General features: G+C 36.2%; 1 protein-coding gene across 3 annotated transcripts; it reads left to right on the forward strand.

Moving 5' to 3' along the window:
* The first annotated feature begins 41459 nt into the window (after positions 1–41459).
* CEP120 (centrosomal protein 120) lies at positions 41460–118307 on the forward strand. Of its 3 annotated transcripts, none has more exons than XM_008014258.3 (21): positions 41460–41571; positions 41828–41908; positions 46308–46464; positions 48680–48794; positions 52248–52389; positions 63589–63737; positions 69069–69266; positions 71238–71465; positions 72463–72679; positions 74018–74192; positions 75886–76035; positions 77424–77606; positions 79483–79579; positions 79677–79829; positions 80362–80451; positions 84628–84720; positions 85524–85685; positions 90237–90359; positions 98444–98542; positions 111609–111754; positions 116466–118307. In XM_008014258.3, the coding sequence occupies exons 2-21, from the start codon at positions 41860–41862 to the stop codon at positions 116698–116700; spliced, it is 2961 nt and encodes a 986-aa protein (XP_008012449.1). In that variant the 5' UTR covers positions 41460–41571; positions 41828–41859; the 3' UTR covers positions 116701–118307. The 3 variants fall into 3 exon arrangements, with proteins under 3 accessions (XP_008012449.1, XP_008012448.1, XP_037864518.1); XM_008014257.3 differs by having other exon boundaries at positions 41472–41730; XM_038008590.2 differs by lacking the exons at positions 41460–41571; positions 41828–41908; positions 46308–46464; positions 48680–48794 and adding an exon at positions 60819–60889 and having other exon boundaries at positions 52295–52389.
* The last annotated feature ends 6948 nt before the right edge of the window (positions 118308–125255 follow it).

Raw genomic sequence — 125255 nt, forward strand, 5'->3', positions numbered from 1 at the left:
CAACACAAACTCTTGATGCTTGGTATTGAGGCTATAGGGAAAGATGTATTTTGTAGGGGCCATAGCTCAGAGGGTGCACTGTGAGGCTGGACCTGTTTCCACTGTGATGGGCTTCCATTTATTTAAGGCCGTCTTGTTTTTTTATATAGTGACATAGCATTGTGCTGCTTGGAATAAGGGGGGTCAGGTGGCATGAGAAGTGTTAGATTTTTTTTTTTTTAGTTAAATGCAGTTGTTTTAAAATTGTTTTTAAACAAACTGTAGAACTCTTCACTGTCAGCAAAGCAAAGAGCCACTGTGTCAATGAAAGTTCAATAACCTTCTGTACTTAAACAAGATTTGAAATGTTCTGGGTTTTTTTTTTTTTATGTTTCAAATTCTGAAATGTTTTCAAAGTTAAATAAACTGTATTACAATTTTTTAAAAGCTGACAAGTTCAAGAAACTGCATTTTGTAGTTACTCTCTTCTCAGTAAGGTAGGAGATGAGAAAGTCCTCTGGAAGTGATTAAGATTCTGGGAGGTGGAAGAAAGGGTAGCAGATATTGAGGATAATGTGAAATATTTTGGAATAATCATGGTGAACAATTGGAGAGTTGGGCAAGTAATATAATATCTCTTTAAGCCATGTGAGGTTAAAGTTAATAGTCATTAATAAATGGCAATATTAACCTACCTGGCATAGGATTTTCTTCAGCAGAATATCAGAGCCTGAGTGGGTTTGGTAAAGGCAGACTTAGACTCATTTAGGGATAGTAACATTCCAGAAGGTAAGACAGAATGACAGTTTTGAAAATAATTTTAGGATACTGGCAAAAGAACATTTAAGTGTTGGATTATTGTATCTATGGTATATAAGAAAGGAAGTGAATCAAAGGGTTGTCAGGAGAACAAAGGATCAATGGGCTAGAAATCGAATGAGGTTTAAAAATGGTGAGAGTATATTTCAAGGAGAAAATGGGAAAAAAAACAGGAAGCTTTGTTCACAGCACAGAATCTTAAATTAATTCCTTTGAAGTTGCTTGTAAGTTCCAAAGAATGACTATGGGAGTGGGTGGCTGAGGTGGGATGATGGAGGTCATTGCAGGAGATGTGTGACACAGGTGTCACATAGACCACCCAGGATATTGTGTCACCTAGGATGAAAGCCTAGCTTAAGATACAGAGGAAGAGTGCCAAAAACTTCAGAGAATGGAAGAGGACATGACCAGGATATTAGAAATATGGTTCTACCAACCCAAATGTCCATCAATGATAGACTGGATTAAGAAAATGTGGCACATATACATGGAATACTATGCAGCCATAAAAAAGGATGAGTTCATGTCCTTTGCGAGGACTTGGATGAAACTAGAAGCCATCATTCTGAGCAAACTATCACAAGGACAGAAAACCAAACACCGCATGTTCTCACTCATAGGTGGGAATTGAACAATGAGAACTCTTGGACACAGGGTGGGGAACATCACACACTGGGGCTTGTAGTGGGGTGGAGGGAGGGTAGAGGGATAGCATTAGGAGATATACCTAATGTAAATGACGAGTTAATGGGTGCAGCACACCAACATGGCACATGTATACATATGTAACAAACCTGCACGTTGTGCACATGTACCCTAGAACTTAAACTATAAAAAAAAAACTTCTAGAAAAACTAGACTATTATATATAGCAAAAAAAAAAAAAAAAGAAATATAGTTCTAGACATTGCTATAGTTTAAATCATGTACATGAGACTGCTTAAGGGGAGCTCACAGCAGGAGAAAATGGAAGAAGATCACCAATATTTACAGAAGAAGAAAAGGAAACTAAGCCCATTAAAAAGACAGGAAAATATGGCCAGAGAGGTAAGAGGAAAACCAATACAAAGTGTTGAAAGTAAAGACGGTGATACCAATTGTAATGTGCTTAGAATAGTGCCTTGCATATTTTATAATTGAAAGAAAATACGTCAATGGAGAGTTTAAAAGAGATGATGATTATATTTAGTGATGAATGAGTTCTTGGTAACCACACGGGAAGTTGTAGAGTGGATATGATGCATCAAATTTAATATTTTAATTTTCCCCTTCTTTCAGATTTTCTGAGAAATATATAGTAATCAGTCATGGGATAAGAGGTCTTATCATTCTTTTCCACTTTAAAATACCGGTTCTCATTATAATCATACCTTGGTTTTAAAATTTCTTAAGGAGACTCCATCGCCTTCGGATAGGTCAGTGATTTGTATCCTAATTCCCCACCTCCTTATAAAAACATCAGGTTAGTCTCATGGGAGCATTGCAATTCAACTGCTTTCCTCATGAGAAATTGTCAAAAATTAAAAAGATATGGTATTCTTCCACAACTTTAGACACTACTATAGCATTCTCAATATTTAAATAAATGTTTTCTGCTGAATATCCATGCTTGGCTCTATTGATTTTTTACTGTGTAAGTGTGATCTGGCTTGGAATATGTAATATGTTATGAAATACCTACTTAAAGATTTATTAGGCATATATTTTCAAAGTAGAAGGAAAATAAGGTGTCAATGATTGTTTGACCAGAGATAATATTTTAAATTGTGCATAAAAGGATTTTTATTTGAAAATGCATTCTACATGTGCTGTATAAACTATTTGGAAGCAAAAAGCATGTGTATACAATATATATAAATGCATAGAAAACAGCTATCTGTTTATGGCCAATATTTGTTGAATGTCTGCTGCTATGTACCAGACACTACTTTAGGCACTCCGGATATGGTACTGCATGAGGCAGGGAAAGGCCTGCTTCACAAAGACTGTGATATCTTGGGAAAAGAAAACATTAAACTAACATTACAAGCATGATGAGTATTCCAATGCGGGAAATATCTAGTGCTATGGGGATGTATAATAAGAGACTAGAAAGACACAATAAAACATATTAACAGGTTATTTCTGGAAATCAAGAAAAATTACAAGTGATTCTGTATTTTTTATTTCATTTTATTTTTCAAACTTTCTGTTTTGAGCAAAAGTTTTTGCATTAGTCAAGATTTTCCAGAGAAAGAGAATGAATAGGATATATGTATAGAAGATATGTATAAAAGGGGATTTATCATGGGATTTGGCTCACGTGATTTTGGAGGTCAAAAAGTCACATGATCTGCCATCTGCAAACTGGAGAACTAGGAAAGCTGGTAGTGTCATATTCCAAGTCTGAAGGCCTGAGAACCTGGAGTTCTGATGTTCAAGGGCAGAAGATGGATGTCCCAGTTTTAGAAGAAAGAGTGACTCCATCCTTCTTCTATCTTTTTTGTTCTATATGGGCTAATCTCTTCCAGAAATCCCTCACAGACACATACAGAAATAATGTTTTACTTGCTATCTGGGTATCCTTAAACCAGTCAAGTTGACACACAAAATTAACCATCACACTATGGTTACCAGAAAAGACATACTGTTCACTGAGTGAAAAAGAAAGTCAAACAAAGCACTTTAGTGCTGCTTCATCTCTTGCAATTCTGATCAACAACTTTAGCATTCTAAAGTTTATTTTAAAACATTAAACCCTAAACTAAAGACAACGTTTTATTGGATTAGTCAGTGAGAATTGCTGACTTTTGTTCAATCCTGGACATCCTGGTAGTATTCAGATTAAAGAATACATTTATATAGCATAAAAACAGACATGTAGACCAATGGAAAGGAATAGAGCCCAGAAATAAACCCACACATGTAAGGTCAACCAGTGTTTTACAAGGACACCCAGAATGCACAATGGGGAAAGGACGGTCTCTTCAACAAATGGTGTTAGGGAAAATGTGTATCTACATACAAAAAAAAGAAATTGGACCCTTATTTTACAACATATACAAAAATTAACTTGAAATGGATTAAAGACTTAAATATAAGGTCTGAAACCATAAAACTCTTAGAAGAAAAAGGTAGGAGAAAAGCTACTTGACATTGGTCTTGGATATGACACCAAAAGCACAGGCAACAAAAGCAAAAACAAACAATTGAGACTACAACAAACAAAAAAACTTCTGCGTGGCAAATGAAACAATCAACATAATGAAAAGGCAACCTGTGGAATGGGAGAAAATATTTGCAAACCATGTAACTAATAAGGGATTAATATCCAAAATATCAAAGTTCCTGAACTCACACAACTCAATAGAAAAAACTCAAGTAACCCAATTTCAGAAGGGGCAAAGGACTTGGATAGACGTCTTTCAAAAGAAGATAGACGAATGCCCAGCAGATCTGTGAAAAAATGCTCAAAATCACTGATCATCAGAGAAATGCATATCAAAATCACAATGAGGTATGACCTCACACCTGTTAGGATGACTACTATGAAAAATAAAAGATATAACAAGTGTCAGTGAGGGTATGGAGAAAAGGGAACCCTTATACATTGTTGGTGGAATAAAAATTGGTACAGTCATTATGGAAAACAATATGAAGTTTCCTCAAATAATTAAAAATAGAACTAAGATATAATCTATCAATTCTGTTTCTAGATATATATCCGAAGAAAATGAAATCAGTATCTTAAAGAAATATCTGCACCCCTATGTTCATTGAAGCATTATTCGTAACAGCCAAGACATGGAAACAACCTAAAACAACAATCAACAATCAACAGATGAATGAATAAAGAAATTGTGGGACATATCTACATTAGAATATTATTCAGCAAAAAAAGAAGGAAATCCTGGCATTTGCGACAACATAGATAAACCTGCAGAGCATTATGCTAAGTGAAATAAGCCAGACACAGAAAGACAAATTCTGTAAGATCTCACTTATATGTGGAATCTAAAACAGTTGAACTCAGCTGGGCACAGTGGCTAATGCCTGTAATCCCAGCACTTTGGAAGGTTGAGGTGGGTAGATGATCACCTGAGGTCAGGAGTTCGAGACCTGCCTAACCAACATGGTGAACCATCTCTACAAAAAAACAAAACAAAACAAAACAAACAAACAAAACACCACGAAAATTAGCTGAGCATGGTGGCAGATGCCTGTAATCCCAGCTACTCAGGAGGCTGAGGCAGAAGAATCACTTACAACCTGGGAGGCAGAGGTTGCAGTGAGCTAAGATGGGGCCATTGCACTCCAGCCCGGGCAACAGAGCGAGACTGTGTCTCAAAAAAAAAAAAAAAAAAAAAAAAAATTGAACTGATATATAACCAGAAAATAGAATAGTAGTTGCCAGGGGCTGGAGAGTGGAGAAAATGAGAAGATGTTGGTCAAAGGGTATAAACTTTCAGCTATAAGATGAACAACTTTTGGAGATCTAAAGTACAGCATGAGTGGTGATAGATGTGTTAATAATAATAAAAATATCTTTATGGGGGGTTTACAAAATAAGCACAGATTAAGAAACTCAAAGATTCAAGGCCAAGTTCCATGCTATACTTCTACAGGATAATGAACAGTTTGAATTTCAGTTCCTCCACAGGAAGAAAGCAGAGACTGAGATTGACCACCAGAGCATATAAGTGGGCTAGGAATTCTGTTTAAAGCTACTGCAAGTAATGCTCACATTTGTTTCCATTAAATTACAGATCTAAAGGGTAGTTAGTGATTCAATATCAGACTCTCCCTGGTGATAATTAGAGAGAAATAACTTTTATAACTGTGTATTATATGTTTTTTCAGGATTCTGAAATGACTCACTTATTCACATACTAAAAAAAAAAACCATCTCCATGAGAAATAGGCAGATGCCTAGAGCATATAACAGTTTTGTGCACAGAGGACACAGTGTTAAAAGTGACTACTGACAATTAACAGTTAAAAATAGATACTCGCGTAGAACATCTATACAACCCACACATTACATTTCTAAAGGGCTTAACAATTAAATGCATTCAATACTAAAACTATCTGGACCACAATTTAATATTCAAAACCTGGTAGGCTCTTCATTATGAACATTGTTTACTGTAGATATTTGGAAGTGTCACAAGGTAGAACGCCTGGGCAGACATGCTTTTGTATTACATACACTATAAATGTATGGTACAAACTATAAATCAGGGTGACTTCTCATTTTTCAAGTGAGAGTGAATTATCACTTCAGCCTGGTAATTGGTATATTATGTGAGCTAGTTGATTTTTTAAACTTTAAAGGTAATATGTAATGATACAGGCACAACAATTTATAATATATTTGAGCTTCCCTGAAGTCAAACTTCAGACTTTATACGGAATCAATCCACTACTATAAATAGAGAATAGTAGATAGCATTGTATTTGGTCTTTAGAAGCTCAGTGATGAAGGAGGTTTGGGCAAAATAGCAAGTGTTTAAATGGAAAACAGTGTGACAGGGATTATGGCGGGGTTGCAGCATTGGCAATTAGCTAATGTCAATGATACACTTAAGAAACACTGTGCAAGACAGCCAATAAATCACCGCCAACCGTCATTAATAATCCATGACAGAAGGGAAAAGAGAAAGAAAGGAAAGAGAAGAAAAAGGTAGAGGAGAGTGTTCTGTAGTGGGATATACAGTAAAAATGAAGTATCCTATAATTAGCATTATTTCTATTACCAGAGTACTGAGGAAAGGCTATCTAGTAAACAATTCAACAAATAACCAGGGGGTTGATAAGCATATTGCTAAGTTATGAGTTTTTCACCTCTTCCCTTTCATTTTAATTGTGTGCATGTGAGTGTGTGTGCCTTTAAAAGTCATGGTACCAGGTGCCTTTATAATAAAAGGCACACAGAGATATAAGGGAGTTGAATTTTGACTTCCTACATGTTTCTAAAAATATTACAATTCCAAACCAAAGGTAGGTAATATATTGCCATATAGTCTCTGTTGGAACTTCTTAACTAGATAATTTGCCAGTGGCAATATTTAATAATAACCATTGGACTCAGAAAATAATACCCCAAAAGGAAGGCCACAGAAGCAAAGTTTTTCTCTGACCTGCCCTCCTGTCTCTCACTCTCATTTTTCCCCAAGACTAGCCAAACAAATTAGGATCCCTCCTCCCTGAGTTGAGTCATAGAAACCAGAATCCCTTTCCTCAGAGCCAGCCATAAAATCTAAAAATATTATTCTAACTTTCTCGCCCTACTTTTGTGTAAAACTGGCCATACCAGGAGTTCGAGACCAGCATGGCCAACATGGTGAAACCCTGTCTCTATTAAACATACAAAAATTAGCTGGGCATAGTGGTGCACATCTGTAACACCAGCTACTCAGGAGGCTGAGGCAAGAAAATCGCTTGAACCCAGGAGGTGGAGGTTGCAGTGAGCTGAGACCGCACCACTGCAGTCCAGCCTGGGTGACAGATGACAGAGTGAGACTCTGTCTCAAAAAAAAAAAAAAAAAAGAAAGAAAGAAAGAAAGAAAGAAATAGAGAAAGAGACTGGTCATAGGGAGATTATCTGACCTACTTTGTTTGAGTATAGGTCATAAGACTCCCATTCCTGAGAGGGTCTCACCCCTCACTCAGAAGGAAGGAATGCATGATCAGAGAGGCCAAAAAGAATCTAGACGGACAGGCCATGCTGGGTTTTCCCCCTCAGCCTATTAACATTAGATCTTACCCTTTTGTCCAATCATATTTTTATACAGCTTCCATACTTTCTTGAACCCAAGCATAAGAATGGGCAATTTCCCCTCTATCTTTGGGTTTTCATTCTGAAGGCTCCCATGTCAAGTAAAACTATGATCAAATAAATTTGTATGCCTTTCCTCTTAGTAAACTGCCTCTTGTCAGTGATTTTCAGCAAACCTTCAGAGGGTGAAGGGGAAGTTTTCTTTGGCTCTGACATAACAATTACTTGAAGTTTACCCATATACAAAGAACTTTACACTCTTCTAATATCCATTTAAAGTTTCCAGTCAATGTTGTTAACTGTATCTTAACAATTATGACAGAGTTCATAGTGAGAAGTGCAGCATGCTAATTTTTAAACACTGACTAGGCTATTAAACTGGCAATTACAATGTGGTGTGATAAGGGGAATGCCAGGGAAAGTGGGAGGTGCTATCGTCAAGGCAATGACTTCAAAGGTCAAGGAAAGCTTCCTGCAGTGACGTATCATATGAGACCTGAACAGCTTGTAAGAAATAAACAGACAAAGATAGAGGAGGAGTGGGGTGGAGAATATGATTCAAGCAGTGGGAGTGTCATGTGCAAACCCTAAAAGTAAGAGGGAGTATGGCAATATGGAAAATGGAAAACTATTTAATCTAAAGTGATGGTAGATTTTGAGGTATGAGTGATGATAGATAAATCTAGAGAGGTAAATTGAGACCTAATTAATCATAGAAGTTTGAGGCCAGTGACAAGGCAGTACAGAGTTTAAGCAGGGAAATGACATGATCAGGTCTAGAGCAATTACAGTGATCCAGATAGGCTATGATAAAGATTTTAAGCACTAGTTGTAGTAGTCTTACATGATGGTTACACAGAGTTATTGAAGGGGATAGAAAGAGGTTGGAGGCAGAATTCACAATAATTAGTATTCATTATTGAATTACAAATTCTTAGAGGAATTTCAGATTATTATTTTACCCCCATGTATGTAGCACAGAATAAATATTCAACAAATATGTGTCAAATTAATTAAGAAGTAAAACAAATTCAACCAAATTAATTTTTCTTTGCAACCTAACTTTGGAGAGGAGTTCTCATCTCCATTAATATTGGCAATGTCTGGAGTGGTGGGTTTTTTTTTTGGTTTTTGTTTTCATTGAGCTGTCCTAACTTAAGAAAGTGAAATTACTGTTCCAAAATGTTTATTATGTAAATTTTAAAACATATAGAAAAGTTGAAAAAATAGTAAAATAAATAACCCACCACCTTGTTAATAATTTGCAATATTTCCTTTGTGTGTGTGTATATGTATCATTTGAAAGTTACAGACATCACACTTCACTTCTAAATATTTTAGCTGTAATTTCTAAGAAGATGGGATTTTTTCATATAAAACTGTAATAGCATTATGGTCCCTAAGAAATATAACAGTAATTTGCACATATAACAGTAATTCTGAAATATAACACTAATTTACCTAATATAATCATTTTCAAATTTCTCCAATCATCCCAAAAATGTCTTTATAATTTTTAAAATAAGGATTTAATCAAGATTCACAGATGTGCTTGGTTGTTTAGTCTCTGGAAATGAGAGCTTTTTGGGTAAAGAATAAAAGTATAGAATTATTTGACCTGGTACAAAAGTGCTGAGAATCCCTTAATATTTGATAGACAGTATCGGGAAATCAGGTTTATTTCCTAATTGGAAATGCTTTCTTTCTCCTTAGCCAACTAGTTCAGTTGGCAAGTGCTTTGTATTTATGAGTCTTAGGTCAAAGATTCACTCTCCATATGATTTTCCTCTTACTTTATGGAGAATATCTGTCCACGTTTTCATACATTGTACTCCATGCCCTCGGTAATCACCTGATAAAACAATTGGCCTTTGGTCACAGGCAGGAACTGAATAAGTGTATGTAGATTGTCAGGTGAAAATCTAGTACACCTTTAGGGGAAAAAACCTTCAATAAATAATAAGTTATTCATTTGGTGGGACATCTTCAAATACAAAATAACCCATTGGCTTAAGCGCATTCTTGCGTCATGGGGTAATTTGCATGGTGCTTCCAGTTGAGTCTGTGATTGGGAACAAAAGATAAGCTGAGATAAATGACAAGCAAAGTTGGACATCATTCTCTCCCATCGCACTTGCCAAATAATCAAAATGTAGAAAATATTAAGTACAAATATCTGAGCCTACTTTCTAGGACTAATATTTGTCCTCCTTTCACTTCCCTTTCCCTCTCCCGATCCTTCCTCTTTAATTGAAATGCCAGTAGGAATTAGACAGTGATGGACATCCTGGTGGCCTCATAATGAAGTTTGCAGGTTGGTTGCAATGTCTCCATTTCTAGCCGCACAAGACTGAAAAATGATAATAATTATCTTTCTTTGCATATGTTCAAGCACAGTATGGTATTCCAGGGTGCTGTCTCTTAAAATTATGAAACTGCAAGTTAGGGTGTTTTCAGAAGACTCAGTGAATGTTGGTTTATACACTCTAGCTCCTAACTACTTGAAGCTTCCCTGTGAGCTGTATCAGAGAGGACGGATAACTTAAACGGAAACATTTGAACTCTCTGAATAACTGGGGTAATTCCTTTATGAGCTTTCTTTTTCCTTTTAAAATTTGAAAATGACATATACCATTCTATATCACACACTCTGGTTTTATGTTAAAACAAGCAACCCGATTTTTCAATGCATATTAAATATAAATATTTGCAAAGGAATATTAGTGATAATGATGATGGGGCAGTCGTGGTGGTTTTGGAAAGTTTGTGTGTGAACAGTAGTCCTTTCCATTTATACATATATATATCACTTTCTGGTTTTGGGTTGCTACTGCTATTTGTAGAGTCTACCCTTGATGGTAAGCAGATGTCTCTACTCTTAACCTCTTTCCTTAGCCTTTGTTTCAGGCAAGTTGGCTCATTTCTAATTGTTCCACACTGGGCTAAGCCATCCCTTTTTCTTACAATATACTTGAATGGCATATGGTTAGATGCTGCTACAATGCATATATTAGGGAATCCCTACATAATGCATTCTGTGAACATTCCCTGCTCATTGTCATTAAATAAAAATGCCCATTATTAAAATGTAGAGCTAAATAGGGTTCCAGAACCAAGTGACTACTAGGGCTTCAGGACATTACCATTTTCTATTAAAGTTGATTCAGAAATAAAGCTCACAAAACTGGAAACGCCACCAGATGGGACATCAACTGGAGGTTAGATGTACTTCAGGACATATTAGCAACTGTAATCACAAATTGTTCAGCTACATATTCATAGTAGAAAAGATTATTAGTGGACCAGGGATTCCTAACCATCAGTGTGTGGCAGATTAATGGGAGGTGAAGAGAAGGTTTACAGCTACCCTTCAGATTATTGTGTACAGTCTGCAGCCAACTGTATCTCTACTATGCCTGTAGTAACAGTGGGTATACATACTTGTGCATATAAACGTGACTCATCAGAAATGTCCTGCAGAAAAAAAAAATAGTTTGCCATTCCTCACTACTTGAAAACCTACATTTTTCCCTTAGAGTTTCATGTAGATTAATTTCCTTTTCTCTCTGCCATTCTAACTCTCAAAGAAAAAGCCTTCTAGGAAATATAAATCAGTGGATTGCCTCAACTGGCATAACATTGAATTGAGAACTTTATCAATAGTTGATATTATGGGGATATTTAGTGCTTTTGATGGAAAGTTGTTTAAGGAAATAGATACCCATGGGACCATCTTACTGGCATTGCATGCATTTCAGGCTTTTACTGTGCTCAATTAGTGATGTGTTAAAATCACAAAAGCATATGGAAAGCTTTACTTTGTTTAGGAAATATGTTTACTGAATATAGTACAGGAATGTATAGTTGCCCAAAGGGAAAACTAAGAGGAGATTCTCTCTGCCCATTGCTCAAAGGAGGTTTCAGGATTTTATTAACATCTTTATGTAACCAGGTAGGGGGAATCAGAGTCCTGGACTGAGCCTAAAGTAAGATTTAAGCCCATTCAAACATGTCTGAGGAAATTTTAGGCAAGACTTGCATGAGTCCATTTGCTGGAGAGTTTCTCTTTGAAAAACAGGGAGAGGTAGGGAGGTTTTGTGCCTCAGGTATCCCTGTTTCATAGCCAGGGCCCCAAGTGTGAAGTTTAAAGAGAAAGACGTAGTAGGCATGAAGCATCGAAGCAAATTCCTTAAAGCACTCAAGGGAGTAGAATATGATATCAAGAGGCAGGAGGCTAAGTATTCCCTTCCCTTCTGAGTGGAAAAAACCTTGGCTTTGGCACAGGAAGACTCCTGGAAATCCAATGTTGGGAGCACCTAGGGGAGGCACCCTGGTGTGGCTAGACATTAGCCTTGTCACAGGACCAGCAGCAGGGGAGGCAAAACGTACCCTCGGGTAGCTTAGGCAGAATCTGAGTTTTTGTGAGTCCATGAAAACCATAAGTGGGAAATCCAAAAATAAATTGGTAAGACTTTAAGTGGGACAGAATTCCTGAAATCACAGGCAGGGGAATGAACCAGTGTTCTTCCCTCAATATCAGCCTATGTGCAATAATGACCACAGACAACATTTCTTTTGAGCATCTTACAAGTCCGAAATCATCACCTTTATAAGTTGGATACTATTATCATCTCAAGGTTTTTTTTTTTACATGATAAAACTGAGACACAGAAAAGTTAAATGACTTACCTAAGGTGACACAGTAATAAATGTAGAGCCCTAAATCAGACCCACCCAGACAATCTGACCCCAGACTTCTCTCTTTACTCCTTTACTATACTGCCTTGCAGTATTAAACACACTGGTCTGAGATCAATCAGGTTACCTATGTGACTTTCTATTTTCTTTCAGGAATATCATCTAACCCTTATAAATCTAAGTAAAAACTAGAGACTGTTTATATTACAATAAATTAATTAGCATTGAAAGTTTTCTTTCTTTTTTTCTTTTCTTTTCTTTTTTTTCCAAGACAGAGTCTCGCTCTGTTTCCTAAGCTGGAGTGCAGTGGTGCCATCTCGGCTCACTGCAATCTCTGCCTTCCAGGTTCAAGCGATTCTCTTGCCTCAGCCTCCCAAGTAGCTGGTAATACAGGAGCCCGCCACCACGCCTGGCTAATTTTTTTGTGTTTTTAGTAGAGACGGGGTTTCTCCATTTTGGCCAGGCTGGTTTTGAACTCCTGACCTCAAGTGATCTGCACGCCTTGGCCTACCAAAGTGTTGGGATTACAGGCATGAGCCACAATGCCCAGCCAAAAGTTGTCTAAGTATCATTGGCTTTGCAAGAAAAATGGCACTTTAGAATTACTTATTTATTAATGTGATAACTGTATCCACATACTCATGAATAGCAGTCAAATTAGTGAAGGTAAAAAATACAAAGAGATTAGTTGAGGAAGCTTGGCATATGGAATGGACATGGAGTGAGCAAAACCTAGTTCAATTTTGACTCTTTTGGCCACACCTTTTACTATACTTACATTAATTTCCTTAATGAGAGGCTCTGAGTCTAGTATATGACAACAAAGGAAAGAGCTCCAAAAACATCACCAGAAATGTGCAGTGTTCATAGTAATAGGCTAGTTAGAAAAGCATAGAAAGTAAGTAGAATAGGGGAATAGGGCATGGAGGGGAGCCTTCCTCTCTTTTAATCATTCTATGTTGTGAAAGCAGAAGCATTATAGATTAAAGATGGTGTTGGCATCTAATAGGAGGAGGGTCTGGCTTGACCATTAGGAGAGGTAGAAAACACTTTTTAAATATAGCATTTTGATTTTTTTTTTTTTTTTTTTTTTTAGTTATGGTCTTTGAGAATTCAGCCTGTCAGGGTTTGAGACCCTTTCCTTCAACCTTTTCATCTGGGTTGCATTCTGTTTAAGTGTTTACTGCAGGCTGAAGGAACCTGGAGGCAAGAGCAAATTTGCATTTCTTTCTGGCTTCCTGTGATAAGCAAAGGAGGAAAGGATCAGGGCCCCAAAACACTGTCTGGGATTAAAAGCTGTATTAGGTTTGGGCCCCAGCTCACAGGTACCTAACGAAGGGCAGAGATCAGGAGGGACATACATCCTGGTTACCGTATATTAAGTGCCAAATTTCTGAGTTTCACTTATAAAATGATGATAGCACTGTATATCCTACTTACTTTCCAGAATTGTTTTCAAGATTAAATAAGATGATATATATGTAAGCTTTTTGAAAACTATATAGATTATTTTAAATTAGTAAGCAATTATTCTTTAAACTATATATTTGTGTGCTATGACTTTTCCATTAGTAGTTACGATTATCTTAATATAATAGGATATTCTTTATTAATTACAAAAGCAGTAATTTTATAATATACTTTTGAAAGTAAGTATATTATACTACAATTTGTACTCTGCAGTCTTATTCAAGTTGAATGACTTTTCATTTGTATATTTTTTATTCTTTCCTAGATTTTGAGTGCCTTGTATTCAGGGAATATTGGATTCATCTTTATTCCCAAGCTTCTGTCACTCAATAAAAGTCTGTGACCCAGATGAGTGAATATGCAACCAATCAGTGATTCATAAATAGTCACCAAGGCACATATGTGAAGAAAATGTGATAAAATTTTCATCAAGTGAAAAATGTAGATAGTTAAATAATTTTTGAGAGAATAGAAGTTTTGGATTATTTGTTAAATGACTATACTAAATGTCTTCAGTTCTGGTTTAATGTGTTTGGAGGTACATAAATTCTTTCAGGCTACTAGGATGCCCTTTTAGTTAAGATAAAACCTATTTTACCAATGGTACCCTAATGACCTCTGGACATTAGTGAAAACTGCCTAATTTATGCCTGTGGCTAACTCATTTATCAAATAAAGTCCCACCCAGAATACAGACATAAAGAGAAGCAGGGTTTAGATCACTCCAGGGGCAACTGAGCATCTGTTCAGTGCCCCAGGAGGCAAGATATTGAAAAACATGTCTGAGAATGAAGAGATGTAGGGCCCTAATCCTGACTCTGCCACTAAACAGCTGTGTGACCTCAGCTGATCAAGCCTGTTGTCTAATCTTGAAACTCGCAGTGGATCTCAACCACTGCTAATTTACCACAAATATATATATGTAGCATAGATGGCATGCCTGAGTCTTTTGAACAAATTTTAAGCCATTATTATAATGAAAGGAAGCACAAAACTCAGGAAATGTTGTGTTTGCATTTTGTTGTTGTTTACTGTTTTTTTCTGTTATGGTGAGACCCAGGAGCTTGCTGGATTTATACCATATAAGAGGTTGAAAACCAATGGAACTAAATGATTCCTACTACATCTTCCGCACTATGGTTCTGTGAGTCTAGTTAATCACGGAATGTTTGTATGGAAGGAAACAAAGCTGGCCATGAGCCAGAATTTGTTCTAGTTATCCAGCCAAAGCCTGCCCCTCTAAATAATGAGCTTTTAAAGTGGCTAAAACTGTTTTTATTCTTACAGTGAGCAGCTTGCTTATAATAAAAGGACAGCAGACTTCAAGGGTGTTCCATTCCCTACAAATCTAATATCCACATCAAATGAATCTGCCATAGATAATTACAGTTGCAAAAATTAGAAATGTTTATCATAATTTTTCCCTTAGAGTTTAACCACATGTGACAGGGAATTTTTTCAAAGTTATCTGCTGTATTTTAAAAAGACAATTTTCTTATTCTGTGTAAAATGCAAAATTTCTTTCTAAAAAAATGAAATAAGACAAAATTATTGTTTTCTTCATTTCACTGAAGAAGAGAGAACAAGACAGTATGTTCCAATTAGCATAAATACACAATAGATATTTTCTTTTCTGCTGCAGACTTAGATCTCTGATAGGAGACATTATGTCTGGTACAAGTTATCAGGAAAGGATCAAAAGTATTTTGTAGCATGACAAACAAAGGCGCAAAAAGCAGAAGGGAAAAGAAAACTGTAGCTACCACAGCAATAATGAAACAGCATAACATTTTACTAACCTTTCAAAATTTTCAAGACTCAGAAGTGACTCAAAAGCAGCAAGTTATTTTACAGAGATAAAATCACAATCAGAACACTTTTAACAGGTCTAAAGGAGAGAAAAATAGAAACCAAATAATCATTATGAAAACTTGCATTGATGGAAATAATTAGGAATATTAAGGGAAAAAAGGAGTATTTGAAAGGGCATGAATTGAAAACAAATGTATATATGCCATTATATATCACCACAAATCCGCCTTTACCTCAAAGTAGACAATAGATTTAGTAGGTAAGTAGGTAATAGATTTAGCTAGCTCTAATTTATATGAATTGGATCATGGAAGGATAAGATTTCTAGAAGAAAATCATTAATCCACTAGTCAGTGTTTTCAGGACTGAGAACTGTTGCAATATATACTGGTTGGGAGACAATTCTCCATGGGTCTTTCACATTTATGCACACATTGTGACTGCCCTTTTTTGCGGACAATCTCAAGGGTGTTTTTATGGACTTGGCAAATGAAAAAGTAATGTGCTTCTGAACAAAGATTTGCTTACAGCCTTGGAAGATACAGACAGTATCAGCCTCTGGAGCAATGGACAGGCATGCCTAATATTCAGTATAACAAAGAGAATATCTCATTCCAAAGCAAAGGGCAGGCATGCTCACTGCCCTTATAAAAGATTCTGGCGAAGTTCAGGTTCCTTTCCTGTAACACAACCAACAGTGCATTACAGCTGTCGTCGGCCCCCTTTGTGCTGTCCTGTAAGAGTTGGGGCTCAGAGAACCAGCACAAAAATTCTGACACTGGCTACTGCTATCTTTCATCTCTGATCCAGGAATCTTGTCTTTTTTTCAGCATCCATGAAACTGTGGCAGCATAACTTGTAAGCCAGCAAGCAAGGTAAAAATCTGAGAACCTTCACAGTTCTTGATAACACTGACATTTGTAATTAACATCATGGTCTCTTCTCTGGAGTTCTAGTAAATAGAAAAATTTCATGTGTTTAAAATAGATAATTTTTCAGGATATATAAACAGTAGTTTTACTGTCATATGGAGAGTAGATACAGAGATATGAATACTACCTGTCTGATCACCCCAATAAGTTTTTAGAAGTACCAGTACTTGCATATCTAGAAATTCTGTATTGTCTGGGTCCTTAGAGTTGTTACAGCCTAGGGACAACAAAACTCATATGAGATCGATATATAGTTCATAATGCCTCTGCGTTCATTCACATCAAAAAATATCATCTCCGGCCAGGTGCGGTGACTCATGCCTGTACTCCCAGCATTCTGGAAGGCCAAGGCAGGCAGTTTGCTTGAGCCCAAGAATTCGAGACAAACCTGGGCAACATGGCAAATCCCTGCCTCTACAAAAAAAAAATAATAATAAACATTAGCCAGGCATGGTGATGCATGCCTGTAGTGGTAGCTCCGTGGGAGGCTGAGGTGGGAGGATCACTTGAGCCTCCATGGTCGAGGCTGCAGTGAGCCATGATCATGCCACTGCACTTCAACCTGGACATCAGAGCAAGACCCTGGTCTCAAGAAAGAATTGTATAATTTCCAAGTGGATCAGAAGTTTGCCAGAAAAAGAACAGGTAAGTGCCAACTAGTACATGCAAATCCAGTGTAACTAAATTAAAGAGATAATGCTCTCAGTGATAAGTCTCACCAAGTCTGGTACATGTATGACCACTTCAGGTTACATTCCAGGTTGATTATTCATATTCACTTTGTCAGTGTGCTCTCTCTTCTGAATAATACTGAATAACCACAAATTTTACTTTGGAAGATGTTCTTTTCCAAAATCCATACAGATCATTTCCTCCCTATAAATACCTATTTTCTTCAGACAGAGAACAATTCCATTGATTAAGTTTTAGCTTTCATTGTCACAGTTTCTTTCTAGTAATTTAATTTCACTGAAGATACAACCTTTGTACTTTGGCCAGACTCAGTTGTTCCCAAACCTTTTCTGTTACTCATTTAGAGATAATAAAATGTCTAGTTTCAGTAGTTGTATTTTCACTTTCAAATTCGTTCTAACTTTCTTAAGTGTACATTCTAAAAACATGAAATTAGCCATAGGTTATGTGGTTTTCATTCTTTTGTTTTCAAGGTGTGGTTCCCAGTCCACTATCGTTAGCATTACCTGGGAACCTATTAGAACTGCAGCTTCTGGTTCTCTACCCTAAACCTACTGAATCTGAAATTCTAGAAGAGGAACCCAGTAACCTCTGGTTTGATGTGCCTGCAGCTGATTCTGAGGCATACTAAAGAGACACCATATTAGTTAAATCTCACTAGATGAATAAAGTGAATTCATCTAGAGGGCTGTTGAAATTATTGAAAAATATGTAATCTGCTTAATTAAAAACAATATGGTCATGGACTGGAAATATTTTGTTGTGTATAAAAAATCTGTTAATCATGTTAATCTTTGCTATCATTGGGAGAAGCTGGATGGATGGAAAATGCATAGTACCTCTTTGTACTATTTTTATTATTTATTTATTTAGAGACAGGGTCTTACTCTGTTGTCCAGGCTGGAGTGCAGTGGCACAATCTTGGTTCACTGCAGCCTCAACCTCCAGGACTCAAGCAATCCTCCCACCCCAGTCTCCCAAGTAAGTAGGACTACAGGCACATGCCACTATAAGAGGCTTTTTTTTTTTTTTTTTTTTTTTTTGGTAGATGTGGGGTCTCGCCATGTTGCACAGCCTGGTCTTGAACTTCTGGGCTAAAGTGATCTACCCACTCTGCCTCCCAAAATGCTGGTATTACAGGTGTGAACCACCGTGCCTTGCCTGTACTATTTTTATAATTTGTTGTGAGTCTATAATTATTTCAAAATAAAAAATCAAAAAACCTTTAAAATATATTTTTATTATTAAGGGAATTTACTTCCATATAGAAAGAATTAAGGTAGCCTCATGGCACATAAATGAGAAAACAAAGATGTTTACCTAAGCAATCTGTGCTATACTGAAATCTCTCTTATGCTTTTTTTCATCGTATCAATGAGAGGGAAAGTGAGAAACATATCAGTTCTAAAGATCCAATGTCTACTTGGGCACTGTATGACAAACCAAAAACAAATTGATATTCCCCCAAATAAAAAAAAATGCAGAATATATAATTATATTCATAAAAAGTTTTATAATTAATAAATATCAGAGTTTAATTCACAAAAGTATAGGTGTAAGTTTTACAGATTTTCAATAGGATTGTGCTTCAAAGGATAAAATTGACCAAATTAAAGGTTGGATGATTTTTGTGTTCTTGCCCTCAAAGGAGCAGGTGTCAAATGGAATTAGACATCCAAAAACTATGCCAATTTGGGACATTTTTAAAGGAACTCTGTGTGAAAATTTTCCATCATATATGGTTTGAGACCAAAACATTCTAATATGGTAAAAATTAATATAATAGCTTTCATACACACAGTAAAATACCTGATGTAATTTTTTCATGACTGTGCGACTCATGTGTACTGTATATTGCTGTATACGGAAGGACACAAAGCCCCAGCCCAGGTCTGGCAGTGCCTGTTAGAGCAAGGCTACAGACACCATCAGAGCTCTCTGATGATCAGGTGTTCACATAGTAGCCATTCATGGCCTTTTCATTTGTTTGTTTTTAATTAATAAACTTTGTCTTAGAGCAGTTTTAGGTTTACAGAAAATATGAGTGGAAAGTACAGAATTCCCATATACTCCCTGTCCTCACTCCCTCTCCCTACCCTCTACAGTTTCTTCTGTCATTAACATCTGGCATTAGTGTGGTACATTTAATGACCCAGTATTGATACATTATTATTAACTAAAGTCCACAGTTTAGGACTGAGTTCACCTTTTTGTGTTGTATAGTCTATGGGCTTGACAAATGTATAATGACATGTATCCACCATTACAGCATCATAGAGATCAGTATATTGCCCTAAAAATCCCCTGTACTCCACCTATTCCTTCCTTCCTCCCTTATTCACTCCTGCCTCAAACCCTTGGCAACAGCTGTTTGTTGTTTGTTTTTTTGGTTTTTTACTGTCTTCATAGTTTTGCCTTTTCATGTAGTTGGAAGCACATAGTACGTAGCTTTTTCAGATGTGTATTTAAAACATGCATTTAAGCAATCTGCAGTTAAATTTCCCCCATCTCTTTTCATGATTTTGTAGCTCATCTCCTTTTATCTTTGTATGAATGTACCACAGTTAGTTTATCCATTTACCTATTGAAGGACATCAGTATTGCTACTCTGTGCCCCCTCCCTTTTTTTCTTTTCCCTTCTTTTCACAGGTGTTCAACTGTGGCCCTTTTACAGATCAAAAATAGCACTTTTGTGAGGTCTTAGCAACTTCTTTATTAAGTACTCCAACATGATTCTCACTTTATGCAGAAGGAAATATAGCAGGTAGGATAGGCAGAGATTTTCTCCATTCCAGACTAAAGAGAGACCCAAATCTTTCTAGCACAAAACAAAGCTTTAATCATAGTAAGTAGGGATTTCTGAAAAGAACTTAATGTTTATGGCTGTTTCCACCTTAACCTCAGCTACTAATTAATACCCTTTTGGCGAGTAAACTTTGAGACTCAAGCCTGAATCAAACTTGTATTTCTAAAACTTTGGTAAATAGTTGGTAGTTTTCTAAAGAGATGTTCACTGAAAATAACAACCGAAGGTAACACTGGATTGTAGGAAAGGTATTCATTTTCTTTTAGCTTTCCAGTAAATGGAGATAGACTTTTAAAATCAATTTCCGCCCCTTTAAAAAGATCTCTACAAAGAGAAACAGATGGTTTTCTCCTCCTAGCACACCTGTTTTACTGGTTACCCTTAGTCAGACAAAGCTTTAGACACAAAAGACTCACACTGGTTTACTAAAAAAAAAAAACCTGTATGATTATAACACACATGTTCCTCTACAAAGTATAAGGGAACTGAGGTATTTTCCAGTTTTTTAAAAAAACTACAACTGTTATTAATAAAATATTTTACCTAAAAAATAAAGGGAGATCAACTGCCTTTTATTCTAACCACAAAAGTAAAACATGTTTGGTCAGGTGTGGTGGTTCACGCCTGTAATCCCAACACTTTAAGATCTCTTGAGCCCAGGAGGTTGAGGCTGCAGTGAGACGTGGCTGTGCCATTGCAATCTAGACTGGGCAACAGAACAAGCAAGACCCTGTCTTAAAAAAAAGTGTGTGTGTGTGTGTGTGTATATATATATATATATATATATATATATATATATATATATATTTGAAGATAATTTCTAATAGTCATTATCTAATAAATTTGGTTATTTAGTGGCAATGAAAATCAAGGCAAACTAGAGTGTGCAAAACTGATTTATTTATGCATGTACACTGCTTTCAGCTTATAGTCCTTGTAAATTCTTCTTCAGCAGTCTACTAGTATATTATGTTGACTTTCTGTATCATTTATGGAAAACAAAAGGAACTCAAGAAGTAAAATAGCATAACAGTGTGCTTCCTTTGTGAAAATTATGTAGCCACCTGTGTCCCCAGTTATACTTAAGGTATTCCACATAATAGTGGGGATAGCAAGCCACTGTAAATTAATGCTTTTCTATTGTTTCCTGAGGAACGTGGTAAATTCACTCACCTACTCAACTCAGTCTCCAGGTTTTGCACTATTCCAGGGGCTCTAAAGAATGTGATGAACAGGTAGAGAAAAAAAACTCTCCATATTCTCTCTGAGCAGAGAAAATAGGTAGGTGCCATCCTCCCTATTCTGCAGAGAAGACTAAAAAACTAGATCAGAAGTATAGCATATATAGGTTTGTTGCCATGGTATAGATTTTTTGGGGTTTTTATATTGATTTTCAAAATATGGAATTTTTTGTTAATTTTTCAAGTCATCGGAGACATAATACAATACATACAGATTTTATATAAAAAGAATAAGTGGAAACTTTAAATTCCTGATCATCAATAAACAGACCTAACATAGTATTTTTAAATCTTTATTACCTGTAAAAAAGAACACAATTCAAGAAGAGAAGAACCATCTTATTTAATCTAGCTCTCCTCTCATTCCCTTCTAGCAGAAAGAATAATCTTTTTACTTAATGTGTATGTCTGTGACACAATCTGCTCTTGTAAAACATACAGTGATTCACCCAGATCAAGCCATGAGTAATGCAAGATGAAAAATACACGTGTGAATTTCTTCTTCCTCTAACTTTAACTGTCTCTTAGAGAAAGGGTAGAGGATGCCAAACCTTTGTATAAGTCAGAATAAAATGTGATTTTTAAAATGTGTATAAAATTCTGTCTTGTCCATACAGTTACTGCTTAGTTCAGGTGGATGTTTTATTTCCTAATTAGACTGTAAACACCTTTTGGGCAGTGACTTTATCTCATCATCTTTTTTTATTCCCTTACAGCATATACAATTAATATTTGTTTACAGATTGCTTTGCAAGGCTTCAAGTAAATGAGCTAAAAGTAATGAAAACCGTGTAATAAAATGTACTCATAATAAAAGTTAGTGCCTTGAAACAATACTACTCTCTATTAGATAATTCTAAGGCCAGGCTGGGTAGCTGAGGCCTGTAATCCCAGTACATTGAGGCATTGAGGGACTGAGGTGGGAAGATACTTAAGGCCACGTGTTGGAGACCAGCCTGGGAAACATAGTAAGACCCATCTCTATAAATAATAATAACAATAATAATAATAATAATAAAATAAATAAATTTAAATATTAGCAGGGCATGGTGGTACACATCTGTAATTCTAGCTACTCAGGAGGCTGAGGTGGTAGAATCGCTTGAGCCCAGAAGTTCCAGCTGACTGAGAGCTATGATTGCCACTGCATCCAGCCTGGGTGACAGAGAGAGACCCTGCCTGTAAAACAAAAAATAAATTCTGAGGCGATGGCTCACGCCTCTAATCCCAGCACTGTGGGAGGCCCAGCGGGCAAATCCTTTGAGCTCTGCAGTTAGAAGCCAGCTTGGCCAGCATGGTGAAACCCAGTCTCTACTAAAAATACAAAAAAAAATTTACCCAGGCATGGTGGCGTGCGCCTGTGTCCCAGCTACTCTGGAGGCTGAGGTGGGAGAATGGCTTAAACCCGGGAGGTCGAGGTCAAGCTGAGACCACACCACTGCACTCCAGCCTGGGCAACAAAGTTAGACCCTGTCCCTGTCTCTCTCTCTTTCTCTCTCTCTCTCTCTCTCTCTCTACCTCTAGATAGATAGATAGATAGATAGATAGATAGATAGATAGATAGATAGATAGAAAATAAAAATAAATTTTAAAAATCTGACAAGAGTTTCTTTGAAAATAAAGACATTTCTAAGTTTTCATAGAGTGCAGTGAACCTCCACTAAACATAGGACATTATATTGAACCTCCACTAAACAGAGGCCATTATATATTCTGTATGTATATTGCATACGTATATGTGTGTACATGCATTCCCTATCATGGTTGAAAATAACTTTTTGTCCCAAACATGATAAATAATCAAGAATAGAAAAACAGCATTTTATAACTGTTTCACTCTTAGGTAAGACTAAATTATTAAAAACTTTTATTTTTCCTGCAAAAAATAACAATAAAAACAGAAATTTGACTATCAGCTATTTGTTCTCCCATAAAAGGCTGTCATTGCATATATCTCTAAAACTAAACTGGAATTTTAAATTTTGTTTGCCTCCCTCTTTAACTATAACCCTTTATATTCAGAGGAGCCAAGAGTGTAGCATCTATGTCTCTGAAACACACACACAGACACACACACACACACACACACACACACACAGCTTCCAGACAGCAGGTGATTAAAAGATATTTACTACATGCATTTTTCTTTAAGTGGTTTACTTGGATGCTTGTACAAATCAGTTAACAATCTGAAGTTTTCATAGTAACTTATGTTGAAGATGTGGAATGCTGTTAAATGCATAGTAGTCTTAATTTTTAAAAATATTTTTAATGCTATAATAACTATTTACAACAAATGCCTGGATTGGCCCACATAATAAACTGTGAGTTAATTATACATAAAATAGATTGACCAGATTTGAACACTGAAGTTCTAAAATTAAAAAAATAGGCTGTGAATTTTATAACTACTATAGTATAATACGAGTATTTCAAACACGTTTTGGTGGTCATATTTTTTTTAATGCGAATCTGCACAGCACACAGAAAAAAAAAGGTAGTAAGAAAACCAATGATTTGCATGATCTACTTTTGCCTGAATAGTCCATCCTCTGCCAACTAAACGTATTCAATTTTTCTGTATCTTGGAACCAATCATTAAAATGATGATAATATTTACTAGGCACTTACATGCCAGGCACTATGTTAGTTCACTGAATCCTTAAAACAACATTATGAAGTAGATATTACTGAAGCCATTTTACAAATGAGAAACCTGAGGCCTAGGAAAAGGTTAAATAATTTGCCCAGGGTCACGGAGGTAGTGATTCAAATCTAGCTGCTCTGGCTTTACAGCTGAGATTGAAATCTAGCTGCTCTAGCTTTATAGTCTATGCCCTTAGCTCCTGTACCATTGCTTCAGAAATATGTATGGAGCATGCACAATGTGTCAGGTTCCCTGCTGGATGCTGAGGAAAACATAGTTGCATATTTTCTGACCTCAGTGTAGCCTCGTAGGAGAGACAGACAGCAAAAAATAAGACAAATGATGAAAATAATTACAGATTTGTGTGTATGGCTACAGCACAGGCATACAGTTCCTAGGCTTGGGGTGGCACTGAGTCAGATGGTTCTTCCTGACATCACTGTGTCATCTAATTCCTGCAACAGCATCTCTTTGATGTTCTTCATCCTGCACTGTCTCAGTTCTCAAGGAGGTTAAAGTAACAGAATACAGGAAAGCATTTGATTTATGTTATTGACAAATCTATCAGCTGAATTGTTCCTCTAACCCATAAGAGAAGCTACAGGGAGTTATGTCAGAAGGGATGATTCCAGTCCCATTACAGAAATTTGCTGCCTCCCTCAGGAGTCAAACTACTCCCCTCAAAATGGGTCTCAGGCCACCTGGCATGTAAGGCCGTGCGTGTTTAGTTTGTACCTTGGTAGAGATGGCTTTCAGTTGATGTAGACTAACTGATTATTATCTTATTTATGACTAATTTTATGGTTTTATGGAGGCATCATTTTGGAATAAGGTCCAATTGCATCTTCTGGCAAGAGCTACACCTCTGAGGACGTTGTCAATCAGATTCATAGCTCCATTTAAGTGCAGGGCTGCTTCCACCATTGAAGTATGTACATGACTATTTAAATGATACACAGGATTGCCTTTAATTGCTTGACTTGAACAAGTTCCTTGCACAGTCATGTACCGCATAATGACATTTCAGTCAATGATGGACTGCATGTATGACAGTGACCCCATAAGATCGTAATGGAGCTGAAAAATTCCTACTGCCTAGTGATGTTGTAGCTATGGTAACATCATAGTGCAACACATTACTCAAGTGTTTGTGGTGATACTGATGCAAACAAACCTATTGTGCTGCCAGTCTTACAAAAGTATAATACATGCAATCATGTACAGTTCATAATTCTTGATAATAAATATGTTACTGGGTTGTATATTTACTATGCTATACTTTTTATTGTTATTTTAGTGTTTACTCCCTCTACTTATCACAAAAAAAAAAAAAGTTGACTGTAAAGCAGCCCCAGGCAGGTCATTTAGGAGGTATTTCAGAAGGAGGCATATTATCATAGGAGAGGACAGCTCCGTGTGTGTAATTGCCCCTGAAGACCTTCCAGTGAGACAAGATGTGGAGGTGGAAGATAGTGATATTGATGATCCTGACCCTGTGTAGGCCTAGACTAATGTGTGTGTTTATGTTTCAGGGTTTTTTTAAAGTTTTAAAATTAAAAAAAATTTAAATAGAAAAATGTTTATGGAATAAAAATATAAAGAAAGAAAACTTTTCGTACAGCCTGTACAATATATTTGCATTTTAAGCTAACTATTACAAAGAGTCAAAAGCTAAAAAATCTTTATAAAGTAAAAAAAAAACCACAGTAAGCTAAGGCTACTTTATTATTGAAGAAAGAAATTTTTAAATAAACAGTGTAGCCTAAGTATACAGTATTTACAAAACTGAGAGTAGTGTCCAGTAATGTCCTAGGCCTTCACATTCACTCACCACTCACTGACTCACCCAGAGCAACTTCAAGTCCTGCAAATTCCATTCATGGTAAGTGCCCTAAATAGGTATGCCAATTTTCTCTTTTATACCATATTTTTACTGCACCTTTTTCTATGTTTAGATATGTTTATATACACATATATTTACTATTATGTTACAATTGCCTACAGCATTCAGTACAGTACATGCTGCATAGGTGTACAGGCTAGGAGCAATAGACTATACCGTATAGCCTGGGTGTGGAGTAGTCTGTACCATTTAGGTTTGTGTAAGTGCACTCTCTGATGTTTGCACAATGATGAACTTGCCTAACGATGCACTTCTCAGAATGTATCCTGTCATTAAACAATGCACATGTACTCACTGGCTGTCTCCCCACACATGATTTCCATCAGGTATCTTAAAAATCCCCATACCAGCAAAGAAACAAATCCAAATGGTCTCCACATGTGCTCTAGGCCTTAGTGCCTCTGTAGTACTTCAGGAAGCAAGTCAAAGCACTTATACAAAATCTGTGCCTTCTGAATGTTGTTCCACTTGAGAAATGTATTGGTTTTCCAGGGCTGCCATAAGAAAGGACCATAGAATGGGTGACTTAAACAACAGAAATGCATTTTCTCACAATTCTGGAGACGAGGGATAAGATCAAGGTGTCAGCAAGGCTGGTTTCTCCTGAGGCCTCTTGGCTTGCAGATGGTTGTCATCTCCTGCGTCTTCACAAGTCTCTCCTCTGTGTCCTAATCTTTATTTACAAGGACGCCAGTCATAGGGCCCACCCTATAAAATAGGCCCACCTATTTTAACTTAATTACTTCATCAAAGGCCCTATCTTCAAACACAGTCACATTCTGAGTTTCTGGGGGTTACGACTTCAACAGATGAATTCTGGAGGGACACAAGCCAGCCTGTATCAGGAGAGTTCATCAGATGGGATAGCATTCCCTGATCAACATGTCATTCAGTTGTAGAGTGTAGGGGTTCACGGTAACTCCTCAATTCCTGAACAGTTTCCAAGGCTGGCCTAGGGCAACATCCAAGTCTGCTCCCTAACGCTTTACACAGGGCAGCTTCCTCCAGCAAGTGTTTGCTAGAGAGGTGTGCACACTGGAAAGGAAGTGAGGTTGTAAAAATAATATCGAATCATATAGAGAAAGTGACTCAATGTGCTTGCAGTTCTTTTGAGGAAGTCCTTGAACAGTACCAGTTTGTTAATTCTTTTAACAGTTGCTAATTCCTCCTACCTACTTCCTAACCTTTTTTTTTTTTATTTTCCTAAACAAACAGAAATCAAGCCTCAGGCTCAAGAGCCTTTGGCAAGCAACAGCAACTAGCCTTAACTAAATACTTTTTTAAATTGTTTTCTGATTGTTTTCATTGAATTAATGAGTTTGCCTTGCATATCTTTGTGGTAAGTGATACTGTTTCTTAAAATTAAAATAATATGATTTTATTTAACACATATTTATATTTTAAGAAGTGAATCATTTCCAAGAAAAATATTAATGATAGCACAGGTGGTAGGCAGATACGGAAAAATCATGGAGGTAGTCTACAAGGGATCTAAAGTCTTGGAAATGCTGCTGTACCATAAAAGCAGAAATACTGGTTTTAGTGACTCTTGAGTTGTCCACTAAGGGACACTCCTTAGAGCAATGGAACTTCCAGCTCCACCCTGAGCCACCATTCTCGGTATGGCAGTTAACACTTGTTTCCTGGGCCTGGTTGGTTTAAAGGCAATCTCAACTTCTTGCAACAATGACTGGGTTAAAAATTGGGCCTGAGCAAGTCAGCTGTGGCATTCCCCTAGCCACAGGACTAGTTCAGAAATGAGCATGAGGGCCAATGTGAGCCAGTGAGACTCCAGCTGCTTGGAAAGAAATGTTCTTGCTTTTAGGAGAAAACTCCTAGAAGAGACATCCCCTCTTTCTCTGGCAGTCTGGCATGCTGTTGCAATGCCCAGGGCTGTTACAGCCTGGCTTCAGGGAGGGAAGCTGACCTGAGAATGAAACAACTTAGAGAAGACAGCACAAATGAAAAATCTGCACTAATCCTAAAACCCTTCTTACTTCTAAAATATCAAAGGCATACATTTTCTTATTCTATAAGCCAGTTGGGGTAAAGTTTTCCATGTCTGGCAGCTGAACGCACACTAATACTGATACAGCGTATATAATATTGAAGAATTCTTCAAAATATATATGTATCATTTAACTTACCACACCATGGTTTTTGTGTGAATTGAGTTTCACTTCATAGGTTGGAATGAATAAGAAAAAAGAAGTGGCTTTAGTCTCTCTAACTATTGATTGAAGTTAATTACCTAAAACAGCATCTTAAATATTAATTCTAAAAGTTTCCATTAAATACAGCATCATAACATGGTTAGGTTATAAGAGGTGAGGGCTTTTAGCAATCACAAAATGTCAATGCTTTTCAGCAAATTTCAATAATAGGATTTATGCTTAAACTATGTTTTACCTGTATAGTCCTTGGGATCTTATCTTAAAATATCAATGCTGATAAGCAATGATTAAAATACATTTTTTGTGAATAATTTATGTATCACATCATCAAGATGAAGAATTACATTAAAGAGAGAGTTCAATAACTCTATAGTAACACTGGAAAAATAATCCTTACGTTTTTTAAAATGGTGTCTTTTCAGATCGCTCATTCAGTCCTTTACATTTATCGAAATATTTTAAAACAGCAACATTAACACTACAAAATTTAAGGTGAGTTCTTTTTTCCCTCTTTAGTAAAATTATGTTATATTCTGTTTTGTAATTTGTATGTCTAGGAAGTCAGTTACCTTTAGGGTATGGGGAGGAGAGGAGGTGATGAAAAACAGATGCAAGATAATCACATGATGATTTTCTAGGAGAAATGTAACTGCATTGAAAGTACATGTTTTTGAAGATTAGTTAGGTGCCAAAATAATTGTGGCACACCTGTATTACATTTTGATAGAAAAATCATCTGCCCTTCAAACATGCTTTTTGGGGGTTTCCAATTTCTCTTCATTAAATTCAGCAGTATTTATTTTGCAGACTACAGATCCACAGGCATATTGCCATCCATCTTCCATTATTTACTTACATTTAATTTGCTAGATTCATACATTTCTACATGTTATAATAGCATATGGCCACAGTGGAAATAAAGTATTCAAGCTGGCTGAATATTGATCATCGAGATTTAAATTGATTTCCATTTTGCTGACACAAGAAAGTAGGAAAAAAGATTGCTGCACCAAAAAAGAAAGCTCTTAAATTAAGGAAAAATGCATTAAATTGACTCTATTCTTTTGGGTGTGGAGTTCATGTTTGAGATTTTAGGAGGGAGGGCAGTATCTGAACTACCAACTAATTAGACAACTAATGAGATGATTTGTAGGTTCTACTTCTAAAAATCTAAAACATTTGAATCCAAGGAGACTTTGTTTAGGGGAAGAGGGCTTGTTAACAAAATATCTTAATGAGTGAAGTTTTGATTGAAATAAATGTCGTAGATGGATATATTATCAACTTTGAACAAAGCCATGGTCAACCTATTTGAGGGGGGTGGGGAGATGAAGAATGTACTGAATAATTTTTCTCTCATTACTGGATATCAAGTTAAAGTGTGTTTGATTTAAATAGATTTGAAGTTAATGAATAAGAAAAACTGCTAGGAAGTTCCATCTCTTTATATCAAAATGATAACATTAGGGACCCATACTCATGAAAACCAGGTTGGGCAAGGAGAAAATGTAAATTGAGCTAGGCAGAAACACTTTAGGGGAAAGAACAAGAAAGGAAACATGACCACACGTGTAAGATGAGTGCACTCTAAGCTCTACTCTTAGAAGCGGTAAGTTGACTGCTTGCATGGGATGACAATTGGATCTATTGAGCTCCATTTGTTATACCATTTAATGCTTTTTAAGTGGAAGCAAACTCAAGCCCTGGAATGTCTGCTCAGTTTTCCCAAAACTTAGAAGGTTACTTTAATTAAAAAAAAAAAAAAAAGAAAAAAGAAAAAGAAATCACCAGCAAACTCTACTGAAAATAGATATGTGATAAATTTATTCAATTCCCCTGTGTACATTCAAAGGTAAATTTTTCAAGATAGATAACAATGTGGATTGGGGTATTTGAAATTTGAAGAAACTCCTGGGAATCTTATGGTGCCTGATGTTTCTACTTTGGTCCAGTTAGGAAATAAGAGAAAGTCCTTGAAAACCTCTGATTTCCGGCCGGGCGCGGTGGCTCAAGCCTGTAATCCCAGCACTTTGGGAGGCCGAGACGGGCGGATCACGAGGTCAGGAGATCGAGACCATCCTGGCTAACACAGTGAAACCCCGTCTCTACTAAAAACTACAAAAAATAGCCGGGCGAAGTGGCAGGCGCCTGTAGTCCCAGCTACTCTGGAGGCTGAGGCAGGAGAATGGCGTAAACCCGGGAGGTGGAGATTGCAGTGAGCTGAGATCCGGCCACTGCACTCCACTCCAGCCTGGGCGACAGCGTGAGACTCTGTCTCAAAAAAAAAAAAAAAAAAAAAAAGAAAGAAAACCTCTGATTTCCACATAAAAAAATTGAAGTTTAGAGGTTTGACAAATGAGAAAGCTACTAGCCAAATACAATAAAATATTATAACATTTTATTGTGAAGAAGTGAATATTCCAAGAAAGTATTTAATATTTTGATTCATTTACTTTACAAAAGAGGATATTACTTGAGTATATCATGTCGGATTAGATTTAACAGTCAGTCCATCTACTGACTAAAATCTATTATGTATCATGTTGAGTGCTTATTGTACATCAAGCACTATTCTAGGCCCTGGGGATAGAGAGGTGAACAGGTGAACAAACAAGATACCTATCTCAGGTAACTTAATAGATTGTACTTCATTGGCACTTGTGCTAGCAATATAATGATACTAATTTAAACAAGGATTTAGCATGCACTATATCAAAACTCTTAAAATTCACAACAAAGAAATAATAACAAACACATAAATTTTTTTTAGATGGAGTCTTGGTCTGTCACCCCAGGCTGGAGTGCAGTGGTGCGATCTGGGTTCACTGCAACCTCTGTCCCCAGGTTCAAGCGATTCTCCTGCCTCAGCCTCCTGAGCAGCTGGGACTACAGTCACCGGCCACCAGGCCCAGCTAATTTTTGTATTTTTAGCAGAGGTTTCACCATGTTGGTCAGACTGGTCTCAAACTCCTGACCTTGTGATCTGCCTGTCTTGCCCTCCCAAAGTGCTGGGATTACAAGCATGAGTCACCACGCCCGGCTAATAAAATATCTTTTTAACTTCGCCCTGCTGAATAGACATCATTTTTGTGTGTTCATATTCCTTGATAGAGATAACCAAACCTAGTTTGTTAATAAATGCTGCCTGGATGGTGAACAAAACTATAATAGTCTATATCTTGATCCTTTGTAAATGTTATATAAATAAGAAGTAGTAGAAGTGGCTGACAAATACATATGTTTTCAAAAAACATTCAGAAAATACCACTCATTGTATCAGAGGTTATTGGTTTAAGTTCTTCAGATGTCTAGATTTTTAACCCCCCTCCCCTCCCACTTCCTTCCCTCTCTCCCTCTCCCTCTCCCCTCCCTTCCCCTCCCTTGCCCTCCCTTCCCCTTCCCTTCTCTTCTCTTCTCTTCTCTTCCCTTCCCTTCCCTTCCCTTCCCTTCCCTTCCCTTCCCTTCCCTTCCCTTCCTTCATTCCTTCCTTCTCTCTTTCTTTCTCTTGTCCCCCTCTCACTCCCTAATGAAATATCCTCTGGTTGTCAGGCTTCTTGTGGTACTGCCAATGAAAATACTAATATAACATATAAACTTAATATTATATCCCTCCCTTTTCTTTCTTTTGTTCAATTTTTCTTCTTTCTCCTCTTAACACTTACAGATTAGACATATTTTCCAATGTTAAACTATTTACCCTTATCCCTTACATCCCTCTAAAATCATCTGTTTACAGTCACCTTAATATTTGAGCCTTTTCCCAAAGCATTACTGTAAATCTTTCTCTTCTCCTCCTGTGCAATAAATAATTTCCTTTCATGTTATCAAAAAGCTTCTGAAATCAAATAAATGCATCATAATGTTTTTCTTAATGCATCAAAGAATGGCTGGCAATTTTCTCAAATGCAATTTGAGTAAGACAATCTCTCACAGCCACATTTTTCTTTATCTGCACTTAATTATGTATTCATTATTGTCTTCTACACATATAAGAATTATGTCTCTATTACTCTATCACTGGCATAAAGATCTAACATTGTTATAAATTTAGCTTCATTTATTTATTAAATAGGAATTTATTGAGTCTTTACTATAAATTTATTCAAGATACTTCTAGGCATGAGGAATATGGTAATAAAAAAGACACATTTTATAAGTTACTATAATTTACATTTATCAACTTTTGGAAGATTATATTTTTCTGGTTAATGTTAAGTCTGTAAATGTTGACATTACAGATTCTTAGCCAGAAACTTTTTTTAAAGAAATCACTATTTTGTATCTCTGATTTCACTAATCTGGGATATTAATCAATTTTATAATTAGCAAAAGTACTTCACATTCGTAACCATTTATAGACTACACTAACATTCTGTTTTCACACTCAGCAATTATAAGGGTACTTCTCAGTTAAACATTCAACCAAATGTATCTGGAGTAACTAGAATATCCAAGTGAAACTTCCTAAGAATTTCATTCACTATATTGATGTTAACAACGATTTTAACATGTAATTGGAATAATAACTTTAATATTCTTCTACCATATGAAGCATAATGTGGAAGTAGTACGTTACTTTCTCTTAAACATTAGGAAATGTTTCCCTTTCACTATTCCAAACAGCTTTCAATGTAAATATGGCTCAAGAATGTAGGTGATGAGCTTCTCAAAGGTTCCCCAAGTTACTTCTTAAGTGCAGAAGAGGGTTAACATAGACATGGTTTCTGTAGGTTACAGGCTGAAGATATAATCCAAAACAAATTACTTTGAGGTATATTTTATATTTAAAAATCATGCAAGGCCATGTGTGATGGCCCATGTCTGTAATCGCAACACTTTGGGAAGCCAAGGCGGGTGGATTGCTTGAGCCCAGAAGTTTGAGACCAGCCTGGGCAAACACCGTCTCTACAAAAAATTTAAAAATTAGCTGGTCGTGGTAGTGCATGCCTGTAGTCCCAGCTACTCAGGAGGCTGAGGTGGGAGAATCATCTGAGCTCTGGAGAGTGAGGCTGCAGTGAGCCATGATCATGCCACTGAACTCTAGCCTGGCTGACAGAGTAAGACCCTATCTCCAAAAATAATAATAAATAAAACATGCAAATGTTTATTGTATCCACATAGTTTCTATTTTTTTATTATAAATACAATGTTTTAATTTCTTACCATTGACGAACATCATTGCTCTACAACATGATATACTGTTTCTACTCCAGTTTCCTGGCACAGCTCCATGTTCTCAGGGTACTTTGAGAATAACTTGGGTAGCTTAACATAAGCACTCAGAAGACCTGAGCTCTGGTTGTTATCAAATTGCTCAGGTTATCAAACTTCAGATTTTCTCATCTGTTAAAACATGGTAAAACTCCTGCTTTTCCCTCCACAGTGTTGCTTAGGAGATCAAAAGTGGCAATATGTATGATTGGTTTATTCAACAATCTGAACTAGGGTCAAGTACAAATATGAAATAGTTCATTTTTTTCTCCAAATACTGCTTTCAGCTATGTTCCACTGAGTCTTTTTCCCATCCCTTATTCACAACTTTGTCAGATCCCATAAGCTTTCTGATCACTTCCAGCTATTAAAATGTCAGTTCATTCCATTTTGATCTAATTTAAAATTTAATCTCATATCTATTTGAAGTCTCATCTCCTCCTACCCCTCCAATTTCAGCAAAGTTGCTGTCTGAGGGACTTGGATTGGGGAGGGAGTGGAATCAATTTTTTTCACTCCTTTTTTTGGGAGCCTTTTCCTGGGGATCAGAGACAGACTACAAATATCCTTACCTTAGTGATGTGGCTGTGTTCCTCACTTGTCTCTTGCTCTTTTTCTGTTCAGGATCCATCTGTCGCTATGCTAAGTGGATCCCAGCTAAATGTAGAGTCTCTCCTGGGACACAGGTGTTATTTCTTGGGTTGATGTTACAGAGTGGTGGAGTGGGGGGTCCCAGTGCCATATATTCTGTTCTGGGAGACCTGCATAATGCAGTGACTTCTGACATCTGCTCAACTCTTCTGAAACCAAATCAGTTCTTATTTTGGATTCTATACCAGGTAACGTTATGCTGCTTCAGTCTTCTCACTGGGTGGCCTGTCAACTTGGACACCAAAATAACTGAAAGTGACCTGCCATTATATTCTTTTCACCCACAGGAATCTCACACATTTTTGCCATGACAAATTTGGACCAGGCTGCTAATCAATTAATCATCTCTCTCTCTCTCTCTCTCTCTCTCTCACACACACACACACACACACACACACACAGTCTTTCTCTCTTTTCTTTCTACTCAAGCATTCATGGTGAACTGCTGATCAGCAGGTTCACCCATCTCTATGAGAGGTTCCCTTTACCTGCCCTCTTCTACCTGGCTTGGGGGTGAGAAAGGGAAGTGCTCCCACCTTCTCAATAGAAAGGGCCTCAGGCTTATCACTCAATACTCCTCTGCCCATCATCTAGGAATATAAAGTTAGATGGTGCTAAACTGATGGCTGAAGGTAGCAAAGTCAGTGTCATCTCCTCTTACCAAGACTGGGAGTGGTATCTGTGCCTCAGTTTCCTTGGGTGTTCTTTAGAGAAGGGGGAAACACCACCTCTGTGTCATCTTTTGGGTCATAGGTGGTAACACTAAGGCAATAAATAAAAGTCACCATTCAACTTCCTGTTAACTGTTACACTTGCTAGATGCTTAGAAACGTACACATTTATGCAAATACAAAGCATTATGTTGGCAGCAGAAACACATACCATAATTCAGGAAGAACAGTTTTGTGGCTGATGCAATAGTCAAGGGATAGAGCTTTGTTATACCCCTAGTGAAATGGGTGACTCAGCTTACTAGCTGCTGGCTGCGGAAGCTTCTTGTGCAGTTGCTTAATGTATGATGGAGGCTTTTCTCGTCTCTGAACCCAGATTGTATGTTTAGAAACTTCCTCTGAATTCAAAGGGGAGGGAGGTTATTATTGACTGTTGTTATAATTTATTTATTTATCTATTTTGTTCCTTGAAACACAGAGAAGTAGGGGACAATCTTATAACCTTCAGGTGTACCTGTAATGTTAGCATTAAATAGAACCCTTCTGCCAGAGATAGCTTGTAGTACAGAAGATTCTGTGTTGCCATTTACTGAGATCAGACTTTTATGGCCCAAAACACTGACCCAGAGCCTGGGGAATTTCTTCACCAGACAGCTGAGTAGGCCGGCACCAGCTCTTCCTCTGCTATTGGCTCCAGTGTGTCAAAAGAAAGATTTTTGGATGAAAAAAAATCCACACACATCAGACATTACACAATAAGTGAATCAAAGTCCCACAATGTCATGTAGTGTTTCTCAATGTCACAGTGTTACAGAGAAGGGTTCCAGCATCTACCATCTGTTCCAATCTCTACTCCTAAAATGAAACCTGTTCACAAGTCAGCTGTCTCTAGAATGTGGTCATTTTGCCAATGGTACAGTTTTTTCAAAGCAAACCTGAGTAGCATTTTTTGCTGGCCTGAAACCCTTTGCAACAGTTCCAGAATGTCCCTACCTCTGCCTTTCCTCCATGGAGTAGGGGGCATTCTCCCACGCTCCACTCTATACCTTGCCTCAGGGAGAGCCACTGTGATACACACCACAACAGAGTGGCTCAACGCTCATCTCAGCCTAAAGTTATCCCATGAAGCCCCGATCTCCTTCTGCCAATCAACAGGAAATTCAATCTCAGTAATCACTGGGGCTTCCCTCTCCACATACATAGTGTTGGGCAAAGGTGCTGGAGTTCTCACACAGAGCAAATATTGGGGGAGGCCTTGCTGGCTCTTGCCTTGCTGGTCACTGATAAGCTGACTAATATCCAAGCCAACCTGCTGAGTCCGTCAAATTAGGGGCATGAGAATCTATGCCAAGGATGATAAACCAGGTCCTAACGTCTCACTTCCCTAGGGTTCCCACGGGGCTACTTTCTGTGTCTGTCCCCTCTCCAAGACTCTGCCAGGGAGTGGAATGTTGGTCTCCACTATACTTTCATTCATCCTGTTTCTTCCTAGCTGTAGGCAATCTCTTTTATTTACTGCTCTCTTTTCTCTGCCCCTGACACCTATCACAACCATCTCAATGAATTTGGCTGAAGGTAACTCACCCATGGCTGGCAGAAGTGTTCGGTTTGGCTCATGCAGTGTTTTTTGTTTTATTTTGTTTTGTTTTGTTTTTTTGAGACAGAGCCTTGCTCTATCACCCAGGCTGAAATGCACTGATGCAATCTTGGCTCACTGCAACCTTGCCTCCCAGATTCAAGCAATTCTCATGCCTCAGCTTCCTGAGTAGCTAGGACTACAGGTGTGTGCCACCATGCCCAGCTAATTTTTGTATTTTTCGTAGAGATGGGGTTCGCCCATGTTGGCCAGGCTGGTCTTGAACTCCTGGCCTCAAGTGATCTGCTTGCCTCAGCCTCATAAAGTGCTGGGATTATAGGTGTGAGCCACTGCACCTGGCCTGCTTTTTGTTTTTAAACTAAGTTTCGTTACTGGCATTTAAAAATTGCATGAGTTCACATAAAAAATCTATAATTCTATCTCCTTATGAAACTTACAATCTGTCTTATTGCATGGCAATGATCAGCTGGAGCAGAGCAGGGCTCCTCCTTGAGACAGCTGTGTGCCATACTTCTGCCCTCACCCCGCTTCACTACTTGATCACACTTGACCTGCAGGATGGTTTGACTTTGGCATGCTCTACTGTGGTCTTTCACAGAAGTCAGGGAGATATTATGCATTGCAGACCTGTATCAAAATATCTCACATAACCCATAAATATGTATACCTACTACATGCCCACAAAAATTAAAAGAAGCCAGGGAGAGAGGAGCTGTTTTGGGGATATCACCAATAGAACATAAATATAGGCCAAGGTGAGGGAATATAAAGGGTCTGGTTAACTTTGTAGAACCAAAGAAAGGGAACAAATATCAGAATAATCCCACAACAAATTATCCCTCCATACTAACAATAAAACTAGCTACCACATTTGGAGATTTCATAGTGGCCTAGGTCCCTCACAGAAGCAATCCCATTTAATTCTGACAAAAACCATGTGAGGAAAGGACTAATACCCTGTTTTACAGATGGAAAAACTGAGGTTCAGAGATAAGTGACTTGCCCAAGTCACAAAGCTAATAAGTCATGCTACTTGAAATTCAGGGACATATGCCTCTTTGATACTGGGTTATCCTGCCTCTCTTATGATAGATGATAGAGGCCCTACTTCCAGGGATCAAAGATGCCCAAATTAATTGCCAAGTTTAATTACAGTAAATCCTGAATTGAAAGGTTCTGTCTTCTTGACACTAAGCGATGAGGACTAGTTATCACTTTTACTCCCATTCCCTCTTTCTAATGTAGCAATTTTAGAAGCACCTCTTGAAGTTGGGTCTGGCACCAAGCTTTTACAAACTGCAATTATTCAATAGATGTGCTAATTGTATTAGTCTTTGGGAGCTTGCCTAAAATTTTACGAAGTGTATGTGTATTTGTGTGTATACAGTGGAAAAGGCTGAGGAAGGGAAATGTAGCTCATAATTCCTCCTGTAGTGGTCGACAGAAGTGGTTGAAGAGAAAAAATACAGAGAACTACTACAAAGTAAAATGTTTTCCCAAAAGGTAAAATAGCTACAGCAAAGAAAGGCTTAAAATATGTCAAAATGCTTTGTTTTGTCCTTTTTTTGATAGAAAGTTATGGAACTAGAAAGCCACCTAATATGATTAGTTATTAGGTTGACAAACTAATGAATTCAGAATCAAGCCTTTAGTCAAACCTGTCAGTTTCACCCAGGCGCGGTGGCTCATGCCTGTAATCCCAACGCTTAGGGAGGCCAAAACAGGAGAATCACCTGAGGTCAGGAGTTTGAGACCAGCCTGGACAACACGGTGAAACCCCATCTCTACTAAAAATACAAAAATGAGCTAGATGTGGTGGTGTGCACCCGTAATCCCAATTACTCAGGAGGCTGAGGCAGGAGAATCACTTGAATCCGGGAGGCAAAGGTTGCAGTGAGCTGTGAGCCAAGATCGTACCACTGCACTCCAGCCTGGGTGACAAAGCAAGACTCCATCTCAAAAAATAAATAAATAAAATAAAAAGACCTGTCAGTTTAAATTTATAAGCTTATAGTGTAATAAATCTCATATTGTCTTATAGATAAAAATTACATGTTACTAGCATTTACTTTCATATTTTGAAGCAGTAATTGGTACTTTATAAACTTATAACAAGATTTTCCCTCATAAATCTAAGCTTAAATGTGATGATTTATACTAGAACTGGTCACTACTGTTTAATATCACATATGAAAGGAAATTAGATTATAGAATAACAGATATAGATGATGATAGGATTATAATTCCATTTCTAGATGGGGAATTTCGTATCATTGATTTTGTACATTCTGTTAAAGACAGCACCAGGCCAACTAAATTGGTGACTTTCCAGTAGCTGTGTTGAAGTGATTTTAGGAGTAATAATGTTGTTCATGAGGAAAATCCAAATAAAGGGAATCATGTGAAATTTACTATATGAAAAAGTTCGTTTCTTTAATTTTAATAATTGTGAGATTTTTTATGACCTAAAACTATTCTATGGCATACAGTAATGGTTTATAATCTAGGTTTGAAGCCCTTCTGGATATCCTAAAGCAAAACAACAAGGTATGCTGATGGACAGTTCCTGGCTCTTTTCACAGCTACTACTTAAAGGTCTGAGATTGTTCATATAAAAAAATAACAACTAAGTGGCATTTACTACATTTAAGTTCTGTACTAAAGAACCATGCATACCGTCATTTTATAGCTGAAACTGAGGCTCAAAGAGGTAAAGTGATTTGCTTAAGGTCACCTGGCATGCAAATAGCAGAGGTAGGTCCCAAACGCTGATCTTCTAGGGTATTCTATCCATCAGAGGTACTTGGGCCTCTCTTTGTCTATAATGCTGAGTACTGGCTTACACCACTGATAACATTATATTTGCTTGTTGTTAATTTGTTTCCTAATATTTAAGTGTTGTTAATGTGTACCTATTTATTAGACCTCTCAACAGAGGATATGTTAAACCACAACACTGGTATTATACAACAAAATTTAGACTGGTAAACTGCAGACACGACCAGTTTCTTCAATAAAGAATTTCAAGAAAAAAAAGTAGGATTGGGTACCTGCGTTAGTCTGTTTTCATACTACTATAAAGAACTGCCCAAGACTGAGTAATTTCAAAAGGAAAAAGGTTTAATTGACTCAGAGTTCAGCATGGCTGAGGAGGCCTCAGGAAACTTACAGTCATGGCAGAAGGCAAAGGGGAAGCAAGGCACCTTCCTCACAAGGCAGCAAGAAGAAGAGTGAGTGAGTAAAGGGAGAAGAGCACTTAATAAAACCATCAGATCACCTGAGAACTCACTCACTGTTAGGAGAATAGCATGGGGGAAACCACCCCATGATTCAATTACCTCCACCTGGTTCCTTCCTTGACACGTGGGGGTTGTGGGGATTACAATTCAAGATGAGATTTGGGTCAGGGCACAAAGCCTAACCATATACATTAAAAAGGACAAGAGACACACCAATCACTGTATTTTGGAATTTGTTTGGATCCTGATTTGAAAAAAAAACTGCAAAAAAATTATTAGACAATCAGAGAAATTTGAACAGTGTATATTTAATGGGATTAAGAAATTTTTGTTAATTATTAGTTGTAACAATGGGATTGTGGTTAAATATTTAATATTTTAAGATTCTTTAAAAAGTGTTTATCTTTTTTTTTCCCCCCAGACTGAGTCTCTCTCTGTTGCCCAGGCTGGAATGCCGTGACATGATCTTGGCTCACTGCAACCTCTGCCTCCTGATTTCAAGTGATTTTCGTGCCTCAGTTTTCTCGTTCCTGAGAAAATAAAGAAAATAATTTTATTTCATTTTAAGAATGCCTGTGACAGTCTCCCAAGTAGCTGGGATTTCTGGTTTGCACTACCATGCCTGGCTACTTTTTGTAGTTTTAGTAGAGACGGAGTTCTGCCATGTTGGCCAGGTTGGTCTCGAACTGCTGATGCAAGTGATCCGCCCACCTCGGCCTCCCAAAGTGCTGGGATTACAGGTGTGAGCCACCATCACGTCTGGCCAAAAAGTCTTCATCTTTTAGAAGTACGTATCCAAAAAAATGAATTGATGTGATGTTGGGGATTTCCTTAAAAATAATATAACAGATGAAGATGATTGGTCTTAAGTTGTTAACTGTCGAAGCTGGGGTCTGGGTACCTGGGGTTCATTGTATCATTCTGCTTTCTTTAAAGTATGTTTGACATCTTCCACAAAAATCATGCATTGTTCAATGATGAATACAAAGTAGATCATTACTTTGATTTTACATTGAATAGTGCTTCATTTTAAGAATGCCCGTGACAGGACCTGAAAGGGCCTTAGAAGTAATTAGTCCAATCTCCACGTATTTCTCCTTTTCTTTTGTCCAGAAAGCAAAGAAGAAAGAAGAGGAGGAAGAAGAAAACAATAGTGATGTTGTATTATTTGCTCTCAAAATAACTTCTACATTTACAAAACAAGAAAGTAATAGGAGAAGCCGGACTTATGTCTACTACCTAGGGCCATCTCTACAGCTTTATTTTTCTATTATGATTTACTTTTGTTTTCTGAAGCAGAATCTTTCCCAAACTTAATAGTGTCCACGATCGCTCCAACCAATTTGGTTATTTAGGTTTCAAGCTAGATAACCTCCAAAAGAATTTTGCCTTTGACCTGAATACATGCTTCATGCAATTTGAGTAGTATTTAGGAGGCCGTTCCCTTTACAAGTCTTGAACCATTTCTTAAGTCTGAATTTGGGAGACGTTAAGTGGAAAGGGTCGGCAGACAGCATCTCAATGCGTTGTTTATGTTTGGTTTTGATTTTGCTAGTAACTTTGTGATCAGGGGTGGAAGAACCTATACCTTTATATTTCATTGCCCACGTGACAATGTTTTTGTTTTAGGGGGAATTTCTAAGGGACAGGAAATTCTCGGGGAGTTTACGTCAGCTCCAACAAGTACTGTGATTACCGTATTGACGCTACTTGTTTTCAAAGGTCGGAAATTTGAGGTGCCGCGTGAGCACGATTTAGGGACTTTAGAGTTTAGATTTAAGTTATCATTTTTCTGTGATTTAATTTTTTAAGCAGTGTTGACACTGGGTACCTCAACTAAGCTAGGTTTTTTTGTTTTTTTTAATTCCCGCTAACACAACTCTCAGGTTGTCGCTGAGGCACAAAGCACGTAATACGCTACACTCTTGCTCCTTAAAGGCTACGCAGTTTCAGGAAGCGTTTACAGCAGTAGTGCGCCTGCGCAGCTGGTCCCACACCAAGTCGTCCGCCTCTCCCCGTCCGGCTAGCAGAGGGCGCTGTGAGGTAATGAAGGCGTCCCCCTTAGGGCTCTGGAACAGAGCGTAAAAGGGCGGGAGGCGAAGCTCGCTGACGGGCGTTCTAGCCTTGACTGCTCTGTCTCTATCACCCTTTGTCCTCCAACCTCCCCTGGGCACTGGGCCTGCGGGCCTGGTTGCTAGGCGGAAGCTGGGCGCGGCGGCTGCCGGTGCAGCCGCCGGGGCGTTTGAAAAGCGGCTACGCAGGCGGCAAAAGGTCCTCGGGCGGCGGGCTCGTCTCTGCCTGCAGACTAGCAGGGCTGCAGAGCGGCTTTTTCCTTGAGTCGGGGCAGAGTTAGGGTCTGGGCTGGCGGCTCGGGGCAGAGGAGCCGGGCGCGCTGCAGCAGACGGCGGTGGGACCTGGCTGCGGAGCGGGGTCTGGGCATCAGGGACCGGGACCCGGGGCGGGCAGTGGGGGTCCCGCCGGGGGTCTCGGATTACCCGCGACTCACCTGGACCTCACTTCCCCCCAGGCGACTTCGCCCGCAGACCGCCCACCGCAACCATGGTCTCCAAATCCGACCAACTGCTCATCGTCGTGTCCATCCTAGAAGGTGAGCGGCCTGAGGCTTGCTTTTGCAACTGCTGCCTCCCGAGTTTTAGAAGATTAGTGTGGGACCGAGGCCTTGTTAACCTTAAGAACCCTGTCATCTGTGTTTTTATGGTCCCCACAGACTTGTTCAAAGTTGTACGTAGTGAAGTCTGTTAGGCAATTGATTTAAACATCTCTCCAGGGATATGAGCGCTATTAGGAATAAGTGATATTTAGCGTGACTAGCCGTAGCCCCAGAGAATCTAGAGAAAACGATTTTCATCCAAAGCAGCACGTCGATGGCTTTTATATATGAGCTGAACGTGGTCCTGAGAAGCGCGTTTTGATCAGCGGTTCCCAATAATAGCACTTGTAAGAGCTTTGACTTGAATACAGGTTTCCTGCAATTCCAGAGTGTTGCGGAGGCAATTCCCTTTACACGTCTTGGTGGAGGACTCAGGGGACTACAGTTCTTAAGAGGGTATATTATACATTTCTTAAAAAGTGTGTTTTGGGTGAATGACATTTGTTTATTGGGGACTCATTGAGTGTCAGACACTGTGCTGGGAATGTAATAATAACAGTCCTGATTCTAAAAAGCTAAGGATGTAGCTTGGAGAGTGTGTCAGCAAATAATTCATCGGGATATGAAAGACCCTGATGAATGACCACCTCTGTTGAGGAAACTGGGGAAGATTCACCAGAGGAGGTGGCATTTTTTTGGGTCCTACAGATGATTAGGAATTTGTCAGGTGAAAAAGGGAAGGGCATTCCAGGCAAAGGGAAGAGCAGAGAGCACTTCAAGTATGGAAAAGCAAGACACGTTTTGCCTTGCTTCATTATATTCATTCAGTAAATGTTGCTTACATTCAGTGTAGTTGGAGAACAGATTTGCACGAAAGTGGAGAGCAGAGGAGATAACAGGTGAATTGAGGACGCTTTACGAATAATATGTTAAGAAGGAGTCATCTTGAGCCAGAGCAGAGGCCTGGCTGCATTCTTTCCCCCATGGGAGAGTATTTTATAAAGGCCTGGCACTGTGTGAGGGACGAGAGCAAAGGAAACATTGTAATCCTAATCTTTGAATTTTGAGACAAGAGACTGACCAGAAGCCATAAAGATTTGGAGCACTATTAGCTGTTAGATTACTTATTGTTTAAAAATGCAGGACTGAAATAACCTTCAAATTTGGTTAACGACACTTTTTAGACTTAAAACTGTCCATGCTATGAGAAAACAAACATCTTCTTTCCCTCCAAGGATGTAGAGGTCTGTCCATGTGGGGAGATCACAGGACACAATATGTTAGGGTATAATATAATATTTAAAATATGTGACATGGATTGTAAATATAGGTTTGAGGGTAGGGTGGGCGGGATGGCTGAAGTTCTTTAAGTAATAAGTGAGCTTTAGATATGTGACAGTTGAATTCTATGGACGACCCAGGCCAATCTGACAACCCAGGACATACATGCAGTTCATTTGGGGAAGCTGGTTTTACAGCAGCAGAAAATGAGGTCCTGAGAGAGGCCGGTTAGTGCTAACTGGGAGAGGGGTGCCACGTGTGTTAATATTCCTGATACAAAGTTTCAAGTGAGAGCCTCAGGCTTAAACTAAAAACGTTGGCAGTCAGGGTCTTTCTGACCAGCTTGATTCCCAACCAAGTAACTTCTGCCAGGGTGAGCATGGTGGGTGGAACATTGAAAAGATCAGCAAGATGACCAGGGTGAATATTTAGAAATGTCATGGTAAGAAATGAGCTTGTACAACTAGAGCAAATAGGCCTTGAAAGCCAGTTTAGAATTAATGTTCTAAGAAATAGGTTGGCCTCATGTATTCCTAAATAGAATGCTTTTCTCGAGTTCAGTTTAGTAGCAGTGTGCAAGGAAGAGAACCTGGAGTCAAGGATGTCAGTTAGGTTGTTACCGCAAACATACCCGAAACTAGCATGTGGTCCTTCCTCCAAACTATTCTTCTCTTTTGTTTGTACTGTATTTCCATTCATCATAACCATGCTGTTGCCTCAAGCCAAGAACCTAGGAGTCATCCTCAGCCTGGATTCACTCTCCATTTCTAACTTCCAAATGGTCACCATGTAAAATTGATTTTATTTCTGAATAATAATAGATTCTACATGTAAGTTTTTGAATGAATGAGTTTCCATTGTGAGTGCCTTGGTAAGGGGCACTCATCATCCACCTAACTTATTGTAATAATCTTTTCAATAGTCTGATTCTTGAATGTTTTCTTCCTTTCCAGAAACATCTAGACTTCCTCCATTACTCACTGGGGATAATCTTTCTGAAATGCAAATCTGATTTTCTTAAAGTCCTTCAGTGTCATAAAGGGTTATGTCTGTATTTCTCAGAATGGCATACATAGCCCTTTGTGGTAGACCTCTTGCCTACCTTTTCAGTCTCATTTCCCCTCATGTATTCCCAGCTCTTCGGCTTGGTGGAGGACTCGGGACTATAGCCCTTAAGAGTTACTTGCAATTTCTTGACTACACTTTTAGAAATGCCCTTTATTCAAAAGAAAATGGTTAAGCTTTTACCATGAACAAAATTTGGGCTATGTACTAGATTCCAAGGAGGAAGAAGACGGTTTCTATTCTCTCTGTGTCATTGTCCGCTGCGAGGCAGGCACCTGTTTGTTCCACTTCACATCCTCTGTTCTCAAGCTTGTTGGAAGCTGTTGGTTCTAATAATATGGAAAATATAGGTTCTTTGACATATATGACATTTCATTTGGGGAAGCTGGGTATCTTTTGGAGCAGCAGAAATGAGGTCCTGAGAGGGGCCTCTGTTAATGCTAGTTGGGAGAGCTGTGTGATGTGTGTTAATACTCCCAATACAGTTTCAGTGAGAGCCTCAGGCTTAAACTCACAAGGTTAGCAGTCAAGGTCTTTTTAACAGCTTAATTCCTACACTTCCCCCACAAGTAGCTTGCGCCAGAGTGAGTAGCAGCAGGGATTTCTTTATTAATCAGTGGATAAAATTCCCCTCACTAGGATCCACCTTACCAGATTTATAAACAGGAGGACTAGTTGACTCAAGGCAAGATTCTTAGTGTTTCTTCGTTGATGTTCTTTAGCTTCCTGTTTTCAGTTTTTTTGGTTGTTTCTCTTAACTAGACTCCCTCAGGTTTTTTAGAGCAAGTACTCTATTTTACTCATTTTGCACTCCACCATCTGATATAATACCTGACTCTGCATATGTCTTCAGTAAACGTTGATGAAATGGGGTTTAGCAGTACAAATGAAAAGTGATGTGTAGATAGAATATTTGAATATTGCTTGATAGTATACAGTGTTGTCCTTGAGAATAGAATGAAGGAATCCATGTGGCTATTTTTCTTTAGCTAATTTGGAAAGTATTTTTTTTTTTTTGAGACGTAGTATTGCTCTGTTGCCCAGGCTGTAGTGCAGTGACACGATCTCGGCTCACTGTGATCTCTGCCGCCAGCGTTCATGCTATTCTCCTGCCTCTGCCTCCCGAGTAGCTGGGACTACAGGTGCTTGCCACCATGCCCGGCTAATTTTTTGCATTTTTAGTAGAGACAGGATTTCACCAGGAAAGTATTCTTAACTGAGTTAACAGAAAAATTAAGATGCAGACAAGTTTGTTTTTACTAATTTATTTCCCAGCTCTTCAGATGACTGTTCTCTATTAAGTACTGCTATAGTAATATCTAAAATTCATGTAATCACATTAAGTCTTTAATTCCAGATGTTGTTGAGATCATTCCTACTCAAAGTGTGAACCAAGGACAGCAGCATTCACATCACCTTGGATCTTGTTAGAAATGTGGAATCTTAGGCCCACTCTAAATCTACTGAGTCAGAATCTACATTTTAACAGGGTCCCTAAGTGATTCATGTGCACACTAATGTTTGAGAAGCACATATTTGTAAATTATAGCTTTCCATTTGATTCATGTTTCTTATGAATTATGAAGGTGGGTATATATGTGAGCCTGCATTAGTGAGGTAGCTTATGGAATGCGTTTCAACCACACTTAACAGATACTAGTTTTAAAAAACACATGCTAGGCTGGGCGTGGTGGCTCATGCCTGTAATCCCAGCACTTTGGGAGGCCAAGGCGGGTAGATCACCTGAAGTCAGGAGGTCCAACGTGGCAAAACCCTGTCTCTACTAAAAATACAAAAATTAGCTGGGTTTGGTGGCGTGTGCCTGTAATCCAAGCTACTCGGGAGGCTGAGGTAGGAGAATCGCACGAACCTGGGAGGCGGAGGTTGCAGTAAGCTGAGATTGCACCACTGCACTCCATCCTGGGCAACAGAGTAAGACTCCGTCTCAAAAAAAAAAAAAAAAAAACCAACCAAACAAGAAAACACATGCTAAATGATCCTGTTTGATTTTTGTACACTTTTGATTAATCTGCATATTCTGTTTCTCCAGGTCGCCATTTCCCCAAACGTCCAAAGCATATGCTTGTAGTAGAAGCAAAGTTTGATGGAGAACAGTTGGCTACTGATCCCGTGGACCACACTGACCAGCCAGAATTTGCTACTGAGTTAGCCTGGGAAATTGACAGGAAGGCACTTCATCAGCACAGGTGATTATCATTTTCATTTTAAAGTAGCTTCTTTATTGGTTTCTTGTTTTTCAGGCTGTTATAAATAAATGCGGGTTGAGTATTTAATACTTGCGACCAGAAGTGTTTCAGATTTTTGAAATATCTGCATAATCAAATACCTCGGGGATGGGACCCAAGTCTAAACATGAAATTTATTTGTGTTTTATATTATACACATAGTCAAAGGTAGTTTTACATAATGTTTTAAATAAATTTTTCATAAAATGAAGTATGTGTTAAATGCTTGTGTGTGGAATTTTCCATTTGTGGTATTACGTCAGCACTCAAAGTTTTAGAATTTGGAGCATTTCAAATCAGGAATGTTAAACCTATAAATTTTGTATCTCTCATTATGTTATAGTAATAATTACAGTTACTGAGTGTTTTTTTAATGTGACAGGAAATTTTTAAAGTGCTTTACAACAAAAACAGTTAAACATCAGAACAACACTATGAAGCTGGTATTTTTATTTCCCCCGTATTATAGATGAGGAAACTGAGGCCTGATAGGTTAAGTATTAGTAACTGGCTTTGAGTCTGTTAGATTAGTAGTGGTAGAGCCTAGCCAATCCAGCTCCGAAGCCTAAACTTTTACACTACACTTAACACTGAGCTGTTTGGGGTTTTTTTTCCTAATGTGTGAGACAGTAGATATTTTAGAAATACCTTGATGATACCTACTCAGTACTAAATATGATTGGAATTCATTAATTCTATTAATTTACTTATTGTATATTTACCTGGCTTGCCAAGGATGTTTAGAGGGGTATTCAGTGAAAAGCTATGAAAGTAATTCTATCAAGGTTTCTTTCTAATTAATTTATGTTTGATTTTAAACAAAACCACTTTATTAGTATATAAAATAGACTTAAAGTTATAGTATATATTTTTTGTGAACTCTGTGACTGGAAGCAAGCAACAACAATAAAAGCAATACTGTTATTTATTAAAGGATTAAAAATTATTTTCTTCTGGGAAACATGTTGTCACTTTAATACTTGCTTGTTCTCAGTACTAAATTAAATCAAAACGGAAAGTTAAAGGAAAGCAAGGAAAACTCAATTTGCCTCTATTGCTAGAGTAGTCCATGGATTTATTTGAAGAATTATTGCATCTTTAGAGAATGTCAATGTTGGATTTCCTTTTAGTGGTGTCTGTAATGGAATCCTGCTATGAGCTGTTAGGGCTTCCATTTTGTTAGTGCCAGGTTAGTACCCTCTGATTGTTGTAGGCTGAGAAAATACAGATAAATTGAATTTATAAGTGATGAGTTTGTGCTAAGTGCACTTCTATAATAATTCCACTCGATAAAAGCAGTGGCAAAATCTATTCAGCTTAATGCATGAGCCAGTTTAGGGGTTCCCAACTAAAACAGAGCCCATGCTAAACAAGCCAATATCATTCTTTGAGAATATTGTCTTGTGTTAAATTATTAATTTAAATTTTAATTTATTTTATATTCCTGTTTGTTTTTTTAGCTACAAAAGAGCTACAAGCATGTATTTCTAATTTTATGTATGTTACAGTATAAGAAAAATAAAACAGGTCCTGAAAATTCATGATAATTTTTTACTTTCAGAAAGTTTTACACGTTACAGAAGCTTGAGAAACATTGACCTACATGATGGCTTCTTAGATGAAAGAATGTAAAATATGTTGACATGTTTTGTGTAATATTTAGTTGGTGTAGAGGTTAGTAGATATAATTAATAGTTCTTGCCTCTTTATTTTTTTTATTTTTTTTTTTATTTTGGAGTCTTGCTCTGTCACCCATGCTGGAGTGCAGTGGCGTGATCTGGGCTCACTGCAACCTCCGCCTCCCAGGTTCACGTGATTCCCCTGCCTCAGCCTCCTGAGTAGCTGGGATTACAGGCGCGTGGCACCACACCCAGCTAATTTTTTTTTTTTTTTTTGTATTTTAGTAGAGATGGGGTTTCACCATGTTGGTCAGGATGGTCTTGATTTCCTGACCTTGCGATCTGCCTGCCTCGGCCTCCCAAAGTGCTGGGATTACAGGTGTGAGCCATTGCACCTGGCCTAGTTCTTGCCTGTTGAAGAGTTTTTTAGACAATATAAGATAGATACAGTTTTATCCAACAAAATTATAAGTATCTTGATAATAGGTAATATTTTCAAGGCTAATAGAAAGTTTATTAAGCAAAAACCATTTTATTTATCACATGTTTTGTTATAGGCTGCAACGTACTCCTATCAAACTCCAGTGTTTTGCCTTGGATCCTATAACTTCAGCCAAGGAAACCATAGGTTACATCGTTCTGGATTTAAGAACCGCCCAAGAAACAAAGCAGGTATTGCCCTTTTGATGTTTTGCTAATGATTATGTTAGACAGTTGATTATTTTCAGTAGATAACAGGTTGATGAAAAGGACATGAAATACTAGACCTGATCAATCATAGGCTTGAGCCGATATGGCAGTTCTGTTTTTTTTTTTTTTTTTTTGAGATGGAGTCTCTGTTACCCAGGCTGGAGTGCAGTAGCACAGTCTTGGCTCACTGCAACCTCCACTTCCCAAGTTCAAGCAGTTATCCCTGTCTCAGCCTCCTGAGTAGCTGGGATTACAGCGCTCATCACCACACCTGGCTAATTTTTGTCTTTTTAGTGATGGAGTTTTGCCATGTTGGCCAGGCTGGTTTCAAACTCCTCACCTCAGGTGATCTGCCTGCCTCAGCCTCCCAAAATGCTGGGATTACAGGCGTGAGCCACTGCACCCAGTCAATATGGCAGTTCTTATGTTTTAGTTTATGAATTAGATTTAGAAAATCTCAACATTTTAATCATTTCCTTGGTCAAGAACTGTCTTTCTCAAAAAAAAGTCTCTGAATTCACTTGTATCCAAGTTGCTATTATCAGAAGCTTAACATGCCTAGCCCCTGAGCTTTCTTTTTAAAGGTAGTTAATCCTCTTCCAATGTTCCCTGCTTCAGTGAATTGTCGCCACTCCCCTTTCAGTTGTACAAGTTAGAAATACAGAAGCCTTCCTTGACACTTTTCCTTTTCCTTCCCCCATAACCACCTATTTCAGTTGGGTTTTTTCCCTCCTGATCTCTCTGCTATTCTGCTTTTCACTGCTGCCACTCCAGACTCAGCTGCTATTGTTTCTTACCTTGGCTATCATAATAGCCTCCCTGCTTCCTGCTCCTTGCATAGCAGTCAGAGCAAGTGAACTTATTGAAACACACTTGATGTTATCTAACCAGTACCTCTCTCTCTGCCCCACTACTCCCAAGAAAAGGAACTCAGAATCGTCCTGATTCCTGTGATAGTGACTTTTATTATTTAACATGGTGCTGTTTAGGGCTTTTTTTTTTTTTTTTTTTTTTTTGAGATGGAGTCTTGCTCTGTCGCCCAGGCTGGAGTGTAGTGGCGCTATCTCAGCTCACTGCAAGCTCCGAGTCCTGGGTTCACGCCATACTTCCGCCTTAGCCTCCCGAGTTGCTGGGACTACAGGTGCCTGCCACCATGCCCGGCTAATTTTTTTTAATTTTTTTTTTTTATTTTTAGTAGAGATGGGGTTTCACCATGTTAGCCAGGATGGTTTCAAATTCCTGACCTCATTATCTGCCTGCCTGGGCCTCCCAAAGTGCTGGGATTCCAGGTGTGAGCCACTGCGCTCGGCCGCTGCTTAGGGCTTTGAGTCTCTTCTGCTCTTTTCGTATGTGACTGCCTTTAGAAACCTCCCTTGCAATGTTTCTGCTTGTCTTGGGACATAATTTTCTTAAGGGGGAAAAAAAGCTAAAAAATTAAAATAATATCTTCTTTTTATTTAAAACTCCTTTCTTGATTTGAATCTTAAATTGGTATTCTGTGAAGAAAAATTTATCTCTTACTAATGTTTTTGCTGCTGATAGCAATGATATTTGCATATGATCAGTCAGCCTAGCCCAAGGTTGTAATAATTTAAAAGTAACTGCAATTTTAAAATGCTTTAAAAGAGGACTTGTTTTCCTCCCATCCTTGGTACTCGTTACCTCTCTGCCCCTAAATCTTATCCTGAAAAGGTTTTTCGTTCTTTAGTTTTAGACCCTGGGCCTTGATTGGGCTCTTGATGTTTCTCTTAACCACCTTCTCTCATGTAACGTGCAAGTGTCTAGAAGACACTTCTGCAGTCAGTTTAGTTGCAGAGAAGGTAGATCCTCTTAGGAGGGTATCTGAGGGATGAGGTCACGCCTTTAAATACTCTCGGCATTCCTTGTCACCTTGTCCTTTAGGACAATTTGTCAATGTATTTGTAATCAAAGTTAGGGAGAAATGGCTCAGTTATTTAAACCAAATACTGTATTGCTTATTCTCTCCTGTTTGTCAGCATAAATATTTGAAATGGATGGTACAATATTTGAAGTTCAAAATAAATTGTTTCTCCGTAAATAAATATAAACAGAAAAAAATCCAGACTTATTTTTCTGAGTTATGTAACAGAAAAAGTCATCAATTCTCTGAGTAGCTGGAAATCTTTCTTTCAGGCTTATATTCAAAATTATAACATATTTATCATAAGAAATACATCAACAAACTGTATTATGCATTTTTATCTTTAAAAAATTACGTTGTTGATTTTTATTTAAACCTATGGCCTACTTAATTCTGTTTTACTTATCAAACATGACTTGAATGTAAAATAGCAGTATAGGCACCATTTATTAATGTCTTTATATAACAAAGACAATATAAGCACCATCTACTATATCTTTATATAACAAATTATCAGAGTAAAAAATGCTGTTTCCAAGTATTGAGATGGTGTTCCCACTGACCAGTGATTCCTGCACTAATAATATATGTAGGCATGATATTTTTCAGGTGGTCTTGAGTACTAGAATTTCTGAGGTTGGCCTAGTGGGGATTATAAAATAATTTAGGATGCTTTATTCTGTAAGAAGCGTTTTGTTTCAATATCAGTCAAGTATCTGGTTCATAATCCACCACTCTTGCATCAGGCCTTGACTTTAGTATTTTGTTAATGCTTTTTATTAACACTAATAAGATTTTCTTTTTTCTTTTTCTTATTTATTTATTTTTTTTGCAATAGGGTCTCACTCCTGTTGCTCAGGCTGGAGTGCAGTGGTGTGATCATGGCTCATTGCAGCTTCAATTTATCACGCTCAAGCAATCCTCCCATCTCAGCCTCCCAGGTGTGCACCACCATGCCTGGCTAATTTTTCGTATTTTTACTAGAGATGGACGGGATTTCGCCATGTTGCCCAGGCTGGTCTTGAACTCCTGGACTCAAGTGATGTGCCCACCTCGGCCTTCCAAAGTGTTAGGATTACAGGCATGAACCATCCATCCAAGATTTTCCTTTGCTTATTGATATAAGCAGAACGAAGCAGGTCTATGGCAGAAAGAAAAGGTATACTTTTAAAATATGAGAAGATAGAGGTTCAGGAATTAGAAAACTGGTAGTTTTTTGTGTTGCTTAAGGGATGGAGTGACATTGGGGATATAAGGTGAAAGGTAGAAAGAAATATATTATGCTTTCTTCCTTTTAATATTTTACCTCTTGAAGCATAGAAGACAAGCAAAGAAAACAATTTAAACTTCTACATAGTTTTTCCAGAGGAAAATTCAGTTGATGGCTTCCTAAGGAGGATTAATTTGTTTTGAGAAAAATGTGAAAAAAAATTGTTTATAGAGGATAAAGTACTGAAAATCTACAAGAAATTTATTTAGAACCGTATAGCATTTCCCAATATTTTTTTTCCCTTATTAACTAGTAGGTGTTTTGTTATTTTGTTATTCTCTAGGCACCAAAATGGTACCAGTTGCTGAGTAATAAATACACCAAATTCAAGTCTGAGATACAGATAAGTATTGCTTTGGAAACCGATACAAAGGCACCAGTGGATAGCTTTAAAGCAAAGGGGGCTCCCCCTCGAGATGGAAAAGGTTTGTGCATCATCTCTAAAAACATTCTCTGAGAAGTTGCATCTTTGGACTAGAGCTTTAGGAAGGGGGAGTGTTATAGGGAGATATATGCAGGGTATAAACTGTTCATCAGACAAGTGTTGGAACATTGTTATACATGCAGCACTTGTTGCTCTTAGCTCTTGTTTACAAATCTTAGGACATTTTTTTCTTTATTTGTTATGTAATAGAACAAAGCACAATGTTGTATAGTTTTAAAAGTTTGCTACTTAGGACAATTTTCTTCCTAGGATGAGTACAGTAAAGCCCAAAATGTATTTATTAACTGTAGTTTAACAAAACCTTTATATTTTTTCTTTTTTAATTAATACACTTTATTTTTTAGAGCAGTTTTAGTTTCACAGTAAAATTAAGCAGAGAGAAATGAGAGTTCTCCTATATACTCCCTGTCCCCACGTATTTGCAGCCTGCTTGCTCTCAACATGCCGCACCAGAGTGGTGATGCTACAGTGCATGAACATATATCATTCATATCAGTGTCACCCAGGGTCCATAGTTTTACATTGAGTTTCTCTCTTGGTGTTGTACATTCTATGGCTTTTGACAAATGTAAATGACTTGTAGTATCCACTATTGTAGTATCATACAGAGTAGTTTCACTACCCTAAAAATCATCTGTGCTCCTCCTATTCATTCCTCCCTCCTCCCAGCCCCCTTGGCAACTATTGATCTTTTTTACTGTCTCCATAGTTTTGCCTTTTCCCGAATGTCATATCGTTGGAATAATTCGTATATAGCCTTTTCCAGGTTGGTTTCTTTCCCTTAGTCGTAAGTGCATGTAAGGTTACTTCATGTCTTTGCATGGCTTGATAGCCCATTTCTTTTGAGTGCTGAGTAATAGTCAATTGTCTGGATGTATCACAGTTTATTTTTTCACTCAGCTCCTAAGGGACGTATTGGTCGCTTCTAACTTTTGGCAATTATAAATAAAGCTACTGTAAACTGCTGTAAACATCTGTGTGCAGGTTCTTATGTGAACAGAAGTTTTCAGTTCGTTTGGGTAAATTTCCAGGATTTCAGTCATTGGATCATGTGGTAAGAGTACGTTTAGTTCTGTAAGAAATATCCACACTACTTTCCAAAGTGGCTGTGCTATTTGGCATTCCCACCAGCAATGAGTGAGAATTTCAGTTGCTCCATATTCTTACCAGAATTTAGTGGTGTTAGTGTTTTGAATTTTGGCCATTCTACTAGGTATGTCATAGTATCTCGTTTTAATTTGCAGTTCCTCAATGACATAGGATGTTGAGCATGTTTGCATATGCTTACCTACTATGTGTATATCTTCTCTGAGGTATCTGCTCAGGTCTTTGGCCCATTTTTAAATTGGGTTGTTCATTTTCTTGTTGAATTGTAAGAGTTCTTTGTATATTTTGGATAATAGTTCTTTATCAGATAGGAATTTTACATATATGTTTTCCCAGTATGTGGCTTAACTTCTCATTCTGTTGACATTGTCTTTCCCAGAGCAGAAGTTTTAAATTTTAATGAAGTCCAGCTTGAGTTGTTGCATTCATGGATTGTGCCTTTGTAGTTGTATCTGAAAAATCATTGCCACCACCCAAGGCCATCTAGGTTTCTCTTTTGTTATCTTCTAGGACTTTTATAGTTTTGCAGTTCACATTTAGGTCTGTAATCCTTTCTAAGTTAATTTTTGGAAAGGTCGTAAGGTCTGTGTCTAGATTCACTTTTTGCATGTAGATGTCCAGTTGTTCCAGCACCATTTGTTGAAAAGACTTTCTTTGCTCCGTTGCATTGTCTTTCTCCTTTGTCAAAGATCAGTTGACTTTACTTATGTGAGTCTATTTCTGGTCTCTTTATTATGTTCCATTGATCTGTTTGTCTATTTGTTTGTCAATGCAACACTGTCTTGATTACTGTAGCTTCAAGTAGGACTTGAAGTCAGTGCCAGTCCTCTGACTCTATTCTTTGTCTTCAGTATTGAATTGGCTGTTCTGATTCTTTTGCTTCTCCATATAAACTTAAGAATTAGTTTGTCAGTATCTACAAAATAATTTGCTGGGATTTTTATTGGGATTGTGTTGAATCTGTAGATCAAGTTGGGAAGAACTGACATCTTGACAATATTGAGTCTTCCTGTCTGTGAACATGCACTCCATTTATTTAGTTCTTTGATTTCTTTTATCAAAGTTTTATAGTTTTCTTCATATAGATCTTATATATTTTGTTAGATTTATATCTGAGTTCTTTATTTTTGGGGGTGTTTATGTAAATTTTATTTGTTCATTGCTGGCATATAAGAAAACTGTTGACTTGTGTATTTGTATCTTGTAACCTTGCTATAATCTCGTGTGTGTGTGTGTGTGTGTGTTTTGCTTGTTTTGTTTTTTGAGACAGGGTCTCACTCTGTCACCCAGGCTGGAGTGCAGTGGTGTGATCTTGGCTTACCGTATCCCTGTCTCCCGGGTTCAAGCGATTCTCCTGCCTCAGCTTCCTAGGTAGCTGGGACTACAGGTGTATGCCACCATGCCCAGCTAATTTTTGTATTTTAGTAGAGAGAGGGTTTCACTACATTGGCCAGGCCAGTCTCAAACTACTGACCTCAGGTGATCTGCCTGCCTCAGCCTCCCAAAGTCCTGGGATTACAGGTATAAGCCACCACACCTGGCCTTTTTTTTTTTTTTAAATTCGTTTCGTCGTCGTCGATTCTTTCCACAGACTTTTTTATGTAATCATGTCCTCTGTGAACAAAGACAATTATATTTTTTCTTTCCTAATCTGTATACTTTTCCTTTTCTTTTGTATTAGTAAGGCTCTAAGTATGATGTTGAAAAGGTGTGGTGAGAGGGGACATCCTTGTCTTGTACCTGATCTTGAATGCTTCAGGTTTTTCACCATTAAGTATAATGTTAGCTGCAGGTTTTTAAATATTCTTTATTAATTGAGGAAGTTTCCTTCTAATTCTGGTTTATTGAGAGTTTTTATCATTAATAGATAATGGATTTTGTCAAATACTTTTTCTGCATCTATTGATAAGATTGTGTGATTTTGTTTTTCTTCATTAGGCTGTTGATGTGATGGATTACATTAATTGATTTTCGAATGTTGAATCAGTCTTGCATACCTGGGATAAATCCCACTTGATCATGGTGTATATTTTTCTTTCTAAAAACCTTTTGTAAAGATGGAATCTCCCTATGTTGCCAAGACTGGTCTCGAACTCCTGGGCTCAAGTGATCCTCCCACCCCAGCCTCCCAAAGTGCTGGAATTACAGGTGTGAGCCACCATGCCTGGCCTATAATTCTTTTTATACACTGATGGATTTGATTTACTAATATTTTGTTGAAGATTTTTGCATTTGTGTTCATGAGAGATGTTGGTCTGTATTTTTTGTTTTCTTTATTGTAATGTCTTTGATTTTGGTATTAGGATGATGCTGGCCTCATAGAATGAGTTAGGAAGTATTCTCTATGTTTCTATCTTCTGAAAGAGATTATAGAGAATTGGTATAATTTCTTCCTTAAATGTTTGGTGGAATTCATCAGTGATTTCTAGACCTAGTGCTTTCTGTTTGGGAAGGTTACTGATTATTGACTCAATTTCCTTAATAGATATAGGCCTATTCAGATTGTCTATTTACTCTTGTATGAGTTTTGGCATATTGTTTCTTTCAAGGAATTGGTCTATTTCATCTAGATTATCAAATTTGTGGGCCTAGACATCTTCGTAGTATTCCTTTATTATTATTTTAATACCCATAGGCACTGTAGTGATCCCATCTTTCATTTCTGATATTGGTAATTTGTATCCTTTCTTTTCTTTTCTTTTCTTTTTTTTCTTATTGAGCTGGCTAGAGGCTTATTGATTTTATTTATCTTTTCAGAGAACCAGCTTTTGATTTTGTTAATTTTTCTCTATTGATTTCCTGTCTTCAGTTTCATTGATTTGCTCTAATTTTTATTATTATCTTCTGCTTACTTGGACCTAATTTGCTCTTCTTTTTCTGGTTTCCTAAAGTGGAAGCTTAGATGTTTGATTTTAGATCTTCTCTTCTAACAAACGTATGCATTTAATGCTGTAAATCTTCCTCTAAGCACTGCTTTCATTACATGTCACAATTTCTGTGCCCAGCGAAATTATCCTTCAAAAGTGAAGGAGAAATAAAAACTCTCAAATAAAAATTGTGTCTCACAATTTTTGTTGTGTTTTCATTTTCATTTAGTTCAAGATATTTTAAATTTATCTTGAGATTTTTTTTTTTAACCCATGTTTTGTTTAGAAGTATGTTTAATCTCCAAGTATTTTGGGATTTTCCAGCTATCTCTGTTACTGATTTCTAGTTTATGTAGCTGATAGCAGACACGATTACTATTCTTAAATTTGTTCATGTGTGTTTTATGGCCCAGAATTGCTCTGTCTTGGTGAACTTTCTATGTAAGCTTGAGAAGAATATGTATTCTGCTGCTGTTGTTTGAAGTGGTCTATAGATATCCATTGCATCCAGTTGATTGATAATGTTGAGTTCAACTATGTCAATTATTTTCTGCCTGCTGGATCTGTCCATTTTTGATAGTGTGTGTTAAAGTCTGCAAGTTGGATTCAACTGTTTCTCCTTGCAGTTCTGTTAGTTTTTGCTGCATGTATTTTGATACTCTGTTAGGTGCATTCACATTAAAAATTATTTTGTCTCTTTGGAGAATTGACTCTTTTATGATCATGAAATATTCCTCTTTCCCTGTTAACTTTGTTTGGTCTGAAGTCTGTTCTATCTGAAATTGATATAACTCCTACCATTTTCTTTTGATTAGTATAGCTTTTAATCTATATTTGTTTTTATATTTAAAGTGAGTTTCTTGTAGATAACATATAGTTGGATCTTGTTTTTTGATCCACTCTGACAATCTGTTTTTTAACTGGTGCATTTAAACTATTGATGTTCAAGGTGATTATTGATATGTTGTGTGAATAACCTTATTTATTAGTGTTTTGTATTTGTTTCTCTTGTTCCTTAGTCCTGTTTTTGTCTGTTACTCTTTTCCCACATTTGTGGTTTTAATTTTATTTTCTCTTTCTTGCATATCAGTTATACTTTTTTGTTTTTGTTCTTTTTTTACTTTTTTAGTGGTTGCCCTAGAGTTTGCAGTATACATTTACAAATTTCAAATAACAGTATACTGCTTTTACTTTGAAGGTCCAGCTTCAAATAACACTATTCTGCTTCACAGGTTGTTTTAGGTATTTTAAAATAAAATATTACTAATCCCTCCTTCTTGTCCCTTGTATCATTGCTTTCATTTCAGTTATACGTCAGCACACACACACACACACATAATTGAAGAACCTTTTATCTGTTAGATCAATTAAGAATAAAAAACAAAAGTTTTTATTTTACTTTCATTTATTCTCTGATGATGTTCATTTCTTTGTGTAGATCTGAGCTTCTTACTCATGCCATTTTTCTTGTCTGTGAAGAGCTTTTTAATATTTCTTACACACAGGTCTACTGGCAACGAATGCCCTCAATTTTTATTTGAGAGTTTTTATTTCTCCTTCACTTTTGAAGGATAATTTAACTGGGCACAGAATTCTAGGGTGGTGGTTTTTTTTTTTTTTTTTTCCTCTCACCATTGTAAATACTTCACTCTACCCTTCTTGCTTGCATGGCTTCTGAGAAATTGGATGTAATTCTTATCTTTGGTCTCCTAGAAGTAAGATTTTTTTTTCCTGTTTGACTTCTTTCAATATTTTCTCTGTAGCTTTGATTTTCTGATGTTTTTATATGGGATGCCTAGCAGCAAGTTTTGTTTTGGCATTGATCCTGCTCAGTGTTCTCTGAGCTTCCTGAATCTGTGGTTTGGTGTGTCATTAATTGGGGGAAATTCTCAGTAATTATAGCTTCAAATATTTCTTCTGTTCCTTTCTCTCTTTTTTCTTCTGGTATTTCCAGTCTGTGTTTATTACCCCGTTTTTAGTTATCTCACAGTTCTGAGATGTTCTGTTCTGTTCTGCGTTCCCCCCGCCCCGACCTCCCCCCCAGTCTTTTTTCTCTTGACGTTCCAGTTTTGGAACCCCTTCCTATTGTCATATCAAGCTAAGAGATTCTTTTCTCAGCCTGTGTCCCATCTACTAATTAACCAATTCTCATAGTCATTCATTTCTGTTATAGTATTTTTTTGTCTCTAGCATTTCTTTTTTATTCTTTCTTACATTTTACCATCTTTCTGCTCCCATTTTCTCTCTGCTCTTGTATGCTGTCTACTTTTTTCGTTAAATCCTTATAAGGCATGTTAATCATAGTTTAAAAAATTTTTTCTGTTTTGATGATTCCAACATTCCTGCCATATGCTTGTTTCATCTCTTCAAAACTGTGTTTTTTCTTTCTGTTTTTTTTTTCCTTTTAGTATGCCTTGCAATTTTTTGTTGCAAGCCAGACATGATGTATGGGGCAAAAGGAACTGCTATAAATAGACCTTAGTAATGTAGTGGTCAGGAGTGGGGAAGGAGAAGCATTCTATAGACTTATGGTTAGTCTCAGTCTTTTACTGAGCCTGTGCCCCTGGGGTCTGAACTTCACCATTGCTTCTCAGTTTTTTCTCCCCTTAGATGGGGCAGAGTGTCTGGAGGGGCTGGAGTTGTGTATTCCCTTCCCTTGCATGGAAGACCAGAGGCAGCTGGAGTTGGGTATTTCTCTTCTCCCAGGTCAGTTAAGCTCTGATAGAACCTCAACAGGTTAGGCTCTGGCAAATAGTTTCTCCCGAGGGCAGGCCTTGTTAACAAAAGCAGAATTGCCTTTTCTCTTCCCTATGCCAGAAGAATGAGGGAACTTTTCTCTGATATTCACTGTGAGGACCTGGTAGAGCTCCTGGAGGTAAAAGTCACAAAAGTGTGGGGCTCCCTTGTGACTGGGTCCCCCTGGAGTTTTTATCTCTCAGGCTGGTTCACACCAAGCTAGTAGCAATTCCTCCCAGTTCAGGTTTTCCTACTTCCTGCATTGGCTCTTTCTGTTCCAAAATTGTGGTTTTCTGTAGCTCCCTGTCTGTTTCCTTAGTTTTGGGGAGCAGCAGTTTTCCTGAGACTTCACTTCTCCGACAGATCTATGGAGAGTTGTTAATTTTTAGTTCGTCCAGCTGTTTATTTGCTATTAGGGCTAAGTGAAGATTTCTAAGCTCTGTGTGCCAGACTGCATTATTTCTTCTTCAGTGTTTTACAGTCCCTATTTTCTTTTTGTTAAAATGATGGAATTGAATGAGATAGTCTCTAAAGTTCTTTCCTACTCTAATATCTTGTGATTCCATCTCGTGTGTAAACTTTTTCTGTAGAGGAAGAAGGAAGAAGGTGTCTTCTGGAAGTGAGAGAAACGAGTAGTGAAATTGAAATCATACAATTGGCATTCTGTGCTTCAGTTATGTTGCATGCAATGTCCTAGACTTATCTGGAAAATAACGTTAATAGCGCTCTTTGTATTGGCACATATATTCTTAGTTCAGTGAATTTATAAAGAGTCTTGTCCTAAAAGTTTAATTCTGAGTTGAGAATTACCTTTTGAATTGAGAAGACAATTATAATTCAATATTTTAACAATAACTTTTCCTCAGTTTCTTCTCTTACCAGTACTTCTTAACTTCCTTTTAGCCTTTTCATCCTCTTCCCAACCTTTATATGTTAAAGAAATCTCTTCTCATTCTGTATACACTCTTCCAATGCAATCTTATTTATTTACCAAACATCAATCATACTCTTCTGTGCCAAAGACCCCCCACTTAGGCCTTTGGACCCAAATATCACTTGCCTCCTGGACATCTTCTTTTGGATGACCTCTAGGCACCATGAACCCAATAGATGGTTAAATTAAACTTCAGCAATGTGTTTGCCAAAATGGCATATATCATAAGCAGTGAAATCAGGATATGAACTTGAAAGTCAGATTCTAGAGCCTTATTTTTTCCCTCAGTGAAAAAATATTTTTAAGAATTTGTTTTCTGTTGTGAAATAATCTGTCTTCCCCAAAAGTTGGAAGTATGTTGTGGAGAAGAATATTTTTCCCTGGACTATTTGAGAGGAATTTACTACCTAATGCACCTGAATATTTGGAGTATTTATTAGAGCATTCTCCTTCATAATCATGGTATATCCATCAGAACTGGGAAATTTACATCAGTATATGAACACATGTAACCTTATTACATTAATGAAACATTGATACATTATTACCACCTAATTTCATTTGAGTTTTGTTTTACCAATTGTCTTTTCCCAATAATTTCTGTTATAGGTAAAGGATTTAGTTTAGAATTAGATGTTTATATTGAATTGTTGTATCTGTGTATTCTGAAAAAGTTCCTTGATCTTTCCATGACCTTAAAATTTTGAAAATTGCTGGCCAGTTAATTTGTAGATTGTTTCATGACTTGAGTTTGTCTGATTTTAGATTTAGCTTATGCATCTTTGGCAGGAATATCACCGAAGAGATGCCACGTTCTTCCCATTGCATCTTATCAGGTGGTGCACAATTTTGATTTGTCCTATTACTGATGATAAGTTTGATGACTTGATTAAAGTGTTGTGTGTTAGTGTTCTCAACTGTAAACTTGTTCTTTTTTCCTTTGTAATTAATAACTTTTGTGGGGCAGAATTGTGAAATTTTGAATATATTCAATTTCTTATTAGACCTTCAATTCATTTATTTGTATCAGTCTGAATTTACAGTTTTCTCTTTTTGTTTAGTGTTTTATAATATTTAACTACCCTTGAATATTTTTCCCGGATTTGGGCAGCCCTTTCAAGTTGCTTTTGTTTGCTATTGAATGTCTCCATGATTCCTTGAACTTATCAACAAATATTTTCAGGCACAGCAAGATGTTCCAAGCTCATCTTGTGCTTACCCTGTGTCAGTTCTGGATTCAGCCATTTCTCTAAGGAGCCCTGCTTCCTTTTAGTAAAGAATGATTTTTAGAAGCCAAGATCTAGGTGCTAGGTATGTTAGCTGATATCAAGGTGTCACTGCTCCCAGGCCCTTTCAGTAGACAAAGCGAGGGAATTTGTGCATATATGTGTACACACACATATAAATACATACACACATTTGTATATATACATATGATCTTACCTATTTTGTGCTGCTATGATAGAATACTACAGACTGAGTAATTTATAAAGAACAGAAATTTATTTCTCACAGTGCTGGAGACTGGGAAGTTCAAAATCAAGGCACTGGCATCTGGTGAGGGACTTTGTCCTGCATCCTCACATATTGGAAGGCTGAAGAGCAAGAGAGGAACTCTCTCCACCAAGCCCTTTTATAAGGGCGCCTGATCTCATTCATTCGGGAGGAGCTCTCATGGCCTAATCACCTGTTTAAGACCTTATCTCGTAATATCATCACATTGGCCATTAAGTTTCAACACCTGAGTTTTGGAGGGGACACGTTGAAACCATAGCACATGTACACCATTTTGCTTATGTTTATCAATATACATTGAACAGGGCCAGGTGCGGTGGTTCACGCCTGTTCCAGCACTTTGGGAGGCTGAGGCAGGTGGATCACTTGAGGACAGGAGGTCGAGACTGGCCTGGCCAACATGGTGAAACCCCTTTTATACTAAAAATACAAAAAATTAGCCTGGCTTTATGGCACAAGCCTGTAATCCCAGCTACTCAGGAGGCTGAGGCGGCAGAATTGCTTGAACCCCGGCGGGGCAGAGGTTGCAGTTAGCCGAGATCCACTTCAGCCTGGGTGACAGAGCAAGACTCTGTCTCAATAAAAAAACAAAAACAAAAAACACCATATATATGTGTATATATATGTATGTATATATATGAGATATCTGAATTGATGCTGTTCTATATATATTGAATTCAGATTCAATATCAGAATTGATGCTCTTCTATATGTATGTATATAGATTGACGCCTCAGTATATATATTACCAATTCAGATTGACACCTTCAATTCCATTCCAATACCACAAGATTTATTCTAGTTTTCACCTTCACCCTATTTGTAACACCCTTCTCTGTCAGTGAGAACATGACATAGTTATTTTAACTTCTAAGCTCTGTCGGCCTTACTATGTAATGGCTACCTTTATTAAAGTGCTTAATGGGTCAGAGGCTGTGCTAAATGCTTTGCTTTCATTATTTAATTTGATCTTTCAACAACTCTATAAAAGCTTTCTAGAAAAAAAAAATGGAGACTAAAAGAGATGGGTATAGTTTCCCTATGCAACAAGTGAAGGACAGAACTGAGATTGGAACCTTGGTCTATGTGACTTAGATATCTGTGCTGTTAATCATTATGCTGTTTTCAGCCACTGCTACTGTGAGCACAACTCTTTAAGATTAACTCCTAGAAGAAGGATTGCTTTTTTATAGGGTATGCACGTGTAAAATTTTGATAGGCCCTGATACATCACCCTCTAATAAGTTATTCTAGTGTATACCTGCCAACATTGAGAGCACTCACTTTCCTGCATTCTTCTCAACATTGGATATTATCAATTATTTTAGTTGTGTATATTTTTTGTTTTTTAAATCAGTTTGAAAAACGCTGTCCCTCTTCAGTCTCCTCATGCTAAAGCCTATTTGATTGTGTCAGTTTTCTTCTCAAAACTTGTTTCATGATTTTCTCTTATTCTTAGAAAACTATCCAAAAATGTGTCTGGATAGCATACAGAAAGAATGTATGATATGGCTTCTGCTTTTCCAGCCCCACCTCCCTCTGTATGTCAGTTCTCACTCTGTAATTTGGCACCCTATGCCTGTGTCAGTTTTCTCACACATGCTTTCTCTTGCTTGCTTCTGTGTTTTTGTACATACTGTCCCTTCTGTCTAGAACACTCTTTTTTTTACTCCCCCATTCCCTGTTCAGCTACCCTTTTCTTCTTAGCCAAATATAGTTTATTCACTTTCCAGTTTAGATTCACTATAAAACCTATGTTAGATGCCTTTTCTTTGTGGTTTATTACCTTAAGGTTTTAAAGGGTTACTTCAGAATTTTATATACAGAAAGAATATGCTGGTTAAGTAAGGTTTCTTTGGTGAGTATGTAAGAGAGTATGTAAGAGAGTAAAGGAAACCTTACTAGATATTAACTGTATTCATGAAAATTACCAAACAAATTAAAAAATATCAGTTTTAAAAGTCTTATAATGGTTTATAACAAACTGCAATGTAGTTTAATCATATTTTTCTCTGTAAAGTACCTGCCATCCTGGCTGGACTTGACCCCAGGGACATTGTGGCTGTGCTGAATGAAGAGGGAGGCTACCATCAGATTGGACCAGCAGAATATTGTACTGACTCCTTCATTATGTCAGTGACCATAGCGTTTGCCACCCAGTTGGAACAGGTGAGACTTTCCGTGAGATTGGTGACTTATGAATAGTTTGAAAACATTATGTAAAACATTTTAGCTTTCAGCTATTAAAAAGACTTGCAAGTAGACTTTTTTTTTACTTTTGAAAAATGAGTACAAAACATGTTTTCTTTCATAGTAGAAAGAAAACTTTTTAATTTAGAAAAAAGAATAGATTTTGATGATCTTGATTGTAAGAGAATAAATCTTCAGGATTTAGGAGAGTGACCATCAGTTAACATTGTTTTCCATTGTACTGTGTGGCATTGTAAGGACTGACATGAAAGGATTTTTAAATTTGTGAATAATTTACTTTTTGGAGAAACTTAAAATGTCAGGAATACTTTCTGCCAGTAATACTTAATGCATATACAGTTTTGGGTTCTATTTTACCTTGTTTATAAACTAACAAATTAAGCTGTTACTATCATGGATGCTAGCAGAAGACACAGGTTCTTCGATCAGAAACGAAGGAATTTATTACCCTTAGCACAGCAAGAACATGAATATTGGTATATTTCCTTCAGTTGCCCTTACCCCAAGTCCCATGGGGACTACACAGAGGGGCCCAGGTGGTTGCTCTGCATATAGTGGGTTTTATCACAGCTGAGGAAACAGAATTTGGGGAACCTGCCACTTTTATTGTAAGCAGTAAGCAGGCCTGGTCTTTGTCCAGGAAGACACATTACCTTATCTCTCAAGCTGCTTAAACAACCCTGGGAAATGTGCTGAGTAAAAGAGTGGTCTGGGCCTTGCAGTCTTGTCATACTCTGCAAGAATGTGTAGGGATGCTCAGGGCTCATGGTAGATTGCTCTCCTCCCAACAGCAGCTCAACACAAAACTAGCTGTTATTCCACTGTCCTTCTCAAGTCCACTTCCTTTTTTTTTCCCTCCTCTGCCATCAACTTGGTTTTACAGGTCTACTTTTCTTGACATTATGTTGTTCTGTAGTAGCTGAAATGAATTAATACTTACAAAAATAGATGATATGGCTTATAACTGTACAATTTTTATCAGATAATTCCCCTCCCCCTTTTTTCACCTAAGAGACAGGTCTTTCTTTGTTGCCCAGGCTGGAGTGCCTTGGCATGATCATAGCTCACTGTAGCCTCAAGCTCCGAGAGTCAATTGATCCTTCTGCCTCAGCCTCCTGAGTAGCTGGGATTACAGGCATGTGCCACCACACCCAGCTAATTTTTAAGTTTTTTGTAGAGACAGGGTTTCACTATGCTGCTGAGGCTGGTCTCGAAATCCTGGCCTCAAATGATCCTCTTACCTCAGCGTCACAAGATGCTGGGATTACAGGTGTGAGCCACCATGCCCAGCCTTATTTACTTTCTTAGAGGAACAGAATATCCATGTAATCCACATTCACAAATGAAATATGCAATTAGTGGCCACATTTTTATTTTACTTGCAAGGTAATCAGGTAAAGATTTTTATCAGGAAATGTGTTTACTTTGTCACACTGAATTCTTGCCCACTATATAAAGAACTTGGTGTTCTTTGAGTATTTACTCTTTCTCTCCTAATTTGGTACTGTGAATTTCCTTGTTGATACATACGTACTTTTGCGTTTATATCAGTTTCCGTATTTTTCTTCTCTTAAAGCCCTGCTTCTGGATTTGTTATAGTTTAATATACCACTCTAGTTGCAAGGAAAGACAGATATCTGTTGGCTTTTTATTTATTAACCACATCAGAACACTCTTGTCCACATGTCAGATAATTAGGAATGTACTGTATTTTTACTGTGTTGTTACCATATTTTCTAAGCTTTTTATTTTTTATTTTTATTTTTTTGAGATGGAGTCTTGCTCTTGTCGCCCAGGCTGGAGTGCAATGGTGCAATCTCAGCTCACTGCAACCTCTGCTTTCCCAGTTCAAGAGATTTCTCCTGCCTCACCCTCCTGAGTAGCTGGGATTACAGGCGCCTGCCATCATGCGTGGCCAGTTTTTATATTTTTGGTAGAGATGGGGTTTCACCATGTTCGCCAGTTTGGTCTCAAACTCCTGACCGCAGGTCATCCTCCTGCCTTGGCCTCCTAGAAGTGCTGGGATTACAGGCGTGAGCCACCATGCCCAGCTGAATTTTAAATCACTGTTTTAACAATTTTATCCTCCTTAGGGAGGCTTAATTGTTCATATTTATTGATTACTTACTGTGTAATGCTTTGTATAATAGACATTGTGCCACCCACTCTGCATGTTTTGCATTTAATCCTACCACAATCTTAGAGTTGATCATTTTCACTTTAGAGATAAGGAAACCAAGTCTTAGGAAGATCTTACGGCTAGTTAATGGCCCAAGTATTTCTGACCATGTGGTCATTTTTAATATTCTCTTGGTCCCATATAATGCTCTCTTGCCTCTTAATGAGTTTGGAATAAAATAGATTTGAGTTGTAATCTCATTCTATTTTCTAGCTCCTTCAACGTAGGCAAGTTACATAACCTTTTTGAGGCTTGATTTTATAGTTATACAGTGGTGATATTTACCATCTTTTCAGTTGTACATGAGGAATGAGGTAATATTAGTAAGTTGCCTACCATGTTGTTTGTGAGAAAGTACATTTGTATGGTAAAGTTTCCTGTGGGTAATTGACCTATTGAGTCCATAACTTTTAAAAACCAGTATAATACAGTTCTTGGTAATACAGGTGAATTCCTGGGACAAATTACTATTTCAGTTTCGTTTAAAAGAAAAAACACACACAAGTTGATGTCTGGCAAACTGTTTACTATCTATAAAAAAGTAAGCCAGATAGATTCCTCAGAATGTTAAACAGAATTACGACATGATCAGCAATACTACTCCTAGGTATATACACAAAAGTATTGGAAACAGGTGTTCAAATAAAAATTCGTATGTGAGTGTTTATAGCAATACTATACACGATAGCCAAAAGGTGAAAACTACCCAGATACCCATCAATAGATGAATGGATAAACAAACTTTGGTATATGTACACAATTAATTACAATTTAGCTATCAAAGTACTGCCTGTGGGTGGTGTGGCACACAGCTGTAATCTCAGCTCCTCAGGAGCCTGAGGCAAGAGGATCCCTTAAGTCCCAGCAGTCCAAGACCAGCCGGGGCAACATAGCAAGATCTCCATCTTTATAGAAAAAAAAAAAAAAAAAAAAGAGGAATTAAGTACTGATACATGCCACAACATAAAGGAATGTTGGAAACATGCTAAGTGAAAGAAGCCAGACACAAAAGGCCACATACTGTGTGGTTTCATTTATATGAATCATCTACAATAGGCAAAAGTTCCTTCAAGCAGATTTGTGATTCCAGGGACTGGGAGCAGGAGAGTATGGGTGGTGGGGTGTTGCTGCTTAATGATTGTATTGTTTATGTTTGGGATGAAACTAGCTGTTTAGTTTTTTCCTCTCAACTTAGTCAAAGGCAATGTGAGAAAGCATCTAGCAATAAACAAATTTACAAACCTTTTCAGATGCAAGTCAGGGACTTAGCACATGTTACTATAAAGTTTTAATAGAATGGAGGATTGAGTTTGGAGCAGAAACACTGGCTAGTGACAATCTTGCTTCCTTCTTAAATATTGAAAGTTAAGAGTAGGAAAAAAATACAGTCTCTAAATATCAGGATAATAAAGAATTTTTAAATAATTTCTTCCCATAATGGGAATAATTTAGAATTAAATATACTGTGAAATATTTAAGGGTCTTTATTTCTTAGTATTTTTGTTGCTTTATGATTATGAAAGAAAGTAAAAGAAAATGAAAATCTTCTCTAAACTCCTCCAGAATAATCACTGTAACGGATAGTATGTTCTTCCCCAGGATTTTCCATTCTCACATAACAACAGCTAACTGTGTGCTAGGCATTGTTGTAGCAGCAACTATGTATCTCTTTTAAGCCTTCCAACCCTGAAACAAGTGGATACACAGTGATTAAGTAATTTTTCTAAAATTTCACAGTAAGTTACTGATGGAACTAGAGTTGGGGTTTGGGATCTGACTCCAGAATTTGTGACTGTAACAATTATAAGTGCATAGGTGCTCCTCTCAATGTGTGTAAGTCCACATGATTAAAATCTCCTCACTTAAACATGAATACATTTTAAAGTAGGATTAAAATAGCTTACATTTATTGTGTGACTGGTACTGTGCTGTTGTAATCTAAGTGATTAGTATTTTTATTTTCACAAACTATACAAACTATCCTGTAATTTTTTTAAACCAACAGTATATCTTAGAGAGGGATCCTCAACCCTCAGGCTGTGGACTGGTACAGGTTTGTGGCCTGTTAGGAACCGGGCTATATAGCAGGAGGTGAGCAGTGGGCAAGTGAACATTACGGCCTGAGCTCTGCCTCCTGTCAGATCAGTGGTGGCATTAGATTTTAATAGGAGCACGAACCTTATTGTGAACTACACATGCAAGGGATCTAGGTTGCGTGCTGCTTATGAGAATCTAATGCCTAATGATCTGAGGTAGAACTTTCCTCTTGTAACTATTCCCTCTATTCCCTCCTGTTTATGGAAAAATTGTCTTCCATGAAACCAGTCCCTGGTGCCAAAATGGTTGGGGACCACTGTCTTAGATAACTTTCAAGTTAGTATGTTATTATTTAGCAGCTATGCTGTATGATAATTATATTTAAGCCATCCCCTATTGATGAACATATTGAATGTTTATAGCTTATTGTTTAACAATATGCTAGTGAACATTAAAGGTCTGTTAGAAAATATTTTGTATTTTGTAGGACAGGAATCCCATCTCTTGGTCATATGTGGCCATGAAGCTAGTGACTCTGAAAAGTAACACTCATAGTACAAAAGGTATTTTTTTGGTGTTAATTCATAGGCCTCTAAATTTTGACAGAATAGCTAAAAACTTTATTGGAGACCTCCACTAAGATGTTATATATTAAATAGCCTGGATTAAATTTTTTTACAAACCTTTTCTCATTCATAACATAGAGCCTCTGATGGCTGAGGAAGTATAAGATGAAATAAAATATGTGAAAATAAGGAAAGCTCAGTTTGAAATACTTAATCTCTTTCTTCTAAGTAGAACTTTCACATATTCATGGACCAATTGAATGCAATGAAAACTTTAAAACGACATAAATCTATAAAGTCTTTTAGACTCTGTTTTTCTAAGACGACCCTTTTTTAAAACAGTAATTTGGTAGCAATTTGGCAGAAATTCAGAAATTTTATTTGAGGGTTAAGACATCAAATTAAAAAATCAACATTTTAGCAAATATTTTTGGAATGCAATAGATACACTAAGAATGTTTAGTGGTTTAGAAAGTAATACTGTTTTCTTTTTCCTGAAATGTTTAGTTAATTCCATGTACCATGAAACTTCCAGAAAGACAGCCTGAGTTTTTCTTCTACTACTCTTTACTGGGAAATGATGTTACAAATGAACCCTTCAATGATTTGATCAACCCAAACTTTGAGCCAGAGAGAGCATCAGTTCGCATCCGTAGCAGTGTAGAAGTTCTTCGTGTTTACCTGGCTCTTCAGTCTAAACTACAGGTGAGTACTGCAGCAAATCGTTTTTAACTGGAGGTGGTCTTTTAAGCATTAATTTAGTACCTAAACTAAACGAGAGTTTAGTACCTAAACTTAATCCTATTTCAGTTGTAGAGGTTATCTTTCTGCCACATCTTCTAAATTTTTTAGGTACTATCCTGAGTCATGAGGTTGTTGGCATTACAGTTACTTCAGAATTTTATGAGATAGCACCTCTTTTCCCCATAATTGAGAAAAGAGGTATATCAGTTACCAGTCCTTTGCAATAAAAAACAATTGTACCTGGAGCCTAGAGCAGTGGGCATGGGCAGGGTTTGATTATTGTTAGTGGAGATATTATGTGTAGGCACACAGATCACACTCTTGATTTCAAAATATATATGCCTTACTGCTATTAAAAGCAATGAGGTAAGACAGCTTTCTAAAATCTGCCCTTGATTTGAGTATTTTTTATGAACTCTTTTTGAATTGGACTCCATTTAAAAGCAAACATTGGCTGAGCATGGTAGCTCACGCCTAGAATTCCAGCACTTTGAGAGGCTAATATGGGAGGATCACTTGATGCCAGGAGTTCAAGAATAACCTGGGCAACATAGCAAGACCCTGTCTCTACAAAAGATAAAAAGTTACTTAGACATGGTGGTGTGTGCCTGTAATCCTAGCTACTCGGGAGGGTGAGGTGGAAGGATTGCTTGAGCCCAGGGGTTGGAGACTGTAGTCAGCTATCATCACACCACTGTACTCCAGCCTGGGCAGCAGAGCAAGACTCTATCTCAAAAAAAAGATAAGTTAACCTTACCTAGTAAACATTACTCTTCTGTCTTTTATGACACTTCCTTTTGATCAAAACCAAAATAGGGTGGTGGTGTATACGGTTAGATATTCATTTGTTTAAAATAAAGTAATGGACAGGAGGTGAGAAGAAGCATTAGGAAATTTTAGAAGAACTGAATTTTAGAGATGGTTCTACTAAACCCAAGATATTTAGAAAACTGAAGACTATATAAAATGATGACATGCAGGAAAAAGCAGTTTGAATTTTATTCTGTATCTGACCTATCAGTCCTTACCAAAAGTATTGATTTATGTATTAGTTTCTAATGGAGGACATTTACATCATAAAAATACTTTTTTTTCCAGCCCATAAAAATATTACACCTTAATATAATAACTTTGAGACTAAGTTACAGGTCTCTCTTAACTCTTTCACTGATGATATTAGAGCTAAATATATTTTACAACATGAGTGCTTGTTGATTATTCATTAAAATACTAAGTTTGCTAAGGCTTCAATCTAGTAAGGGAAAATAAGTTATATATAATTTTCTGGAGCAGTCTTTTTTTTTTTCTTTTTTAACTTGTCAAAAGGTGGTAATATTGAACTTTTAATTAGCTATCAGTGATTAACTGTATATTCCACTCCAGAGATATTCTTTTACTTACTGTTAAGCACTCTTTTTAATATGAGGTCTGAAAAGCAAGAAAAGAGAAATACTCAAGATATCTTATGAGTGAAAAAAACAAAACTATTTGAGGTTTTTAAATTCCAAATCAGGATTGATCCACTGACTTAGTTTTTGAAACCGTGTTTAAATTAATGGTAAAATGGAAATAGAAAAATGTTGAGGTATTTTTTTGTTTAAATTCATGCATTAGTTATTTTCTTATACACTTTGCATAGTAAAATATTAAAGTAGTTCATCAAAGAGGCAGAAAAAGGAGCAATAACATACGATTATGTAATACCAAAAGAAATGAAAAGGGTAATAACTATTATTGAGTTTGCAGTAAACTGTGTTTTATCACCAGTTTTAACAGTTATGTGTGAGAATTCATTACTTAGTCGCTTCAGGTCAATGAGGTGCATTATATTTTCTTTCCGTGAATCATTTTACAACTTCTTACTAAGTTTATGATGTTTAGGAAAAAGGAGAAAGTATAAAGCCCTATTTTGATTTTTCCCTTTCACATTAGATTCATCTCTGCTGTGGAGACCAGTCACTTGGAAGTACAGAAATACCTTTAACTGGATTACTTAAAAAGGGCAGTACAGAAATCAACCAGCACCCAGTCACAGTCGAAGGTGCTTTTACCCTTGACCCTCCAAACAGAGCCAAACAGAAGCTTGCACCTATTCCTGTGGAGCTAGCCCCAACTGTGGGAGTGTCTGTGGCTCTGCAGAGAGAAGGCGTAGACTCCCAGGCAAGTAGTGGCCCTCCTTCATTCCCCCGGCTTCACTAGTCCCACTCATGATTACTTACAAAAGTTGAATTTCGGAAGAGTTACCTTCATAAGGATATATTTATTAATCTTAATTAGTGGCCTGTGTTATATGATACCCCCTTTCTGAAAAGACCTTTCTGAAAAGTGCTGTGACTTCTGTTGTGTTTTATAAGTGATCCTACCCAGAGCCCTCTTAGCCTTTGGGACAGTCTTCTTGTGTAGTGGAAACCCACTTATGGTCTCCCCCACCCCCAACTCAGTTAATGACTAAGGCAGAAAAGGAACTCCAGTGAAAGAGAACATTTTTAGACCTAGTTTCTGAGAATCTGCATTACTGGTATCTTTTTGGTTAATGCAACCGAAGCCAAAATAAAATCCTTGGTTCCTTAGTGCTTTGTAGTCCTCATACTCTCTTTAGTCAGTTTTCATAATACAGATGATCATTTATTTGGCCGTGTATTTTTTTTATTATATCTATTCCCAGAATCAACTTTATCTTGTTTTTTCAAAAAGCTGATCTTTATACAGGTTGTGAATTAAAGATAGAAAAACCGAAATGAGTGTTTAAAAGAAATATATACATATATTTTTAGTGGGGAGTGGAATAAAGGAGAGAAAGAAAGTCATACTAGACATCTATTTTTTCTCTTTAGGAGTATAGTTCTCCGTTGTACTGCCTTGGTAAGAATAACCATTCCCAGGGACACCTATGCCTGACTTCTTTTCTCAAATATCCTTTCTTACCCATTAGGATGCATTTTGGTATTCAGCTCTGGATATCATATTTCCTCTGTTCATCTTCCTTTTTCTGGTCCTAGATGCTATAAAGAAATTTGCAAATTATGAAGAAAAATAGACTAGGAATATCCAAACTGGGAAAGGAAGCTTATATTTTTAAAAAACAACGCCAAGTTTTTTGCTTAATTATGAAGGAAAGTTCTTTGCAAATTATACTTTATTTAAAAATTGTTTTTAGTCTTTAATTGAATTAAAGACCCAGAATGAACATGAGCCAGAGCATTCAAAGAAGAAAGTTTTAACCCCCATAAAGGAGAAGACACTTACTGAGCCAAAATCACCAAGAGTGTCCCCTGTTCCATCTCACAACCAGTCACCTCCAACAAAAGATGATGCAACAGAAAGTGAAGTGGAAAGTTTACAGTATGATAGGGACACCAAACCAAATCCAAAAGGTAAGGTTTTTTTGTTTGTTTGTTTATAGATCTTTGAGGTATTGCATTTTGCAGCCATCTAAAAACTGACTATGAGAACTTAAATGAGTTTTAAGTAAAAATTATGGGATTGTTAAGAACCAATAAGGTTGGGCGCGGTGGCTCATGCCTGTGATCCCAGCACTTTGGGAGGCTGAGGCAGGCGGATCACCTGAGATTGGGCATTTGAGACGAGCCTGACCAACATAGAGAAATCCTGTCTCTACTAAAAATGCAAAATTAGCCGGGCATGGTGGCTCATGCCTGTAATCCCAGCTACTCGGGAGGCTGAGGCAGGAGAATTGCTTGAACCCAGGAGGCAGAGGTTGTGGTGAGCCGAGATCGAGCCATTGCACTCCAGCCTGGGCAACAAGAGTGGAACTCCATCTCAAAAAAAAAAGAAAAGTAAAGAAAAAAACCCACCAATAATGTGTGGAAATATAAAAAATTTCAATGCAAAGTCATTGCAATCTATCTAACTTCAAAATAGAATTCGCTAAATTTATTTAAGGGATTTTTTATTTTGTACACTGGAAATATCCTATTCAATAGACATTAAATAATACAGTTTTTGCAAATAGATTTTTTAAATGATTAGATTCTTAAATATGTTGAATTTTAGAGAGAACAGTTATTAACTGCCTCTTATAGTAGACTCATAATAACCATTTTTGATCCTAAAGTTAAGGGAGAGTCTGATAATGCATGATTATCTGATTTAATAAAAAATTTCCTTCCATTGCAGTTATAGTTAGTAGTGTAAATAACTAGTAGTGGATTAGGAGTTAGATCTCTTTGCTATAAGTTACATCTCTGTCACTGAGTAGCTGTGTGACTTAGGCCACTCACCAAGTATCTCTGATCTGTAATAGGGTTGGACTAGATATCTGTCTTTTTAAGTTTTAGCCTTCTGTTATTTTAAATATGCCTACAATAACCAAAACTACTTTAAAAAGGTGATGTCATTATATCAGTAAGTCTCATATACAGCCCTTCAAATGTTAAGTTATGTGCCTCCTGGAAATAAGTTAGTGCCTGCTAGGCTGCAGTCATACATATTTCTCTGTTGGTTCTGTACATTTTTTATATGTGTTGAAAGTAAGCTCTTTTTTCACACAATTCTAGAATGGAAATTGAAACCTGGGTTATTTTGTGTGAGTTACTTTTAAGATACTTATACCTCAATTCATATGTTCATGAGACAGAATAGCCCAATTCCTGCTTAAAGGTAAATGAGATGATAGCCTTAAACTCTCTCTACAGTTTAAGAGAAACTGTTATCAAGTGTGATTGTTTTGTTTTATTTTATGTTCATTTTAGCCAGTTCTTCTGTACCTGCTTCACTGGCCCAGCCAGTGACTACATCCAATGCTTCAGAAGTAGCTTCAGGACAGAAGATTGCTGTTCCAGCAACATCACATCATTTTTGCTTTTCAATAGACTTAAGGAGTATACATGCCTTGGAGATTGGTTTTCCAATCAACTGTATATTAAGGTGTGATTTGATTTTGTTTCAAAGTATTATTTTCTGAAGAGAAAGGACTTTCCTGTGTTTGGGGAATTGCAAAGAGAAATGTCACCAAAGAAGTTATAACATTTGTTAAATCAGTGGACTAAAAGGGGGTAAGGCTATATCCTAATGATTTTGAATTCAAACAAGGGTAGCATTGGTAGAGGAGAGGTAACTGTCTTATCTATTCTGTTATAATAATTGTAGGCATTTATAATAATTTAAGTAATATAACTATTATATGTATTTTGATATACATAATATGCCATTTAAAGTACAGTGCCTCTTAAACTTCAAAAGTGCTTTTTTTCTGGAAAAAGGTATTACCGGTCAAAATAATGGTAGTGTATTATCTGATTTTTCTATATAACTGTATTATAATGGGAGCTCATATTCCTAATACCCACATTTCATAGCTATGAATCTAAACACCATACTTAATCAGCTGTAAGTGGAATGTGTCTACATTGTTCTATATTAAGAATTTTATATAATATATATGTCAGTTAAGTAGTTTTACACAGTTTGTTTTTAATGATGTTACATTTTTATAGTCTTTTGTGCCTAAGATATAAATTAAATATAATACAATAATGTGTTTAGTTTGGGGTAGTTAGCATCTCCTCATAAATTTCTTTGGAACAAGCATTAGCATTTACAAAAGTTGAGGAAATAAATTGTTAAATCCACTTAACACTCTTCATAGAATTCACTTGATACAGACTAATAGTTCTATCTTTGAATCATTTTAAGGCACTTTAAAAATGCTGACCATTTAACTTTTTCTGTTTGATAAATTTTCATACAATGCTCTCTATTGGTATGGAATTGTAGTTTGCAACTGTGTCATGGAATTTGTTAGGTGACACTGGTATTTGAAAAGTTTCTCATCTGCATGACTTCCTTTATTTATTTATTTTTCTTTTAATCACTAAATCCTGTAGTGTGGTGGTAAGCATAGGGAGTTGAAACTCTAGGGCACTTAACTTTCTCAGAGATAACTTGATTTAAATGGATATGTAATTATATAGGAATTGGGTGAATACATAGAATTCTTGTTGGAAAGCAGTTTTTACTATTAATGTTTAAATTTTAGTTCTCATGTATGAATAACAAGACGCAAGATTAAATTTAAATGAGCAATATAATATCTTTATATTTGGCTTTAAATACAAAGTAAGTTCAGCAGTAGTCAAGCATTCTTCCATTTAATCTAGCGTGGGTTTGTGATGAAAGGGAGAAACAGTGTTGTTATGTCACTCTCTGATTCATCCATAATACATTCGAATTGCTTGCATCCTTGCAAGATTACCATAATTACCAGATTACCCTGAATGCATCCTTTTGGAGTTGACTAAGGGCTTTTTATCCCATAAAAAATCAGGACACTATTGTATAAAAGAAACTAGGTTTACAAATAAATTTAGGAAACATTTCTTGAATATTATATGTGGCAGAAACTGCCTGTGTCCCTGGGAGTGCAGAGATAAAAAAGGTAGGACATGTGCCCTCAAGAAACTTCTTACACGGATGGCAGATTGGTATTTCTACCATGTTTCTATTAAAAAGTTATATTTGCTCATAATATTCATATTGTACTTTTTTTTCTAAAAAACAGACTAAATCTCTGTGTATACCATAAGATTTTTTTTTTTTTTTTTTTTTTTTTTAATTCTAGGTACTCATATCCATTCTTTGGAAGTGCAGCTCCTATTATGACTAATCCTCCTGTAGAAGTTCGGAAAAACATGGAAGTTTTTCTTCCGCAATCTTACTGTGCATTTGATTTTGCAACTATGCCTCATCAGCTGCAAGACACTTTCTTAAGGTAATGCATACAGTGTGTGTATGATATTAATTATTTTAAGTCAATTCTTGAAAATTTGTATTTTATTAAAAAGGAATTCCTATAAGTTTAAATCCATAGCAGTTTATGCATTTGAGGATCAAGAAACAAATTTACTAATGACGTGTATGAAATTTGTGCATCTGCTACAGGGTTTTGCATGGTTTATTATAAAGGTTCTTTTTAGATTCTCCTGTCTTATTTACCTGAATTTAGATATTTTAACTTTGTTAAAACAAACTATATGTAATGAGGGACCTTTGAAAAGTAGTCTTGCCTTTTCCTAATATAATATGGAAAGATAAAAGGCTAAGAACTAAATATTTTTGTTGATTCACTGAATGAAAAAAATTGTTTTTTCTAATTTTCTGAACCTATAACTAGAGATGTTAATCTGACTATCTGAAATGGATTCATGAAAAAATCTGAGATCTGCAAAACACCTTTCCTTTCTCAGAGTATCACAATTCAAATTTATACATTATTTAAAAAAGAATGAAGGGTAACTTAAATCTAACCATTTGTGGTAATTACAGCATTTGAAGGTTTTTATTACATAGAAAATGGTACAAAAAATGTAATAGTAGGCCTGGCATGGTGGCTTACACCTGTAATCCCAGCACTTTGGGAGGCCAACGTGAGCAGATTGCTTTGAGCCCAGGAATTTGAGACTAGCCTGGGCAAAATGGCGAAACCCTGTCTCTACAAAAAATACAAAAATTAGCCAGCATGGTGGTACGCACCTGCAGTCCCAGCTACCCAGGGGGCTAAAACGGGAGGATCACTTGAGCCCAGGAGGTTGAGGCTGTCGTGAGTTGTGATTATGCCACTGCACAGCAGTCTGAGTGGCAGAGCAAGACTCTGTCTCAAAAAAAAAAAAAGTATAGTCATGAATTACTTAAAGATAGGGATACATTATGAAAAATACATTATTAGATAATTCTGTTGTTGTGAACATTGTAGAATGTATGTACTTAGACAAACTTAGATGGTATAACCTACTGTGCACCTAAGCTAGATGGTATAGCCCATTGCTTTTAGACTGCGAACCTGCACAGCATGTGACTGTACTGAGTACTGTAGGCAGGTGGATAAAGGTAAGTATTTGTGTATCTAAACAGAAAAGATACAGTAAAAATATGATATAATTTTATGGAACCACCATTGTATACGAGGCTCATCATTGATGAAAACATCATTTCATATTTGCTGCCTGTGAAATTTAGTGTTCAGTCTAACAATTGTGTTAGATGACATTCCAGGTAACAAAAAACATCTTTGACTCTGTTAAGGGAATTCAAAGAATTTAGTTCAGAAAAGACTTTAGGTCAGAGTTGATAGGTATGAACACATGTTTCTGTCTTCCTTAGGATTCCATTACTGGTTGAACTATGGCACAAGGATAAAATGAGTAAAGATTTACTTCTGGGAATTGCGAGAATCCAGCTTTCTAATGTCTTGTCTTCAGAAAAAACTCGTTTTTTAGGTTCTAATGGTGAACAGTGTTGGCGTCAAACTTACAGTGAAAGTGTGCCTGTTATAGCAGCGCAAGGGTAATGCATTTCACAGAATTGGTCTTTGCTTTTTCTTTTTAATTCGTTGAATGATTTTGATTAGCCAGCTACCATTTCACCCTTTCATAACCTCTTTTTTCTGATCCACCACTTCACCCTTTCATAACCTCTTTTTTCTGATCTTCTCTGACCTGTGGCAGCTATACCCCACTTTGCTGTTTAGCTTTCTGATACGCATTTCACCTCACAAAAGTCAAGAGTCTGTGCTACCATGGTATTGTAACTGTCAGATGGCTAATTATTTTCCTTCCTCTCTCTAGCTTTAGAATTTTAAATGCAGGACCTATTTTTTTTTTTATTTTGTAATTTGAGATTAAACTTTATAATGTGTTTTATATTATTTTGCATTGGGAATGGTTGAGACTGTTTTCCCACTTAAAATATTTTACTCCTACCCCAAATCAAAAGTCTGAGGACATTATAGATATTTGGCAGTCAGAGGCAGTTTTTAAAATAATTATTGGTTTTTTGCCCTGAACTTCATTGCCACAAAGAAAAACTTGAGTTTTTTTTTTAACATATTTTAAATACAGTAAAATACTTGTTGAATTATCTTTTTAAAATTAACAATAAAAGTTTAAAATTTAATTTAACATTATATATCGTATGCCCTTTATTGTTAAAGACTAAAAAAAAGATAGAAATAAGGCTCAGTAAAATTTTAGATCTAAAAGTATTATTGAAATGTCTTTCCTTATTCCTCACCATTCATAGCCATTTTGTTTCAACTCCTATTATTGAAGAATCTTTCTTAAAAATTAGCATTTTTTCTGTCATCATAAGATAATAAAATCATTAATAATGAAAGCTGTTTTAAAGCTATTTTAATGCTGCCTGTTTGCTACGAATATTTACTTTTATTGCCCTACTTTGTAGACAGAAAGTTTTAGGAGATTTACTTAAGTGAGAACCTTAGGTACTCTCAGGAGTTTCTGTCAGATATAGTAATGTTTCATTTAATCTTATTCATTTCTTCTGAAATCTGTGAGATTACAAGAAGAAAATGTAAAAGTTGGTTAATTAAGATTTCTAATTGTGTGAGAACCTTCATTCAAGTTTTGTTTGACCAGAGTATATTTGATTTAGACAAAATCATGGTTTTGTATTGCTAATATTTTCTTCTAATATTTTCTCTTGTTTTCATTTGGCTAATGGCAAATGCTGCATGCAGTTCTATGATGCAAAGAGGTGCTCATTATGATAATACTAACATATAATTATCCTAGAAGCATTGCTTGTGTGCCAATTATACCTAGAGGCATTGCTTATATCTAATAAAATAATTATGAGTGTGTACATCCCAGGAAAAGTAGAAAAAAGAATTCAGAATAACCAATATAATCAAAAGTAGGGGAATTGTTAAGTATATTTTACTACATAAATTCATTTGTATATTTTACAGACAATAAAAAAAATCACATTTTTAAATGAATATTATGATGTGAGAAAATGCCCCTGATGTAAATAGGAAAACAAGACAAAACTATGTGAAGTCAACATGGATGTGTGCATGTATATCTATATGTAAATAAAACAGGAAGGAAATAAACTACATATTAGCAATAATTACCTGTGGGCAGTAAGATTTTAAATTTCACCTTTATACCTTTTACAACTCTTAATGGGGTCATTTTGTAGTAAACGTATGCATGTATTTAGAAGGGTGTTTGTGATGATCAGTTTATATATAGAGAAGGTGTTGAAGCCTACAGAAGCTGCTGCAGTTTCAAAAACAATAGAGTTAGGTGCAGAAAATGTTGCTTACTCCCCATTGCTAAAGCACTGTGGAAATAAAAGGAAAAATAATATAAAAGTATTTCTGTGAATTTTAAGGTATTTCTTATTTTATTTGTAGATCAAATAACAGGATAGCAGATCTTTCTTACACAGTGACTCTAGAAGATTACGGACTAGTAAAAATGCGTGAGATTTTTGTCTCTGATTCATCTCAGGTAAATATAATTTAATCTTATCAAATTATTTTTTAAAAGGAATCTAATGTGCATATGTGTGTGAGTGTTTAAATGTACTTTTTGGTTCATCTCTTAGGGTGTGTCTGCCATACAACAAAAGCCATCTTCTCTTCCTCCAGCACCTTGTCATTCAGAGATCCAGACAGAGCCTCGTGAAACCTTAGAATACAAAGCAGCACTTGAACTAGAAATGTGGAAGGAGATGCAAGAAGATATATTTGAAAATCAGGTTACTTTTTAAATGTTACTTTAAAAATTGTTTTGTCTACTCTGTATATTTTTCCTTCTCCATAGCAAAGTTTAATCTCTAAGTTCTGTAGGTACTTTATCTAATTTCTTTGAATGTCAACAATGCCTTACTTTAAAAAAAAAAAAAAAAATTGAGAATCAAAAATACCTGAAATGTGGCAACTTGGCAGAAGCCACTCAGAATTCTGTAAACTTTCTTCATGATTATTGGGTAAAATTAGGAAGTTACTCTTTAAATTTCATGTCCTCATTTGGCACACCCTCCTGGAACTTGCATCATTAGTCTCCAAACAAGTTAGAAAGCACAACCCACTGTTAGCTTTATACTTTCCTGAAGTGAACTCAAATGGATATTATTTGCCTCAGGCATTTTTTTTTTTTTTTTTTTTTAAGAATAAAAAAGAATGCGTGAAAAAATCATATTAGTGATTAGTATCGGTTCTTTTACAACTGATTCATTTATTTGACATATTTGGGGATTTCTGGCGACTTTATTTTTCTTCCTTTTGTAGCTGAAGCAGAAAGAACTGGCTCATATGCAAGCTCTTGCAGAGGAATGGAAGAAAAGGGACCGAGAAAGAGAATCACTAGTAAAGAAAAAGGTAATAACTGTGTAAAAGTGAGGAAGAAAAGGAAAGAGAATCATTAGTAAAGAAAAAGGTAATAACTTGTGTAAAAGTGAGGAAGAAAAGGAAAGAGAATCACTAGTAAAGAAAAAGGTAATAACTTGTGTAAAAGTGAGGAAGAAAAGGAGGAATATTAATGATAGTATCTTGTATTTGCATTAAAGACAGTCTCTGGAAGGAATAACTAATTATAGTGGTGATATGTTGGCATGGAAGAAGTGGATGGTGGCTCTGGATAGAAGGGAGGCATTTCACTGTAAAGTATTTTGTGCTTTTGGAATATGCAAATGTATTACCTATTCAAAAAATATATAAATATAGGCCAGGTATGGTGGCTCACACCTGTAATCCCAGCACTTTGGGAGGCTGAGGGAGGATTGCTTGAGGCCATGAGGTTGAGACCAGCCTGGACAACATAGTGAGACCCCCATCTCTTAAAAAAAAAAGTGTGTATGTGTATGAATATACAAAAATGAATAGAGAAAAACCCTGCTGATGTGTAAAAAAGAAAAAGATAGCACATTTCAATATATATATAACTACATATTATAATCTGTAAGTTAATAAGATGCCTCAAATGTTTAACCTATTTTTAAGAATTATGAAATAAATCACATTTAAAAAAATGATAACATGAGACCATCTGATTTTATTTCTGAAGCAAGAGCTTAATATTTGTCCATTTACACTCACGTTATTAAATAAAACAACCCTAACAGTTAGACTTTCTTCAAATATTCTATTAATAATTTTAGGACTTTAGAAATACTCTTAGTGGTTAGTCAGTATTCAGCTTCAGATTTGAGGGGATGGCTCTACAGGTCTCCAGTGCTCCTTCTCTCTGTAACCCCATCCTCTCATCAACTCTAGTTGCCTCAGCCTCTCTAGTCTCCATTCCATTTTCTCAGCTCAGCAAGATTGCTAGTGTCTGTTTGGGTTCCCCTTTCTTGAGCTACAGTCTTCAGGCAGTAAGCTAGATATATTGTAGGGGTTGCCTTATTTATTTCCCACCTTTTAGGGATCATCGTCCTGTGCTGCCAGTTGCCCAATGGCTGAAAAGAGTTGTTTCATAAATGTTGTTTAATTTGTGTTTGTAGAGGAGGGCCATTTGTCTTTTATGGGTGGAAACAGAAGTACACAGGCCTTTGATTTTAAAATAACCATATCAGCTTTTTCTAACTTAATTCTCACCATTAAAAACTTGAATAACCAGTGAACTTTTTAAAAAGCTGAAAGACAAAAATAAGAGTACATCAAAGTCTCTATTCTTCAGAAAAGTTCAGATAATCAATATTACAATAATTAGAAGCCCTGACATACATTTTAACATTATACTAGTTATCTTGTTATTTAAGAGTGAGTTTTATATTAAGTAATATTTATAGACCTCACCTATTAGATATTCATTGAATCTGGGGGAGCTGGAAAATATCATTTTAAACATTTTAGCCTAGCCTTTTAGACAAGATGAGTTTATCCTTGAACCATTTTTCTTCATTGCTGTTAAAGAGTATTTTAGTATTGAGGTCTGCAAAATTCAAATCAGGAAATATTTGAAAAGTTAATAAAATTACTAGAACCGTGACAAAAATTCAATTTGTGCCATAATTAAACTTTCTGTGAAAACTCACCAAGTAATTTTTGGTTTATTGTCATTTTGGTAATAATGATCTTTTCAGCTGAAATTTGTAATTGGTTTCCATTTATACAGCTTCTACTCTTTCAGCCTGAAATGATGAGTTCCTGGCTAGTTAATAACTCCAGTCAGAAAACCATGTGATACCTACCTAATAAGTGATTGTGCTGTTTACTCAAATTAATCATATGGTAAAGGTAGATTTGAGATTGAGATTTGCCCTTCTTTCAACTTAAGTGCATTTTTGGGACCAAATACTTTAATTCGTTTGTCTTAAAGTATCCAGTCTTGCATGGGATCAGTTTTTCTTTTAAATTTTTTCAACCACTACAAAATAAAGTCAGTAGTGAGAAAAAAAAAAGTTGCTTTTCAGTATGATCAAATATTTTAAAGCTAAATACTCAGACTCTCACTATAGTATTTTTTATTTTTTATTTTATTTTTATTTTTTTATTTTTTTATTTATTTATTTTTTTTTTTGAGACGGAGTCTTGCTCTGTCGCCCGGGCTGGAGTGCAGTGACCGGATCTCGGCTCACTGCAAGCTCCGCCTCCCGGGTTCACGCCATTCTCCTGCCTCAGCCTCCCGAGTAGCTGGGACTACAGGCGCCCGCCACCTCGCCCGGCTAGTTTTTTGTATTTTTTTTAGTAGAGACGGGGTTTCACCGTGTTAGTCAGGATGGTCTCGATCTCCTGACCTCGTGATCCACCCGTCTCGGCCTCCCAAAGTGCTGGGATTACAGGCTTGAGCCACCGCGCCCGGCCTAGTATTTTTTAAATGTCAATTTTATGTGAGCCTTTTCTGTTTATTTTTGTTTTATTTACCTAATTTTTTTTTTTTAATGATGTATAACTTCTTTCATACTTTGAAAATTTACCTGAAGGAGTAAATCTCTACGTCGTTCATGTTCTGCCCTCTGGAGCAACTGAGATATACTCTGTCTTACATATGACTGTCCATCAGATAGCTGAAGATAGTCATTACCCACATAGAAGGAAGAGCTCAGTTCTACAAAAGGGAGCATGAGGAAGTGTCTGTAGATAAGATCATGCTTTCACTTTGGTGAAGATTGGTGGATATTGCCAGGTAGACTCAAAAGGTATTCCAGACACAGCCCCTATAGCAAAAGGCAAAGAAGTTTGAAATAGACTCTACATTAAGAAAATTATAAGTAGTTTGATGTTGGAAGAGGGGAGGAAAGAATGTGCCTCAAGAAATAAGAGAAGTTGATGCCCTGGAGAATAAATGATCTCATAATCCATTATGTAGAGTTTAGACTAGATACTGTAGGGTTTTTTTAACCAGGCCTTCCTGAGAGAATGAAGCCCTTAATACCCTAAGGGATCCAATATTGGTAATAAATTAACTTTATCCTATGCATCTAAAATGGTAGTCATGTACCATTTTAGGAGAGGATGGAGAAAATAATTAAATCATTTTCTGTGTTTTGTGTTTCAGATGATAAACCCTGGTTGAGAAAGGTAGAAATATCAGAATTTTTTAAAATGAAGATTTTTATATAAAATAAGATAATTAGGTTTTCATTCTGTAACAGTAATTCTGATGGAAGTATAGTGGATAGAATAGAGGAATGTGAAACTAACGTCCAGGAGACCAGGAAAGCAATATGTCTTAAAGAAAACGAAAGCCAAAAACTTACAGTAGCGAAAGGTTATGGAGAAAAGATGGGTGTTACAGAGATGATTTTAAGGAGGTTTAGGACCTCAAGCGCTAAGACGTCCTCACGGCTGCTCACAATCCTACTGCTTTCCCTAGTCAATTCATTTTCTCACTCGCCAGAACAGTTAGTTTTTGTCTTAACAGACAATCCTTCCTCATCCTTACTCAGTTTATCTCTGTCTTTGAAACACTTCCTCTACTTGGCTTCTTTGACTATACTTTTTTTGGGGGCTATACTTTACTACTGTTGTATTCCGCTGTCTTCACTGGTCTCTCTTTCCTAATTTTCATGCTAGATTCTCCTCATGTTGGCTTTATGGCTTGTCCCAGAGCCCTGTCCTCAAATATCATCTTTTCTTCTCTCAGTATGCTCACTCCTTTGATGATTTCATTCACTCTCTTGGCATTATATACACCAAGACACCCACCACACACACACCCCCATCCCCTTACTTCTTCCCTGGACTCTGCACTTGGCTATTTAGTTGCTTACACTACATACGCATTTCAAATTTAACAGTCTTTTGTTTCCATCCTCTGTAAATTTAGATTAAGTCTAATATATTAGAGGATGTGGAAATCATAATATATGAATAACAGTTAAAATTTGTGTTTATCTTGGAGAAGAAAAAAGACCAGAAGGAGGAAATATGGCTATCACCAGTCTCAAATTCATAAAAGCACGTTTTTTTCTTTGAATTGGAGGATGTAAGTTACGACTTTCCTATTCTCAGGTCCTGTGTTTCAGTGAAATGATACATATTTTTGAATTTGTATGTGTTTTAAGTTTGGGAGAAGGTAGGTAACTTTTTTTTTTTTTAAATACTATATTTTAGGTGGCTGAATATACTATTCTAGAAGGAAAACTTCAAAAAACTCTAATTGACTTGGAGAAGAGAGAGCAGCAGCTTGCTAGTGCGGAATCAGAGGTATTTCATTCATCTATCAAATTTTTTTTTTTCCAGCATAGAGGGATTTCTTGCAAAGTAGAAATACTATTTTGAAAGTTAGGTGCAAGAGAACCTAAGAGAGAGAGAGAAGGGATTCAGGATGGGCTGCTTATAAGAATGAGACAGCAAAGACTGGAACTAGAGGGATTCCATTTATGGGAATCTTACGTAATTATTTACAAAGAGGTGGAAAGTGGTGTTATTAGTAAGCATGTCATCTATCACATATCTTTATTTCACAGTCTATATATGAAATTCTTACTGTTTATTACTTTGTGCTCTATATATTTCATGAAAATTGTCTTTTAGACATGCAGAAAACTGCTGTTCAAACTGCTATTCAGCATATCTTACATATTAGAATAGGTAGAAAAGTATGTCAGAGTGTTTAAACTTAATAGTGTAGATATGTTCCTAATACTAAGGCTCTATTCTGTGCAATTAGGCAAGAATCAGATGTTTCTAAAAGAAGAGAAACTTGGGCATATTTGCTTACACAATTAAAAAGGTTTTATTCAAATGGAAATGTTAAGTGGTTAGGGTTTTGAAGTGAATTTATACAAATTGTTTATAGATTTTTATATGTGTGTATAATAGTATTAAACAGTGATTGAAAATTTATAATGGTACAGTTGAACATTAACTGTCTAATAACTGAAAAAGATGTGAAAATAAATTTGTAAATATCCTGAACATTTGAGTGTATAGAAAGATATTGGAATATTGAATAGTATAATACAGCTAGTAATAAACCAGCCTCTTAAAGATGCCTTTGTTTTAAGCTTCAAAGAGAAAAAAAGGAACTGCAATCAGAACGTCAACGGAACCTGCAAGAACTGCAGGACTCTATCCGTAGGGCCAAAGAGGACTGTATTCACCAAGTAGAACTAGAAAGGTTAAAAATCAAACAGCTTGAAGAGGATAAACACCGCCTTCAGCAACAGGTTGGATAACGTACTTATCGTCTTTTTATGCTTAGTTTATTTGCATTCTAATAATAAGAGAAATAGTTCACTACTAAAAAGTGGTAAAATTCACAGTAATTTAGACTATTAATCATATTTATTGCACTGAGATTCAAATATACTTTAAGTTGGATCTTCTAACTATTTTGTGTGAAATTGTGCATATTTCAGGTCATTTCCAACTTAAATCTTTTTCTGATAAGTCTTATTCTTCATGTAGCACTAAACCAAATTCATTTAAGGACCAAATTTAGTTAAGATCCAAATTTCATGAGAGAATTGTCAGTGTTCCTATTTCCTCTCCTCATACTCAGTAAAACTGATTGATATAATCAACAGTGTTGTCCTTGTTTTCGTATTTTCTCTTCTCAACTTCCACAAAACCACTCTCCTTGTTTTTTTCTATCTTTCTGGCCACCCTCAGGCTCTTTTGCAGGCTTGTCTTCCTTTAACCGTTACATGTTGGACTTCCTCCAAGCTCAGGACTTACTTTCTGCAAAAACAATCTTATTCATGATTTCATGCCCATGATTTCAGAGACAATCTGTACATCTGGGGACTTTCACATCCAGGGTCGTATCCAAGACCTTACCTTTGCCCTCTAGACCCATATATCTGATTGCCTTTTTGGCATCTCTATTCAGATGTCTTAAAGGCATTTAAAACCCATTGTGGCCCTTCTCTCCATACTTGACCTTCTACCTGTAAATGTTCTTTGTTTCAGTGATGGGCCCCTCTAATCTACCACTCATGTTGTAGCCAGAATGATATTTTTGAAATTTGGGAATCTTGATACTCTCCTCTTTAAAACCTTTCAGCATTGTCTTGTTGCTCATAGGACAAAGATCAGAATCATTGCCTTGTCCTGCAGCCCTCTGCGTAGATCAGAGCCTGTCTCTCTGACTTCATCCCACACTCTTGTGCCTGTGCTGTATACTCTCTGGCCATGCTTGTCTTCCATCAAGTTCTCAGGCATGCCATGCTCGCTTCACCCACAGGATCTTCATGTTTGCTGCATTATCTGGGCCTGGTGTACTCTGTTCCTCTTTTGGTTTTAAGCTAAAGCATCACCTACTCCTAGAAATCTTCCCTATTTCATGCTCCCCAAGTCTAGGTCAGGTTTTCATTTTATGGTCTCATAGGACATTATTCTCCTATTCTTTTTCTTTATGATATGTCATATCAGTTTGTTTTTATTTTCATTAGCATGATAATTTAATCAGTATCAGATTGTTTGCTCCATGAAAACTGTTCTGGTTTATAGCTGTATCCCAGGAGTCCAGGCCAGTTGTCAACACATAATAGGGGCTCAATAAATATTTGCTAAAAAAAAAAGAATCAAGCTGTTAAAAATTAAGCTTATCTTTCTTGAAAAATTCCAGTGTAGATTAGATATGTATGATGAATGCCTCCCAAGTCTTCAGTAAATTTTCTCATGAACAGTTTCCACAGCAGCACAGGGCCATTATTTAGGTGGTTGTAAAAATATGAATTTGATTGTTACCAAGTAGGGTAGTCTCGTTTAAAATACAAAAGATAAAGTTGTAAAAGTGAGCACTTGTGGTGGGATTCACCAGTAATGCTTGTCTTCTTCCACTTAGCAGGAAGATTCAACCATCTAGAACAAAGGCTCTTAACACGTATTAGAGTGACCAGGAGAGCTCTTGAGAAATAGCATGTTTGTACCTTGTCTAAGACTGGTATAAGCAAGGCACGGTGGTTCAACTTGTAATCCCAACACTTTCAGAGGCCAAGGTGGGAGGATTGCTTGAGCCCAGGAGTTCAAGACCAGCCTGGGCAACATGGCAAAACTGCACCTTTGCAACACATATAAAAACTAGCCAGGCATGGTGGTGCACACCTGTGGTTCCAGTACTCAGGAGTCTGAGGTGGAAGCATCACTTGAGCCCAGGAGGTCAAGGCTCCAGTGAGCTGTAATCACAACATTGCACTCCAGCCTGAGCAACAGAACAAGACACTTTCTCAAAAAAAAGAAAAAAGACTTGCAGATAGTGTTGTATATTGTGTAGTTTACTTCTTTGTAGGAATAACTAACTTTGGTGGGAAGAACTGGTATTTTGGAAAAATTACCCGGAGCACACTTCTATTCTTGAACTACTGTTCTAAAACCTGGGGGAAAAAAGGGGAGGTAAGAAGGACAGGAGAAGTTACCAAGATGCCCAGATTGCTAAGTCCATGACTGTATACATTTCACATTTTAGGTATGGAAAAGCTCTTTGGGCCCTTACCTTGACCATGTTACATGTATTATACACACAATTCTAACTAGACTGGCAGAAGGGACAGTTAAATACACTGTCAGTGAGAGCTGATGAAGATAAAGTATCTGTACTCAAATAGATTATAGCAGGCACCAGAACTCAAATCACTATATTTATGGATCACTTAGCAAAGGAAAAAGAGCCCAACATGCCTTAATAACTTACTGCTTTAAACCCTATTGTAACAAGAATTGTTTATGATAATGTTCTGGAATTGTGAAGAAACTACCAAATTTAATGTTTTCTTAGCTTTTGTTTAAAACAGAAAAGTGAGAGACTTTAGAAAGGTTTTCAATTCAACTTTGGATGTTAAAAAATAGGTAAACTTCTGTCATACGGAAAATTCTCATGTATGGAACACCACATTACCTAAAGATGCTAGATAAATCCTAATTATTACTGATGATTTCCATTTTTGCTGCATATTTTCTTAGTATTAATATTTCAGATTTAGGTAAGTCCTACGCCTTAGGGAAGAGATAATTGGTTTATCTAATGATAGATAGTCATAGCAGTACATGTTTTTGGAAGACATCTTCAGCAATCTTTGTTCGCATTTCAAAAAAAAATCTCATTCAAGAAGAACATCTTCATACCTTTTTTTAGAAAAAATTTGAAACTATTCTAAAAGAAATTTGAATGTTCAGTCAAGGCTGACTGTCGTGTCATTTTGTTTTTCAGGAAGTATTGACTGCTTTAATGAAAGCATTATTCAAGGGGATGAAGAGGTCTGAAGTCGCTTTTTGCCCCTGCTACTGACTTAGCTCATTAGGTCTTTGACACTACCTCAATTATTTAGCTTCTTTGACTTTCAGTTTTTTTTTTTTTTAACCTATTAGTATGAAGGAATTGAACCAAATAATCTTTAAATTACCTTAACTTGTAATAATATCTGAATTTGTAAAATTCATATGGTACCAAACTATAGAAACAAGAAATGCTACATTAAAATTGAGCTTATTTTTATTTACATGGATACTTATCTGGCATATCTGTAATGCTCAGTCTTTTTTTGGCAGGGGGTCAGGATTATTCATTTTTTTCACATTTTATTTTCATTACATTGGACCAGGCAGAGTCATGCACCAGAGTATTGATGATTATGTTATTCTTTTGCTTTCAAACAGAATTGGGATCCAGGTTGTAACTGTCTCTAAATTCAAGATCTGGAGCAGAATCAGAAGAGGTTGACCACTGCTGCTGGGGCCTAGGGGTCTCTGGGAAAAAGGAGTCAGCATGGAGCTGACTATGGAGGCCTTATGTTCCAGGGCTCCATTGGGGTACCCGAGGATCTTCCATGTGGCTCAGAGGAGCTCCTCAAAACACAGGCCTGGAGTTACAACTTGGGAATTGGAAGGACGACCACATTTGTAAAGACAGAACCTGAAAAGATGTCGTCCTTCCATCTGTATCCCAGAATCCTGTGTAGGCCTTTTCCTTAAGTAGAGGGCCAGGGTTGGGTTGTTGGCCTCAAAGTAGTCTGGTAAAAGTCTGGAAACTTGTCACCATCTCTTCTTTATGCTCCTGTGCTTTGGACACTGGGCACTTGCTTTAGACTATTCCTGATTGTTCGTCCTCAACTCTTCAAACTCAAGAAATTTCCATTCTTTTAGTAAACTGAATCTCCCGGTCACTCCTTGATTTACTTAACTGGGCTGATGGTTTTTCTGGTTTATTTTTCCTTCTTTGTTTTCTGAGCATTTCTAGATATATTAGCCTGAAATCTCTTTCTCTGTTTTTATTCCTAAGTCTTCTCCTGAGATTCTTTTCCACTGTAGCTGTAGGGCCTAATCCTGGGTTGGCAGAGAACTTGCACTTACTCTGCTCTAATGGAATCCAGGAGAGACAGAGTTGCCTTAGTGTTGAAATGTGTTTGCTCATCTCTGCTTCTGTTGGTCTCTTGCTGAATTTTTTCTTACATGCGACATCTTAGTGTAAGTGTAAAAAAAGTGTATTTCTGAAGGTAACTTTTAAATTTGACATTTGAGCTTTACCAAAAACATTTTCATGATACTGTTTGATAAGAAATTTCATACTCTTCAAAAGTTTTTGTATAATCAGTTGATTTACTGAATTTTTAATGACTAAGGATCTTTATTTTCCTCATTATACCTTAGCAGTTTTCCAGATTTTCTACTATGAGCATGCTTTAGAATGGAAAAAAAAAAAGGACCCTGTTGAATTGAATTCTTTATTGTTAAACTTTGCATATCATTGTTTTGAAATGGCTAAACTTTTTTTAATACAGCTTAATGATGCTGAAAATAAGTATAAGATTTTGGAAAAGGAGTTCCAACAGTTCAAGGACCAGCAAAACAACAAACCAGAAATCCGTCTACAGTCTGAAATAAATCTTCTCACCTTGGAAAAGGTACACATGTTAATTTTGCACAGTTTAACTAGTCCCAGTGATCAATTTATAAAATCAATCAATAATGTATATACAATGTAATAATGTTTTGCTGTAGTGTTCTGATGTCAAATAAGAACGCATCAGAGAATTAAAGGCACATGATATTATTAGTACTTGAATTTCTTGGCTTATGTCAGTTGTAGCTTATACAAATTAGAGTCCTTGGTTGCAGACATCTCAGAATTGACTAACTCTAGTAAGGAAGGAATTTACAAAACTTTCAGGAGGCTAAAGAACTAGTTTCAGACTATGGGCAGGATAGGGGAAGCAAGGCATAGCCAAGATCCTGTCAGAAAACAGTCTACTTTGGATGCTCCTGTTGGTGCTGTCACTGCCATGTCACTGGATTCCTGCTCTCTGATTCTAGTGTCATGCTGTTGAACTGTTTTGTGGTAGCCATTGTGAGTACTCTCTCCATGTATCACCCCTGTAGATTCGATGTCCTAGATAGGAGTATTCATTTGAACTACAGACTTGCAGTCTGTCTGTCAGCTAGAAAGAAGGGATGGTTGTCTTATTTTGTTTTCTATTGTTGGAAGCCATGTTCTTCTCATTTAAATTGAGATTCCTCCACAAACAGAACGTTCAGGTGCTAGGCATTAAAAATGTGTAATGTCCATTAGACAATCTGAGTTTGACAATATGTTCTTGCATTTTATGATTTGATAACTTTTAGGCATGATTAAAAAATATATAGCATTCAGAGGAAAATAACACAGGTAATACATGGGAAAATTACCTTCAAAGTTTAAGGATTTGATTGTGCCAGCCATTCCCTGTCTTTTCCTACTCAGCTTTGTGTTGAAAGTTTCCTTGCCCTCATAGACTCGCCACCAGGGGACACTAGCAGAAGACTGGTGGGTGGAAGTTGGATCTATGCTGCAGTAGTTTTTTCCATCTCTCTCCTTCCTTTATTTCGACCCGCAGTAGTAGAATCTTTTTATGGTTCCATGTCCCATCAGAGAGCCCTTCTTTCCAGCTTTCTTCCTCACTGTCGTTGTAGTTCACTGAACAACAGAGCTCCGGTGAGCGTTTCCTTTGGGCATTTCTATAGTTTGGCTCTGTGTCCCCACCCAAATCTCATCTTGTATCTCCCATAATTCCCAGATGTTGTGGGAGGGACCCGGTGGGAAATAATTGAATCATGGGGGCAAGTTTTTTCTTGTGCTGTTCTCTTGATAGTGAATAAGTCTCACATCATCTTATGGCTTTAAAAAAGTGGGAGTTTGCCTGCACCAGCTCTCTCTTTGCTTGCCACCATCCACATAAAATGTGACTTGCTCCTCCTTGCCTTCTACCATGATTGTGGGGTTTCCCCAGCCACGTAGAACTGTGAGTTCTCCATTAAACCTGTTTCCTTTGTAAATTGCCCAGTCTCAGGTTTGTCTTTATCAGCAGTGTGAAAACAAACTAATATAGGCATCATGTTGACATTCAAAAAGTTTCAAATGTTGGAGCATTTTAGATTTTCGGATTAGAGATGCTGAACCTGTAGTAGTAGTTTACAAAATACGGCTGATAAGAGAATGCTGGAAGTAAAGGTAATTTTTGGCCATATGGGGGAAGGTCTTAGATGCTAAGTTAAAGAATTCAAATTTTATCTGGTAAGAAAAGTCAGATGTTACTCCCAAGTTTGTAAGATTGGTGTAATGGATGTTAATAGAAATGAGTTTTGATGAATCATAATCAGAAAGCAACACTGGGGACTGCGTGCAGTGGCTCATGCCTGTAATCCCAGCACTTTGAAAGGCACGGTGGGCAGATTGCTTGAGCTCAGGAGTTCAAGGCCAGCCTGGGCAACATGGAGAAACCCTGTCTCTACAGAAAAAAAAAAAAAAAAAAAAAAAAAAATATATATATATATATATAAAATGTGTATTATATGTACATTATATATATAATGTATGTGTATATATAAACACATACACATATATATGTGTATATATAATGTATATACACACTAGCTGGATGTGGTAGTATGTACCTGTTGTCCCAGCTACTCAGGAGGCTGAGGTGGGAGGAGCACTTGAGCCCAAAGAGGTTAAGACTACAGTGAGCCATGATCCCACCACTGCACTTCAGCCTGGGCAACAGCAAGAACTTCTCAAAAAAAAAAAAAAAAAAAACAAAGTAGCATTGGAGAGTGAGAGATAGACTTCCATGTTTGGGAAAATGGACTAAAGAATAACAATCACAGCCAAGAGTACTTTGAGAGAAGTAGTGTCTGGTGTCTGCTAAAGTGTGGCAGGGAGAGAAAGACTATGGAATAGCTTCAAAATCTTTTACTTAATAAATCCAGCACTCAGATCCTTAAAGCTTATGTTGAGATACTATAATCTGACAGTAGGCTGTAGAATAGATTCCTTTAGGAACTTTTAATACTTATTGTGTACTTTTTATACTTATTTCAGAACTACCATAATCCAAACTAAATTCTAAACTTTCCAAGGCAGAAACCATGTTACCATGTTATAGCTATTTTCATATTACCTGTTCTTAGGACAGCACACTGTACCTTATAGCACTGAGTAAACATTTTGTTAATCATAATGATGAACCAGCACCATCTTTGCTACTCAGAATTTTCATTTATTCAGCAAAAATTAATGGAGGGCGTGTCGTCATCTTGGTACAAAACTGTTTTGAGATGTTAAGTTGCTGCTAATCATTCCACCAGCTATTTATTGAGTACTTTCTGTGTTCCTAGGATTATAGTTAGTCTTGCATTGAACAAGACAGATTCCTCAGGGAGATCCATTATAGAGGAGAGAGTAAAAAAATAACGAGATCATTTTTGTTTATGTCAAACATAAAAGTAATAAAAAAGGTGATGTCATATTGAATGTGGCGATGTAGGTGGCCTGTCAGGATAGATACTACCCCACATAAGGTGGTTAAGGAAGGCCTTTTTGAGGAGGTAACTAACATTTTAATTGGGACCTGTGAGAAGAGAAGGAGCTAGCAATATGAAAAGCTATGGAAGGTGTCCAGGGAACAGCTACAAAGGAACTAAAGTGGGACTAAGCCTGGATTGTTTGAGGTTGAGGACGAAGGCCATCCTAGAGCATGAGGGAAGGAGAATATACAAGATGAGGTTCAAAGTATGGGCCATTAAAGCCATGACAAGGAGTTTAGGTCTTTATTCTAATAGAGTTATAGGAGTTTAGGTTTTTATTCTAATAGAGTTATAGTATAATAGTCGTTAACAGTATGAAAATGAGCCACATCACCTTGGTTCAAATCCTAGCTCTGCCACTTGGTTTACTTTTCTGTACTTATTTCCATATCTTTTAAATGGAGGTAGTAAGGTAATAAGGTCGATGACAGATTTAAATGACTCAGTATTTGTAAAATGCTAAGCACAGAACCTAGAACATTGTTTTACTTAAATCCTGTGTTTGTAAATATAAGAGTTAAGTAAATAATGAGATACCATTGAATTGTTTTAAGTAGGAGAGTAACTTAATCTTTACATTAAGGAAAAAAAAATATTCATCTAGTGTGTAGGAAATGTGTATTAGAGGACAAAACCTGTCTCTTTGGCTTATGACCCATATATTCAACTGCCTACCCAACATCTTTTCTTGAATGCCTTAGAACAGTAGTTCTCAAACTTTTGGACTCAGGGTCTCTTTATTGATAATCACTGTATTAGAAATGGTAAAAAAATACCTAGATAACATTTTTATGAAAAGTATTTTCTAAAACAAAAAATTGAGAAGAGTAACATTGTTTTACTATTTTACAAATCTCTTTAGTGTCTGGATAATAGACATCTGAATTCTTATATCTGATTTTGAACTCACTCTGTTGTGATACTATACATCATGTAGCCTCTGGAAAACTCCAGCATACATTCATAGAAGAATGAAAGTGGAAAAGACAAATAATCTTTTGGTATTATGAAAACAGTGTCCATCTCCTGGACCCTTGGAGGTCAGTCTTCAAGATATCCCAGAATGTCCAAAACTAAACTCAGTCATCTCCCTGAAATACATTTTTCATCTAGTGTTTCTGAACTCAGTAAATGTTTCTGTAGCCTGTTAACTGCCAAGCTATCTTGGGGTACTCTTATGCCCACATTGATTTAATTGCAAGTCTTAATTGATTCTTTTTCTTACCTGTTTGGACAGTCTCTTCATTTTTCTGCCAGTGAACTTGAATCCAGCTGGACATTTCCTACTTCTAAAGTATTTCTGTGTTTATAAATATGAATTCTTTTGTACCTACCAGAAATATTTAAAGCACTCATTGGATGTCACATTGATTCTCAGAAGATCTATTACATGGGTGTCTAAGAGTACTTCTCTTTTACCCTGGGGAAATTTAAAGACCAGAAATCAAAATAGTAACAGAGGTATTATCTTATTCATCCCTGAATATAGACTGGTTGACTAGTAATATCCACGATAAAAATAAATTTTAAATGACTTTTAAAATTTCTTCCAACTACGCTTTTATCAAAAGGATAAAAATCATTAAACATATTAAAGGTATAAGCAGTACTGTGAGCTTGCATTGAGAGAGAAAAGTACATAATTGATTTGCCTCTATTTTAGACTTAATACATTCATCCAGCATGTTTAAGTGCCTAGAGAAACAAGGCTTTTCAGCTCTTCTGAAAATTCCTTGTAAATCTTTTTGGAGCCAGAAGAGGGCAGAATCTTATTTCTTAAAATAGTGACAAAGAGATAATTGCACAAAAAGAAAGACCCAAGTTAAAAAGTATCTGATTTAATTTGTAAGCTCTGGTTATGTCTGATTGAGAACTTTTTACTTTTCTCATTACCTATTCTTTTCAGTGTAATATGCATATTCCCATTTTTTACTGAAATTGTCTGAAAATAAGTTAACATAAACATATGGTTTTAGCAAATGGAATTGTTGATTCTTTTTAGAGGTTGCGTATCCCTTATCCAAAATGCTTGGGACCAAAGGTGTTTCCAGTTTTAGATTTTTTTGAATTTTGGGATGTTTGCATTGTATTTACCTGTTTAGCATCCCTGATCTGAACATCTGAAGTCTGAGATGCATTTCTTATGTGTCATGTCAGTGCTGAAAAAGTATTGGATTTTGGAACACTTCGGATTTTTGGATTAGGGATACCCAACTTGTATTGTGTAAGAAGTGAGTATTAGTTTATGGTTTTCTTTCAGTTAGGAAATTTTTTAATATATATATAGCTTAAATAATGGGGACTTTAAAAATGAAACGTGGAAGGCATGTAATTTAGTAGGGCCTACAGAGGCTGAAAAGACTGAAGATATATTGAAAGAACATAGATATTTTTAATTAAGCTAAAATTTATGTACGTAAGAATATTTGGCAAGTATCTACTATATGCCACCCCTGACTTGGGGCAAATGGGAAAGTAAGAGAAAAATCAAAGATAGGAAGAGAAAACTTACATTATCCTTTTGGGACTTCCTTTTGAGACTTCACTTAAAGAGTTCGTAAAGTAATTGGGAGATTAGTCAGAGAGCAGTAAATGACCATGAATAATCAAACTCCAAGGAATGTGGTAGAAACCATTTGGCGTTCGGAATCTAGTAGTTTTATGACAGCTTCATGTAGAGGTAGAATCTGAGCTGAGCCTTAAGATTTAGGTAAGCAGAGGAAAAAGAATTGGCAGGCTCAGGAAGTAACTTGGGCAAGGAGTGGGGAAGACACAGGGGACACAAACCTGGTTGGAGTCGGTTTCCTGTTGAGGAAAGCAGGTTGAGCAGGTAGGACAGATACTATATTTTGCAATGCCTTCAATCCTAGGTCAGGTAGTTTAGGTTTAATACTGTAGATAAATAGTAGCTACTATAGATTTATTTAATAGTAGTTTTTACAAGATTTGTAGATAGAATAGAATTGAGGCTGGGGAGGCTGGAGAGACAAGAGAACCTCTTATAGTCAAGATGAGTTGGGAAGAACCTGGGCTAAGGAAGTAGTGGTAGGAATATAAAGGAATAGAATTTGAAAATATTTCAAGAGAGAAATGTAGAGTTCCTTGTGACAGAATTGACCTGGGAATAGCAGATTAAGAGACAAAGACAATGCCATACTTCTAGTAAAGAACTAGAATTGTAGGTGTATCAAGGGTAGAAATAGGGAGATTGGAAACCAGTGAATTTTCATCTCTGCTTTGAGTTTTACTAGCCTCTGAATGGACTGTAGGTCCTAAGCTGAGTTTTTCTTTCAGGAGTATATAACTTGGCTTATGGTCTACTACCTCAGTCATGACCAAGAAAACCTAAAGAAAAATATAAGTACAAAGGCTTCCAGAAGTTTAAATCTACTTACAGTAAGGGCTCTTAAGAACCCAAGGTCTTTGAATGTCTTGAAATTATAAAATTTTAGCTGTGTACATTGTTTCTGGGAATTGGGTCCATCTATTTCTTTAGAATCACAGAGACATCTATATCTTAAAAAATAAAAAGTTAGGAATTGTTGATTTGGGTGTAGGAATAAATTAGAAGAATGAGGTTTGTGTCTCAGATTTACTAGCTACAAGATTTTATTAAGAATAAAGAAATTATATCTATAACTATACATGTGTTTTAAATTAGTGCGACTATGCAAATACAAATTATTTTAATAATTATGGCAGAACAGATATAACCTATCCACAATCTTTTCTGATGGTGCATTGAGTATAAATAATCCCTCTAGGTTCATCTCTAGCCTAACTCTCATTCTTGGGCTCGTCTAGTATACTAGACCTTCTCCAAGACCCATGGACATGATTGCTTATATAATTGAATACTATCCTCTTATCCCACAGGTATAAAAATATTTTTTTCTTTTCTTCTGAGGTATGGTCTCTTGTTAAATTAACAAGTAGTATAGGTATACATCTTTGGGGCGTAAGTAGAAGAGATCATCTTCAATAATCTCAGCAGTATTATTCAACTTAAGATGCTTGCGTCTAGTTGTGAAATGTCAACACATTTAAATCCAAGCACTAGGGATTTGTAAAGCAGAAAAGACCTTGACTCCATGTAGTCATATATTACTGCAGAAAATGTTCTGCACTTTTGTGAAGGGAATTTGGCCATCTGCTTTTCCTTTCATTTTATTTTCATATGAGTTTTCTGAAGCTGGAATTTTTGGATAGTATCTTCATTTTTGTTTTGCTGTAAAATACTACAAGCTATATGTATGGGAAAAACTGGACTTGATATAAAAATTAGACCGGTTCAGAGTAACAGTGTTTTACTCTAATTCAAGCAGATTATTACATTATCACTTCATAGTAAAACTATCTGTTGGCTACATGAATTTGTTTGGTACTTGGTTTGAAACACTGAGTACATTCCAAAACATAGCCAAGTTGGCTTCAGTTCATGTACAACAGATTGCCTGCTGCAAGTATAAATAATCATATTTTTAATTGAATCACTTTAATGTTTTTCTTTATATATTTGAGGAAAAATAGAAAATAGAATGTGTGTTATTAAGGAACATTATTTTTCTTACTCTTGGCTTTATGTTAACATTCTTAAAATATTTTTGACTTTGTACTCTTTCTTAGTAAACTGCTTTCTGATAAAACATTTCACTGTTTTCAGAGTTTCACAATTTTGCCAAAATACAGTTATAAAAGCATCTCTACTGGCTGTCTTCATAAGACAAAATTCCATATGAAGATAGGCCTCCAAAAAGAAAATTTGGCTTCTAAGATGTAGAGTGCCAGCTAAATTGGAATGTTAACAGTTAGAACTGTTTTTTGTAAAAAATGAATGTATTTCTCACTCCATGATCTTTATATAATATATATGTTTAAATACATTTATAGTAACTGTCTGGAGGTTAAGACTAATTCAGTTCTTTTTAGGATAGACTGTTAGGCAATAAAAATAAGACTATATTTTAAACAAGAAAATGTTCATGTGCCATAATATTTATAGTAAATTATATAACAGTTTTAGATGATGTCGTATGTTACACTGTATAAACTCTTTTCTTAAGCCAGACTCTTTGTATATATTATCTTTCAGTGGTTGTACACAGTGGTATAGTGTTTCACTTGATATGATTTTAATCACTGTTAGGTTGAACTTGAAAGAAAGTTGGAATCTGCAACTAAGTCTAAACTGCATTACAAGCAGCAGTGGGGACGAGCTTTGAAAGAACTTGCCAGACTCAAACAGGTATGTAGTTTATAGCTTATTCTTTTTATATCTTTTTCCCTTGTTTCTTTGCAAATTCGCATGTTTGGCAATATCTGTTACATTCAGATGTCTGCATTTGAATATTGCTATTTTTTGAGATTAGAGGTTTTTATAAAAATATGTTATAAAGGCAAGATCTTTCTTTTTTAGAGTTAGAAACAATTGTGTCTTTAAAAAAAATGCCAGCTATCCCTTTCCCCAGAAGAAACTGGGAATAATTTATTTTACTTTCACTTATAAAACAACCACTGTTTTCTTTCTTAGGATTAAACTTTCCACTGGGAGTGCCTTTTAGGACGAAATTTAAGGATAACTTGAACATTTTGTCAAGTTTAAGAATATATTTCAAATGTTATTCTTAAGACACAGTAATTCAGTCAAGAAAAGGAATTATAAGAAATTTTTGCATGATTTTTAAAGAGTTTAAAAACCTTGATAGAAGTTTTCTGAATTGTTATATATTTTTTTCTTTCCTGCTACCAATCAACAAATGCTGTGTGCTTCAGAAGAAATTAATCTTAATTTTGGACATATTTGATCTTAACCATTTGAAGAAATTATGAATAAGATTTTTATTTTGAATCTAACCCTAACTGACCTAAATCTTTTAGAGAGTAATAATGGTTCCTTTATTCCAAGTTCACTTTTACTTAATGTGTCAGTTTTATTCTAAATGAAATTTCACACATAGGGTCTTTCAGGTTTGTAGTTTTCTTAATGTGTCTCCATAACCGTCAAATACTATTAAATATCATTATGCTATTATACTAAATGCTTACCCCTTTCATAGAGTACTACCAGTCTACATGAGAATTAAAAACTAGGGTAGATAGTTTACCCTAACATAGATGACAGAGGAGTTGGGATTGTAAGCATTACAAATGAAGACAGGTAGATATAAAATAATGTGCCATGTGACTATGTTAATACTGACAGGACTAAGGATAGACATTATGTGTAGTACTAAAGAGTCTCCTGTATTGAAAGCAGTGTCTTACATGTATAATAAGTATAAAATAATATTATACCAGGTGTAAATCTATGCAAGACATTGACCTTTCCATCACGGAGCTTGCAATTTAGTAATAAGAAACAACCATAAATATAAAATTTACTGCCTAATAGTAAGAGCCTTGACGCAGACCATATAGAGTACTTAGGAGTTGGAAAGGTGTCATAGGAGAGGAGGTATTTGTGATAGGCCTCTGGAGATAGATACTTAAGATTTTAATAGAGGAATTGGTTGTAATTTAGGAAGTAGTGGGGGAAATGCGAATATACTGAATAGAATGATCATAGCAAAGAGGCATAAAGTGGGAAAGCATAGGCTCTTCTTATAAAACAGAGGAGGACCCGTTTTCTAAGTCATTTCTGGTGATAAGGGCTGGAACTTAAGTAGTAGCAGTAGCAATGCAACAAGAAGATTCTTGTCAGAGATGATGCCAAGGGCCCAAGCTTCAGTGTCTGGTCCGGTTTGGGAAATATAGTTACGAAAAAGCTGTTTGGAGGGTGGGAAGGAGATAGGATTTGCAAATTTGGATGTTTTAATTTTTACAGAATGAAATTTGGCTACCAGTTAGAAAGAATGATTGGGCTTAAAAATAGACATAAAGGAATCCTTTGCAGAGGTAGTGTGTAAAGTTGTGCCAGCTAGAACTTGGAATTCTTAAGAAAGAAAAAAGAAAGCTAATGAAGGAAATAACAACTAGAGAAAATGTGAAGATCATTATGATGATACTGGTAGAGCAATTAGCGTGTATTGAAGGCTTACTTTGTGCCAAGTGTAGCACTAAGCCTTTCAGAATTTATCATTGAGTCGTGACAAAGATCCCTATATAGCAGGTAATATTCCCGTTTTATTAGGTTGGTGCAAAAGTAAAACGGTAAAGGTGCAAAAGTGAAAGTGGCAATAACTGCAATTACTTTTGCACCAGCCTAATAGATGAAGAAACTGAGACTTAAAGAAGTTAAGTTTCATGTGATCACATAGGTACTAAGTGATAGACCTAGCATTGAAAGCTTTTGAGGAATCCAGCCTGAGGCTTCTTTCCCTTTTATGATATTATGGTCTTAGTCCATTGAAGTCAAGGAATGAAAGAATTTCTAGAAGAAAATTAGCCACTCTGACGAGAGTACTGAGGTAGGTGAGTTGGTATATCCTAAGAAGGAAAATGGCATCATTGACCGCAAGAGAGACCAGGTCTGGTAATGAGAATTAAAGTGATTTTGAGAGAGAAGCAGCTAATATATGGTCCTGCTGCCAAGATATTTAAGTTGCATATAGTATAATAGAGAGGAGTCCCTGTGGAATTGGGGCCAAGGAAATATGGTGAGAATGGCTGTTAAAGGTAACAAGATATAAACTCCATCAAAAGCAGCATAAATAGTAATTAAGAACATGACCCTGGAGTCAAGAGAGCTAGGTTGAATTTTGGTTCTACCTCTCTAACTTCTCTGATTAGTCTCTTCATTTGAACAATGAGAAATTTTCTTCCACAGGTTATTCTGAGAATTAAACGAGTGGTTTTAAAGTGTGTATTTAATACAGTGTTTGATACATAGTATGTGCTCAGTAAATGGTAAGTAACTTGTTAAAAAGAGATGAGCCATAAAGCCATTCTGTGGTGGTGGTGCGTTCAGTCAGTGGGGACCTAATTGGACAGTAGCTTTGGATATTGATGAACAGAACAAATACTAGAGGGCTCTGTGACTGAGAGTCAAAATTCTTAAGTGTGCATAATTGAGGGATGTTGTTATACAGTGATAGTTAGACGTTCTGTAGAAAACTACAGAAGGAAAAAGTATGAAGGGCTAAATGTGCAGATGTGCAAGAGTGTCAGTAGGTAAACTTCCCAAGTTTGAGTATAAAGGAATGTGAGTACATTGAGATGAAGAAACATCTGTAGTTAGTTCATTCTTTCATTGATTTAGCAAGTACTTATTGAGAGCCTGCTATGCACCTTGCACAGTGGGTTGCTATGGATATAGCAGTTGCTCCCATGTGGAACTTAAAGTTCACCTAGGAGGACTGATACTTAGAATATAGCAGGGTGGTAAGAAATGTAAATGAAGTCAGCAAGTATTAGAAAAACAAGGGGACCACTGGGGGCTATCACCACATATGTCACTCAAAGCTAAGGGAGAAATATTTCAAAGAGAAAATGCTTCAAATAACACTACTAGATAGGAAATCATTTCAGGTTTTTAAAAGGAGAGTAGAGGGGGAAGAAGTGGAAGATAGTGCTTCCATTGAAGAAGCTGAGTAGTGAACAGTCATTACACATTATCCAAATCAGCTGAAAAGGGAGAAAACTGTTAACTATTGGTTAGGGCATTTTCTGTGGAGAACTGAATAATCATTAATTATTGAAACTTAATCTCATTATAATTGACGTGTTTTTTTATTGAGAAGTATCTATGCAAGAACTTTTACTTTGTCATGTTCATGTGTGTATATTATAGATTACATTCTTTAAGTTTTTCACCATTTAAAATATATATAAACAAAAATATAAGTATATAAATATATATAATCAAAAATATGTTTCAAAAAATATAAGTAAACAAACAGTGTTCTGAATAGAATCTCCCAAATTCCTGGCTTTTGATTAGTTTTACACTGGGGTATTGAAGGAGTCTCCTTTAAAAGAAGATTCAGTGTGAAAGGCTCCAATGTAAGAATTCCTCCTTCCTAACACATGCATCCTCATACACTTTTGTTATCTTCTGGATCTTTTTTCCATTTAATCCGTTTTTTATTTAACCTTCTTCCTGTATATTTCCTACCCTCTTGCCCAAAAAGCATTGCAAAGTAATTTTAGCTATTTTATTCAAATAAGGAGGATATCACATTCAGATACCTTTTGTAAAGAAAAGGAAAAAAGTTTTAAATTAGTGGTTCAATTCTGAAACTTATACTTCATGAAAGAAAAGTTCTTTGAGTGCAGAGGTGCTCATTGCTTTTTCATTGCAAACCAATTTAATCCTTATCCCACAAACTTTCTGCTTTAGAGGCACCTCTGTAAACACATTTTGAGGTCACTAGGAATCACTGATGTTCTGCAGACTACACTGAGATGCAACACTTTAAGAAGAAAAGTAATAGATCTTGGGGTTACCATAGTGAGTTGTGCTCTGCCCCTAACTGTTTTAGTAAGATTAAAATTAGTAACTTCATCAAATAGGCACATTTCATGTGTGTGAAAATTACTCAGTTTTTTTTCCTTAAATTTTTTATTAAAAACACATTTATTGTGCTTGAATATAATTTTGGAATCATCTATCTGGTTTTGTTCAGAAGATTGTTTGTGCAACTTCTTGTTTAAATTGGATTAGTACCATGTTAATTTTACATTGCCTCTGGTGAATAGCCACGGGGCTGTAATCTCTGCCAGTAATTTGTCACATCAAAACCCTCTGGAGAGCCATACAAAACATTTGTGTAGTACGGATTAGATGGTGAAAGCCATATCTTAGATTGTTAATAAATGTTAATGACAAAACCCAGCTGGTAAAGCTTGGAAATAAGACCTAATGCTTGGTGCCCATTGCCAGAAGAATGTTTAAACAGAGATTTCCATTACTCGAAGGTGACCCAGAATAGTAAATTTGTGAATTAAAAAATATAACCTTCTAACTATTTTGTAACCTTCCAATTATTTAGAAAAAAATCTTTTCTTTTGATTCGCAACTGTAAAAGCCTGTTTCCCAGTGGAAAGCTTTTTTGTTCTTTGGTAACTGGGAAGGCAACAGCTGTAAAATATAAATAAGCATAACATAAAATGAGTCCTGATTTAGAAAACAAGGAAGTTATACCCTTAAGTTTGATATCATGGGACAAAGTTAAAAGTTCTACTTGTTAGACTTGTAAGAGGTAATTTAGTTTCCTTTTTTCTTCTTCAAGATATACTATAGAAATATTTTAAAACCAAAAGAAATACTTGAATTGCACTGGTCTGCAAATACTCAAGTGAAGTTGTGTGCTTTCCTACTTGTGCTCTAAATAACCTATTTGCATATTTACTTAAAAACATTTCTTGACACCTTAGAATATCATTAAGTAGAATAAAGCCTACTTTTTAAAAAAATAAATGAAGCATTGTTATGAAGTATGAGTTTGTTGTAGACAATTTAACATTTTTATGTCAGATATATTCAAAGTAGGTATGTATGTTCCCAGGACAGGAAAGAGAAGTAGTATTTTGGGAAGGATTGTGGGTCTGTTACCATATTTGTGCACAGTAAATCTGTTTAAAACTGAGCTGATATATTTAGTTAAAACAACACAGACTTCATTGGCTGACATCAGCACTATCTTGTCCAGCCTCCTGCTTATCCACTCTGAGTAATTAATTTGATTAATTTATAAGTAATTTAGCCAAGGATGGGATGTAAATCTTTGTTTAAGAAAACAGTTGGAGGTCCAAGTCTTGGTTAAAAACTGTGTCTTGAAACCATCCAGGCCCTCCTACTGACTTGTCAGCTCTGGGTTATTTTCAGAAAACTTTACTTGAGTTCCTTAGTTTAGTTGTAAGTTTTTTCCCACAGACTTACATGGTATGTGTGAGTGGGAGAGTAAGTAGTGGCCACTTTTTAGCCGCTGTTTAGTCTAGTGTATGTATGTTTACATCTCCTCTCTGGATTTATAGGCAGCCAAGGCAAAATAAAGATTATACTCACTTGATTGAGGAGCCTTTAACCCAGAGCACCTGGCACTGGAGAGGACTTCTTTCACTAACCTCTAATTTGTGTGTGTGTGTGTGTGTGTGTGTGTGTGTGTGTGTGTGTGAGATTATTATTAATGCCCTATTCTTGATTCAAAATTCCAAACATTTAAAGGATTTTCTTATGTTTTAGAAAATGTTAAATTTTATCAAAAACTTAGTTTTACAGAGTAAAGCTAATAATCAACTTTTATTACTTATTTCCTGCTTGCAGTCATACTTACTCAATTTGCAGCATCATGTAACTTTAGACACTACAGATCACCAGTAATCCTCTCCTTAGCCAAAGAAGAGAGTTTGGTGCATTTTTGTCCAGATATGTTTTTCTTTTTAAATAACTTTAAAATGAAATACACATTTCAAAGAAGGTTCTTCTCCTCTTTCCACCTGCCTCCTGGTTTAAGAAACAGAGCATTATGAATGCTTTGGAAGCCTTCTGTGTCCCTTTCTCAACTGTGTGTTCTATTTCCAGAGGTAATTACTATCCTGAATTTGATATTATTCCTTTGCTTTTTGTCATAATTTTGTGACATAAGATATATTAAAAGTCTGCTGTTTGCAAACAACATTGCTTAGTTTTGTGTGTTTTGAACCTTTATATACATACAATCATTCTCTATAAATATTGCACAATTTTATCCAGGATAAGAGAACCCTGAATGTGTTAGTGCCTGTAAGAGTTTCTCTAGTATTTATATCTAAAAGTGGGATTTCTGGTACTAGGGGACATTAATTTCTTCAGTTTCACTAAATATTACATAATTATCTTTAAAGTGGTTATACTAATTTGCAATTCCCAAGAGTAGCATATAATTGTTCCTGTCCTTCACACTTTTGCAAACAGTTGGCTATTGTCAGATGTCTTAAATTTTTCAGTTTGGTTGGCCCCAAGTAGTGTCACATTGGGGCTTAATTTTTCATTCCTGTAGTTACTAATAACTAACTTTGAACATCTTTTCCTATGTTTGTTTTTGAAATAGGGTCTCACTCTGTCACCCAGATTGGAGTGCAGTGGTGCATTCACAGTTCACTGCAGCCTCAACCTCCTAGGCTCAGGTCATCCACCTCAGCCTCTGAAGTATCTGGGACTCCAGGTGCACATCACCATGCCTGGCTAATTTTTGAAAATTTTTTTTTTTTTTTTTTTTGGTGAAGACAGGGTTTTTCCACGCTGCTTACATTTCTTCATCTGTGGAGTGCCTGTTTATGTCTTGTGCTCAGTAGAAATTAACAAGTGTAATTCAGATTCTGGAATATCAGACAAGAAGTTTGAAATACTACCATCATTATACTGTAGAAAATGGGTGATATGATGATGAAATGTATTAGAGAAGTGGTATATTTTGAGACTGTCTTATGTGTAATTGGAGAAAGAATGGGGAGAAAGCAATATTTAAAGAGATACTGGCTAAGAATTTTCCAAAGTAAAACAGATATCAGTTCATAGATTCAAAAATATCTATGAACTGCAAGCAGGATAAATACAAAGTAAACCTACCTAGATGCATCACAGCAAAATTGACAAAAAGCAAAGAAAAACCTTAAAAGCTGTTGGGAGCAGGGGTGGACAGATACATTGCCTTCAAAGGAGCAATGATAAGACTGACAGATGACTTTTTAACAAAAGTAAAGGAATTTGTAAGACGGTAAAATAGCATCCCTAAAGTACCAAAGAAAACAATTGCTGAACTAAAATTTTGTTACCCAGTAAAAGCATTATTTATAAAGGAAAGACTTCAGACCAACAAAAATTGGCAGAATTTGTCATGGCAAATCTGAAGCAAAAGAAATACTTGGGTTCTTCAGGCAGAAGAAGAAGAATGATCCCAAATGAAAGCTTTGAAATGCAGAAGAGTAAAGAACAATGGAAATAAATATCAGGCTAACTGTAAATGGATATTGGTTGTAGGAAAACAATAAGAGTATTTGTTGACTTTAAAATATACATAGAATTAAAAGTTATAACAAAAATAGTGCAAAAATATGAAGAGAGTGAAATGTTTAAAGTATGTTAAATTATCTGAAGATGTAAAAGTCCTAATTAGATTCTGTTAAGTGAGGGATACATATTTCTAAAAGAAGAGTTAAAAATTATTTAGTAACAAGATAGAGGGTGAAAATTGAATGACAAATTATTTCATTAAAGGGAGAGAGAAGGCGCATAAAATAGATGGAATGAATAGAAAATCATAAGATGGAAAGATTTAAATCTATATTACCAATTGCTTTAAATATAAGTGGACCAAATGCTCCCATTAAAGACAGATATTTAAAAGCTGAATTTTAAAAAGTTAACAATATGCTTTGTAAGAGATACCTTAAATATAAGAACATAAGATGGTTGAATTCTAACAGAAGGAAAATATATACTACAATAATACTAAGAGAAAGCTGGTATAGTAATACTTCATATTAGGCAAACCAGACTTTAGGGTGAGAGACATTTTACTGTAGGTAAAGGGAGTTTTCATAGTTATAAAAGGGGGTTAATCCACCTGGAAGATGACAACAATTGTACATTTGTACCTGGTAACACAGCAACAAATTAGATAAATTAATAGAGCTTAAAAGAGAAATAGGTAAATGTATAATGATAGAAGATTTTACCATAACTCTCCTGAGAACTGATGGTGCAAACAGACCGAAAATAAGTAACAATGTGGAAGATTTGGGCAACACAACTAACCATTGGTATATTCTAGAACACTTCATCCAAAAAGTCCAGAATATACACTATTTTCTAGTGCACATGGAACATTTAACCAAGTTGCTTATATGCTAGATTAAATTACAATTCTCAACACATTCCAGAAGATTGTAATATAGAATATGTTCTCTGACCACAGTGATATTAAGCTAGAAGTAAAAAGATAATACGAAATGTCCCCAAATGAGTGAATATTAAGTAGTATACTTCTCGTAACCCATGGTAAACTGGAGACCACAGTAAAATTAGAAAATATTTTGAACTGAAAAATAGTGCACATAAAACACATCAAAGGGTGGGATTTAGTGAAAGCTGTGCTTAGAGGGAAATGTATAACCGCAGTTTTGTTTAGCACATAAGAATAAATCTGCTCTCTAAATATTCCTTTCAAAAACTCAGTAGAACAAGAAGAAAGTAAAGTGGAAGCAAGGAAATAAGATGAATAGAAATTATTTCTGAGAGGAAAAGTACAATAAAAATCAATAAAGCCAAAAGTCATGTCTTTGAAAGGACCCCTCTGCTCCCCCTTAGCAAGTATTCAAGGACAAAAAGAGTAGACAGTAACTATCCACATCAGGAATCGAAAAAAGAGACAAGACTACAGATCTCAGACATTTACAGAGATAAGAGGATAGTATGAACAATTTCATGTGAATTTGAAGAAAGAACTTCCAAAACGGATACACCAAGACACGGAAAATAGAAATAGTCTTATAGCTATTAGAGAAATTGAATCTGTAATAAAAAAAACCTGCCCACAAAGAAGGCTCCAGACCCATATGTCTTCACACTTGAATTTTAGTGAACATTTTAGGAAGAAATAACACTAATCTTCTTACCCAAAGATTTTAGAAAATGGGAAGTGAAAAACGCTTCTCACCTTTTTAAAACGAGACTAGCATAACCTTGATCCTAAAAGCCTACAAGGACAAAATTAATTGGCCAGTCTTTTAAAACATTAAAGATAACAAGTTTAAGATATTAAACTTGTAAGCATTACAGCGAAGCTTATTTATTAAGCAAATGCAAGGTTGGTTATTTACCACATTCAAAGAGTAAAGGAGAAAAAAATATCAACAGCTACAGAAAAAGTCATATTCCTTAACAAACTAAGACTAGACAGTAAATTTGTTAATCTAGTAGAGTTTTTACATAAAGCCTACAAAAAACATTCTTAAAATAATGAAACTTTCCTCAGATCAGAAATGAGAGAAACATTCCGTCTATCACCATTTCTTTTCAACATTGTATTAGAGGTGTTCTAGCCAGTGTAATAGGGCAAGAAAAAGAAATAGTGTGGGCCGGGCGCGGTGGCTCAAGCCTGTAATCCCAGCACTTTGGGAGGCCGAGATGGGCAGATCACAAGGTCAGGAGATCGAGACCATCCTGGCTAACACGGTGAAACCCCGTCTCTACTAAAAATACAAAAAATTAGCCGGGCGAGGTGGCGGGCGCCTGTAGTCCCAGCTACTCGGGAGGCTGAGGCAAGAGAATGGCGTAAACCCGGGAGGCGGAGCTTGCAGTGAGCTGACATTCGGCCACTGCACTCCAGCCCGGGTGACAGAGCAAGACTCCGTCTCAAAAAAAAAAAAGAAATAGTGTGTCATTTGGAAGGGAGAAAGTAAAACTACCCTTATTTGCAGGTAACACGGATGTATTTAGAAAGCTAAAAAGTATCTGAAATTAGGAATAAGTGAGTTTAGCAAGTTTGCTGGAAACAAAGTCAATATGTAAAAATCAGTGTTATTTGTCTACTAAAGTAATTAGGAAATGAAAATTGTAAAATTCTATCATTTACAGTAGCATCTAAAATCAAATATCTAGCAGTACAATCAAATATGTTAGTCTTAGCATATAGAGGACTGTAAACTATTATTAAAAGTTAAGACCTACATCATTAGGTAAACCATTTCATTGATTAAAAATCAATATTTTAAAGACACTGGTTTTGGCCAAATTGATCTGTGGATTCAATATAATCATAATAAAATCTCAGCAGGTTTTTTTTTAGCCTTAGAAATTGAAATTTATATGAAAATGTAAGAGCCAAGAATAGCTAAAATCATTTTGAAGAATAGCCAAAGGTAGAGGAACTTACACTATCATATATTAAGACATTGTTACAAGAGTTGAAGTAATTAAAACAGTGTAGTGTTAATGCAAGAATAAATAGATCAGAGCATCCAAAAACAAAAACATACATATATGGATGGAGGTGATATGTGACAGGTAATAATAACTGCCAAGCAACAAGAGAAGAGGTGTTTTTCAGCAAATATTGCTAGGTCAGTTTGAGCTCTATATGGGGAAAAAGTGAAACTTCAGGAGGGTAACATAAAAGAATATCTAACAGACTGAGACAGGCAAAAAATGTCTTAAATAGGAAAGAGCACTAACCAAAAAGGAATAAACAGAAAAATCTGAACTATGTTAAAATCAAGGACTTCTCTTTATTAAAAACAACATTAAAGGAGTGAAAAGACAGGCCAAAGACTACTGGCAAATAGTTGTAATTTATAAAATTGACAAAGGATAAGCATCAATAACAGAAGATGGACAACCAGGTAAAGTACCAAAAGCTTAAATAGGAACTTTATAAACAAAGATACCTAAATGTCATAAAACTATTAAAATGTGTTCAACCTCACTGGTCTTTAAATAGTGCAAGATAAAATCACAATGAGATTCTACTACGTAACCTGTCAAATGGCTAAAATGAAAAAAAAAAAAAAAAAAATGACATCACCAAGCGTTGGCAAGAATATAAAGCACTGGAATGCTCAAGTGGAAGTATGAATTGATATGACTACTTTGCAAACTGTTTGGAAATACAGGTTGAACATCCCTAATCCGAAATGCTTCAAAATCTGAACTTTTTGAGCCCGACAGGATGCCACAAGTGGAAAATTCTACACCTGACCTTATGTGACAGTTCACACAGAATTATTTAAAACATTGTGTAAAACATTGTGTAAAATTACTTTCAGGCTGTGTATACAAGGTGTATGTGAAGCATAAATGAATTTCATGTTTAGACAGTCCCATCCCCAAGATATCTCGTTATGTATATGCAAATATTTCAAAATCAAAACACTTATGGCCCCAAGCATTTCAGATAAGGGATACTAAAACCTGTATTTACTAAGGCTGTTCTAATTCTTACATCCTCTGACCATGCAATTTGAAGCCTATGTATATATCCAGTAGGAATGCATACAAGTGTGTTCCAAAAGACATGTATAAAATCTTCACATCAGCATTATTTATAATTCAAAACTGGAAACTGCCCAGTGTCTTTCAGCAGTGAATGAATAAATTGTATATTCATTCAGTGGAATGCTGTATAATAATGTAAATGATTAACTACATAGAACAATGAGTCTCAAAAACAATGTTAAATGAAAGAACCCTGACACAAATACATACTGTACAGATTCTGTATTAAATTCAAAACTTATTTGTGGTGTTAAAATTAGGGTAGTAGTTATCGTCGGGAAAGGGTGAATGGTTAGTGACTGGGAGGAGACACAGATTTCTGGGATTCTGGCAGTCTGATCTCCGAATGGTGAGTATGTGAGTGGTCTACTTTGTGAAAATATATCAAAATGTATCTTGTCATTTGGCAGTTTGCTGTTTTGTTACAATTCAACAAATACTTTAAAAAATAGTTAACAGAAACCTATTGACCCAGCTTTCCCACTCTGGGATTTTGTCCTAAACAAAAGAAAATGACTTAAGGATTCCTGAGCTAACCTGTGTGATAGATGACAGGGTGTCCTATTACAGCAGTGTTTGTAGTAACAAAAGTGTCTGTTATTGAGAAAGTGGTTGAATAAGTCATGGAATATGCATTATGTGGAATGTTACTCATTTATTTTAAGACTTTATCTATTGACTTAAAGAATTGTTAAACTTTTTTCAAAATGCAAACTAGAATGTATTGTTTGTTTTCATTTTTGTTTAAAAACATATGTGCATAGGTTTTGTATGAGTCTGGAGAACAGAGTGGAAAGGCATATTTACTGAAGTAGGAGTGGAATTAGGGATTTGTACAGGGACAGTTAATGAATTTTTCTAGGTACATCTTTGTATAACGATTTTCTCAGATGCTGCTCTTACCACTAGTCTTTTAGCAGTTCATTGTATTGACAGCAGCCTCTTTCTTGCCTTCAACATCTATTGTCCTGTGATGGTCAGCTAATATCAATCACTGATTGAAGGATTATGACTTATAGTAAAAGAGAAGTAAGAGAGTGTTTAGAGAAAACTTACCTGGGTATTTTCTGGATAATATATAACTCATAAAATCAGCAGTGCAAGGGTGGGCACACACCTTGGGCCCAGGTACTCCTACTTGGGCCCAGAGGCCGAAGCAGGAGGATTGCTTGAACCTAGTAGTCTGTGGCTTTAGTGTGCTTCATTGCTCCTGTGACTAGCCAGTGCACTCCAGCCTGGGCAACACAGTGAGATTCTGTTCTTAAAAAAAAAAAAAGAATTGGCAGTGTGTGGCTATATCATGGGTGTTGTCAAATAGGATTATAATCACAAGTCAAAGTCATATGAAATATTTGTTCCTAATATTAAGGATATGGCTTGTTTCTTTGTTTCTTTCAAGAGGGAACAAGAAAGTCAAATGGCTCGTCTTAAAAAACAGCAGGAAGAATTGGAACAGATGAGACTACGTTACCTGGCTGCTGAGGAAAAAGATACAGTAAAAACTGAGCGACAAGAATTGTTGGATATAAGAAATGAATTGAACAGGTATAATAACTAAAAGAGTGTTTCTTTCAAAAACCAAAGTTTGGTTCAGGGAAGGTACAACTTCAGGTCTTTCAAGGATAAAGTAGATCATATATAAAAATATAGAAAATGTAGCAGACATATACAATAGAAAATCTATGCTAGCTGGGTACTGTGGCTCATTCCTGTAATCCTAACACTTTGAGTGGATGGTGGGAGGATCGTTTGAGCCCAGGAGTTCTGGGCTGCAGTGAGCTGTGGTCACGCCACACTGCACTCCAGCTTGAGTGACAGAGTGAGGCCTTGTGTCAAATTTAAAAAGAAAGAAAAGAAAATCTATGCCAAAGACTATTAAACCTTTTTTTTTTTTTTTTTTTGCTATGAATACAGCTGTGGCAAGTCCATTCAGCTCTTGTGTTTCCATTTATAGCATTACTACTTTAAAATTTATTTTTATGTGGTGATTTCAGGATTATTGCTACTATTGAACTGAGTCTTGACTTACATAAAGTATAAGAAATTTCAAATTTAGTCATATTATTAATATCTGTAACAATAGCTCTTAATGAGCCCTTACTTTGTGCCAGGAACTGTTTTAAATGTCTTGTATTGCCCAGCTCTTTTTTTTTTAAATCTTCAAAGCTACTTTGTGAGGAAGATATTTTCACCAATTTCAAGATGAAGAGATTGAAGATTAAAGACAGAGCTTAAACACATTATTCAAGGTCATGTAGCTAGTAAATCATGGAGCCAGAGTTCAAATCTGATTCCAGAGATTGCATTTTTAACTACCATGCTACACTGGGCTTCTCTGTAGTGCTCTGTTCATCTTAATCACAACTTCAACGGTGTTTCATGTTAGAAAAGTAATTACTAGGAAGCAGCATAAAAATGAATTCTAGTTTTTTTGGAGGGTAGTTTTGGGGGAAGACTTTTTGGCTTAGTTTATCAAGGGTCTAGTATATTTTTGTTTGAGCAAAGTGTAGTTTTAGTTAACTTGGACTGGTTAAAAAATATACCATAGACTGGGTAAACAGAAATTTATTTTCTCACAGTACTAGAGGCTAGAAGTCAAAGATCATGGTGCCAGTGTGGTTGGTTTTAGAGGGCCACCTTCTCGCTGTGTCCTCTCTCTGGTGTCTCTTCTTAGGAGAGCACTAATCCCATGATGAGAGTTCACCCTCATGGCCTCATCTAAACCTGATTATCTCCCAAAGGTCCATCTCCAAATACCATCACATTGGAGGTTAGGGGTTCAACATCTGAATTTGGCAGGGACACAGTTCAGAGCATACACATTACATTTAACACAGTATCTTATTATATCTCCATGTATGAAGTGGAGAAAAATGTGGTCACTATATTAAGTGGGTTCCTAGCTGAATTAAATAACTCTATTTAAAAGATAATTGAAGAAATACCAGTTGTAAAAGGTCAGCTCCAAGTACCATGCTTAACAGGGTTCAATCTGTGGTACTTTTATTCTCATTTATTCAGGAAATATTTATTTAGTATCTACCATGTTGTAGACTTGCAAGACATTACAACTTAATGAATTATAATATCCTTGCCTTCCAAAATTTTGCTGTCATATATAGCACTTTCTTGGTTCCAGTTTAGCAAATATATGTTTAGCTCCTGCTGTTTGCTAAGCACTGATTTGGTGGGTTAAAGATATCCATGTTGCCTATCAAATCTGTAGATCATTCACAGTCTTACTAATGCCTTAATAAACTAGGATTCTGAGAAAACTGAAACCAATAAGATTAAATATATTAGAGACAAAAGCAGAGTCCTCTGTACAAGCTATAAGAAAAATCACTTAAGTGATAGATAAGACATAAAACAGGTGATGTGTAGAAGCCTAGGAGGACTTCTGTGGCCACTAATAATGGTGTGATTTGGCTACCAAAGAGTCAGTGCAGTTTGGGTCATTCATAGAAGTAGTGTTGGTTATTCAGTACTGGTAAATCACCTCTGGGGTGTTCTTACCACTGTGCAGCACACTTTAAGGGAAATCAGCTACCTAGAGAGCTTCCAGTGGAATGTGACCAGGACAGTAAAGAGGCAATATATCATGCCATCCAAGAAGTCGTTAAGAGAGTGAGGGATATTGAACTTGAAGAACTCTTGAGCAAAGTGGTAGGTAACTGTCTTCACATATCTGAAGAGCTACCATATTAAGAAGAAGTAAGCGGGCTTCTCCTCTTAGGCAATATCATAGCCAATTATTGAAAATATAAAGAGGCATACCGAGTTCAATACAAGAAGGAACTTTCTAAGTTAGAGCAGTTCTACAAAGTAATATGTTCCTAGTGGCAGGGAGTGTGCTTGTAGAGTCCAGAATAGCAGTTGTCAGGAATGTTCTAAAAGTTTTCTTTAACAACTTTATGGGCTTCTTCAGCCATCAGGTTCTAAAATTCTATTGTGATCATGACTGATAATTGCATTTTAGCAAAGATTTGGTAGAGATGATCTATCAGACAGATGATACACAGAAGGAAGATGGTTAAACTTTCTGGTACATAGTTTGGCATTGTGTGCATTAATTTACCTAGAGGACCCTATCCTCCAAGACAGCTATAAGAATTAGCGTAGGAGAAACGACGATTCAGAAATCTGCCCTTCCTTATCCACATGAATCACTCAAATTCCATGGAAAGACTTGGTACCAGTGTCTCACTAACCACTCCATTTCCCACCCAGGTCCCAGAGTACAGTGCCCTGCACTGTTTAGGCTTTTTGTTTTAGAATAGGTAAAGACATTTGGTATCCTTCTTGGACTGTAGTTTCCTTTTTTTTGTGAGGAATTATAGGAGTTTCATGTTTCAGCGGGTCATCTGAACAAATGAAAGTGTGTTCTGCCAACAGTCATGTACTCTCTGGGGCCATCCTGGTCTGTGAGAGCAGGACTTGTTCCTCACTGCTCTTTCTCCCTCTCTCTCATCCTGTGTGTAAATTTAGAAATGGACTTAGTCTTCAGTGGAAATAAGCCATAGAAAAGCCAGTCTCAAAGGGAGGAACTTAGATGCAACTGCTTTGTCTTACAATCAAGACAAAATATCAGAATCGTTGCAAATTAAAATACTTTTGTAGCCACTAATATAGAAAAATATAAAATTATATATATATATATATATATATTTTTTTTTTTTTTGTCCGAGACAGAGTTTTACTCTTGTTGCCCTGGCTGGAGTGCAATGGCCGATCTTGGCTCACTGTAGCCTCAGCCTCCCGGGTTCAAGTGATTCTCCTGCCTCAGCCTCCCAAGTAGCTGGGATTACAGGCATGTACCACCACGCCCGGCTAATTTTGTATTTTTAGTAGAGATGGAGTTTCTCCATGTTGGTCAGGCTGGTCTTGAACTCCCGACCTCAGGTGATCCGCTTGCCTCGGCCTCCCAAAGTGCTGGGATTACAGGCATGAGCCGCCGTGCCCAGCCAAAATTATATCTTAATTGTACGTTCTACATTAAACATATTCCATATCCAAACTTAGTGTTATTATCACTTAGTAAGTAGGCCATGTACAGTGGCTCACACCTGTAATCCCAGTACTTTGGGAGGCCGAGGCAAGTGGATTACTTGAGCCCAGGAGTTTGAGACTAGCCTGGAAAACATAGTGAAATGCCGTCTCTACAAAACTATATATATATATACACACACACACATATATATATATGTATCTCTCACACACACACACACACAAATTAGCTGGGCGTGGTGGCATGGCCTATAGTCCCAGCTACTCGGGAGGCTGAGGTGGGCAGATCCATTGAGCCCAGGAGGTCGAGGCTGCAGTGAGCTGTGATCACACCACTGCACTCCAGCCTAGGCGACAGAGTAAGACCTTGTCTCAAACAAACAAAATATACTAAGTATTATTATTACTGCTCCATTTTCAAGACAGTTTGATCAACAGTATTCTATTGGAAATACCCAAATCGCAGGTCAGCATCTACTCTCCTTTTCTCATCCCCAAATGAGATTATAACAAACATAACTTGAAGATATCCATACAAAACCTTAACATGCATATGCCCTTTGAACCACACATACATATAGAATTTCACTTTCTACAAATACTTAGAGATACAACTCCATAATAGCAGGGAATTTTCTTGGTTCACTTCTGTATCCCCAAAACTTGTTTGGCACAAGTAAATGTTTGTTGAATGAATTTTTTAAAATATGTTCAAAACAGCAACAACAAAGGTTTAAAAACGAGCAACCTAAAGATCAATAATAAAGGATGATGAAATGATGATACCCCAAATGATGGAATATTATAAAACAATTTAGAAGAACATTTAATGATATAAAAAAACTATATAAATGAGAAAAGTAGTATACAGAATTGCATATGTAGTATCATTAAGTTTTTCAACATACATACTTTAAGTACATATATGCATTTTTTAAACTTGAAAAGAAATACAGAGAAATGTTACTCAAATTGGGATCACATTACAGATGATTTTTATTTTCTTCTTTACATAGCTCCAAAATATCTAGTTTTCATGTATTTTGTAATTAGAAAAACAAGTATTGTTTTTAAAGTTGCCTTTTATAAATGTGCAGACTGTTGACTAGCCAAGTGGAACATTGTTTTTGTTTTCTTCCTGAAAATATTACTGAAACCTTATTTTGCCATTGAATCATTTTGTTTTTAAATAGTGACGTTAAGAAAACCAACACAGTTGCTAGAGTGGCATTTGTTCTTGACTTCTCAGGTTAAGGCAACAAGAGCAAAAACAATACCAGGATTCCAGAGAGATTGCAAGTGGAAAAAAGGATGGTCCCCATGGCAGTGTATTGGAAGAAGGCTTGGATGATTATTTGACTCGCCTAATAGAAGAAAGGGATACTTTGATGAGAACGGGTGTGTATAATCACGAGGATCGAATAATAAGTGAACTCGACCGACAGATCAGAGAGATTTTGGCAAAAAGCAATGCCAGTAATTAATAACATTTGGAAGAGCTTTATAGAGACTCTAAATTTTAATTTCTTTGTAAAACCTTCAAAAGTGAGGAAAATGGATGTTTTAAAATGGTATTTTCAATTTTTTATAAGCAAAATTTTGTATGTTATTGTATAGTATTTATTTGATCTTATTTACTTTATGCTACCTCTCCCACACTGGTTTTATTTGTAATTTGCATTTTATATACTCATTTTAAATGACTTTTCAGTGTTTTTCATAGTTTATAATCTGATGGCTAACTTTCAAAACAGCTTTTCATTAAGTTAGTTGTAGGAGAAATGACTGCGGTAATTTCCAGTTCTATAGTATTTCATGTTGAGCCAAAAGAGTATATCTTGCACTTTAAAAATGCTGCGTCCTATTCCATTTGAATGTAAATTTTTAAAAGTTGAGACCAATTGTAACCAGTTTAACTCATTTTAGATGACCTTTTTTTCTTATAATATTTGCAAGTGACAAGTTTGAAAACAAAGCAAGATCAGTGCAGAGAAGCCATATGACATGTTGGGTGACAAATTGGTCATTTGTTTAAATAAAGTTAATACAGATTAAATTTGTTTCAAGAGCTATTGAATTTTCAAATTCTCAGTGTACTTATAACTTTTAAGAACATGAAGTATTAGCTTAATATAGTTTTCTCTGTTGGTTTCTTCCTCAAGTTTGCATTGTTTTATTTTGTTAAAATTAGAGATTTGTTTTTATTTTCCAGTTATAGTAACACTAGCTGTCAGCTTAAACCCTCTGTAATAGAACATGGAAACAGACACATAAAGACGTTAGCTGAAAAAATAGAGTGAAAATCAACTATTTTTTACTCCCCCTAATTTCATTCAATCTTTTTCAAAGTGCACGAGATTCAGTCATTGAATTTATTCAGTGCCATGTCTGTATAAACTCTAAGAGTTCCTTTATATCATATTCTTCAGAGCCAACATTTGTCCTCAAAGCAACGCTTCCCACCTCCTTTTACAGAGTACTGAAAAAGTTTTAGCAAAGTCACAGATTAGGTTGAATTTCAAAATATATGTACTTTAAAAAGTTCTGATTTCCAAATATAATTAAGTATATACTTTAGGAAGTTACCAATAACTTCCATCAAAGCAGAGTAGGATATATGGTAACATTAATTTTCTGTCATTTTAAATGAGATATATTTCTTATTAGGGAAATTAAAGTCCCTATGCTTTTATTTTTTTCCTTATTAACAGAGTATTAATCTTCTAAAAAATAACCCAGCAGTAAATAATAAATAAATTACTGAATGAGAGGATAATGAATCTGTGAATCATAGCAGGAATTTGCAATATTAATTATGATTAGCTATTTTTCTCTCATTGATTTTTGTGCCACTTGAATGGAACAGAAGCATGCCTTTTGTTTTGAAAGGTCTGGGGTAAAATGCTGTGACTGTTTACTGCAATTGCATTGTGTGTTGCCTGAGACTGCTTTCAAACACTAGAGGGGGCCTCTGATTTAGAGAAACAAAAAGGGCTTTTCTAAAATGGATGTGTATTTTATTTTCCCTTCTGTAAAGCTCTTTTGGCTATTGTAATTTAACAAATAAAATCATAATTGTGTGCATCTCTGAGTTCTTGAGCAGCCTGAGTTCTTTTTTTTCTAAACAGAGTTGGCGAAGTGTTCGGGTTTTCCTATTTCAAATGACTCTTTTTTTCTCAAGTGTTTACATACTATTTTTTGTCTTACAACTAGGGGAGTCTAAAATCTTAACTCTCTTTTGTAGTCCTTTTAGCAATAACCATTCCATTTGTAAGTGGCATCAAATGTTTTTACACTGATTTTGCCTAGGAGTTAATGAGTATGACCACAGTAGATAAATCAGTGAGTGGGTGCAGGCATGGGTGGGTGAATAAGTTTCCAATAACAGGAAAATATCAAATATTTTAAGGTGAAATCAGATTTACCTTTAAAATTTCTGTTTTTTTCATGGAAAAAGTCTAGTTTCCATGTTAATGCAGGCATGTACTGCATAGGAGGGGTGTGTAATGTCTACCAGGTATATCTAATACCATGTCTGTATAAACATAGGAGTTCCCTTGCAGATAAATCCTGGTAATTTCTATCTGTACCTGAATTCCTGTTGCGTCAAGCATATGTGGGAGTTTGAGTGTGGTTTAAGGACGTATTAGGGCCTCTGCTGATGGGGAGACAGTCTCGTCTGACCAGATGATTTTCTCCTCTACTTCCTGTCCAGATGCTGCCCATCCTGAATCTGAGTTCACAGATTGCCCCAGCATATATTGCTTGTTTGCAGCCACTTCAGAATGGACCGACCTGTTTTTTACAGTTTGTAGGAAGGGCCCTCTGGTAGCTATTTATGGACTTAAAAGATGTGTTCTCACTACCTTGTTGTCTAACTTGATTGAATTCCTAAATTTTTTATTTTTAAAATTGATATAATTCACACATCATAAAATCACCATTTTAAAGTATACAGTTCAGTGTTTGATATAGTCACAAGGTTGTACAACTATCACCACTATTTTATACATTTTTATCACCCCAAAAAGAAACCCTGTACCTATTAGCAGTCACTCCTCATTCCCTTCTATCCCAGCCCCTAACAACCACTAATCTTTCAGTCCCTTTGGATTTGCCTATTCTGGACATTTCATATAATGGAATCCCAAATTGGATATTGAAAATAGAAAATATTAGAAAACTTAAACTATCACTAGTTTCTATATGTTTTATCGGATGTTGAATTAAATGATATGGAGATTCAGAAAACCAACATAAGGGCATAATATTCATCATAATAGTCATCCATTGGGAAAAGAGTTCAACTTTCTTCTATCTATCACCTCTAAAGCACTGACCAAATATAACAGTGAAAAGTGGATAATGTTCTAGCAATTCTGATGCTGAAAATGGGGTTATTGACACATATCATCGGTATCTCATCAAAATTGCACACACTTCCATGCTTTTCAGAGTTTGGGGATAAAATGAAGCAGTGTCAACCAGAATGTGAGGTCTGCGAGGGCAGCGATCAGGTCTGTCTTAGTTTCTTCCGGAACTAAGAGAGTGCCGGCCATATGTAGGCACTCAGATAATATTTGCTAAATTCATAAAGAAATGAAAAGATTGTGTATGATCTACCTGTCAAAATAGATGTAAAAAAATGTGACCGCTGAAATGCAGGGAAAAATAGGACCCCATGGCCTCACTGACAGCTTTATGAACTTGTGGTCTGACTGCCCAGGCCCTGTAGAAGTGGAGGAGTTCTGTTTGTTGGGTTGTTTTTCGCTTTAAAAAAAAAAAAAAAAAAAAAAAAAAGCTTGCTTTAAATTCATAGACGTAGAAAGTAGACTAGTGGTTACCTGGGGCTGAAAGGAACTAGGGGAAAAGAGGAAGCGGGAATTACTGTTCAATGGGATCAGAGTTTCTGTTTGGGATGGTGAAAAAGCTCTGGATTATGGATAATGGAAATAGTTGCACACATTGTGAATAATTCCACTGAATAGTACACTTGAAAATAATTAAGATGGTACATTTTATGTTCTATATATTTTACCACAATTTAAAAGTTTGCTTCAAACTGTGCCTCAAATCTGCTTACCCAGTGTTCTCATGCTGAAAGTTTTCTGCACAAGAGTCACTTGTCAAGTCATTTCTGAAGATAATATCTTGTCATTCTTTGATTGTAGAAATGGATCAAAGGTACTTCCTTAAATGTTTATAGCACCTTTACCAAAACCTGAAATGAGTGAAAACTAATGGCTACATTTAAATCCTGAGTTCTAAAGATAAGTTGGAGACTCCTCGAAACTTAGAATTATAATGCCTTCATGTTTTATAAAATTATGTCTTGTTATCTTTAATGACAATTTAGAAAAAAAAAATTGGTTTTTAAAATTTAAGAGATAGTCCAGACCATGGATGTAAATTGGAGTGAGAATTTAAAAAACAAAACAAAACAAAACCAAAAAAAACCCCAAAACATATTACTAGTATAGTAAAGACACTACTAGCTTAGTGTCTTTTTTTGGTGGTAGGTTGTCTTACTGTCAGTTAGTGGTCTTATTAACCAGTAAAGTGGTTTGTGTAAGCCTGTTAAAGTCTGGCTGAGTAATTTTAAATTATGATTTGAAAATTTAAATCTCTTAGACGTTTGTGTTTTGGCAATTGTATTAACAGCATATCCCTTGGAGCCTAGACGTTTCATCGTACCCTTTTTCTGCCACTTGCTCTAGTGTACGATCATGCTTCTTCCTAGCTAATGTGCCCTCTGCTTCCAGGTCTTGGAGACACGTAATCCATCCATATTGGCATAAATGGGGAAATAGAGACAGAACTGCCGAAGTACCTAAATGTTCTACTGAAACTAAAAGAACTAGATTGCTCACTGATTTTGTTATATAACCTCTGTTTGGCATCAAATTAGAATCTGCTATTGTTAGGAATGTAACTGTAGAAAGGCTGCTATATACTTAATTCCCATTTTATTTGCTTCTCTGGGGGTTGTCTTAGTGTTTTCATTTGAAATGTTTTTACAGATGTAGGCTCTTCAGATATGAAGTTGCTGAAGTGGAGACTCAGAAGTTTAGCTTTCAAATTGAAGAGGGATGGAAATCTGTTTAGGAAGATTAATTTTTAGCTAAATAATTTACTGACTGATACATTAATGTACAATAATCCCTAGAGGCTTTTAAAGATGTTATTATATTCTTAAGGTTTCTAAGAATGTTAAACCTGTCATTCGTAATAGGAGAGAACTAAAATAGAGTCCATTTATAATTTCTTGGAAACATTTCACTCACACATTCGTCGACAAATTTCTTTTCTCTTCCAAATAACTTATTTAATAGTTGGACAGCATAGCTCTTTTCTTGATTAACATGTTAACTAGTCAAAAGCATGCAGATGCACTGGATGAGTGCAGAATTTTCCCCAATAGTTTAGATTAAAATTTGGCTAGAGCAAAGAAAACTTTACTATAAAATCCTACTTTGACATAATTGTAAATTTTAGTGAATGTCAACCCAATAGTGAGAGTCTATGTCTAATAGGTTACAGTATACTGCTCAATTCTTCAGCAAGTTCTCATATTAGTGAATAGATTGGGCAGGATTAAAAACATTATTAAAGCACTAGTTTCATTTCTATGACTAATTTGCAAAGAAGGATTTAGTTACTAAAATTTCAATCTGTTTTCTTGAAATTTGGAATCTCAAGACTTACCGCATTACTTGAATTCAGTTCATATTGTGAGCAAAATGTGATGCCCTGCAGATGGTAAGTCAAATCAAGAATCTGAGATGTTACTATTAGCATACATCTGTAGTTATTCTGTTTAGATCAGAGAAGATAGTGTAGCGGTCTGCTTGGTGTATTCACTTAATTGTTGCCTTGAGGAAGGAGATTTCAGTTCCTGATTTAGCTTCATTGTTGGCAGATGAGATTAATGGTCTTCTCTTGGTTTCTGGCAGAAGTTTATTTAGGTAACTAACTGAAATTTGTAAAATTTGCACAAAGAGAATAAAAGTATCAAATAGGAAAAAGACGTGTGAATAGTTTTCAGAAGTAATTTAGCCCACAGACTTTTTTCCTTTTGCAGTAAAAATTGCATTTGCAAGTCCACATTTAGGCTACTGTCTTCTCCTCTATTACCAATCTTCATTTTTTTCTCTTCTATCTCCTTATCAATGTATAAGTATTTGCCAGGAACAATGACACTCCAAATTTGTCTTAAAAAGATTATTTAGAAAACTCAGAGCGAGAGAGAGATGCTGAGAGAGAGAGGAACAGACAGACAGAAAGAGAAAGAGACGGAGAAGAGGGACAGAGCTTGGAGCCCAATTTTCATTTGGTCTATGTTTTCTTTTTCTTTCTAAGGTCTATAAAATTGTCATATGGTTCCACTGCTTCTACTATTATTTTTTGCCTCATATTGTCACTGAACCGCAGTGTCATTATCACATCTATCTGAGCATCTCTATGATCCCAGCAGTGCAAATATGAAGGGATGCAATTGTCAACCTAGTATGTTTTGGCATGACTCCAGAATTTAAAATTTCCTCTATATGTGCAGTAGGCATTTTAATGCTACCCTCAGTGCATATACACATTTAGTATAATTCCCAATGGTGTGCCCTTCTACTAGATAAAAGAGAATAATCTCCTATTTACTGTGATCAAATAAATTGAGGAATTCATTCAACTAAAATGTATATATTTAGCAACTATATGGAAGCTTTTTAGTCTAAAACTTTACATAGTTGTGTATAAAGTATTACTATTGTTCTTCCCATTATGGTATCTTGGAAAGAGATTTACACATTTCTTTGTTATTAAGAAATTATGAAAGTGTCAGGGGGCCTCCAATGCCTTCATGTAATCAATAGCAAAGACAGAATAAAACATATATAGACAGACAGATTTCTTCTCGTTTATCTACACTTACTGCTCTCCCAATGATGGCTTCAGTTGCTAAGATGCACAGTACACAAAAGTTTCTAATCACAGCATTATTACTGAAAGCTCTAATTATACATGTTAATTGTTTTATGTCAAGAACTTTTTTTTCAGATTCAGTAAGAGGAGATACTAAATTCGAAACTACAAGTATTATCAAACCCATTTGAACCAGAGAAGCAATTTGTTATAAATTACATTAGATTAGCTGCTAGTCATAAGGGAACTTCAGAGGTAAGCCTATTGAGGAAACCAGAACACCCCAATCTATTTCTAGGCCTGTGCTCCAAGGAAGTTGGCTAGCAAAGGATGAGGGAGTGAGTATATGCAAACTCAGATGGACTCTAAGGTACCCTTAAAATCCATAGGGTCCAATGCACTCTATTGAACATAACATTTTTGACATTTGGGGTACAAGTGATGCTGTTGTCTGAATTATTGTGTCCCTTGAAGTTCATCTGTTGAAACCTAATTACCAATGTGATGATATTAGGAGGTGGGGCCTTTGGGAGGTGATTAGATAATAAAGGTGAGGTCCTCATGAATGGGATTTGTGACCTTATAAAAGAGGACCCAGAAAGCTGCCTTCATTCTTCTACCACATGAGGACACAGCTATTAGGGACATCTATGCATCAGACAGTGGACCTTCACCAGACACCAATACTGGATTTCTTAGCCTCTAGAACTATAAGAAATAAATTTCTGTGATTTATAAGCTACTCGGCCTTTTGTATTTTGTTATATCAGGCCAAACAGACTAAGACAAGTGATATTAATGGTCAAAGAAAAGAAAAGAAAAAACTCCCCAGCAGACTTAGAGGAACTTTCTTGACCTGATAAAGGACATCTATGAAAAACCTACAGCTAATGTCCCGCGTAATGGTGAAAGGGAGATGCTTTCCTTCAAAGATCAGGAACAGAAACAAGAACATCTGCTCTATTCAATAGTGTATTGGAAGTTCATAACCATTGAAATAAGGAAGAAAAAAGAAACTAAAGTCATCTAGATCGCAAAGGTAGGAGCAAAACTATCCTTGTTCACAGATGACATGATTGACTACCTCAAAAAAATTCAATGGAATCTACAAAGTTTCTAGAACTAATAAGTACATTTAGCAAACTTGCAGAATACAAGGTCAACATGAATAATAACCAAAAATCAGTCACATTTCTATATATTAGTCACACACAGTACCAATACTATAAAATATGCAATATTTAGGAATAAATATAACAGAAATGTGAAAGACATATGCACTGAAAACTATAAAATATTATTGAGAGAAATTAAAGAAAACTGAAGTAACTAGAGAGACATGACGTGTTTATAGATCAGAACAGTCAGTGTTGTTAAGGTGTCATTTTGTAATGCCTATCAAAATCCCAGCATACTTTTTCGTAAAAATTGAGAAACTGATTCTAAAATTTCAGTTGAAATACAAAGCACCTAGAATATCTTTATAAATCTAGAAGTCAGATAGTGTTACTCTTCCGATTTTTTTTTTTCTTTCAGAAAGAAAAACTGGGAAGACTAATATTACCTGATTTTAAGATTTTTAAAGCTACAGTAATCAAGACCACACATACATAGATGGCTGATTTTCAACAAAAGTGCAAAGGCAATTCAGTGGAGAAAAGATGGTCTTTTTGACAAATGCTTCTGGAAAAATTGGATGTCCATAAGTAAAAAACTAAACTTTGATCCCAACTACTAGACACAAGTTAATTCAAAATAGTTCCTAGGTATAAATGTAAAAGTTAAAGTTATAAAACTTCCAAAAGAAAGCACAGGAGAAAGCCTTTGTGGCTTTAGGTTAGACAAAGATTTCTTTCATGTGACATCAAACGCACAATCCATAAAGGAACAAACTGATAAATAGAACTTCATCAAAATTAAGAACTCTGCACTTCAAAGACACTGATTAGAGAATGAAAACAAGCCACGCTTAGAAGAAAATATTTGCAAGTCATGTATCTGATTACAGGATTTATATCCAGAATACATAAAGAATTTTTGAGCATCAGTAAGAAAATAGCTCAATCTTTAAAAAGAGAAATCATTAAAATAAATGCTTCACTACAAAACATATATGGATAGC

This window comes from Chlorocebus sabaeus, chromosome 23 (assembly GCF_047675955.1).
Source record: "Chlorocebus sabaeus isolate Y175 chromosome 23, mChlSab1.0.hap1, whole genome shotgun sequence".
Taxonomy (NCBI): Eukaryota; Metazoa; Chordata; class Mammalia; order Primates; family Cercopithecidae; genus Chlorocebus; species Chlorocebus sabaeus.

What these genes read in the sequence shown, in the direction of transcription:
- CEP120 (XM_008014258.3), top strand. Translation starts at nt 41,860, where the DNA reads ATGGTCTCCAAATCCGACCAACTGCTCATCGTCGTGTCCATCCTAGAA. An exon ending in CGTCGTGTCCATCCTAGAAG is followed by an intron (nt 41,909 to 46,307) that starts GTGAGCGGCCTG and finishes CTGTTTCTCCAG; the next exon opens with GTCGCCATTTCCCCAAACGT. An exon ending in AATCACTAGTAAAGAAAAAG is followed by an intron (nt 80,452 to 84,627) that starts GTAATAACTGTG and finishes ACTATATTTTAG; the next exon opens with GTGGCTGAATATACTATTCT.